The sequence below is a fragment of the Hemibagrus wyckioides genome, linkage group LG18 (assembly GCF_019097595.1).
Source record: "Hemibagrus wyckioides isolate EC202008001 linkage group LG18, SWU_Hwy_1.0, whole genome shotgun sequence".
NCBI classification, from domain to species: Eukaryota; Metazoa; Chordata; class Actinopteri; order Siluriformes; family Bagridae; genus Hemibagrus; species Hemibagrus wyckioides.
Window position 1 is genome coordinate 10533468 of NC_080727.1, and position 110196 is coordinate 10643663.

At 37.0% G+C, this 110196-nt stretch overlaps 2 protein-coding genes across 8 annotated transcripts; one reads left to right on the forward strand and one right to left on the reverse strand.

Moving 5' to 3' along the window:
- The first annotated feature begins 24478 nt into the window (after nucleotides 1–24478).
- On the forward strand, nucleotides 24479–88779 carry tcf7 (transcription factor 7). 7 transcript variants are annotated; one of them, XM_058415790.1, is made up of 12 exons: nucleotides 24479–24893; nucleotides 25112–25190; nucleotides 26562–26668; nucleotides 47677–47803; nucleotides 55251–55338; nucleotides 62029–62115; nucleotides 68339–68422; nucleotides 69117–69279; nucleotides 71886–71993; nucleotides 76727–76775; nucleotides 77273–77345; nucleotides 87683–88779. In XM_058415790.1, exons 1-12 carry the CDS (start codon nucleotides 24711–24713, stop codon nucleotides 87948–87950), a joined length of 1416 nt encoding a protein of 471 aa, XP_058271773.1. In that variant the 5' UTR covers nucleotides 24479–24710; the 3' UTR covers nucleotides 87951–88779. The 7 variants fall into 7 exon arrangements, with proteins under 7 accessions (XP_058271773.1, XP_058271772.1, XP_058271777.1 ...); XM_058415789.1 differs by having other exon boundaries at nucleotides 68339–68446; nucleotides 87683–88778; XM_058415794.1 differs by having other exon boundaries at nucleotides 68339–68446; nucleotides 87660–87796.
- Nucleotides 88780–96413: 7634 nt separating this feature from the next.
- skp1 (S-phase kinase-associated protein 1) lies at nucleotides 96414–106075 on the reverse strand. Its single transcript, XM_058416013.1, has 6 exons — nucleotides 105915–106075; nucleotides 105149–105245; nucleotides 104958–105031; nucleotides 104144–104287; nucleotides 103661–103801; nucleotides 96414–96891 (listed from the first exon to the last, which is right to left on the reverse strand). The coding sequence occupies exons 2-6, from the start codon at nucleotides 105243–105245 to the stop codon at nucleotides 96856–96858; spliced, it is 492 nt and encodes a 163-aa protein (XP_058271996.1). The 5' UTR covers nucleotides 105915–106075; the 3' UTR covers nucleotides 96414–96855.
- Nucleotides 106076–110196: the final 4121 nt, after the last annotated feature.

Sequence of the window (110196 nt, forward strand, 5' to 3'; positions counted from 1 at the left end):
CAATTTGGCATTCTAGTCATGTTTTGAATTTATCTTCATTAATTTCCTGGTTTGGGTTGGGAATTATGTGTCAGGAGGCCGGGTTGGGACAACTCAAACAGGGATTTTTTTTTTCTTTTACATAACTTTCTCTTTTCAGCAATTGTATTTTCTCGACTCACCTTCTCTCCATCCACAGCTTATGCTCGACCATGCTCCCACTAGAGACTAGTTTTATTTTAGACTAAATATAATCCATATTCAGACTTTTCCTGGTGCTGTTGTATTCTAAACAGTTCATTAAAGATACTTTACATTGTTTAAAATAATGCACTTGCCCTTTAACCCTCTTGGCACTAGTGATATTTTTGATTATGCTACACTAAGTTACTGAGTACATCCCAGGTGAATACAATTTGTATAAATAATTAAAACTTTTATGCATAAGATTAACAGGGTGAAATTAAGTGATCAGAACAGAAGGTGGCAGTGTGCACAATGTGCAGAAGCTTTTTTTGTGTAATTAGATTTAAGGGTTAGATCATTTATTCAATAAGATTGCTTTTTTATTGGTGTTTAAGTCTTGATTTGTGCTAGTTTATTATTTGTGTGTTAATTATTCATGAATTAAGAGTCACTTATTGTGTTCAGCAAAATATATTTGCACAAAAATTTGGAAGCAATCATGTATCATGAAAGTCACAGAAATAGGAGATTTCACCATTGTATATTAATACTGAATATGCCTGATAATACCAAGCCGCCTGTTGTGTGACCTTGAATTTAAGTAGTGCTTTGGAGTTCTTGCACTGTCTCACATTAAAGAAAATTAGATGCAATTGCATCTGTCTCAGCCTTTTTACATGATAGAATACTTCGCTGACAGCATGGATTCAGCCAGAGAGCTTTAATTTCTTGTTACAAGCCCTCACCTGGACAATGCTGTCCCCTATACCAGTTCCCATCCCAGAAAAGTTTTCAGGTCTAAAGGTTCAGCACAGCCCCTTCCCCCTTTGAGATGGCACACACAAGCTACCATCATCAATATTATTGTTCCACTGAGCTGCTACTGGGAGCCATGCCTCATGCAACAGAGTTTATTCCCTGTCTGTGGCAGAGCAACATTTATGGTATTTGGCAGACACCTTTATCCAGAGTACCTTACATTTTTTAAATCTCATTTTATGCAACTGAGGGTTAAGGGCCTTGCTCAGAAGCCAAGCAGTGATTTCTTGGTGGTTCAAACTCACAACCTTCCACACCTAACATTGCTGCTTAAGTCCTAAGCACCTGGCATGGATCTCTGAGGCTGAACAGGCTCTATCCCAGCTTAAGACTTGTTTCACAACAGCTCCTTTTCTCAAGTAACATGATCCCTCAAGACCTTTTGTCATAGAGGTAGATGCCTCTGAGATGGTGGTGGGGGCCATGCTTTCAGTACCAAAAAGCCCCCCCCCCCTTTCAAAGAAGCCATGTGAAAATATGACATTGGGAACTGGGAGCTGCTGGCCATGAAGCTAGCCCTGGATGTGTGGTGGCACTGGCAGGTTGACTCATTCATCATATTCACCAACCAAAAGAACCTAGAGTAGCTCAGGTCAGCCAAGCTTGTAAACCTTGGCAAGTACGCTGATCACTCTTGGTTTCAGGTTTTCCCTGTCCTATCACCCTGGCTCCATAAATACCAAAGCAGACTCATGCATCTGGCCAATGAGAGGGCAGGATCTACCAAATGGCAAAAATGTAAATGTAAATGCAGTAATGATCTCATCCTTCCTCTCTCCTCCATCATGGCTGCTACCAACTGGGAACTGGGCAACCTCTTTCTTCCTTACTAGCTGGGAGCTGATCTCCTCACCTGAGCCCACACCTACACAGTGTATAGCCACTCTGGCACCCAAAGAACCTACCACCTTTTGTGGAACAAGTACCCGTGGCCTAACAAGTTTGCAAGTGTGCACTGTGCAATATCTTCCTGTTCTGATTGTGCCCCAAACTTTATCCCAAATACGACTGCCAGCCTAGTCATTGACTACTGCTTAAAGTCTCTGAACCGGATTTCACTCCCTAACTCTCCCCTTGCTACAGTGGAACGCCGCTTCAGCCATATGTACTGTGACTCTGGGATTTTGGAGGATATAGTAAGTGTCCAGGCCCTCAGTTAACCTCCTGCAACAACTCAGCTGCAGGTACATATGTCCCTTTAACATGCTTAATCAAATTAACAGTCACTTTTAAACTGGACCTACCTTGACATTGCTGCATAGCCCCATCCTAATAAACCTCTCTATCCTTGAAAGAGTTGTTAACAGAGTCTTCAAGAGACAGAACCCACGCAAAGCACCCAGACTCTGACTCTCCATTCACCTTGAAGTACTGTGCAGATCAGCTGTCTCCAGTATTTACAGACATATTTAACACATTACTGGAGATATGCCAGGTGCCCGCCTACTTTAAGACTTCCACCATCATCCCAATCCCCAAAAAACTCAGGATTACAGGACTTTAAGTCCTTTGAATGCCTCTTGCTGCCCCACCTCAAATCCATCACAGACCCTCTGCTGGATCCCCTTTAGTTTGCCTACAGAGCCAACAGGTCTGTAGATGATGCTATTAACATGGCCCTCTACTGCATCCTCCAGCACCTGGACCCCCCAGGAACCTATGCTAGGATCCTGTTTGTAGATTCAGCTCTGCTTTGAATACCATAATTCCAGCTCTACTACAGGACAGCTCACCCAGCTGAGTGTGCTTGATTCCACCTGTAAGAGGATCACAGACATCCTGACTGACAGGAAGCAGCATATGAGACTGGGGAAAACACGGACCATCAATATTGGTTCCCCACAAGGCTGTGTTCTTTCTCCTCTACTCTCCCTGTACACCAACAGCTACACCTCAGGTCACCAGTCCATCAAACTATTGCAGACAACACCACCCTCACTGGGCTTACCTCTGATAGGGATGAGTCTGCCTGCAAGAGGGAGATTGATTATCTGGTTACCTGGTGTAGTCAGTACAATGTGGAGCTTAACGCTGTGAAAACAGTGGAGATGGTTGTGGACTGTAGGAAGAACCTAGCACCACCTACACCTATAATACTACGTGACTCACCAGTCAATACTGTGGACCCCTTCCGCTTCCTGGGAACCATCATCACCCAGGACCTCAAGTGGGTGCTGCAAATAGACTGTTTAAAAAAAAAAGTGCACAAGTGGTTGTGTATCCCTTTGCGGCTGCTAAAGAAGTTCAGCCTACCAAAGACAATGATGGTGCACTTCTACACCTCCAATATCGAGTCTATACTCATCTCCTCCATCAATACCTGGTATGCTGCTCCCAATACCGGGGACAAAAACAGACCGCAGAGTGACATTCACTGCTGATTGGCTGCAATTTACCACCTCTTCAGGACCTGTACTCTTCCAGGACCCTGAAACAGGCAGTTAAGATTGTGGCTGACCCCTCTCACCCTAGACTTTTTGAGGCACTCACCTCCTGCAGAAGACTGTGGTCCATCAAGACAAAAACTTCACACCATAAAAAGTTTCTTTCCATCAGCAACTGTGCTCATCAACAACATGCAGGATAAACTATGGTCTTTTATCAGCCTACTTGGACATTAACACACAAACACACAAACCCCTTTAATTTTGTTCATATGTGTCACATTAATGTGCTCAACTCAGGCATCCATACTGTACCTGCACCTTATCTTATCTTCCTACCTCAAACTGCAAGTTTTGCACTGGTCACTAATGTACAACAAATGTACAGTTATTGTTTCCATTTCTGCACTGAATGTAGCATTGGTAATTTAATGTTTGCACTGGTTCACTTTTTATACAATGTTATACTGCACTATTACACAGTTAATATTTTTTCTATATTTTCTACACAGCTTAAAATTCTTAGATATTTCTTTATATTTTTATGTTTTTATTTTTATTGTTGTGCACCAATACACCAAGGCAATTTCCTTGTACATGTAAAACCCATAGTACTTGGCAATAAAGCTGATTCTGATCTGGTTCGGATTCTATGTCTTCCATGTCAACCCAGTCAAAACTGGCCCCCTAGACATGAACATCTTGTCTCCACCCTCACTGAGTGGGAGAGGTATGGGCCAGATGGACATCCACAAATTCCATTCCAAGTCACACTGAACGCCCTAGTCCAAGACAAAGGGGAAGGCACAGGAAAAATAGTGCTCCCAGACTGAGCTCTTTAGTGGGGGGTCAACCCAGTCAGTAATCTTCACTTCCTAACACACACCACAGCCTACAAACAACCCCCCCCCAGACTACACTCACACACTCTACAATGTTCACAATCATATGACATAAATGAGCACACCTGTTGCTCATCTCATACATGCCTACACAAAAGACATTTAAAAAAGACTTTAAAAGAGACACAGCATCAACTACCAAAGTAAATGTCAATGATACCAAACCATGTTCACTGTTTTGGTTTGTCTTTGTTGTCTCTTGGTACATGTTTGTTGTCTTGTGTTGTTGTCCCACTAAACCCTTTTTGCTAATCACTTGACCTCTGTATGTTGTGTTACCTTGATCACTTTTTTGGGTTGGTTGAACTTGTTTCTCATTAAAGCCAAATTACCTGCACTGCATCCGTCTTAGCCTCTTGATACTTGATTGTGAATAATTTTTTTGTTGTTGTTGTTGAATAAGTAGTTCATAAATAATTAAAATCTATAATGTAAGTGACCAAACAATTACATGATATCAAAATGTGTTACAATAAAATGTGTTACAAAAGAAATAATCTTAAAGAAGTAATCAAAATACTTGGTGTCTCTACCAATTTTGCTCCGTGTGGCAACAGTATCATGTAAAATGTCATGTTTCCTGTCCATTGCAACCAGATCCAGCCACGATCATAATGCATTCTATTTTGTCAAAGGCATTCTTAAATATTATCTAAATATATATCTTATAATAATATATATTTTAAATTGTTACTGATTAACTACCTTCTATAACACAAAGAACTTCTGTAAGACCTTTTATTTAAAAAGCAAACAAATACAAGAAAATGCATAGTTGGAATCTTTATTCTACATATTTTAGTAGCTTTTTCTACATATTTTAGTAACTATTCAGCTATTCAGTTTGTGAGCTTGCCTAGTGTGGGGGCAGGGGTGTGGCAAGCACCAGTTTGTGAATGGAGGGCGGAGTCCAGGAGAACAAAAGGTAAGCTTCAAACACCTGTGAGTAATTTCGATAACAATGTGTTTTCTATCCCAACAGTGAGCACCGGAGGAGATTTATGGACAGCTAGAGAGAGCAGCAAAAGAGAGACCTACACAGAGCTGTGTTTGAGTGTGTGTGTATTTGTGAATTCTGCACTAAAACAAGTCATAAAAAAGAGTTATAAAAGAAGTATATCAGATAGAGATCTTGTCCGATTCCCGGTGCACCACAGGCAGCCCCGATCGAGCTGGGACATACCACATTCCAGTGAATGTTCAAAGGGGTACACACCACTCTTTCGTGGACTCAGGAGCAGACCTCAATCGACCAAAGCTTGGTTCAAAATTATGCACTGGGAGCTGCACACAGGGTGAGGGTCAGGTGTGCACACAAAGACAGGGACATTCATGATTCCGTAGTGGCCATAACAGTACAATTTTGGGGACAAAAACATAGCACGGAGGCAGCAGTTAGTCCCTGCCCCATCCAACATTGGACAAATTGGCCAGCCTTTTCTGTTTTGGTAGGAGAAATATGTGCTGATGGGTCCTGTGATAGAGGGACTGAGTCACGGTTTGGGGTTTGCTCTACATCCAGGGGAGAAGCGGTTCCGGAGTCATCGGCATCAGCGCTGCTCTGCCCCTCCCTCTCTCTAGGAAGTCCCTTTTGGGGATTTCCCTCTGAGCAGTCGAGGAACTCTGTCATGCTTATGAACAAGTGAGAGTAATCAATGGGCAACCCTTCCAGTCAAATGTCGTGCTTCTCTACCAGTACCTTTGTATTATTACAGATAGGATATACTGAGTGATGCAGGTCTAGAGAAGAAATGACCCGGTTGTTGCTTACAAAGAGCTCACCATAATCTGATGGCCGGTCACTTGGGGCACTAGAAAACACTAAACCGACTAATGGCCTGCTTTTATTGCCTGGGCATTCACAGTGAAAATGGTGTGAGGCATGTTGTGAATGCTAGCTTGTGAATCCACAGGCCACCCTAAAAGCACCTTTGCGCCCCTAACCACTAATCGAATTCCCCTTACGAAAGAATTGGGATGGACCTCATTGGGCCATTAGAGCACTCAGGATATTGTTGTATGTTATTTCTGGTGGACTATGCAATGCGATATTTGGAAGCCTTGTCTCTCTTCTGCATAATCTTCTGAGTTGGGATCCTGAAAGAAATACTGACTGATCAAGGCACTACTTTTATGTCACAAATATTATACACAAGTATACTTTTATATACAAATATACACTATATTGCCAAAAGTATTCGCTCACCCATCCAAATAATCAGAATCAGGTGTTCCAATCACTTCCATGGCCACAGGTGTATAAAATCAAGCACCTAGGCATGCAGACTGTTTTTATAAACATTTGTGAAAGAATGGGTCGCTCTCAGGAGCTCAGTAAATTCCAGCATGGAACTGTGATAGGATGCCACCTGTGCAACAAATCCAGTCGTGAAATTTCCTCGCTCCTAAATATTCCACAGTCAACTGTCAGCTGTATTATAAGAACGTGGAAGTGTTTGGGAACGACAGCAACTCAGCCACGAAGTGGTAGGCCACGTAAACTGACGGAGCGGGGTCAGCGGATGCTGAGGCGCATAGTGCGAAGAGGTCGCCAACTTTCTGCAGAGTCAATCGCTACAGACCTCCAAACTTCATGTGGCCTTCAGATTAGCTCAAGAACAGTGTGCAGAGAGCTTCATGGAATGAGTTTCCATGGCCGAGCAGCTGCATCCAAGCCATACTGAGAGCCAGACCTTCTCGTCCAACATCAGTGTGTGACCTCACAAATGCGCTTCTGGAAAAATGGTCAAAAATTCCCATAAACACACTTCTAAACCTTGTGGACAGCCTTCCCAGAAGAGTTGAAGCTGTTATAGCTGCAAAGGGTGGACCGACATCATATTGGACCCTATGGATTAGGAATGGGATGTCACTTAAGTTCATATGCGAGTCAAGGCAGGTGAGCGAATACTTTTGGCAATATAGTGTATATAAATTATTAGGTGTAAAATCTATTTGCATGACCGTTTAGCACCCAGAAATATTTGGTCTCATAGAGCAATTTAATAAAATACTTAAAAATATGATTTGTAAGCTCTGTAATAATGATACATGTAATTGGGATAAGTGGTTGGAGCCCCTATTGTTTGCTATATGAGAGGTCCTAAGGGTCTCTATGGGATTTTCCCCATCTGAGTTACTCTACAGGTGTAGACCTTACAGCGTATTATGCTGTGAGAGAAAATTGGGAGGAGGAACCTTCTGAGAGATACTGCACACCTTGGATCACATGCCAATGGAGAATTTGCAACAGTCACAAGAACACCCCGTCTGTATAATAGGCGTGTCCAGCTACGTGAATTTGCCCAGGGAGATAACGTTCTCATTTTACTCCCCATGCCAAGCTTGCCACCCCAACCCTGTTGCGATTACCCCCATTTTCAGGCCATGCTCGAAATGGGGGTAATTCTGAAGTTGCACAGGGATTGGTCTAGTCCAGTGTTCTTGGTGCCCAAGTCTTATAGATCAGTCTGGTTCTGTGTTAACTATAGAAAAGTCAACATAGTGCCTAAATTTGATGCATACCCAATGCCTCATATTGGCAGACATTACAATCGGTAATGCAGTTTGATTTTACTTCACACTGGATTTAAAAAAGGGGATACTGACAGATCCTCTTGACTCCCATGTCCCATGAAAAAACTATTTTTTCCAAGCCATTCAGGTTACACCAATTCATGACTCTTCCTTTCAGGTTGTTTGAAGCCCCAGCAAAGTTTTAGCTACCCCAACCTGAAATCTGTCCCCCCAGGCTGTGGACCACCTGGAAGTTGACAGGCCATAAAGCTAGATACCACCAAGTGATTGATGTGAAGGATACCAACCTTTCTTGATTGTGCTGCACTTAACTTTCTGACATACAGCACGGGGCACTCCTCCTCCTCCACCACCTGCTCCAAGCCCCTTGCCTGATACATTGGTTTGTAAAATAATAGGGAAAGAGAAGTTATGAGAATGCAGAAGTGGCCCACCACAAAGAGCAGCCTTAACCCGACTGAATGCCTGTTGGCACAGCCCCATCCACTGGACCGGGTCTGGTGCTCCATTTTTAGTGAGATCAGTCAGTGGGCTGGTGACTGAATAATTCGGTATAAACTATGTGGACTAAAGTATGGATCAGTTTTTATTGCTTCACACAAACAGCATTGAATAACCTCAGCTTTTAAAATTCTTGAATACATTTCTCACTCAAGCTCAACTGCCAAGATAACTTTTTTGTTCAAAACAAAGTGTATGCAAAACAAATAACTAATAAATTAACAAACAAACAAAAATATATTGAACATATAAGCAACCCAGTGATACAGAAGATAGTGGTATGACCTTGGGTTCCTGTTTTTTTTTTGTACATGTACTCCCCATGTGTGTGCGGGTTTCTTCCAAGTTCCTCCCACTTTTCAAAAACATGTTGGTAAGTGGATTGGCGACACTAAATTGGTATGAATGGTTATGTGGTGCTTTAAAATGGACTAGCGTCCGATTCAGGGTGTATTTCCACCTCACATCTAGTGTTCTCAGAATAGGCTGACCAGATTAAAGTGCTTACGGAAGATGAATGAGCGATCTTTTGGTTATTTATGATCCACCACACCTACTCCGATCAAAGGGTGCATGTTATTTGTATCACCTAAAGTAACAAAAGCTACAGCAGGGGGCAGAGCTTTTACTTACAAAGTCAATTAGTGTACAAAGCCAATTAAAGAACAATTAGTGTTCAGGATTTAGGCACAGTCTCAATGTTTAAGTCCAGGCTGAAAACACATTTGTTTAGTCAAGCTTTCAATGTATAATTTTTCTTAGGTAATAGAGCAGACCTGGAAAGTTCATGGGCATAGAGTGTTTGGGCACAGAGTCTTTGGTTTACTAAATTGAATTGAACGAATGAACATAGACTTAAAGTGCAATAGAGAAACACTGCACTGAAACTCAAATTTTCTTTGATTCGGTTGAACACAGTTCGGGACAAAGGAAACTGGAGACAGGAAACTCAAAAGTGCGCTTTATTTTTGCATTGGCTTCAGCATTGTTGTTTTAAACATACACACATTTACATTGACACACGGCTCTGTGGCGCAGCTCACCTCTTTCTTAGTCATTAATTCTAATTTGTTATGAGCACAGGTCTGTGATCCTTATCACTCACTTACCTGGCGCCGCCCTCCATTCCACAAACCCGCGCTCGATTACGCCCCTGCTTCCACAACATTGTATCCACATGAATCAAATATTACTTCAACACAAATGCAGTGTATTTGGGAATCCTGTACTTTTGGATATTTTGTTTAATCACAATTTATTGGATACCAGCTGCTGTGTTGAGAAGCATGATTAGACATATGCATATGACATATGTGTTTTTATTTTCTGTATTTCTTCATCCCACCAAAATGAAGTTCTTGTTACACCACTGCAATTGTTTTTAAATGCTGGTGTAACTTCAATTAAGTGTGGCATGCAGACATTTCAGACTGCAGTAAAATAAAATCTGAGTGCTTGTACTGATTTATGATACACTTCAGATGGCTACACTATAGATTAATTCTGCAATATGAATGTGTTTAGCAGTAGTGCACTTTGAAGCATTTCTATGGTATTTTAGTATGTGTAGGTTGGTAAAGAGAATTATGTGAAGAGTTTTAAAAAATTGAGCAGTGGTGGCTCAGGTCAGGTTAAAGACTCTGCACTCTGCCAAGCTACCTCTCCAATGTCCAGAACCTTCTCTGCTCCAAAGGTGCTGTATCATGGCTTAACTTGCTCGGACCCTCTTAAATGAAACATCATTAAACCAAATCATTGTACTGCAATGAATATTTGCAATATATTTTTATTTATATAAACATGACTGTATCAGTAAGATATCAGTATCAAACTATTCTAAAATGATACATGAAACCTAAAACAACATAAACATTGTATAAATTCTCTTAGCTTCACATCTTTAGCAATCAGACTGGTAGAGAGCTGTAGGGTTCATTTCAAAATTGTTCAAAAATAGTTCAAAATAGTTACTGCTTATGCAACATTTTATACTAAATGCTAACTAAAATAAGCATTTTATACCAAATATTAACAATACAGTTAGTTTTGTCTAGAAATAACAATAACAACATGCCAGTAATTTGATACAAACAATATTCTTACTATGATTACATTTGATGATTATGTTTTAAACATAAAAAGATAAGTCCATATCAATTATAAAGGGGGACAAATAAAAAAGCAATCATTCTGTGAAAGGCATTGTAAAGATGTAATGGTTTGTGTCCATTGTGCCATTGGAGTGAAAAGTCACTGCAAATCAAGACCGTGGTCATTATGACTGATACTGTGCTGAAACATTTCTATTCTCATGGGAGCAGAGAGTTAAGGAATGAATACTGAATTATATTTTTTTTTTATATTGATTTTTGTAAACTCAATTACCATAGAACCACTATGAATTGATAAACATTTTCTTTGCATTTTTACATTTTTGACCTTTTTAAAAAAAACATAACAAAAAGGACATATTTTTAAATTGATTTTTGTAAAATCAATTACATCAATTTAAAATAATCACACAAACATTAGGCAGTTTTTCAGGCATTAATTAAATAAAAACTCGAACACACCCAAACACTTGACACAACTGTAATAATGCTTAATACTATTTGGCCACAAATTCAATGCAATTCAATTCACTTCAGTTCAGTTTTATTTGTATAGCGCTTTTAACAATTGACATTGTCACAAAACAGCCTTACAAAAATGATAAAAATCTAAAAATGTAGAATATAAATGATAAGGTTTAAAGCAATATGATTACTTATCCCTAATAAATGAGTCAGAGGCAACAGACTCAAAAGGGAAACTGGGTGACACTTGAGAGTGTGATTATAATTTCCTAATTAAACTCTGTATAGTCAAGTGGACTTGTGTAACCAGGAGCTTTTGAGCAACTTATAAATATAAGCATCAGTATAATTTTATAATTAATTTTAGATTTAACACAAATTCCTTCCTGCCAGAGCCAAGACATGTTCAGTGATGGAGACCCAAGAGTAAAACTGACTGCAGCTGTTCAAAGCTTCCACCATGATCTGCAAGTGGTCATATCCACAGCAGTCCCATATCCACATGGGGCTATCCTCAGCATCAGTGTGCAGCCTCTAGGTATTGAGACTCCAAACAGACTTAGGGCATCAGAATGGATCATGCAGGTCCAGAGAGCAGAAGCGGTCAGGAACTCTGGTAAACAGATCAGAAATCATAAACAAATGGCATAATCTGTCACATCTGAGTAAACAAAGTGCTCTCTTCTGTCTCAGGTTCTGTCTACTCTGCATGTCTTAGTCATATCTCAATGAAACTGTATTAGTTTTGTTTAGAAATATAATATGCTGTTTCCAATTCTTTATGAAAATATTTCATAAACTACACAGAGGAAAACATACAGATATTGAGTTTATTTGTACATTTTCAGGTTTAATTAAGCAGTTTGTGCTTAATGATCTGTTTATATAAATAATTTACATGTGCCAACATATTTTAATGATATATGAATAGGCTGTGGATGCTGTAGTGTTGCTGTATTCATTAATAATAGTAATTAACTATTTATAACAATTGTACAATTACAACTGTTCAAATTGTAACTGTTCAAACACAGTGTATGGTGAAACAAAATCAAAACTTTTAAGAGGTCTTAAAATAATTAATGCAGATTACCTTTTGTTTTAATTTTTGATTGCATGTTTTCTTCATTTTATTTACATTTTAAAAATAAAATTCTAATTGAACAATAATCCCATTGCAGAATCTTTAATGAACGAATCTTTACTTTTAGATGGAAAAGTATTCTATTAAAGGAAACAATGAATTATTTATTTTCCACAATATTTTTTTCTCTACTGCATACACATATGATGATGTTATATCAGACAGAATACCGTAGGCCATCTTTTCATTTCTACTACTACCAAGAGATTTCATTCTTATCTTTGTATAAAATCTGTCTTTTTTTAATTACAAGAACATTAATATTATAAAATGCACAATTGTGAATGCAGAACCAAATAAAAGAAGATTTTTGAATTAAAAAAAAAAAGAAATACAGAATATCAGAAAATACAGAAATACAGAATAAAAATACAGAAAATCAGTATGATAAAAAAAAATGTGAAGGTGCAGCAAAGAAATACCATCATATTTTTAAAAGTACAAAATAGAAAATATGTATATGCATATTTTATATATGTAATTGTAATCTTATTTAACATTTACAAAAGTAAATCAATTTAAAACACAGAGAGGGAGGATTTTCAACTCATTGTTTATATGTAATGAAAGTGAAAATTAAATACGCTAAATATGTCTTATTCTGTTTAACTGTTGGATTTTCAAGGTAATTGTCTGCACCAGTAGAATATCAGCAGAAATGCAGAAAGAATATTTTCCACTGCAGCTTAGCGGTTTGCACTTTCATGTGATGATAGCCACAAAGTGCTGCATGCGATTGCTTCATTTTACAGCACAGAATCAGGAAATGCTCAGTGCCAGGTAACCATTCGAGAGACTGTGTACGTGGAGGGCTTCACCACCCACACATCTCTCACCTCTGCATAGTTCCTCACTATAAAACATTTTTCATACTAAGATTTTCCACTTGCTGTCTATAAACTGACATACTAAAATAAATAAAAAAATAGGTGTAAAATGCTTAAACAAGAACTGTTTTAATCAAAACTTTATAAATATGTTAGCTTTAACACTACAGATAAAAACATGGCGCAACCTATTACTAATTTCTAGAGTGAATAGAGAAAATAAGATGCTCTGAGTAACAGCAAAACTGTGATGTCCCAATATGTCTAAGCTGAAAATGTCAAGAGTGTCAAATAATGTTAACATCAGATAAAAATTTGATCTCTGTGACTTTAACTGTGTTGTCTGTGACACATGGGTTGGTTTGAGTATTTAAGAGGTTACTTATATTTGGGGATTTTCACACAACAGTATCTGAGTTTACAAAAAATGGTGTAAAAACAAAACCCAGTGATTGGAGGGTTGAAACACCTTGGAGATGTGAGACATCAGAGGAGAAGGAGCAGACTGGTCTAAGATGAAGTACTCTTTACAAGCATGGCGAGCAGAAAAGCATCTCAGGATGCACAACAAATCAAACACTGAGGTGAATGGGTTACAGTTGAAGAAGGTTTCTCTTCTTTTGGCCAAGAAGAAGAAACTGAGTCTTTCATGGGTACAGATTCACAGAAATTAGGCAGTTGAAACATTAACTGAAGCTCTTGACCTTGACCTTTGTGGATTTGAATTGGTCTCCAAAACCTTAGAAGAAATAGCAAACTTTGGATATTGAAGGGAGATCTGCTTGACAAACAGGCTCATAGGTTGAGTTAAAAGAATCTTACCACCACCAATGCGTATAATCTGTCTGTCTAACAAATCTGTTTTCTAACTTTAATCCTTTTCACCACTATCTGTCTATTCATGTTTTGCCTTTGCAAGAATTCTGGAAACTCATACAGTTTAATACTGTATGTTTAACAGTGTCTTACATGAACAGCATCCTCTTGAACAATTAAAACTTTCTCGAGAGCTTAAGCAATTTGTGTATTGGTGTTTCAATTAGTTCAAATTATTCTCAGATGAACAAAGTTAGACATCAGAAAAAAATGAATAGTGACACAAACACATAAAACAGATGAGAACGATATTACCAGTCTATTGAGTCTCTTTAGATATACTGTATTTTGATGTATCTTGGGCAATTTATTCACTTAAGTGAGAAAGAGAAACTGAAACGCACTTCACCTAGCCCATTTAAGTGACCCATATTTCATGGAACACTTCTATTATTGGAATATCTTAAAAATGTATAGAAAAGAAAAAAAAAAGAAGAATATAACTAATTCTTTATGCTTCAGCCACCCATCATAACCACAACTCCAGAGTTTCTTGTAGTGTGTGATTTTTAGTTTCATTGAGTTTAATTTTATTTAAATGATTTGGCAGTTGCTAATTGATTGAGTCTCTGCTTATTTCAGTCGTATGATTTAAGAAATACATTCAAAATATATATATTCATAAAAACATTTTCCTTTGACAGAAAATCACTAATATGATAATATGCTATGATCAAAATGTATATTGGGGGTAGCATTTTTAAACCATGCATTTCAAGGGATTCGAACTGGTCTTCCAGCATTGCTAAAGTATTTAATAGTGAAAAAAAGACAGGAAAATGTTTTTGGGATTGGATCTTTATAGTTGTTACGAGTAACAATACATGGATATGTCGATGATTGCAACTCAGGCAATTGTTACTATAACTCTGCTGTATTCCTTGCTTATTTTTTATTGCCTGTATTGAGTTTCCTGTGTTCTCCCATGTCTGTATAGATATCCTCCAAGTTCTCAGTTTTGTTGGCACTGTCAGAAAGCATCCCGGTATAGGTGGATTGGCAAAGAAAGGTGTCATGTAAATGTGAATTGTGTGTGAAGAGGTATGATGAACTGGCATCATGCTATGCCCAGGGTTCTTGGAATTGGCTCTAAATCCACCATGACCCTGACTAGGATAAAACACTTACTAGAGATGAATGAATAAATAATATTTGATTGAAATAATATAAAATTGGATCAACAAAAGACCAGTAAATATTGGATTGACATCATAAAGGTAAAGAAAATATTTAAATAAAAATGCATTTTATAATGAAGAGCAATCTTGTGTAAGACACACACCTTTTCATGTGAGTTAACCACCATAGATAAGAAGCCTGAAACAGTAATGAAACTATAAACTTTAAACCCAAAATATCTCATGACACACATATATAAACACACACACACACAAACTGTTTTTTCCACTAAGGAAACCTGCAACAGTGCAGCACAAGCGGGTTTGTTTTCTCTTGCATGTCTTTAAATAGAAGCCATGGTTAGGCGTGCAGGCAGAGAAAATGATTACACTTATTACACAAGTATGTATGTGTGTATGCTTTAGTATAGTTTCTCTCTCTCTCTCTCTCTCGCTCTCTCTCTCGCTATCTCTCACTCTCTTTCTGTGTGTGTTTGTGTGTGTTTAAAACAGTGAGGAGTGAATGACTTGGCTTTACATCAAAGGGCCCAGCAAGTATCTATATTAATGAGGCCTTTTGTTTACTTCCATACCAATTACAGCAGGCCTCTGCCTTAACTGCCCTGGCTTCAAATGGTAAAGAAGCTCAAATTTGAACTGGTGTAATTTTACAGCAATTTAAAGAAATCACACCTTTTATTTTCCAGAAAACATATTTTATGGAATCATTAGAAAAGAATTTAATAAATGCTACAATGTAAACCAACACAAACCAAACATACATCACAGAATGGCATTTGAAACAGCTCTAAAAATCTATAGCTTCCTATATGTGGCATATCTGTATATCTGGCATAAGAAATTATTTAGAAATAAAGATATTTTAAAGGATTTTGAAAAACTGACATAAAACAACATACTTTTAGGTCCTGAATCTAAAAATGAAAAAAAAAAAAGTGTTTGTCACTTATTCATTTTTGTTTTAGAAAGTTGTGAAAGACAACACAAGAAAGGAAGCCTTTTCCCCAAACAAAGCCTTTTTTGTGCTCAAGAATTTTGCTCAAGTTCTGCCTCATAATTGCTCTGTTCAAACTTGGGATCCAGGTAATTCAGCCACAGTAGACAGTCAACAGCTGAAACACAAACAGGTAGTGGAATGAACCTCTCCTGACTATCGCTGGCTGTCAAATGAAGATGAAAGATTAACCTTGATTACATGATTTTTAAGAATCCTTGCACTGTGCATTCTTTTCATTCACTTCCCAACAGGCTTTTAGATCAATGATACACAGAAAAACATCATTGAATTTACTTCATTCTAACGTGTACATGAATTCCACATGAATGAATAACCATTCAAATTAACACAACCCATTGTTTCTGAACAACTAACAATTTGGTTGATTTGATCATCCATATTCAAAAACCTGAAATAAGATCACACTCTGCAATCTCACCCAAGATACGATCAAACCTGGACCCCTGGCACCATGAAAGTGTTAACATTGCCCACTGCAGTATTCTGTAAAATTGGTTAAGCTAATGTAGTAATACAGTGGGAGAAAGAGGTTTTCATCATGTCAAGATTCTTTTTTTTTAACACAGACCCAATGCAGCAATTCACATAAAACTTAATATCAGACTTTGGTATTAAAACATCCGCACAGATAAATTGTACCTATCCTAAATTGTTCACTCCTAAAGACGTACTACCTGTGCAAATTAAAATCCAAATTTCTACATGTTGATAGGTTAGGAAAAGACTTTTGAATGCAAGTACACAAACATCTTATGATAGCAAAGAGCTGTCATAAGACCTATACAACAAGACTGTTGTGCTACATAACAATGGCACTGGTTACCAATGGATTCTGAAAATCCTAAATGTCCTTTAAGCGCCACTGGGACCATTATCCGCTACTGGATGGAACATCACTCCACCATCAACTGGCCATGCACAGGAGTCTCCATTCTCCCAGCAATTCACAGGTTTTCCCAAATGTTTTGTAGCAAACTTCAAACGAGCTTCAACATGCCTGTTCTTCAATAATGGAGGCTTCCGGGGTGAGTCTGCATGGAGGCCGTGGCGGTGGAGTGCATTGCCTATTGTTTTCTCTGTGACAGCTGTACCTGATGCCTCCAAGTCTTTCTGCGAGTTCTTTCTAAATGGTTCTTGGCTATTCTTCTAACTAACTTTCTGACTCTATAATCAGAAGTCTTGTGAGAAGTTTCTGTGTGGGGCCATTTGATGGTGGAGTGATGTTCCTTCCACTTGTGGATTATGGCCCTAATGGTGATTTAAGGAACATTTAGGAGTTGCAGATTCCGTCTGTATCCAGTGCAACAACCTTGACATGCACTACAACATGCACTAACCCAGCAGATTCTAATTTGTGATTTTGCTGATAACTAGTGTACTCAATTCTTTTTTTCCTGTGTCATTCCCCTTTATTAAATATAATGTTTTATGGATTGTAATATTATGATTACTTTATCTGTGTAGATGTCTTGAGTTAATACCAATGTCTGGTTAAAATTTAATGTGAACTGTTGCATTGCAACTGTGTTTAATCAAAAAAATGTTGACTTGTGGAATACTTATTTCCCCCACTGTATAGTCATTTCTTCCACTCAGGGGTAACATCCACATAAGATTTTTAATTGATCAATCTCACTGTACGTAACTTAAACTTGTAGATTAGATCCTATTTTTTAATTCAATTGAGTATAATCAGTAAAATCACATTTTGATATATCATTTTTTTCCTAAAATCTGACAAACTAAATGTTCCAAATTTTCTCAGTATACTCTTATTTACCTGTACTGAATTAGCATTTGAATGTGTCCCTGATAGAGTGTTAATACAGAGACAATGAGAGAGATGCAAGTGCAGTTATTGGTTGGTGTAGTTACTGAACTAATAATAATAGAATAATACAAATACTAGGCAATATCAAAATCCAAACACACACACACACACACACACACATAGGTCAGGTAATCAGCAAACAGGATAGAAAATAGCAAAAACAATGGACAAAGGAGAACAAAACACTCAAATGTCTAAGTAGAGAACACAAGGGAAACTGAACATTTGCTTTGCAACTTGGCTGAAACAGTAAACATAAATGTGCACAGGGATTGAGTGTGTAATTGATAACTCTAGTGACTGTGAAGGTGCAACTCTGTTGTGGGAAGTGCAGTCTGGTGTTGCCATGTTTGTAGGCTGCAATGCATTGTGTGGACATTTCCTAAAATGTTTGTGAGCCATTCCACCAAATAGGTACCATTTATGTTCCAAAGAGATTATAAGTATAAATGTGCATTAAAATAACCTGTAAAATACATTTTGTTATGAAGCAAAGTGTCCTGTACCTTGGTCTAATTGCAAATTTAAGATATACATTTTAAAGTGTTGATAAATAGCATTTAATATGTGCCCTGTTGTCTAACACTACACTTTAACATTGGAATATAATCATTAAAATACTTTAGAAATCTTTTTTTTTTTTGCTTTTTTGTGATTCTATATCCCATCTCTAATTTAAATAAGTTTTTTTCTCAAAAGAAATTTAATATAATAATAATAATATTAAATAATATTTTAGTTAAAATACACATTTTAGTCATGTTCCCAGGATTTCAGTCAGTCCTGTTACCCTATTTTCCATCCCTGAAAAATTTGGAACATTCCACAAGTTCAAAAGGAAGTAGTATCATTAAGATCTTCAGAAGGCTATGGGAAGTATATATTGTATGTATAAGTGTATATTTTCTCATTTTCTTTTCTATATTTTTGATGATGTAACTATGGCTTAGAGGGTTCATCTCAATATACTGTACTGTTACTTATATTCTATCTTGTTGGTGTTATTTGTAAAATCACTCGAATATGCTTAGTCTCATCATGCTATTGCATGGATGGCTTGTTGCGATACTTCATGTTTTTGCTAATTATATACTAAAAACTCTTACTTTCAGTCCTGTTGCTGATATAAAGATTAACAGGACTGAGTTACAGATTGAGTAGTGCCCTCTGTTTCATCAATCTGTTAGGGCTAAAATTACTCATTATAATACTATCCACCTGATTTCTGAAGTTTTCCAGTTGAAATTGTTGTTGAAGTGGTTGACATTTATCAGTTTTCAAATGTAAATGCTATTTGTATTTTAAGGTTCTGGTGGAAGAAGAAAGCTCAATATCTTACTCTTCTGTTTGCTCAGAACCTCTTGGGTTGTTCATCCAGCTCTGAGAGATTGGGACACATGCATATGTAAGGTGCATGAGAATCTTGGCTTTCTTGTGCAGAAGCTGCACCCCTTGGAAATGATCAATATAGTTGTTTTTTGTCAATGAGGAAGCAGTTGAAATAGCTGTTTCATAGATGCCCAATAATGTACCACCAATTCCATCCACTATGAGGATGCATCAGGCAGTGACTGTAACCCATGGAGAACTAATGTACAGGGATGTCAGCAGTTTGTGTACAATGACACAAAATCTGAACTGTGACTGTAATGCCAAGCTAAGTGATCAACAGGCCAAAGAAGTTCAATAGCAAAGTCCTGAAGTTGTCAAATTGTGTTTGCTGAAGTATTACGATGACCTGCACAAGTGATACACAGGTTGAGGTCCATTGTATGCAGAAGATTGGAGTTAACAGATTTTTCTGCCCAGCCAATGAAGAAATCCTTTGGTACTTGTTTGAGGACACTGTGTCTATAATCCCATCCACAAGGCCAGTTACGAGTTGTCACATTGAGATTGAGAAAGAAGTGCGGGACAAACTAGAGAAGCTTTCTTAGTAAAGCAATATTTTCCACTGTCGGTCAGTGCAGAGATCTGAAGGCTTGCATATCTTCATATCATTCTTTTGTTTATGATGTTTTTCTTACCTTTTGGAGAAGAGAATGGAGAAAATTCACATGCAGTGAAGGAGCTAGACACACCTGCCATCTAGACATCATTCTGGTTACCCATGGTTCACTCCTGTTACTAAATTGTTTTTTTCCCCTAAAAATAAATATAAACCACAGTTCTTTTCAATTAAATTTGGTCCATTGTTTTTGAAACTGTTCAGTAAATCAGATCAACGATAAAAATGATTTGAGGTTTTAGTTTCCATTAAAAAGAAAAAAATGCTTTGCAATTTTTGGAAAAATACAACATGTATGCATATATAGTCATGGTTTTGTCAAAAATATTAATTATTTGAACATGTAACTAAAAATGTCTTCAAAACAAACAGTTTTATGAAGGGAAAACAAAGGAATTAATTGATATGCTTTTAAACATGTTTTTTGAAATAACACATGAGTTTTAGTAACAGGACTGACAAACCTGCATCCCATTCTCTGCTTAGAAACCTTGTAAAAAATGGTAAAAGTTGTCTGAGATGCACCAATACACATTTTGAATGGTTAAACATAGATGTTTTTAGACTCCATCATGAAAAAAGATAAAAATGAAGCTCAGTTTGAAAGAGAAGTTCAATTGGTTCAATTTGTTACCACAAGCAAATGGCACCAGTCCGGCAGAATGACCCTTCTAAAGCTACTTTGTTATCTTGTTACAAAAACTTCCCTTAGCTAACATAGTACACTTGTTTATAAATTATGGAATAACCTGACCAATTTGTTATTCACTAAGCCCTAAGTACTGATATCTAGATCTTGCATGCAAGTCTAGCTCAAAAAGACAGAGGCTGCTAAGTTCTATACAGAAATTCTCACAGTTGTACTGTATTAAGTGATTGGGATCCATTAATGTAATCCATTAACCTTATTAATTAAGGGTTTTGTAGTACAGTGGCATAGTGTGTAATATAGCTGCCGTAAAACATTAAGGTTTTAAGTGCAATCCTGAGCTCATGTGGCAGTCTGTGTTATATGTTAGCTGTATGAAAACAAATGAAACAAACTGCATCCTTGTAAGTCGATCCACACGGAGCAAGAAATGAACAATTTATGCATATGAGATAAATGATAATTAATTAATATTAAAGCAAAATGTTTCATTTGTGTGGAACCGATGTACACATTTGAATTAAATAAATTCAAAGACATTTTTATGTAAGCATTTGGTCATTGGTTTTTATATCGGCAAACCATTTGTTGAATTTAATTAATACAAACTTTTAATGTGAATGAACTGATTTGCATTAAGTGCTTATTATTTTAACTTCTAAGCTAATTTTGTACAGCCACTTATTTGATTATTTTATCAAGTACAGGAATAAAATTGAACTACTCGGCTAAAGCCAGAATAGATTTCAACATGCTGTATGGTAGTAACACTAACCACTGCACTACCATATTCTCTTCTTTTTGAAACTTGTAATTTTGTGTCTATAATTAGCACAATTGCTTTCTTTATGCATTTATTTGACAATTTAACGCCATAATTAAATTATGGTAAACTGTGTTTTTATTAAACATTTTTGCACAATAAGGTAAACTGTAAATATAAACGTTACTTAGGCCTGCTAAAAAAATGCAGAGATTTTTACTGTATTCATGTCATTTTAGAAGTTTGATGTTTAATTCAGAGGTTTAATTTTTTTTAATCGTGTGTTATGCAGAAATAACTTGCTACGTTATTTTGGGGCTGTTATTCCTGCTATGTAATCTGTCCATGAAGATTTCCTAAACCCTGTTACTGATGTATAAGTTGTAAGAAATTAATTACAAAATGTCATTTATGCCACATTTTACAAGTAAAATTCTACTTACAGCTGTTTGCATAAAATATCAGAATATGTAGATGATGAACTTGGAGTCCTGTTAATTAAATGTATTTTACTGATGCACTGAATAAGCATGCTACAACGTTCTAAACCTGTAATTGCGTATAAATATAAAAACATAAACCACTCAAATTTTGTTCCGAATTATCAACTATGTCAATAAGAATGCCATTCATCGAGTCTTGACAAAAAGGTAAGACATGCTTCTTTAGAATATGATATAAATATTTGTTCTTCACACATGGATAGTTCCAGAAATCTTGTTGCGAATTTTGTTGTAATATTGCAGGAATGCTCAGAATAGTTGTAAGAATGTGTAGGCCTGTTCAATAAAACTAACACAGAGCAGTGGAGGATGGAATGAGGAGAGGTCACTTTGTGTTAAACAGATGTTAATAGAGTAATGTAGCGTTTTAAATATAAATATAAAGTTTTATGCAAAATTGGAAAAAAGAATGCTTATCAACAGTGGGTCTGGATAGATTAGAAGCTCGATTCTGCATAAAAACCATGAACCTGGCAACACTTGGGAATAGAAGGCCTTTTAACGACGTCTGGGATGCATGCGGACCCATCAGTACACATTGCCATTCACGCTATTAATGTAATGTGGCCGCATCTGTCCTACGTCTCTGTTTGTTCTGGCCAGTCACGTTGACCCCATTCAGACCTGCATTTAGCATTGTTCACTTCAGATTCTATGTGATGTGATATTAATTCTGAGTTAAAGGAGTAACATTGGGCATTTTGGTCTCTTTAGGTTGAGCGCATTCCAGTATATGGCAAGGCTTAGCAAGGCATTTGATGAGTACTTATCCCTATACTTAAGTGTGTGTTTATTCCTGTGACTACAGCCAGTTCACCTTTTTGTTTAATTTAAATAAATATTTTAGTGTTTGAAATTAATAATGACTTTTATTAGTTATTAAAGCAACTAATGTCACTGCTTAAGGGTTTTCAACTAAAGATTTTTTGTAGAAAAATAAGTCTTCTGTGAAAGACATTTGAAATTGAATCTTATGCACAGTAAACAATTGCCATCACAATCTAACAGAAGCATCATAAGAATAGTAAAACGTTTCATTGGCCTTTAACAATCACTGAACCCTCTTGGTGCCAAGTAGAGACTCAACCCACATTTTTTCTAAATTGCTCAAAATGTATTCTTTTATTTATATTTCACTGATGGTTTTTGTTTATTTCTGAAACTGTGTTTAGTTTGTGTAGACTGTGTAGTAAATTTTTAAAAATGTGCCACAACTGGACCTTTAAGTTAAGTTGCTATAACAACAACAATAACATCAGCAACAACCTTTTCGTGACGAAACTTCTAATCAGCCATAACAGAAACACAAACAATAAAACAAGCTGGTGCTGGGTAGTCTGCAACCAGCTCTGTATTTCTTGTGAGTGTTCATTTCCATTGTATTAATTTATCTTCAAAGGTGAAAACTTCTCTTATCCCTATCACACATGAATAACACTATCATTACATTTTTAAAAATGACTAAAATCAGTTATCATCAGTTCTTTAAGTAATATGATTTATCTTACAGTGATTTTAGGCAGAAAAAAAGCAACAGTCGTAGTTCGAATTTTCAGAACTACAAAGGACCATTTAAGCACACCTACATTTCTCCAAGTTATCATACATTACCACAAATCTTTCTAGGTGTTTTGTATATTAGATGCCATGAATAAAATGTGACCAGAGTTTATTTAGAACCTTAAGTCCCATAAACTTTTAGGAACAGCAATTTATCTGCTAAATCTATTCACCTCCATGTGAAAGCATAATAACTGTATTTATTACTGTGATTGCCTGTTTTTCAACAAGAACCTTGTAAATAATTTATTATCCAGGTTTTTAAACCAGAAGCCAGTTTGTGTGGCATTGAAGCAATCTCGGGTCGACTGGAACTGAAATTAGAATTTCAGATATACAGACCAATGACTCACACTAGTATATGATACACATTATAGGCTCAACATGCATCAAATAATCCATGTTTGTACTATTTTTACTTCCACAAGTACAGATGCCTAAAAAAAGGTACCTATTACAGTTAGAGTTGGATTAATAATCAGATTATTCAGTTTTGGGGGAAAACAACAACAACAACAATCTTACAGTCTGCAGTATTGCACAGCTGCATGTAAATACATTCTGTAAAGATGTGTACTTTAAATATCACTTTCAGTGTTTATGAAATCTATGCAGTAATACACTAGAATGCCCAGACTTCCCCTGATAGAAGGTTTTTGCGCGGGAGAGTCACATGATTGATGCTAAGATTAAGAGTCAATGTTATACTAAAGTTAAGATTATAAATGAAATTCAGATTCAACAGCAACACAGTGACATTTAGGAAACATTATAAAGCATTTCCAAACCCAGAACATTTCTACACCGATGCTATATTATTATCACAAATAATCTGTGAATATTTGAGAGGTTGCTTCACATTTGGGTTTCTGCCTAACCCATTGAATTCAACTCCAACCGTCCTTTCAGACTGATTGGAAGTGTCTAATGTGATTTATGGTGTACACTTTTGAAACAATAACCATTTAATAAAACTCACAGTGCAATTTTTTGGCAGTCTGGGATTTGTTTAGCAATATCAACAGCGCATTGTTAAAAAGGAGCCTTACAGAACCAAACGCATTGAGCTGAGTGGTGAGTTTAAAATGCATTGAACTCAACCTATACAGGTTTTATTTATTGCACGCCTCGCGAACAATTCCAGTTATTTTCTTAGAATTTCTTTCCAGAAATAAGCAATGTCCCTTTAAGACCGGAAACCTTGGCTGAAACTCTATTGTCCAACCCCCAACAGTCATTGAAAGTGTCAATCAGCGCGTGGTGCCCTTTGATGTTCGCGCTACACTACTTGTCTTCTGCTCAAAAGCAGTATTTGTTGCAGGCCGTGACTGCACTACTTTTCATCTCGCCGAGGTCCTACGTGTTTTTTTTCCCCCTCTTTCTGTTATCTCTTTAAAAGTTCGAGCACTTGAATTGTGAGAAAAATTCCCAAAAAAGTTTTGACGGGAAAGTGGAAGTGTCTTTTGTTTTTTGTTTTGTTTTGTTTTGTTTTACAAAGAAAAAAAAAAATGCCGCAGCTCAATAGCGGAGGGGGGGATGATCTCGGAGCCAACGACGAAATGATTGCCTTCAAAGATGAAGGAGAACAAGACGAAAAAATCCAAGAGAACGCGTTTACCGAGCGGGACCTGGCCGATCTGAAATCCTCACTGGTGAATGAATCGGAGATCAGTCAAAACTCGCACCCGCCGGTAGGATTTTTTTTTTTTTTGTCTCCTGTTTATTTCACCTCATGTTCTAACTCCTAACTTCATCCTCTGAGTCTACACGTCGTAGCCAAAGTGCTTTTCTGCTATTGCTGTTGTGAATGTATTTCCTTCTAAGTTGATGGTGGCTTATAACCACCAGCGGTTCATTTGACTATAATTATCCTAAAGTTTGTTCCATTCAATTGTTCGAATGCGTGCAGGTGGTTAGAACAGGACAGCAGGAGGAGCAGAGAGTGTACGAAGAAAAACACAGGGATCACCTCGAACATCTTGAAGACGGTGAGTGTAATCAATCTGGAAGTAGAATAGTCACCCGAAGAAGGCTTGCCATAACGGAAATAATAGCAGTCACCTTTCTTTAGGGTAATTCTATCCTTTCATCTTACTGCACGTATATGCGCATTATTTTAAAGGAATTTGCACATTTATCATCATTGTTTTCACCTGACACGGTAACGTCGAAAAGTTTTTTTTTTTTTTGTTACTTCGTCTTGCTTTGATATGTAAAGGATAACAAACGCTATCATATCAAAATGATGTACGGCCTGAAGCGAAGTGGATTATTTCTGTAACAGGCCAAAGTACAGTATTTCACCGAATGCCATCACAACACCAGGGATTTTCCAAGGATTTATATTTTTTTAATATATTAATCAAAGGTACATCGCGCTTAACAATTTATAGTTAAATCTTATGGATCATCCATGTTAATAACTATAACTAGCCAGGTTAATAACTCTGAACAGCAGTCATTCTCTCATCAGTATCTCCTTTCTCTTTTAAAGTCAACAAGACAAAAATGCAGATTGTGTCACCGAGAAACCGGAAAGCATAAACTCGTCTTGTCCTGAAATAAATAAATAAAAAAAAAATCCCATGGCGGAACACTTAGTGGCTTTTAAAACGAGTTGACCCTCCGGACTTCTTCCATAAATGTTACACAAATGTCTCCTAACAGAAAGCTTCACCATATAAAAGAAAAAAGACAAAAATGCAGCTTAACTCTAAACAGCATTTCCCTCATCAGCATCACCTAACAGAATGTTTTACCATATAAGCAATTATATCTTTACACTTTCCGTTATATAATAATACGCTATATAAAATGATGTAGAGTATTAGGCTCAGATTCTGTGGACTTTCCACCGCACATGTCCCTATGATTGAGCTGTTGCTATAGAAACGTTTAACGTGTACATTAATATAAACATGTTGTTTACGTAGTGTCGTAACTAGTGCTGGTGTAGAAAATTACTCAACAACTGATTAAAGAATAAACCACACTTTGGTCTAATTTAAGATGCGTGTTTTATTAAGTTAATTAGTACGTTCATTAAGAAGATACTAATAGTTACTTAAGTTTGGTGGTAGGCCATGATACTTCCCGGACCTGGCTTTGTTCACCACACGTAGACTACTATTACCGTAAACAACATTAAATATGCATTAAACTATTCATCATGTCTTGTTGATTTCTGGTGTGAAGGTGAAATATAAATATGCGACAGTAAAGATGTTACAGTAAACACAGCAACTGTGCATTAAAGCTTTTGACATATATTTGGAAACGGGGTCTGAATGAATCCCTCTTAAATGTTTAAGGCTTATTTTTATTTTTTTTAAAAAAACATATCACATTTCATGTTTTAGTAATAAAGCCTCAAGATGGGGGGATGTACAAAGCCTCATCATATTCTGCATACCCGTTCCTGATGTTGCCGGATCCCTATCATCCAAATGGACAAGTGTCACCATCAGTAAGTTTCGTATTGTCTTTCCTCATTGCACTCATAGCTAGTTATTTTGTAGTGACAAGTCTGATTGACCAGATCCTTCCTGTGGTCAGACTTGAAAACTTTAAATTTTGATTCCCTCAACATGGTAAGCTCAAAGTGTAAAATTATACCTTTAATTTGTTTGTCTTCACTTACAGCTGCTAAGTGCAGCCTTATAGATTAAAGCATCGGTTTCAGAACACAAGATATACTGAATTATAAATATTTCCATATTATTTCTGCTTTTTTATGTGGCATAGAAAATAATTATAAAATCCTAATGAAATATTAATAATGTATAAGTTTTATTATATTGGTGTGTTGTGGTGTTGAGCTGGATATACACTTACATACAGAGTGAACTCTGAGTCTGCGACCACATTGAAAATCTGGGTTTGTTTATTTAGATATAAACAGAAATGTTCTGAATTTTGAAAATTCTAAAACAAAAAAGAAACTGAATAGCCAAGATGTTGTACGTTTCCTTTAGTTTATTTCTAGATCACTCTTTAAATGTAAGCAAATTTGTGATATTGTCCAGATATTGATCAGTTCAGTTGTTGCTGAAAGCCTTGAAAAAACAAGCCAAACAAAAGCATGTATTAGCATTGTTCCCAAAAATATCTACGCTTTGTTTCTCAAGTAAATATACAGTTTATATAGTTACCTTTTGGTGTGGTGTTGTACTGGACATTTTGACACATATGTGAGCTAGAACATTTAAAAACATTTTTTGTCATAGATTAAGAGTAGGAGAAACCACTAGTATCAATTAAGTAATTTAACTGAATTGTAGTATTAATTGTAACTGAAGTGTAGTTCTTCTAATTGCACTAAACGAACAAGCATTTGGTCATCTTAAATGCCCTAACATTTTTAGTATTTATGTAGTATTTAAATGGTTTTTAACATTATTATGTTTAGGTTTACACTGGGATTCCTAATGTTTGTACTATTAGGGAAAAATGGATATTCTTGGATGAATTTCTTGTTCAAAATTGTTGCCATTCATTTAATCATTACAATCTCAGAATGAAGGAGAACAAAAAATAGTATAATCACAAAGAAGTTTGTCTACGATAGAAAAGGCAAACATCCGCAACAAGTGTAAATCTGCCCTTTAAAAGCATATGAAAAATGATGGAGAAGTGAAAACAGGTAATAGGTCTCAATCAGAAAAAGATTTGCAAAAATGCAAAAAGCACTTCATGTCACTAAAATGTGGTAAATTAAGAGAGGGTAGAAACTGTATAGAAGAGAATTGCATTTTGGCTTTTCCCAGCTTTCTAGGGTCGATAATGAAAAGGTCTGACAAAGTGATAAGGATTAAAAGAAATTTGTTTTTAATTGAGATCAGTTGTGCTAAACCAACTGGTTGTCCTAATAAAGAAGAAGAAACAAATTGGAGTAGTCAATAATATGTATCATTTGCATTTTCACCAGTGTTTTATGCAGTGACTTTCCTCTAACACGAGTTGATTTGTTCACTAAGCTGTAGCTTATGTATTTTATTAGGGAATTAACATCTTTTCATTTTAATGCATAGACTGTGATTCTTGTCATTTTATTAGCATTCCTCTGGGATGTCTCAATTATGTACACTATATGGATGAAAGTAAGTGGACACCTGACCAATCAAATCCATGTACGATTGTTAAACACTCCATTCCAGATTTTGTCCCTCATTAATCAACACTCTTCTGGGAAGGCTTACCACTATATTTTGGAGCATGGTTGTGGAATTTGTTTATTCAGCCACAAGAACATTAGTGGAGGAGGTACTAATGTTAAGTGGGGTTGTCATCAGGGCTTAGTGCAGGACACTCAAGTTCTTCCACGCATCTTTATGGACCTTGCCTTTTGCACAGGGGTATTGCTATGCTGGAACTTGTTTTAGCGAGGTCTGTTAGTTCCAGTGAAGAGAAATAGTAATGCTAGAGCTCATGAAGATATTCTAGAACAGGGGTCTCCATTCTCACCCACAATAGGGCTAGTGTCACTTCAGGCTTTCATTCTATCCAATAGGAGCACACTTGATAGACAATTACAGACCAAGTTGAAATTATTAAATGAGTGGAACCAGGTGTTGCTCCTGTTTGATTGGAATGAAAGCCACACTGACCATTTGTTGATAAGATAACAGTTTGGGGATGGCCAACATATAGGTGTGATGATCAGGCATCCACATGACTTGGGGCATATAGTGTATTTACTTAGAATTACCTAAACCTTGTCCACAAGCCAAGATTTTCTGTCTAAACAGTTCTTCCTTGTGCTGCATTATGAGGTTTGTTTTGACTCTAGCTTGTTCAACCAATGTCTGGTTTTGTACAAACAATAGGGGGGACATGGCTCATCTGCTGTAAACCCTCTATAGAAACTTAGAGACACAAAGCTCAAACACCAATAAAGACCAGGCACAGCGTTGACAGTTTAAGACACGCATTTTGTTCTGCTTGTGATGCAGTCACCAGAGAGGTAGGATCAAACACTATTAGATTTATATAAAAAGGTGTCCTAAATTATCCTGAGAATAACAACATACGTGATTAAATTTGTCATAACCTAGAAATGCATTGAGATGAGGATATACAATATGGGGTTTGTTTGTTTGTTTGTTTGTTTATTTATTTATTTATTTATTTATTTATTTATTTATTTATTTATTTATTTATTTATTTATTTATTTTCTGTAGACAGTATTTAATGTTGTGTTCTAGGATTCCCCAAATCTCTTCAAGTGAAATAGTTTTGAGATCAATTATACTATCTATGATTACTGATGCAGAGATTTCCAGAAAGAGAGCAGAAGCAAAACATTAAAATGCAGGGAAGCATAATTTAATAACTTTTATGTTAGACCAGACTGTCCTGCTGTTGAAAAGTGAGAAATGCTATGCTGTTACACACTACACAGGTAACTGACTTGCTTAAGCAAATCTTTCTGTTGATCATGAAGATCCAGAAGATCCCCAGCATCATTTAGATGCGCTGCTGCTCATAATGTTTGCAAGCTGAGAGGTTATATTTATAATAGTAGGATGCGGCATCCAGTTGAGAGATTTTGCCAACTTTCATATGATTTGCATGTAAGTAAGTAATCTGATAATAGATAAATTACGGCTCTATCGGAAAGAGACAGTTATTGGATTTCTTTCTAAACACACAATATACACAAGTATAAACTACATTTAGGTCATTATTGTGCATATGTGTGTATGTTAGATAGCATGGCGAGTAATCGGGCTCAGGCATTCAAATATGCCTACATATGATGCTATTTTGGTGCTGTAAATTTCAACAAGAAATTGGATTGGATTTAGAGAGACATTGTTTCAGTGGACTGTGAATTGAACTTGATTCTTATAGACCAACATAAAGAGAGGGTTTTGCAGAGCTTTCCTGTCTAGGAACTCTTTATTTCACCACTGACTAAAGTCTAGCAGTCCTTAGAATGGTAGTCCCATTATGTTTCATCTTTCTGTACTTTTCTCACCTACTGTATCTTATGTCATCAAAAGACTTTCACTAAGTGAGTCAGTCTGACATGTTTATTTATATGATGTAAAATGAAAGAAAATCCCCCACCTCAAGGTAACCATGGCTTCTAGATCTTAAACGATTGATGTCAGCAAGGCCAGTTTGATGACACATTTGTGGTCTTCAGAGTAATGCCCCAAGCATAAAAAACCCCCAAAATATAAATATGTTAGTTGCAGCCTTAGCATAGTAGTGTGTGCCACTAGATTGGAGAATCTGGGACAAACAAAGGATGTAATGGCAGAAGTGCATCTACTCTGTCCTCTCCCAGGTATAAGGGAAACCTGCACGGCCCATTTGATAACCATCACTCAACTTTTTCAGGTTTTCTTGAGGGGGGGTTGGGCAATGAGAAGGAAGAGGTTGTAAGGAGTTTAATTGTACCATTGGTATAATAAAATGAACAAACATATAATTCCCTAATAATATGAAATTCCTGACAGAATGAAACTGCAACCTTCATAATATCACCATCCCCCTTTTGAGCTATAAAAAGTACTTTGTCAGGTTTGGGTGGGTATGTAATATGTGGCATGATGCTTTATGTTGTAAATGACTAGGAAGACATGACTTATGACCTTTTCTTCATCTGCCTTGCTCAGCTTTCATCACAAAGTTCGGGTGGTCGTGCTATGCAACTAAACTTCTCTGTTCATCTATACTGACTATAGCTTTTGCTAGTGTCTGTGTGAAAGTATTTCATATAATTATAGAGTGGATGCCATATTACTATTAAAATTGTATTAGAGCCACGCATTAGCTCGTAATGTTATGTGGGCTGCAAAATACCTTAGTCAAGCTGCTTTCAGTGGGCCAGTTTTGAAGATTCTTTGTAGCAATTTCTACATTCTTTATTGTTTTATCACCTGTTGTGCTGATTGCAAAGAGCACAATCTGCTTCCCTGCCTTCATACACATCTTTCACCAAATAGCCTAGTGTACTGACATGGTAGTGCACAAGAAAACAACAAAGAAAACACAAGAAAAGAAAACTGATAACTTTATGCTAGACATATGTTAATACAAACAGAGTGTGCATACTTTTTGTACGCCCATGTACATGTCTGTTTCCATATGTGACTCAATGGGTATCAGATGGGAGTGGGATTTGGCTGCTGTGGCCCCATGTGGCTTGGGAGGCTCCGCTGGGTCTAGGCCACACTAATTCAGGGTGTGTGTGGTGTTGGCTGACCATAGCAGTGGGAAGTAGAAGTTCTCCATATGTCCCAGTCTAGAACCATTTTTCTTTCTTTCTTTCTTTCTTTCTTTCTTTCTTTCTTTCTTTCTTTCTTTCTTTCTTTCTTTCTTTCTTTCTTTCTTTCTTTGCTGTTGTAGCAGAATGTCAATTTTACCTATCGAATCAGCAGGGATATAAATAATAGTTTGTGTTAAACAAGCAGCATATTTCTACAGTTTTCTAGATAAAGCCAAAAAAGGACCTTTTTTATCTTCATGGGTGGCATGCTTTCCTCATTTTCCATAACACCAAAGGAAGGCTTCAGGCATCGATTTTAGCATATAAATGACAAAAATATCCCTGAATTACAAAGACTTTATATTATCAGCATTTGAATCAATTTGTGTGAAATCTTTGGAATTGTGCCACTTGTACAGTGTATTATAATTTAAGGCATTATGCTACATTAACAGTAGAACAGTACTTCCTCAAAGGTGATAAATGCCACAGTTATAGTACTGGATTTGTTAACTGAGTTCACATGTCCCTTAAAATACGCTGCTTGTTTAATTGTTTCAATATATTGCCAAATATACGCTGCCATGCTTCTGAAGACCCGCCTCTTCATGCAGCCTACAAATTTGCATATTTGTTGGAAAACACTATGTTGTTTTTTAAGGTCACACTTATCCTGGTGTGAAATGTCTCTCTCTAAAGAGAACAGAAGTAAGAAGTAAGTGAGTGGTTCTTGGTAAAATCCAAAGTGGTCTACCTCAATGCTAAGGCCTTGTTCAGAATGCATTTCCCCTAGAAATGAAACATTGTTGTGCCAAAGTGATTTTTTTCTGTAAGGAGGGTGTTCCTACATTGACTAGTTGTTCCCTTCAGATATTATGGAATGTGGTTTTCCCATGTGTTTTTGTCCCCCTATAATCAGGGGTCCAACTGGAAACATTTACCTACCATAAATAGAGCTATGCTTGTGGGATTAGGAACAAAGTCTTGTAGATAGTAAAAAGGGAAAAATCTTTCAAAGTAAAAAAAGGGTAAAATAGCCTCATACTTACTATGGTATAACACTATAAGTAACAGTAAAGTCATGAAATGCAGCATGAATATGCAGTACCAAACTGCAGTATGGCAAACATTTTAATTTTATGCATGAATAGCATGGTGAAATCGGTTTTCAGCTGGTCTGTTCCTTTTCGACACTTTTAGAGTATTTTTCAGTCTTTGTGTGTTTTCATTGCTTTGTTTCATTGTTTCATTCAGCTGTGATCAACACACATGCATGGTGTGAGCATTGTGGTAACTGAGCTGAATCTTACATCCTGTGTTCAGTGTTATCAAGGCCAAGTTGTTCTGCAAGTGTAACGTGGTGAGGTGTAATGTGGTTGTACTAAGAGCTGTATTAATGCTTGTACATGATTGTTTGTGTGTATATTTTTGTCTGGATTAATGTAACATTGGACATGATTGTAGGCTAACAAAATGTTGAGAGAGGAGTGGCATGTGTTGAAATCCTCTTTCTATTTTTTTTTATCAGATGAACAGAGTGGGGCAAACAGTATGTTAGTTGTGGCGGAAGGGAGTCAGCAGTAAACGCTGAGAAGTTAAAAACCATGTAGTGCACCTGGCAAACCTTACCTTGAGCAACTTTTAACAGTCAGATGCAGGCTCATCTTTGCCTTTAACCTTTTCTCAGTGCTGTTGTCAAAGAACATGCATGCATACTGTTTGCTCATCAATCTTCACTGCCTACACAATCCACAACACTAAGTCCCACACAAGTTTAGTTCCCTTGATCAGGAAAGCCAAGTTTGTGGTTCTGATCCCAAAATAATGTTAGTGGATACATTTATGTTGCTGGTTTACAAATGGAAAGCAGTGGAGGGAGCACCCTTATTCCAAGATGAGCTGCAGATGGCTATGCAGAATTTGTTGATATGTGTGTGAAGAGCTATATCCAAAGACACCAAAGTGCTGTTGTAACAGTGTTGTTTTATGGAAGATCCAATATAATTGCACTAAAAGGTAGCTTCATGAAAAGACGAAAATCATATGTGTATCAATGACTGCTATGAAGAAAAAGAAATGCAGAGACATATATTTAATGGTCAGATTGCATTGTTGCATATTGGTCAGTTGATTAATTTATATGTTATCATATGGCTATCAAAATTTTAGGTAATTCTGGATTTCTTTACAAATAAGTTAAAATTTGTTAAATCTAGCAATATGCTGATTTAAATCTCTTTTATTTCTAATTTCTCATGTACCTGTGTGGTGAATTTAGTCATTAGACTGCTTGAGGTAAGAGATTAACAATCAGTCTTAATGAGGGAGGGTATGTTTTGGCTAAACATCATTGGCTGTATAGCTCTTCACAAATGTTGGGTTTGTGCAAGTACAGTTGTGAGGTCTTGTGGTTTACCGTGGAAAACAGAGCAAGCAGGGCTGTTACCTGAGAAACAAAGTAACTGTTATCATGGGTCGCAAAACGTCTAAGCTGTTTCTCAGTTCTTTGCTACTACAATATATGCAGGCTATATACAGTAGGCTATGTAGGTTGTGTAAGTATGTGTGTGTGTGTATCTCCTCTTCAAGAGATGAAATGCATTTTGAATCTGGTTATGGTCTACTTACTTGGCCTGTCTAAAACCTTCCAATTCATGCCCTGATGAAGTCCTTTGTTGTGTTGACAGTGTGTTTTGGTTCATTGTCCTACTGCATGATGAAGAGTCTGGGTGCATGAAGAATTTGATTGGGTGCATTTCTCTGTACATTTGCAGACAAAATGTTTCATTGCTACCATACTACTACCATTGGTACCATGCTGCTAACATTATGAATTACATTATCATTATCATTAGAAGTTGGCCTTTTCTTTACTTTAGTAAAGTTTAGTCCAGTCTGGCTTTTCTATTCCTAATACTGATTGGTCTTTTTTTTTTTTAATTTTTTTTTTTTTATACCTTTTATACCTTTATCCATGGGAGTTGGTGTTGAGATGGTAAGGGGTGTGTCTTCACAGCTCTGACAATGATTCTGTCATCAACTGTTGTTGTTTTCCTTGTCTGATTGTTAGTACATTCATGGTTTCCTTATTTATCAGGGCATTCCAGACTGTTGTATTGGCTATGCCCAATGCTTGTGCAAAAGCTTTGATCCAATTTTGCTTCTTTCTACTATAGACAGCTATTTGGTCTTCATGTTGGTTTATCTAGTTTCTTGGGCTCAAAACCAAGAGTAAACATTTAGCTCTAATAAATGATTCAACAATCAATCTAATGGGGTACAATTAATGTAAGTTAAATAATAATAATGCTTTGCTCTAATCCCCTTTGCCAATGGTTTAAAGATTAACCTGACTAAGCGTTCATCTTTGGAACTCATTTTAAAAAGTGAAAAATATTTTTTCATTAATTATTTTTTTCTATGTGCTTAACACTGCCAGCAAATGGTGTCCTATCATTTTTAATAGTGCATTTACAGTGCAAAACCTAAATTTCAGCATGATGTATTGTCGTTACAAATTTTACAAAAGTACTTAAACATTTCTAGGGAAGTCCAAGGTTTCAATTCTAGTGCCTTTGGGAGTAGTGTTTATTTTACACTTTAATTTACTGTAAAGGACAGTACTTTTTTAGAAGATTATTAGAAATTAGAAGATATAACGAAGCATTCTTTTAGCAGTTGCCAAGCTAACAATATAGATTAAATCTGTGCCAAATAAGGTAGACCTGGAAAGTAAATAATTAGTTCTGGTGCAATAAACATTACCTATATTATCAGTAAACATTAGTTACATCTCATCGGCCTTCAACTATAACATTGCATTATGAATTATTGTCTGATTGCCATTTGAGGTTTCTAAGCGGAAAAGTGGGGGTAGGAACAGAGCAAGTGGGGCAACGTAAGTAATTGCAGAGTGTGCGCAGGATATTTACTTCAGCAGGCATTAAAATCATTCTTTGTGTTTTAAATAATTTAAATTATGTAAATGATAATGTTCAATAAATAGAGAAGCTTATTTTCAAGTATCAGACAATTGTTTATCAGGTGAACAGATCAAAATCTGAGAAAATAAGGTCCTTACAGTCTATGCAATATGTTGTAATTCATGATGTTAAAAAATGAATAAATCATATATAATTAAGTGTGGTATTTAAATATAACATGCTTGGAGTCATTCTAGATGAAAGGCTTAAACACTGTCAACAATTCCGTGTCATTTCCAAATTTCTGAATTTTCTCTGGCTTGGTAAAGTGATGGGTGAGTAGACTGGCCTGAGGGTGGTGGTGGGTAGTGTGTGGGCTTTGGTGGTTTGTGAAATTGGATTTTATAGGAATGGCATCAATAATTTATTTTATGTCCTTCATTTAATGAACTTGTCTAAGCTTGGCTTTAATTTCCCCCTAGTTCAGTTGTCCCATCATACATTCTTGGCTAAAAATATATATAAAAACTCCTCTAAATGATTATTAAGATGAGTATCTAGAGGACGTTTAGCCAGTAATCAAGATTCGGCCTGTTTAAGGAGCCAACAATTAAGGTAATTTGGTGATCTCTGTGTTTGCAGAGTAAATTAATTTCTATATTATTTCTCTCTTTATTAATTAATGCAGCATCAAACAACGGTAGGCTATGCTTTTCTAATTAAATTTAATTACATTTCCATTTCCTTACTGATTTCCATTTAGTCACTGAAATACATAGCTCTTGTATCATTTACAAAGTGAAAGTAATAATTGAAATGAACTTTTCATACTATTTATCTATATATATATATATATGGCCTATGCAAATATCTAACTAATATAGCAAGGAACAGGAAGAAGGTATGGTAGCCTAAACCGAAACATAAAACTTTGTGAAAATAAAAAAAGGTGCAGCCTTTAGCACTTTTTTGTGCTGATATGAAAAAGTTATGCTTGTATGATTCAATAATAAACATGACCATGAATCACTTTCTTTCACAAAAAAGACACGGAAGGTCACAAACCACATACATTTGTCCCTAGCCTGTAAAGTGTAGTCCATGAAAGCAGTCCAATATGTAAGTGTATCATAAAATGTCATGCTGTTTTGAACCTTCTGCACATCCACAAACACTGCAGCAGCAATGTTTATATAGATTGTTTGTTACATTGGTGTGCTTAGTGATGGAAATATATCAGAGGTTAACATCATGTTAATATCATGCATTATTTATTTGTTTGTTTAAGATAATTTTAAAAGTTTCCAAATGTGCTGTAGTTACCAGTGCAGTCATGCAGTCATCATGTGTTTGTCATCACAGCAGCATTTTTAAGTTTGGATGCAGAGATGCCTGGAACTCACTGGAAACATAAATGAGTAGTATTTTTCTATCAGCAGCTGAACTACACAAATGATTCCAGCACAAGAAGAAGCAGTAGCCACATCTTGGTGCAGGTGTTACTATTATCTAAGCCATATGAGGGCATTCTGCAGCTGCATGAATAAAAACCAGCCACTGGCAGGCAGGTTAGCATCTTAAGACAATTACTTAAGACCCAGAATTGTAGCCGGACTGGACCTCTTCATTCTGGGCACTATTAGTTATTAGATTTTTTTTTAATTTACTTATGATTTTTATATATATATATATATATATATATATATATACATACACATATACATATATATGTATATATATATATATATATATATATATATATATATATATATGTATATGTATATGTATATATATATATATATATATATATATATATATATATATATATATATATATATATACATTCATATCAGTGATCTATGATCAGTGATACATATTAGAGACTTTGACTATGCAGTGATTGCTGGTGCCTGAAACTGCTGTTTTCATTTATTTTCACACACAGAGTCTAGCGTTTCCACAGGAAGGTGTGAAAACAAAAAACATCCAGTGAGTGGCAGGTAATGGAGGCCTTGCTATTGCCAAAGTCACTGAAATCTCATTTTCCCCCCATTCTGATGTATGATTTGAAGATGTGGACCTGTATCTACACAATTTTATGTACTGCACATGAAATTATGTAAATACAGATAGCTGATTGGATAATTGGCTGAATACCGGTGTTCCTAAAAAGTAGTTGGTGAGTGTACATTCTAATGAACAAACAAATCATCAGCAAATAATCTGACTCCATGAGCAAATAATCTGTCTACAGGACAAATAAGGACTCAGTGGGTAAATAAATGCTGGAATTAATCCACTGCAAACCTGAATCCAACAGTTACTTGTTAACTGAATTGTGGTCACAGATGCAGGTGTGTAACTGCCATCAGAGTGCTCTAGGACAAGCAGAGATCTACAAAACAGGAAATGGCATCAGACACATCAGCTGTCAGATACTTCTGTGGCTTTTACCTCCATATATTCATTGTTAACTCCAGAGAATGAGCAAAAATCAATGTGTTAATATAATATATTAATTAAGATATTAATATTGGTCTCAATTATACACTGACCCTATCTATTATGGTAATGTTGATAAAGATTAGAGAACAAAATCCATTGTGCATAACATTTCAATATTCTTTATAATGTTTGCACTGGACTGGAAAATTGGGATGTGGTCATGCATCTAGCTGAAACTTGGTATGATTAATTTATATGCTAATCTGTAAGTGAATTCTTGACAATGACCTATTTAAAAATACACTAAAGCCTCAAATGTTAAGTTCAGGTAGAGACCCACTGCTATGTGATAAAATCAGACTCAAAGTGATCAGTGTAGGGTGCTATTAATGTTTGTGCACACAAACACAAGCATATGCCTTTAGAAATATGTGGTACAGTACAAAATATTTTTTGGGGTCAAAATAGTCATCAAAGACTGAAAAAAATGATCAAAAACATGTTGACAGTTATAAAACAATATGGCTGCCATATTGTAAGAAGGTGGAGCTGGTTTACTCAAACAGGCGCACATCATGATTGGCCATTAATTTGACTCAAACATGAAATAAATATTCAGTAAAAGTATCTGAGGATATCTGCAAAGGTCGTGGTCAGGTCAGTAAAAGGGGGCAGAGTTCAAATAAATCTCAGATATCAAGATCTGTTAATCTGTACCTATATTTTTAATGATTCACTGAATTGTATAAAAAACATGGTCATCTTTAGCCAATCAACAGGTAGCTTAACATTGAAGTATTAAAAAAAAGTATGTATGTGTGTACTGTTTATATATAGAAACAGTACACACACTGTAAAAGCGTTTAGGATTTGACATAAAATATCCTGTTTATTTATAGATTTATTACAGATTTACCACCATGATTTTAAGTAGATATTTTAAAATAGGTGCCTCCCCCCTTTCCTAAATGGATCAATGTTGAAATGATCATTTTGAAAACACTACACATTTAAAATATAATTTTTATGATTATTTATTTCAGGGTTAATAACCACATCACTTTTGTATGTCACTCTGTCAAGTGTCACAATTTGTCATTAGTAGACTTCATACATTTGAGCATTGTTAGCTCATCTTGTAGCAGAGTTTAAGGTTTATATAATATATATTTATGTAGATATTTGTAATTTATGTATATGAACTTTTATTTACAAAGATAATAGATTTAATATAAAGTTTGTTGCCATCCCTAAAGCATCTTATCCATAACATGAAAGGATTTAAGTAAACCCAACACAAAAACATGATGTGTTTTGAGGTCTTCATGATGAAAGGAAGAGCCTGAGCATTAAATCGATATTTCCATCAATAGAATCATGTACAGAAGATTAAAGAGAAAAGAAGGTGGCTGCAGTGTGCTAATAGCACACTGGGCGTTACTTTAATTGATTTAAAGAGATATATAATAGAAGAGGGAAGTATAACACACATGTGGATGAAGGTGTTATAATGAGCCACAGAAGATCTTTAGAAAGCATTGTATCTACCTCAGAGGTGGCATTGATGCTTTAATCAGCCATGACTACATTTAAAGTACAGCAACACTCACTTGAGCATGATTCTCTTTTCAGATGCTTTTCACGTGGCTGTATTGTAAGGCAAGGTATTATATTCAGGTAGTTAATAAAATCATATTTTGAGTTATGTGGACCTGCGGACATGTCTTGAATAAATATTATTTAAACATCAATTATTTAGCGTATAACAGCTTATGATGTGCCAATAAGCCAGTCAAGTGAAGGAGGTTTGTTCCATCATTCCATAATGGTCCAACATGATTTAATGAATGCAATTGCTCATAAGAATTGATGGCCATATTTAGAGTGTAGTTATGTAATATATACTGAGGTACAGAAATTGTTCACGTTGATATTTAGACCTTATACAAATTTTGTGATGCAGGTCTTTAAGTGATTCACTGAGCTTCCTTGGAGTTTTCAAGTCAGTTTTGCTGTGATTTATGATTATGATATGACGTTTCTCCTTTGTTGAGAGAGCTATAAGCTAATTAATCAAGAATAATACTAATATAGATTAGTATAGACTAATTCTACCACATTGACACTGGCACTGAAACATATTGCCACCTTTGCAGTTAATTATTTTTGCTTCCCTTCTTCCCCATTCAGGCCAACCACCTTTGAGAAATCATGCAAACTAGCTCATAAATATTAATTAACTTTGTGTCCAATTATGAATATTAATGATTCCTGGAAACGGCCAGGTATTGTTGAAGCAAACTCTGAAAAGCAAGTAGGTTTAAATGATTCACACATGGACTGTGTGAGCTAGATGGGCACTTAACATGAACAAGATTTTTAGAATAAAAATGATGTCAGATGCATTTTGCTGAATATCAGGAATAATACAAGTATGCTGAAAAAAGTTCTGTCACATTCCCATTACAATTTTCTAGAATATTGCTTTTAAAATATGTATCACAGTTGCTCTGAGGCTTATTAAATGACCTCCCGGTGGGAAATCATATGTGGGCTCTTGTGAAGCCTTTCTATAGTCTTCTTTTAATGGGATACTACATCTCCTGGCATGTAGCTAGGGATATACCAATACTAAAATGTTCATATCACAAAAAATGTGTTGCCAGTACAAATTAACTAATATAAACTACTTAGCACAAAAATGAGTTGAATTTTATGCTAAAACATATGAGGATACTGCATAATTGTTATTTTAACAAAATGTACTCAAATTTTTTTTTTTTTTTCAACTGAAGCTTCTGCCTGTAGAGGATTAAATTATGTAGGTCTTGGTACTACAAATCATACACAAATCACCTATCATACAGTTCTGAAGTACCTTTGTGTAATTTGTACTTTGATCTGGCAATGTATGTTTAGTCTAATTACTTCCACTACTGTGGTTTACATGTGCCTTTTTGATCACCACTGATGACATGCTTTGGATGTGCCAGTAAAGCGGTCTTAAATAAAACAGTCCCAATGGACACCAAATCTAGGGTGTGTTTCAACATGTGCAATCACTTGACATGTCACTCAATGACAGGCTGCACAAAGTCTGGGATAGAAGTTTGACAGAAGTAAAAAAAAAAAATCCACTTGTAAAGCAACTAAAAAATAATATAGCACCAAAAATTATTTGATTTGTTTTTTTCCCCCAAAAAACAATGTTTTCAGTAATTGCCAGCACATTAAATTAATATTTTGTGAAGGCTTAACAAAGGTGTTGACTGCCCTCTTCAACTCAAACCCAAGAATTTCAATCAAAAGTATGTGGACACCTGACCAGCATACATACACATGTGCTTGCTGAATATCCTCATTCAAATTTATCCTGAAGGTCTTCAGTGGAGTTAAGGTAAATACTCTATGCAGGCCTCTTGTGTGCTTTCAAACCAACATTGGCAAACCTTGGCTGAGATTGTGATTTATGGTATTTCTACCTACCAAAGAAATTCTGATCTTGATTCAGACATTTTTCATGAAACCTAATAAAACCGAAAATATTGTTGTGGAAAGCATGGCAAATGAAGAGCTCTCTGCGTCATTCCCACAAGGCCCAAACCAAAGGAATTTCATGCAGTGGATTATTTCATCAATAGATTATTTTGGCAGAAGTTTCCATGTATGCATTAGAATATGTGTGCACGTTTGCTTGCTGCTTGTGTCCAAATCTTAATTAATATTTACTTTTAATTGTGCTTGAGACCTAAAAATCAAAATGCTAATTTTTTAACTGACAAACTGAAGTGAATGTCATGTTTTCACTTGAAAAGTAACGTTAATGTTACATATATTTTATAACAAATTATACAAAAGTAAAATATTGTGCAAGTAACCAGTATTTACAATTATGCAGAGAATGCCTCATTTTATATGAGACATTGGTTACTCCAAAATATTGAAACATTTTACTGGGATCTACACTGAAAAAAATGATTCATTGAATTTACCCAATTTTCTTAAGTTAAGTGGTTGCAATCAATTTATTTTAGCTACATTTAAATAAATAAATTGATTTCAAAGTCGGTGAACTCAATTTATTTATTTAAATGTAGCTAAAATAAATTGATTGCAACCACTTAACTTAAGAAAATTGAGTAAATTCAATGAATCATTTTTTTCAGTGTAACTGAGGAATAGAGGTGTATAATCTCATACTTAACACTGCAGTTTAGTGGAATATCCATCTGTAGATGCACATGGATATCTACAGCATTAACTTTTTTGTATAGCATGAGACAGTCATTGAGCCCACCTGATGGATGTGTAGTGTATAGTCATTGTGTGGATGACAGAAGAACAGATTTTTCGGGATTTTTATTGTAGAAGACATAAATTCTACAAAAATAATACATTAGTATTATTTATTTATTTATTAGTATTATTAGTATTATTACCACCCCTGAACTTTTCATATTTTTTTTTACAAATCACTCAGACATACACTGCATACAAATACAAAGCCTTTTTTGGAATCCCTACTCAGGAATTTGTAATGGTCCCCTCAAGTTCAGCAAGTGATGACAAATCAATGTGACTGTGCACAGCATCAGCCGTTAACACAGTAGAACAGTAGCACAATTAAATGAGCTATGCTTTTAGACCAGTAAGTAATTTTTTTTACCACTTTAAATGCACAGAGCTGTAATTTCCCACTTCTAAGGTAAGTTAAATGCAGCTTTACATATAACTTTTAGACATATAACTGAAATTAGAAAAGTTAATGTTTAAAGCCACTGTCTATTATAAACCTACAAATTCTCGTTTCTGTTTGCAGCACAGCTCTTCCCATTGCAAGCGCTGACAAAAAAAATTCTCTTCCTTACTTAAAATACAGTTATTGGGAGAAAGGGTGCACTGACCTGTAAACAATCCCCTGCTAAGACTAAGATAATTCTGCTGGTGTCCATCTACTATAGGTCCCACTCAAATTTAAAAAGTAAGTTAGTGTTAAGGCTGGTCATAAGACAATCAAGGTTCCCTTTTTAAGAAACTTTCACTCATCTCATGTACGTGGGACATAAACATCAACATCTTGCTTGTCAATAATGAATTAAATGAAACGTTTGCAGCACTTCTTCATGCAATTCTCATTGTTCATTCATTCACCTTCTGATACTGCTTATCCTGGTGAGGTTCATAGTTGGACCTAATCTTGGGAACCCTGGGTGAAGGCATGAATACACACACACAGAGATTCATCACCATCACCAAAAGTACACCTGGACACCTGACCACCACACTCATATGCTGAACATTCCATCACAAGGTTGCTTAACCATTTGTAGCTTATTATAGCCACTACTGTTTTGTGAAGGCTTTCACCAGATTTTGGAATGTGTCTGTAGGGATTTTTTGCCCATTCAGCCAGAAGATCATTGGGAGGTTTGTTACTAATTTTGGGTAAAAAGGGCATGGTGCACAGTCAGTGTTCTAGCTAATCCTGAAGGTGTTCAGTGGGGTTAAGGTCAGGGATCTATGCAGGTCACCCGACTTCTTCAAGAGATTTTAGACAATTGTGTGCTTGCGACTTTATGGCAACCATTTTGGGGAAGGCTCATGGTCAGGTGTCCGTATACACTATGTTGCCAAAAGTATTCGCTCACCCATCCAAATAATCAGAATCAGGTGTTCCAATCACTTCCATGGCCACAGGTGTATAAAATCAAGCACCTAGGCATGCAGACTGTTTTTACAAACATTTGTGAAAGAATGGGTCGCTCTCAGGAGCTCAGTGAATTCCAGCGTGGAACTGTGATAGGATGCCACCTGTGCAACAAATCCAGTTGTGAAATTTCCTCGCTCCTAAATATTCCATAGTCAACTGTCAGCTGTATTATAAGAACGTGGAAGTGTTTGGGAACGACAGCAACTCAGCCACGAAGTGGTAGGCCACGTAAACTGACGGAGCGGGGTCAGCGGATGCTGAGGCGCATAGTGCGAAGATGTCGCCAACTTTCTGCAGAGTCAATCACTACAGACCTCCAAACTTCATGTGGCCTTCAGATTAGCTCAAGAACAGTGCGCAGAGAGCTTCATGGAATGGGTTTCCATGGCCGAGCAGCTGCATCCAAGCCATACATCACCAAGTGCAATGCAAAGCGTCGGATGCAGTGGTGTAAAGCACGCCGCCACTGGACTCTAGAGCAGTGAAGACACGTTCTCTGGAGTGACGAATCGCGCTTCTCCATCTGGAAATCTGATGGACGAGTCTGGGTTTGGCGGTTGCCAGGAGAACAGTACTTGTCTGACTGCATTGTGCCAAGTGTAAAGTTTGGTGGAGGGGGTATTATGGTGTGGGGTTGTTTTTCAGGAGCTGGGCTCGGCCCCTTAGTTCCAGTGAAAGGAACTCTGAATGCTTCAGCATACCAAGACATTTTGGACAATTCCATGCTCCCAACTTTGTGGGAACAGTTTGGAGCTGGTCCCTTCCTCTTCCAACATGACTGTGCACCAGTGCACAAAGCAAGGTCCATAAAGACATGGATGACTGAGTCTGGTGTGGATGAACTTGACTGGCCTGCACAGAGTCCTGACCTCAACCCGATAGAACACCTTTGGGATGAATTAGAGCAGAGACTGAGAGCCAGGCCTTCTCGTCCAACATCAGTGTGTGACCTCACAAATGTGCTTCTGGAAGAATGGTCAGAAATTCCCCTAAACACACTCCTAAACCTTGTGGACAGCCTTCCCAGAAGAGTTGAAGCTGTTATAGCTGCAAAGGGTGGACCGACATCATATTGAACCCTATGGATTAGGAATGGGATGTCACTTAAGTTCATATGCGAGTCAAGGCAGGTGAGCGAATACTTTTGGCAATATAGTGTACTTTTGACCATATAATTCATCTGGGAGGTAGGAAGAATTTGGAGAACATGGAGGAAACCCAAGTGCACATAGAGAGAACATACAAAGCTCAGAATCAAACCAGGTACCCTGGAGCTGTAAAACAGTAACACTACCATCTGTCCTCACTGTTCATGCTAGTTGATAAAGACAGTCACTAAAATCACAGGCCATAAAGGAGTGTTTTTCTGATCATTCTGTCCTTCATAACTCCAGAATAAAGTATTTTTTAAGTATTGTACACTTCAGTGATGAAAATATTACCTTAGTTTGCATTGCTACTTGTTCTTTTGGAGCAATAAAGTGAAGAAACTAAGTGAAGAAAAGAACATCTTCACTCTCTAAACTTTGGAATTAGAATATATTTACTGGTTTCACCTCTCCTAACCTCAGAAGCACATTGTTAATGGCTTTTGTCCTATTATCCAAATTTTCTGGAAACTCGGTTTATATATATATATATTTTTTTTTACAAGAAATGTTTAAAGGCATACATATAGCTATATATACTATTTTATATATAGTTATATTTATAGAAATTCTTTGAAAAAAATATGGCAGACAATTTTCCTGCATTTACTTTAAGTTCATTCCTTTTAATTAACAAAAATGACAGTTGTCATTTGTCACAATATATCTTACTGGTTATTCATAGTCACTTAAAAAATAACCTGGTGGGTAAAAAATGATTGGGATATTGACCAGGTTCAATGACTGTCTACGGAATACAGAATTAAATAAAGTATATTGATGTATAAAAAGTTGAGTTTTCTCTGAGTTTTGCACATTTTGATTTTGTCATCTCCAACTCTAAATGCAAAATGATGCCACAGATTTTTTCATTTGGATTTAAGCCTGAACTTAACTATTAAAAATACAAACACAAATTGCAAATTATAAATGTTCAGTACTGTGAATACACTTGTGGGTAATTAGAAATATTAAATATATGGCTTCTTTCTTTTTGCAAAAATTCTACATTTCCTGACCCTTTACAGGATGTTGAAATGTTGCAAAGAATAATAGAATCAGGTGTGGGTGCAGAGGCAAAGATTTTAGTGTGTTTAAACGTAGCCATCTTGTTATGTCTGCAGTGTCTTTGATGTCCTCCAAACTTCCAGCTAGATGGCTTTTATTTTCTCCCTCAGAAAAGCCAAATCATTTCCAGATTGTGGTGCAAATGCCTGCATGGACTTGTTTTCACTCATAATGTTTCAGAGCAGGCAAAAGTAAAAGACCTCCCTAGTTTTTCCTGCAAGATTTGAACAATGCTTTGGACTAAATAATTATTGAATGAAACTAAAACATTGTTTAAATACATAAACAAAGGATTTGGTTAAGGATTTCGTGGATCTAGTACAAGTTTACAGTTCAAGTAGTGATTTAAGAGGAAGTGAAACTGATTCTAATGAGAAGAATTCTAATAAGAAGAAAGAAAAGAGAAATACACACGGAGGTGTACAGTTTTTTTTAAGCTAATCTCACTTTGACTTTGACTTAGAAACTGGCTTAGTTTAAAGTAATTGTAGACACAATGTATGTAAGCAACTGTCTGTCTCAACAGAAAACATTTCCCAAATATGAACTTTCAAACTTTCAATATTTTGCATACGTTGTCTCCATCTTTATATTGCTGTTTGAACAAATGTGGGCAGCTTTGAAAGCTGATAACTAAATCTGTTTTCCTGCAGACTGACTGATACATGCATATACACTGCAGAGCTAAAAAGCAAGTACGCAGAATAACAAGTGTCTTTCTATTAAAGATGCATGCAAATGATACAAATGATAAGCTTATAATACTGTTTGTAACTTCATATTCTTTAATATGTTTGACATTGCATAACATTTTGGTGGCAACTAATAAATCAGTTAGGAGATATGCACCTACAGAGCATAGTCATGAGAAGCTTATTATTTTATTTAACACACTCAGTCTGGCCTCATCAAAGGATGAACCCTATTCACAAAAAAAATTTGTTTTCCCTTGTGGGGCAAAGTGGGAGTGTGCAAATAATTCATGTGTAATATGTGTCAATGCTCAAATAAGAGATTAAAGACATGACTCTCAAAGCAGCTCTCTGTTCCTAAAAAGACCTCTAATTTCCTCTTCAAAAAGCTACCTACTTGCATGTTTAAAACCAAAAGGATATGTTACGATTCACTGTGTTTCATCTGTAATGTGAGTGAATTGACACGCAAGTGGGACATGGTGGTCAGTGCAATGGGACCATCATTAATTACCAGTTTCAGTCAACTGCTTTATTTTAAGTTGTCTTGTTCAAGCCAATATTAGATGAAAGCAGATTATATTTTGTTAAACGATTTTGTTTGGTAACAATGTAATTGGAAATCTGCTTTGATATTCCACATTGTTATTGTAGTTTATGTGGGTGCTGACATATACATGTTAACCATGTCTGCTCATTTAGACCCAGAAAAGGGAATAAATTGCTGAAAAAGTAAAACCACTAAGAACTGGTCAATGGGTTAATGATATGTAAAACGCAACGCAAACCTTTTTATATTAAAGAAATTTCTCTTTTTCAGCACACACAGTTGCAAATATATAGGCCTAGTAATCATTCAAAAGGAACATTTGTTTTTTCTACTGTAAAAGCTCATGGATAGAGGGGTTATAAGGATGATAATGCATTCACTTTATGAAAGAGCAGAACATCAAAGACTTCATACTTGCAACACCTTTTCAGCCGTATCCTCACAATGAGTTTCCATTTTTTACACTTTCATTCTAACACTTCTTACAGTTTCTCACAATGTATGTTCTCTCTCTCTCTCTCTCTCTCTCTCTCTCTCTCTCTCTGTCTCTCTCTCTCTCTCTCTCTCTGTCTGTCTCTCCCTCAACAGTGTGTTATGTACTGTTGAATAAATGAATATTATGTACTGGTGATGATCTTATGAAATATTATGAGCTATGCCATTAAAGGGCCTCTTTACAACTGTGGGCTATAACCCCTCCCCCCTCTCTGTATATGTAGGCTAACAAAGTGGCAGTTGTTCAGCAGCCTCATGGGATGCACCCACTTACAACCCTTCTACCATACAGCAATGAACACTTCAACCCCAGCCCTTCGCATCTGGCATCAGACATGAGTCAAAAACCAGGTATGTGTCTGAAGTTATCATGTGTGTTGATGCAAAGTAATGTCTTACTCTACAAACAGATAAATTGTTATATGATATCCTCAAACATAATTTCCACCCACTGGAAACTCAATTTTCTGTTACTTTCTTATTTTCTGATGCTGCTGACATTTTTGATAAATCAAAGAAGCAAATCACAGATGTTGCACAACTCAGTTGACACTGTAAGGTTTAATAAGATAAGAAGACATTAGCTAAGGCACAAAAAGAAAGGTTATTCTGGTTATTTACACTTTAATGTTGCCTTGAACTATTCTATATAGTTTGGCAATTTTGTTCTAGTTCAGTCTATGACATTTATTTGTTTGTTTGTTTGTTTTCACAGATGATACTAAGGCTTCTTTAAAAATAAAAATAAAAAAAACTAATTTTAACAAAGAAACAGCCCATAGCCTTGTACTTTAAAATGTCAAACAAAACACATCAGCACAAGACATAGGAAAATTAAAATCCTCCAAAGTTTTAAGGAGCCTCTTTGTAGTATTCCCTTATCCTTTAGAATCCTTTTAAAGAAGTTCATTTAGTTCATTTAGAAGTACATTTAGTCCTCTTTTAACTACAGGGCTTTTTAACCCTTGTTGTTTTCGACAAGATTAGAAATAAGAAAGCTCTGGACAGCCAAGCAAAGGTCATTTACATGGCTGTAAAAAGGCTACACAACCCATGGCTGTTTTATCACTTAAAAAATTAAACCAATAGCAGTTGTGTTAGAACCATTTCTACCCTTATTATGAATTTGCACCCTAAAAATTCAATTGCAAAAAGAAACATTTTAGGAGTAAAATTTAGAAGTAAAAAAATATGTAATGTACAATTCAAACTGAAATGGCTTTCCATTTCCTATGCATAGTCCACTTCAGGTCACTGAGACAGATTGAATTTAAATCTGTACTCTGGCCATTCCAGAACCTTGATCTTGTTTTAGTGAAGACCACCTTTGTGTGCTTAGGGTCATTGTCATGCTTAAATGTAAATTTTGTATTCATTTGAAGTGTTTTAGCAGAAGCCTTAAGGGTTTTTTTTTTTAAATCAAAACTGGCTGGCACATGGAGCCCCAAAGGATGATGCTGGTACCCCCATGCCATGGGAATTGTGTTCTTCTGGTTGTGGCCAATACATCTTATGTGTATCTTATCTGTTATGACCAAAAAGTTCAGCTTTGGTCTCATCAGACCACAACACATTACTGCACGTGTTTTTAAGAGACTGGATTTTTTAATTGTAGTTTTGCAAATTTTAGCCAGCTTGGATGAGTTTGTTGTTATTGTTGTTACTTGCAACACAACTCTATATCCCAGACACACGAAGAACTATCAGAAGTATAAAAAGTAAAAAAAAAAAAATCCTACAGTCACAACTGTACTTTGTTTGCGGTTAATTGGTCACTTTAATTGATAGAAGGTGTATACTAATTAGTTTGGACAATATCCAAACATCCCAATTAACACACTCTGCCCAGGAACCTTCAAGATCTTCTCCTAACTGTGGGGCTTAGTAAGAGAAAGCTCTGACTTCGGCTGTAACCTGCTGTAAGTCTGTTAAAATATTTCTTATTTAGAAAAAGATTTCATTAATGTACACCAAAGTACAGTGTTTTTTTAGTAAAATACTCAAGTTGATGTGACGCATTTGTTGAAACATGCTTTATATGCATGTGCATTCATCCAATCATAAATATTATTGAATCCTGTAGTATATTTGACATAATTAGAAGTAACATAACTAAATTTGGTACTATATTATTTTTGAGCTTGTTGCAATTGAGCTAAAAAATGGGAAAATATGGCTGCCACTGTAAAAGTGTGGTTTGTTAGCAACAAGCCAAACAGCTTATATGAGTAATCATGAGTTTATTATGTATTTACCACAACTAATGTAGATTGATCTAAAGTTAATACAACTGAAAATCAAGTATTGAAGTGATATTTACTGTTGACTGTGTAAGCAGCCATACTGACAAGATATCCCATGTTGGGGAGACTTCTGAGTTTCATGGGTTTTCTTTGGTTTTTCCTATTCAGAGGTTCTGTGGAGGACAGCTATATGGAAGATAATGTTTGTCGAAACACAATAATATAGATATAGAATTGTAATTAAATGCAATTTAACTTAATCAATTTAATTTAATTTAATCAACTTCAAACTGATGGAGATTTGAAAATTCTGTTTGCTCACACAATGATACTAAAGCTATTAAATCTTTAGATCTTAGCCAGTAAGTCTGCAACATAGCACTGACTATAAAATGTATCAATACTTACTCTATATCTGAATTATACCTCACAACCTCACAAACCAGTGCAGTAAATTCTCTTTTTTTTCCCCGGTTGGTGGTACGTCAGCTTTTCTTTGTAATGGCTTAAAGGCTCATCCTAGTGGTAAAAAGATACTTATTTTTTAACACGTCACAATTAAAGAACCTCTCCTTAGAAAATGGCACTGAAACTGAAATAGCCATGTGCATGCACTTACCTCAAAAGTAAATTAACACCATATTATTGTGCATATTGTGTAACCAAAGGAGTGTCAGCTAGTAGCAAGATAATGCGAATTCACTGAGAAATGGACCAAAACCCTTCAGGTAAATTAAATACCTAAAGAAATCAAATCTTCTGTGCCCATGTTAGCTTTCATATGGTCTGTGCAAAGTTGAACTATGCAATTAAGAACAATTCAAAGTTCTGGCTAACATATTTTGTCAGGAAATGTGTATAAAATGAAAAAAAGAAAAGACAATAAGACTTCATTCTAAATATAATGTAATTCACATTAAAAAGCAATATTTTTTTTCTTCAGAAAATTCTGAAGAGAAGAAATTAAGTCTCTGGGATTTCCCATGGGTTGGGGAATATTCCCATGGACAGGGATTTCCCCATTTGTATTTCAAATTTGTATTATCATTTTCAGATTATATGAACATAGACAAACTGTAAGAATGTACAGTTTTTCATAAGTAATAAATATTTTTTTCCTTACCTAGCCTTCTAGGTTTAAATATTATAGTTTTATTGCAGCACCATCAAAAAAGCTCAAGTTGTGCTGTCGATTTTATCTCTGTGCCAGTGTGTTTGTGGAGAGATGTAAATTGTTTGTCCAGCAGGGGGCTCACACCCCTCCCCTTTTTCATGGCCCTACTAACAGGCAACTAAATATAAAGTCACGATACTGTACACACAAAAAACAATGCTTGGACAGTAGCAGTGCAAGACCCCTGTATCTTAGGTCTTGAGGGGGCACTGGCTGTCAGCTGGTGAAGTCCATACTGAGCTATCTGGGTGATGAAGCAGTCATCTTGGGTCCCCTTCCCCATGCCCAGGATTTTGCTGCAGGTGAGGCAGCTGCACAGGAAAGGTCCCTCAGAATAGTCCCTCAGAATACACAACTAGGAATCCTAGTTCATGTAAAGAGTTGGTCTAATATTCCACAGTCTGGGTGGAATCTGCATTGTTCCTCGTGAATCCTTGTTCCTTGTCTCCTCTTTAGGACCCTGGCATAGACTTTTCCTAGGAGGTGGGGTAGTGTGATTCTCCTATAATTATAACACCTTTTTCCTGTACCACCCTGTACCACCATCACAGTTTAGCAGTCCAGGGGCACTGCCCACAGATCTCCAGGCAATACTGGTGAGCTGTGTTAGCCATATAACTTTAACCTTCTCAGGTGCCTGGCTGATACTTCTCCAGCTTTGCTACTACAAGGGTGTCTAACTATAGCTTAATACTATAGTTATCTCAGCCACAAAGATGGACTCCAAACACCAGAGACTTTTTGGCACAACTCTAAAACACCAGAAATATCTCTTAATCAAATCAGAAACGTCTGGGACAGTTACTTAGTAACAACTTGTTCACAAATTAAAAAATTAAAGAAATATATACCACACCAAAACCTGGTCACTTTCAGTATATTCAAATAAAATTTGCTACTGTAAAAAGAAAACCTTTCAAGATTATCTAAAGCTGAACATCCTCAAACCCCATTATGGCATTACTATTAATATTACTACTAATATTGACATCTCCACATGAGAAATAACTGAATTTCTTAAACCTTTCATTTTGATATCATTATCTATTGCCAAAAAAGACTATATTACTTAATATATAATAATTATTATAAGAGTGTGATTATAAATAATGTCTGTTTCTGCACTAGTATATAGTCAAGTTGAGTTGTGTATTCAGGTTGTGTTGTGCATCTTACAAGTATGAGCATCAGCATAAATTCATTCATGTAATAATGGAGATCTGAGTGGTTCAACACTGCTCTATTCCTAGTTAATTTTGCTACAATATTTACATTCTAAACGTCTAGTGATCTGTTTTAAGGTGCGTATGTGATCATTATACCAGGGTGCTAATTTTTTCTCTCTAATTATTCTTAATTAATTAATCAAGTTATTTAACAAAATAGCCAAACATTGATTCTAAGTAATTAGTCACCTGTTCAAGTTCCTTGGGGTCAGACAGTAAATCTAATCATGGATGATATCTCTGGGTGACTCTTCATGAACCTCTCTGCAGTAGAAGACGTAAATGTAGATTTAACACAGTAACATGGCAAAGTACATATGTTATGAATAATACACATTTTTTCATGTGGTGAGATAATGGTCTGAGATAATAATTAGAGGAATCGTCTTGGTAGAATTATTTTTGTGACTGCATATGTTATATTAGTATAAAGAACATCAAACATGTTGAATTCATGTGTAGCTTTTTGTGTAATGCCTAGATTACCATCATAAATAGCTTCAACACCTCCTCCCCTGCCTTTTAGGCAAGGCTGATGTATGTAACTATATCTGGGCAGACTAACTTCATTTAATGCTACATACTCATTTGGTTCAGTCCACATTTCTGTTAAACATAGTACATTTAAACTTCTGATCAGTAATAGTTTCATTAACAATAGGTGCTTTAGATGTAATATGATTTGCTTTAGAACATTTATTTTGTGAAGATATGACACCAGATAGCTAGCCTAGCAAAAAAGCCAATGATCACACAAAATGTTTGATATACACTGATCAGGCATAACATTATGACCACTGACAGGTGAAGTACATAACACTGATTGTCTCCTCATCATGACAAGGGGTAAATTGTGATGGCTAGATGACTGGATCAGAGAATCTCCAAACTGCAGCTCTTGTGGGATGTTCCTGCTGAAGAAGTTAATGCTGGCTCTGATAAAAAAAGGTGTCAGAATACACAGTGCTGCATAGCCGCAGACCAGTCAGAGCGCCCATGCTGAACCCTGTGCACCTCCGAAAGTGCCAACAATGGTCACGTGAGTATTAGAACTGGACCACAGAGCAATGGAAGAAGGTGGCCTGGTCTGATGAATCAAGTTTTTTGCGTGTCACTTACCTGGGGAACACACGCCACCAGGATGCACTATGGGAAGAAGGCAAGCCGGCAGAGGCACTGTCATGCTTTGGGCAATGTTCTGCTGGGAAACTTTGGGTCCTGCCATCCATGTGGATGTTACTTTAACATGTACCACCTACCTTAGCAGTGTTGTAGACCATGTACACCCTTTCATGGAAACAGTATTCCCTGATGGCTGTGGCCTCTTTCAGCAGGATAATGCATCATGCCACAGAGAAAAATGGTTCATGAATGGTTTGATGAACAGAACAATGAGTTTGAAGTGTTGACATCCAAATTCCTCAAATTTCAATCCAATTGATCATCTGTGGGATGTGCTGGACAAACAAGTCCAATCCATGGAGGCCCCACCTCGCAACCTACAGGACTGAAAGGATCTGCTGCTAACATCTTGGTGCCAGAACCCACAGCACACCTTCAGGGATCTAATGGAGCCCATGCCTTGAGGTGTCAGGGCTGTTTTGGCAGCAAAAGTGGGACCAACACAATATTAGGCAGGTGGTCATAATGTTATGCCTGATCTGTGTATAATGTGGCTAAACATTTGTGGACACCTGACAATCATAACCAAACTTCCCCAAATTGTTGCCAAATAGCTGGAAGCACACAATGTCTTTGTATGCTGAAGCATTATAATTTCACTTCAGTGGAACTAAGAGAGCTAGCCCAAACATGTTCTAGCTTGACAATGTTCCTTTGCACAGTGTACAGAGCCATAACCTCAACCTCACTAAACACCTTTGGGATGAACTGGAATACTGACTGCATCCCAGGCTTCCCTACCCAACAGCAGAAACTATTAGTTTTTTTTTTTAAATTGATCTGATCTGATCCCACAGCCATGTTCCGAAGCCTTCACAGAAGATTGGAAGTTATTGCAACAACAAAATAGTGGCTGGACATGTCTAAATCTGGAATGAGGTGTTCAAAAGAAGCACACGAGTGTGATGGTCAGATGATCACAAAAATTTGGCTGTATGGAGCATGTACACATATGGATAAAAATGGAAAAGAAAAATGCTATTAAAAATTAAACTTTAATACAACATAACATTCTACTGACTCTAACAGTGTCAAACAGTATTCTAACAGTATCAAAGAAATCACTGTATTTAATTAATACATGATACTTGGCCTTTAGTCTGTTAACTGGTTTTGGTCATACGTGTTCTGTCATAGAAATACATCAGCCCTGAGCAGATGGCACCTTCACAGGTAGTTACTGATGTTCAAGGATGGGGACTGAGCATTCCCACAGTGTAATCTAGAATGGCTTTTGTAAGGGGGTGGTGAGCAAAGACAAAATAAGTTGACTCAGTCACATTCCAATCTCAGTAGATTTATAGGTTGAGTCCAGAAACATGCCTGAAGCATTGTCAAATTACAGTCATCAAGCAGCATTCTTCTGTACAAACACAGGTTGCCTTTAAATCACACATAAGATGTTTGCTGTTAACACATGACATCCTTTACAAACACAAATTTCTGCTGTGAAAAACAAAAATTTTTAACATGATCTAAATGATTTACAAATTTCTTCTCCAGATAAATGTTAAGAAATTGAAGATTGGTAGGACAGCATAAAGGCACACAGCATATATATATATATATATATATATATATATATATATATATATATATATATATATATATATATATATATCACAGCATAAATGCATACAGGTTTTTACCTCATGCATTAGATTACTTTGTCCATTTGATCATAAAACTTTTCTTTTAAACAGCTATAAGCATTATTAAGGGACTATAACCACCAAATTTGATTGACAGGTCCAATTTCCCACCACTATTCAGCCAAATAAGATGACCCATACCCAACTGAGCTTTTAGAATTTAATTTCCTTTTTGCTTTACATATTCATAACAGTATGAGAGATTCTAGATTACATTAAACAAATTTACATTAAACAAACATCCTAGTAGATTTCCACACTGCTAAGGAAATACTGTGTTATTGCATCAGTTGATCAACCCTCTACCATTTTATGTCGCAGGTGTTCACAGACATCAGCCCCATGATCTCCCAAGCTTCTATTCCCTGCCTTCAGGAGGAGTCGGACAAATTACCTCATCCATGGGTTGGTAAGTTCCAAACATTTTGTTTTGTACCTCAGCTAACATTTCCTAAATATTCTACATCCCAAGACAATAGCTCAGGACTTCAGTCAAGTGGCAATTGTTACAATGATGTGTCTTTTGTGCTTGCTATATAAACATTGAGTACATATATATATATATATATATATATATATATATATATATATATATATATATATATATATATATATAGTATTTAAATATAAATATAGGCAGACACAATGTATTCAGAAAGTATTCAGACCCATTTGCTTCTCCACAAATTTCCATACCATGATGCTGCTACAACTCTGCTTTACCATAAGGATGGAAAAGAATAGAAATAATTTAGGTGTCACAAGATTACGTTTCTCATAATCCTGCAAATCTTTGGTGCCTTTTGGCAAACTCATGCAAAGCAGTTTAACTTTAATAAATTTTTTTTGTTTAGCATTTTTAACAACAGATATTGAATACATAGCAAATCAACAGAATCTGAATGTATGGTACCCTCTAAAAATAATGGAATGTCAAGGCTATTTCTGCTGTTTTTGCTATATGCTATATTCATTTGGGCTTGAGATCATAAGGTGACTATGAAATGATAGATAGCTTTCATTCCTTCATATGTCCATGTAGAACTTAGACACCTTTTTTGGCAGATTTAATTAATTTAGTGAGCAAAAGTATAATCTTTAAAAGATAATCTTAGAGTAAAGTAGATGACACTTAATATTTGATTAAATATCCCTTTGCTTGCACTAACTGCATCAAACCAGAGACACCACCAAACTGTTGCATTCTTGTTTTGTGATGCTTTTCAAGGCTTGTACTACAGCTTCATTGAGTTCATTTTGTTTTTTCACCTTCAGTCTCCTCTTCAGGAGGTGAAATGCATGCTGAAATGGATTAAGGTCTGGTGATTGTCTTTCACTATTTTCCCCAGTGAAGTCTTTTGCTGTGATGGCAGAGTGTTTTTGGTCTTTGTATGAATTCTTCTGTAAATTGGCAGACAGAATGACTTTTAAATTGTTTCTGCAACTACCATCATAAATTACATCATCAATAAATTAGTGAGCCCATTCCAGAAGTGGCCATGCTAGCCCAAAATATAACACTACCACAGGCAATCTTGACTAATCAGTTCATATGTTTTTGTTTATGAGCAGAACAAGTCTCCACACTTTGGCCATTTCCCTCACTTTGGTAGAGGTTGATTTTGGCTTCAGAATTTTGTTGCTCATTGCTGTACATCTGGCCTTCCAATTCCTACCACTGAAGAGTGGTTTACATCTTGTGGGCTGCCCTATATATTTCTGAAAAATTATAGCCCTAATAAGCAAGCCAGGGGGGCTGTAGCCATTGGCAACTCCCTGAAATGGCATGAGGAAGAAACCTTGAAAGGATTCAAACCCCTCCTCTTCCAGTTGACACTGAACAGTAGGGTTATAAATCATTACTCTTCTACAAAAAAGAATAATATAATGTAGGGCTGTAAACAAAATATGGTAGCAAGGACTAGCAAAAAAACAAAACAAAACACGGAATTAACAATGGCAAGCATGTTACAAAGAAAACAGTAAAGAAATTCTTTACATTACACTGTGCAAGGGCAGAGAATAAGACAGATACAGCTTTGACATTTTCGGTATTGTGTCAGACGTGTGTGGACACCTGACCATAACACCCATATGATTTCATTAGAACATCTCATTGCCAATTTAGTCCCCCCTTTGCTGTTATAACCACCACTCTTCTGGGAAGGCTGTCCTCTAGATTTGAAATGTGGCTGTGGGGATTTGCCCATTCAGTGAAAGAGAATTAGTGAGGTCAGTCAAGGAAACCTGTTGTACAGACAGCATTCCTGTTTATCTTAAAGATTAGAACTATGTACATGTCACTCCAGTTCTTTTATTCCAACTGTGGCTGACCACAGGGGCCTTGTTGTGCGGCAACATATTTGATCTAAACCCTATTTGAAATGCTGCAGTATACAAAGACGTCTTTCTTGGATCATTGAGATAAACGCCACCAAAAAGTGAAGAAAGCTTAAGAAAGCTAACAGTACAATGTGTGAAACAATGTTTAGTATGAGCTTCATAATCTTAATGATTTGCAGGTACTAATTTATGGTATCCATGTGATATTATCCACAGAAGAAAGAATGAGACTAGGGCATAATTTTTGGGGGGACATGCAAGTACAACAACTGAATACAACAGACTTCACTGGAACTAAGGGGTCAAGCCCAGCCCTTGAAAAACAACACCGGAATTCAATGATTTGAAGGGGTGTCCCAAAACCTTTGGCAATATAGTGTATCTCAGGAGGGGTCTAAAGCCCATTTTGCTCAGTTTAGCTAGACAAAAGTTATAGGATAAGTCTTGTGTTTCTGAAGTCATGTTCATTTTGGCAGCTACAGGAATGTTTTAGCACACTTGCTCAGAGCTGTGCCTGTCCTGTGTTATATACAATTTATTTGATCTTATGGCTTAATTCTTGCACTGACATGCACCGTCATCTGTGGAACATTATAAAGATAGATGTGTAACATTTCAAATCACTTAATCAAGTTGTCTTAACAAGAGTGTAACTCAAGAGTGTGATTAGAAATGTAGTTACTATTTTTGCATAATGTATACACACACGTAATATTTCAAAATACAATAAATGTGGTGAGGTCTGAATACCTTCTGAATACATTGTCTAATTCTCTTGTATAATATGTTTCAGGGTAAGTGAAATTGTGCCTGGCAATTGTGTATAAACTTTACCAACAAGCCAACATGAATAACACACCACACCAAGTTTACTGAATTTTTGTTGAATTTTAGTCCTTTTGGTGTTAATACTTTCCCAAAATAAATTTATTTGTACATTGAAACAGTGGAAAACTCTTCTTTTTATTTATTTATTTGTTTGTTTGTTTATTTATTTATATAACTGTTGTATTATTTTATATAGAGTAAAAAAATATTACTACTACAACTTATTACTATTACTTATTACTATAAACTTCTGAAGAACTTTGCCTTCTTACATGTAAATAATTACACAGTATAAGAAGTTGTTTGAGTTCTTAGTTAATCATGTTAAATGAATGTACACCTGCATATGCAAATATGTAAAGTATAGTAAAAGTATCTATTCATCGGCAGTGATATCTTTGACTATCAGGCAATAAAAGGTTTCTTGCTTTGTTTCGTCCATTGCCATTTAGCAAACTTCCAAATATGTGGCATATCCTGTCTAAATTTCAGTCTAAAGGAAGCCTTGCAGAAACTTTGTAATTGTAAATCACACTTTTTGATATATAACTCAAAATGAACAGTGTTATATTTAGCATCCGCTCATTCATTTATTCAGTCAGCCAACATGATAATGGCAGTAGTGGTATGCATGAAATCATGCAGATACAGGTCAAAGTTTTCATGTTCACATCCGGACAGTTGAAATTGGAAAAAGATCAGGCAATGATTTCCAACATTGAACTCGCAATGGCTCAATCCACTGTAAGATCATTCAATAAGCTAGTGATAAACAATTCTCCGATATTAGGCTGCCATCCCCAGAACCTGCCTCGCCCTCTTTTTGTTTTTTTTGCCCAGATACTGTCCCTCTTACCAGTCCAATTGCACACTTCTGTGGGTAGGAACAGCCCTCAGATTTTGCAGCTACCAATCATTACTATAAATCAGGGGTGTACAACCTTATCTGAAATGGACTGGTGTGTCCCAATGATTGTGTGACACCTTGATGACTCCAAAGTTAATCATAGACTTGAGTTCATCCTGAAATATTTTTTTGTGGTACTTTGGAATACAGTAGGAATTACATTGAGGAGTCTCAATGTGGTGCTCTATGAGGTCCATGCAATTGGGTGTACTTGAAAACACATTAGAACATTTCCCTTGCAAACCTGGCAACCTGTGTTCTTGGACAGGGGGAGGTGATTTCCACATTAGACTTGCATCCAGTTCCAGCTCCTCCCTCTCTGGAATCATTGCCAGAGCTACAGGAACCATTTCTCTCCTTGATTTCAGATGATTGATGTGGTATATTTGAAGTGCATAAATTCTATCCTTTTGCCTATTCTTTGTCGACCCCTGTGACTTGCCATGTGACCTCAAAGAGTCCTTGCCACATTGCAAGCAATTTGGATCCTGACATGGCTAGTAAAATGAGTACCTTTTCATCCAGTGTAAATTCCTGTACTCAACTACCTTCAGGTGTGGGATTTTGCTCTCAGGTCCAGAACATACTGATTTTCTTTTTATCAGTTAGAAGGCCCATCATACCAAATTTCTCTAATAATGTCTAAGATGCCGCAAGGCTTGCACCCTGACAATAATTAAAATAGAGGAAAACCTTAAGAGACTTGCAGGACCACTCTACAAGTAATACTACAAGTAATAGTGGCTTGTGGCACTTATCCCAGCTTTGTTTTTTTGTGTAATTCTTGATGATTTGTGATGTGTCTATTTGATGATGGTAAACCCTGGTGCAAATTGATTTAATTCGTTATAATCCATAAAGCTGCCTAGTGTTATTGACATTAAGGACATTCCCCAGTTAGTCAACATTTTTGGGACTTCCAGATCCAGGAGATATCACAGAAAACAGCTTTCAGATATCCACCAGGACTAATATATCCTTACTTCATCTTTCTAATTGCTTCCAATGTCCATTGAGTTAATTTGATGGAGACCTCAGTTAAGGTTAATGGATGTAATAGTGCTTTTGGGTTTGCTACATGCTGCACACCACCTGTGAACACTGCCATGAATGGGTAGGCAAGGAAGCAGGTGGCAGGCAGGTAAGCCTGTGTCCCTGAGTCCACACACTTGGACATGTAGTTCTCACTGAGTTGGATGGCTTTGGCCAGCAAGTCAGCTTAGTGTCAAGCTGATGCCAACAGCCCTTACAAAGCCTCCCAAGCCAATGCTATGCATTTTCCACAATCCTGGTAAATTTGTCCCAAGAATTAGTGGATGGGTGAGGCAATGACTAACTACCACTTCCACTTTATGCTTATGTCACTGGGACTTAATAATGACTGACACAGATGAAGTCTGACTTGTGAACATCCCTGTGCACACACCTAACCCTTACCAATCATGCATTTATCAGTGTCCCATATTTAATTAGGCTTTGATGAAAGGTGGTCTGGTTACATGCTGAGTTCACCAAGGCCTCATGTTTGATCCCTTGGAACTTTCAGGTAATGCGTCATGATTTTCACCTTTGTCTTAACCAAAAGGGCTGGGGCAAAGCACAGGCAGGTTTGCAAGTGTGGTGAGTAAGCCAGGCATATCCAGGGTCAGTTCTCACCAATGAGGGCAGCTCCATCTACAGCTGATTCTTGACCCAGCTGGTCAAGCAAGTTGGCTTAATACCACCAGTTTGATGAGCTACTGACCCCCTCATTGTTGGGTGGGGTCCAGATGCAGCTAGCATTTGCAGGATTCCAGAAGTTACTGGGCATATGTGAACAAACAAACCCCCTCTTCTAACAGTATGGATCAGATGTGCCAATGATGTTCAAGGTTTCAGCCCAGGTGTGAAACATGATAAAACTGACTCAGGGTGAGGTGAATAAGGAGTATTTGGAGCATTTCCCTCTGCACAGGGACAAATATTGCAAACAACAATAAAAAATGAACAGAAAACCAGCTCCTTTCAAAAGGCTTAGGTCAGCTTCAGTGTCACACACAGAAAATCAGAGGCTTTCCAATGGCTTTGTTTGGTTCACTTCAGCTCAGCTCCACTGTCACCCATACATACAACACACACTGACCTCACAGCTGAGAGAAAGAGAAATGAAAGAAAACTAGGATGTTAAATAACCATCTACAGTTGAGAGGCAGATATTAATTTGCTAACTCCCACACACTTTCACTGTAGACCATGTCCCCCTCCTGCCAAGATTACATTTGGGTAATAATAGTATTTGCTATGTCACTGTCATAATATGATTTTCTTGTATGCATGTTCTTTATATGAGCATGCACATGATAGAATATGTGTTTCGTAAGACCACACTTCTATAGGTAACTAGCATTATCTACCATAGTTACTGAAGACTTCCAGTTGGCTTGAACCAGTTTGGCCAATCTCCTCTTTTCAAGTTTCAAGTAATCTCAGTGACTTGAATCTTTTGATTCCTTTCAGCAAAACAATTAGTTTTACAATCATTACACCACAGGTGGTGCCAGGGCATGTACTTTTAGATATTATGTGTTGTTCCATTCACTCAATAAATTTATTTAAAATGTAATTAATCAAACCAACATGTTCCTACTCTAATTGAACCATGAGACCCACATCCAGACTGAACGAATGACATATCTTGTTGCCACAGAACTGCTGCTCACTGGATGTTTTTTGTTTTTCACACCATTCTACCTATAAGCTCTGTGCTGTGAAAATGATCTGAATCTCTTGACCTGTACTTGCATGACTTGATGCATTATGCTGCTTGCACATAATTGGCTAATTGTATGAATGAACAGGTGATCCTAATAAACTGATTGGTGATATAGAGGGTGGGTATATATAACTCAGCATATAAAAGAGATTCTAAATTTTGTGGGTTATTACATTTAGCCAGCATACATAGTCCTGAAACCGCAAAACGTATGGTTAGAAAGTCACCCAAACCTTACCTTACCTTCCCCAACTCCCAATTACCTGCAGGCAAAGTCAGCCTGTCTATCCACTCTCCTCGTGTGGCTTCAGGCAGCCCTACACCTCCAGTCTCGCCAGCAACTCCTCCTATTCAAGGTATAGTATTAGCTGAAACCATCTGATTCTGAGGTTTCAGCTAGAAGTGCTATCACCAAACCCATAGCCTGCCTGTGCAACGTCTGCCCAGCCTAGCTTGCCTAAGCTTTTGCCATGTGTGTCATTTTTTGCTTTAATCAAATAATTGGTCACAGACTACAGTGAAGTGTCTATATTAACACAGGTATTCTGGGTTTAATTGGAGGGACTTACAACCTGTTACAAACTTTTGAAAATATTTGGGATGCTATGTAAAAATATAAATAAAAACAGAATGTTTTGCAAAGATCATTTGAACCCCATATTTAACTGAAAAATGTATAAACAAATACTATCAACTATTGAAAATGAGACTTTTTATTGTTGTTTTTTTTTTTGTTTTGTATTTTTAATATATTCTAATTTTGAATTTGATGCCAAAAGCCAATTTCAAAAATGTTGGGACAGGAAAATGTTTACCATTGTGTTGCATTTCTCCTTTTAACAACTCTCTGTAATTATTCGAGAATTAGGGAAACCAATTACCTTAGCAAATTAGCAAATGTTTTCCCATTATTGCTTAATATATGATTTCAGCTGCACTTTATTTATGGAGCCATGTTGCTGAAATAGTTGTAATACATGCAAAATCTGGCTTGCCATGGTCTTGCTTATAGGCCTTCTCTGACCACTGACAGGTGAAGTGAATAACACTGATTATCTTCTAACCATGGCACCTGTTAGTGGGTGGGATATATTAGACAGCAAGTGAACATTTTGTCCTCAAAGTTGATGTGTTAGAAGCAGGAAAAATGGGCAAGTGCCCAAATTGTGATGGCTAGACAATTGGATCAGAGAATCTCCAAAACTGGAGCTCTTGTGGGGTGTTCCGATTCCGCAGTGGTCAGTATCTATCAGAAGTGGTCCAAGGAACAGTGGTGAACCAGCATCAGAGTCATGGGTTGCCAAGGCCAATCATTGATGCACATGGGGAGCGAAGGCTGGCCTGTGTGGTCTGATCCAACAGATGAGCTACTGTGGCTCAAATTGCTGAAGAATTTAATGCTGATTTTGATAGAAAGGTGCCATAATATATAGTCCATCGCAGCTTATGTATGGGGCTGCATGGCTGCAGACCAGTCAGGGTGCCCATGCTGACCCCTCTGCACCACCAAATGATGAATCACATTTTCTTTTACATCACGTGGATGGCCGGGTGCATGTGCGTCGCTTACGTGGGTATCACATGGCACCAGGATGCACTATGGAAAGAAGGCAAGCCAGCGGAGGCAGTGTTATGCTTTGGGCAATGTTCTGCTGGGAAACCAGGGGTTCTGCCATCCATGTGGATGTTACTTTGACACGTATCACCTACCTAAGCAATGTTGCAGACCATGTACACCCTTTCATGGAAACAGCATTACCAGATGGCTGTGGCCTCTGTCAGCAGGATAATGCACGGCACCACAAAGCAAAAATGGTACAGGAATGATTTGATGACCACAAATCCAAATTACCCAAACAAGGGGACAAACTACAAATTCCCCTGGAGGCCCCACCTCGCAACTTACAGGACTTAAAGCTGCTAACATCTTGGTGCCAAATATAACAGCAAATTAGTTGATGCAAAAATTAATATACCCTGCAACAAAAACTACTACATCTAGTATTTTGTATGACCTCCATAATTATTAAGGACAACACCAAGTCTTCTAGGCATGGAATGAACATGTTGGTGACGTATTGCAACATCTATCTTTTTCCATTCTTCAAGAATGACCTCTTTTAGAGCCTGGATGCTGGATGGAGAGTGATGCTCAACTTGTCTCTTCAGAATTCCACCCATAGGTGTTCAATTGGGTACAGATCAGGAGACATACTTGAGTCACTTTCACCCTGTTCTTCTTCAGAAATGCAACATTGGCCTTAGATGTGTGTTTTAGATCATTGTCATGTTGGAAAAGTGCACGATAACCAAGGGCATGGAGTGATGGTAGCATCTTCTCTTTCAATATAGTGCAGTACATCTGTGAATTCATGAAACCATCAATGAAAGGTGCTCCCAGACACCGGCAGCACTCAAGCAACCCCACATAAGGACACTGCCACCACCGTTTTACTGCTGACACCATGCATTTTTCTTTGTACTCCTCACCTTTGCCATACAGTTTTGAAGCCATCGGTCCCAGAAACCTTTCTTGGTCTCATCACTCCATACTATAGAGTCCCAGTAGTCTTCATCTTTTTCAACATGGGCCCTGGCAATTCCTAGGCGGGTTTTTTGTGTATCTATCAAAAGTGGTCCAAGGATGGATCATTGGTGAACCAGTGACAGGGTCATGGATGGCCAAAGTCCATTAATGCACATGGGAAAGAAGGCTGGCCTGTGTGATCCGATCCAACAGATGAGCAACTGTTGCTGAGCTACTGTGTATTCAGAATACACATTGCATCACAGTTTGTTGCATATGGGGCTGCATAGCCAAGTGTGCATCAGAACTGGACCACGGAGCAATGGAAGAAGTTGGCCTGGTCTGATGAATGACATTTTCTTTTAAATCACATCGATGGCCCAGGTGCGTATGCGTCACTTACCAGGACATGGCACCTTGGGTAAGAGTGCAGGGTCAACCATGATGCAGTGCACCTGGAGCAGGGGGAGGTTGGGCACCTTGCTCAAGGTCCAAAAGGAGTGTTCCAAAAAGATTCCCAAAAAGCTTGGCAATGCTGGGGCTTGAACCCCAAACTTCAGGTCAGTGACGCTGAGCCTTAAGCACTTGAGCTACCACTGCCCCCTGCCCCTTGCATACAGAGATTTCTTAGGATTTTCTGAATCTTTTAATAGTATTTTATTTGTACTGTTTAATTTTACTATTTGCCCATCCAGCCTTTCACAGAGTGGTGATCACCTCCACACTTTACTTCTCCAAGACTCTCTGAGATGTCCTTTTTATACCCAATCATGTTACTGAATATTGCCAGTTAACACATTAATTAATTAATTAATTAATTAATTTTAGATTTATTTATTCATTCATGTATTATAGAACTTAGCACTTTTCCAGTCTTATTTTTGGTCATGTCCCAACTTTTTTGAAACATGTATGGCATAAAATTCAAAATGAACATAAATTTCTCAAAAAATAAAAAATAAAATTATGTTGTCTTTCTACTATTTTCAATTAACTACAGAATTTAGGTGCCTTGCTAATCATTGCATTCAATTTTTATTTACATTTGGCAGTGTTACAACTTTTCTGGAAGCAGGGCTGTACAAAACCATAGCACCATAGCCAGTGCTGTGTTTGACTAAAGCATAACTCAGATTTCTTATCAAGAAGTTTAAGAAGGTTTTGTCAACCCCAAGTGTAGTGTCAAATCAACATGCTACCAGCAGTAAACAAAGTAGCACTTCCTTAGTTTTGAGTTATACTGTATATACTACTTCAGATATCTCAATATGCAGATACATATATTGGTTTGTTATATCTAGATCTGACTATACAATGTACTGTTAAATATATATCACTTATCGCTGTTAGCTGGCTATATAATTGCTAACAAAAGACAAACATGGAGATATTAATGTTTTTCTCAGCTCTGTAGCTGAAATACATGAACATAATAATAATTCCAACTTTTCACAAGTTAAATGCAGCATTAGATCAGTCCTTGCAGTCCAAGAGCCGTAATCTTTATTGGGATGTAATTCCAAGACAGATATATATCAAGACAATTTAAATGGCATTAGTATATCAATTTCTGGGTCTTCTGCTTCCTGTGTGTGCATACATGTGCATGTTAGGTTCCCCATAACCCTTTAAACCTACAGAAACTTTTTTTTTTTTTTTTTTTTTTTTTTTTTTACAATTTTCTTCACATTATATAATTTTGAAAACTTCATAGATTCTTCAAGTAACCCTTTTAGGAAAAAGGGAACTAGAAGTAGAGAATTTTAAAATTAGTGTAAGTAAATTAATTGCTGGGTGTAGGCTCTTGCATTTTCTGTGGTCAGCTCCATGTGTCTTAAGTTTGATGTTGAAAGTGAGAAGCATCTGTGTAACCAATGTTTTAGTTAGTTAATGGCTGCACTCCAGCCTTGCACGCTCCTGCAAACCATTGCTGTGGCTTTTCACATTAAACACCAGCTTTGCCATCAAATCATTGTTTTGTATGAGTGCATAATTTTTTTTTGTTTCATTTGAGTGTATAATTTTTATATCAATTAAATCAAATTATGCTTTTTACAGTAGACATTGTTGCAAAACAGCTTTACAGAAATCCAGAAAATTAATGAACAATCCTGAGGAGATTTTCAACTTTCTAAGATGGCATGAAGAAGAAAACCTGTACTAGGTGAAAGAGGGATTTTGAACATTACAAAAGAACCATGTAGATAAGAGACATGTAGACAAAACTACATTTGGTAAAAGGATACAGATACATATCTGGTATGATCATTTTAAATTTGAATAATAATCCTGAGATGACCATGGGATAAACATGGGATAGTGACACCCACAGTTCCTCACTAAAAGGCTCTAAATGTCTAGGTAAGAAATCCACTGAAGCAGGAAGGTAAGTCCTATGACCTACATTCGGTCTGCTCATGAAAGGGAAATAATAGTTGTGGCTTTCCGTTAACAAAAACAACCAAGTGGTAATTCTTGATGTATTGTCACAAAATTCATTTTTCTGTTTATTGCTGTTGTTTAAAAAATAACTGAAGAAATGCCTACCTGAAGTCCTCTTTGTGTCTAGGATTTGTGTTTACTTGTGTCTATCTTTAATAAGTATGGAATAAAACATGCCTAGGCATGCTGTTATAGCAAAATATTGAATAAAGGGGAGGTGTGCTAAGTTTATTAATTTCACAATTGCCCATGATTACATTTTTCATTATTTACACAGATCAGTATGCATTTTATAATTTTAATATATAATTTAGGGGTTCCCAAATAGACATTATTAATTTTCTGTGACCACAAGCATTGACCACTCTACATTTTTAAGACTCCATAAGATACAGTATATAATATACTGTGGGACTATAACATTTTTTAATGTTAGTAATGTGTGTGTGTGTATTGTAAGTGCTGGCCATATCTACGGCCAAATGACACCAAACCAGAATTGATTATCTGCTGCCAATACAGAACCATAGACGTTTAATTCATTACTTAAAATGAGGATTAATTAACAGTGGTTCAATATGGCAATGCCAATTATTTTGTTTTTGCTGTACACTGAAACATTTGGGTTTTGGATCAAAAGATGAATATGAGACAGTAGATCAAAAGATAAGAAAATCAGAAAATGAAAGCTGCCATTCGGATCTATCATGTCACATTCATCTTTTGATCTTAAACCCAAATGTCTTCAGCTTATAGCCAAAACAAGGGACTTGGTCTTGCTATTCCATTATCTTCAGAGGGGACTGTATATGTACCTATTTTGTTTTGCCATATCTGGTTTTGTACAGTAGTACAACAGTACAATCTGTATGAGGCACATTTGTCCAGACAGCTTATACATAGTGCATGAAGTCTGTAGTATTACCCCAAACCTGGATTCCAACACTCACAACATTCAACAATATTATAACATTTAACATTATTACAACATACAACAATATTATATGACACAAAGAAACATACATGGCAGCTGTATGATATGTATAGGCTTTTCCCAAATGAATCACCAGCCCCTTAAAGTCAAAGTTTCTGATCTGTATATGCAAAATTGTATGTATTGAAATATTGCCACGTAATTGCTGACTGGATAATTGCATGAATGAGCAAGTGCTGGAATGTTAAATGCTAGATACTAAATAAATACAAGGAAAATTATGTGCTTATGTACAAAAATCATTTGCATACAAGTATTAGTTTTAAACGGAAAGCATTTCTTAAAAGCTAATTTTCAAGAATTAATTCTCTTCACACATCAAAAGAGCATACATATGTGCTTTTCTTGCATGCTCAGGTCACTGTGGTTTTCCTTGATTTTAAGTATATATTTTATTGTGTTATTTTCCCAAGCATTTCTTAATTATAAAAGTGACACATACACTAATAAAGATTTGCTGCTAGCTATGCCTTATCCCTTTGACTTGTAACTACACAAGGGGGCTTCAGGAAGGTTACTGTCTGTTGATCCCAGCTAACAGCCACATTTACCTTATCTTATTTAAGTTACTTGTTTCATAAATTTACCTTTATGGTGTTCCTGTGTGTTTATGAAGGTTCTCTCACTCTCTGATTATGGGGCCATCTGGAATGCACCCTACAGGAATCCCACACCCTGCTATAGTGCCCTCTTCAGGCAGGCAAGAGCATGACCAGTTTGACATGTATGTGTAAAAACAAACAAACAAAAAAACTTTAAAGGTGCATTAGTCAATATTAGTCCTCTAACTCTTAAGCAGGTAAAGTAGTCTACAATATTCTATGGTTTTTTTTTACTCCTTGACCCCATCCATTCCACCCCAGAATCAATGATAGCCAGAAGAATTCATTTAGAGTTAGCCACTTAGAATTACCACTTCACTTTCAAGCAATAAAGTATGCTGTTTATTAAGGAAGTCAGCATTGTTCTTGCCAGTGCAGGAATTAATCTACTTTGTCTCCCAGTGTTAGCATTTTACTCTGGTTTGTGGTTTTGCTTACTAGGCCATTCAGCTGCTTGTAGCCAAGTTTTTGAGCTGACTATCAATACTGGTGTTGACTTGTAAGCATCATTAGCTGCAGTTATTTAAAATCATATTCTATGTAATTCTTACTGGTAAGAAATTGAAAAAAACAAATGACTATTGCATCTTTAAGGAAACTGCAGATGGGAAATTTTTATATGCAGTAAGCGTTACACGTTCATAACTGGCTGACATGTATTACAATTATGCTATGAATGTTACATGATGTGTATTTAAATAAATTAAATAATATAAGGGTTCTATAGTATTTGAAAGACATGGAAATGTTAACAAGTGAAACTTGATGTGTTGTTTTCCTTCTGCATTGCAGTAAACCACATCCAGAGTCAAAGCGGGAGAGAGAACCTAAGAAGCCAGTCATTAAGAAGCCTCTGAATGCTTTTATGCTCTACATGAAGGAGATGAGGGCAAAAGTCATTGCAGAATGCACCTTGAAGGAGAGTGCAGCTATCAACCAGATACTGGGCCGTAGGGTGAGGGTTCTCCAAACAGATAGTGTTGGACAGTTAATATCACACATGTGCTTAAATCTATGGATATTGTGTAGTTTTCTTTTTTAATTTCTTCTAAAAAACACTGGCTTAAAAATCTTGTTATTTGTTGAAGCCTCCCCTGTAGAGAATGAAAGCAGAAAGTCTTTACTTGAATTTTCAAACAAAGCTAAAGAAATAAAGAATGTAGCAAGAGCCTGAACCAGTCCTGTGTACAGACTCTGTGGAACCCAGGCATGTGGAGATGTGGAGGAAGATTCTGGAGACAGGAATAATATTAGCTAAGCTCTGGGCTCACTTTTATTCAGCCAGTACTTTATGCACACTTTCAAAAATCCTCAACAGAACGCAAAAGAGATATAGACCAAGATGGCTTCATGGGTGGAGGAATTTGTTCCATCACAAGCTAATGTGCTGGGGGCACAGCGTATGCTTGCTGACCAGAAACTGTGTATGAAGCACTCTGTAACGTCTGGGCGCCCCCGGCTCGAACCCAGACCTCCGTGGTTGAGACAGACCCAGATGCAGGATTCAAATAATCGCTGCTTTATTAACAAACATGACACATGGGGAAGACTAACCTAAACACTAGACATGATGCTAATAAAGCAAAACATACAGAACAAAGAACATAGAACAATAGCTGACAAGGACAGGTTCAAAAGGATCCCTATTTATAGGGCTAAACATTAAAGCTAATAGGGAACAGGTGAAACACCAGGAACGAGAACAACAGGAAAGGCGTGGCACAAAATACACACAATAATGTAGGCTCCATAGAATCACCTGCCAGCACCCTCTCCAGACCTGGCAGGGAACTGTCCAGTGATTCCTGACACACACACACAGACTTATTTTTTTATTGGCCTTGGCAACTTTAACAAAAGTAACATACATGAACTTATACATGCCAAATACAGACAATCAAGGCCTGACCAGACAGGATAACATTCAGGATTACTGTTACACTACAGTAAGCAGTGCCTATCATGTCATCTCAAAAGTTGCACTGGGACACTCTGACCATGTCATGGTCCATCTGATTCCTGCATACAGGCAATTAAAGCTTTACAAACCTGTTGTGAGAACATCAAAGCAGTGGACCAGGGAGGCTGTGGAGGATCTTCAGACATGCTTGGGCTATACTGACTGGGATGTATTCAGGAATGCTACCAACAATCTGGATGAGTACACAGAGGTTGTAACATCATACATAAGCTTCAGTGAGGATAGCTATGTACCTATGTACAGACTCAGTCAGCTACGGCAGGTGAAGGAAGTTCTGTTTATGAGTTGTGGACAGAATCAAGTTTAAAGGGACAAAATAAAAGTTTGTTGGTGAGATAAGCTACACAGAAAAAACTACAACAGCAGTTCCCAGCCAATGACTCTGCTTCTTTCTGGAAAGGTCTCAGACAGATCATAAACTGCAAAGCTAAAGCCCCCTACTCTGCTAATGACCTGCATCTGGCCAACAGCCTGAATGAGTTCTCCTGTCACTTTGAAACACAATGGGACAGACCTGTCACCATCCCCCATGACACAAGTTATCCAATCAAGCCCGAACTCATGGCATTCATCACCCCCACCACAGCAGGGACTGGTTTCACCGTGAAGTACTGTGCTGTTGCCAGTGTTTACAGACATCTTTACCTCCTCACTGGTGAAATGCCATGTGCCAGTTTGCTTCAATACCTCCCAAACTATAAAAAACAGGATTACAAGACTTAATGACTACAGACCTGTTGGTCATACATCTGTGGCAATAACGTCCTTTGAGCACCTTGTGCTGTCCCACTTCAAAGCTATTACAAAAACATGTCTCTGACTCCCAGATATCAGCAGTAGTTCCTCCCAAGGTTGTGTTCTTTACCTCTACACTTCTCCCTGTATGACAGCTGCACCTCTAGTCAAAATGCCTGTCAAACTATTGAAGTCAAACTATTGAGGTTTGCAGATGACACAACCCTCGCTGGGCTCATCTCTGAGGGGTGATAAATGATGGTGCACTTCTTCATTTCCAATACTGAGTTCTTACTTACCTCCTTCATCACCATTAGTTATGCCACTGCCAAGGACGAAAGCATGATTGCAGTTTGGCATTCACTCTGCTCAATTTGCTGCAATCTGCCATGTCTTTAGGACCTGTACACTTCCAAGACCCTGAATCAGGTAGTTAAGGTTGTGGCTGACCCCTCTCACCATGGACACAATCCAGCAGCAGACTGTGGTTCATCAGGACAAAAACCTCACCAACAGCTAACCACATCCTTTCTGCCACAACCATATTGGTTGAAAGATCAGATTGTATAATCAATTAAGCTTAACCTCTTGGCATCCTGCTATTTTCCCATCACAGGTGTGGCCTCTAAATATATAACACTAAATATATAGAATAAAATGAACTGTGATCTTTGGGGAACTATTTTGCCACCTTTACCATCTTCCTCATTGTATGTGATGAAAAATAGACTAAAATAGTGCTGTGTAAAAAAATGTGAAAATATATACTGATTTCAATTAATCATATTTATTTTTTCTTTGTTTTCAGTTAAAGACCTATCTTCCAATTTGTCTGTGTTTTACAGTGGCATGCTCTGACTCGCGAGGAACAGGCTAAATACTATGAGCTTGCTAGGAAAGAGCGGCAGCTTCACATGCAACTCTACCCCAGCTGGTCTGCCCGAGACAACTATGTGAGTGCTCTTGGACACACAAACAGACATAGACAGAAAGATATTGCCAAGAATATCTGCAAAAGCAGTGGTCCAGCCAATTCAAATTTGCATGCAGTGATAAATAGCCATGTTATCTTTCATGTGGTTATGATGCTCAGCATGGTAGTCTCAGTCTCTGTTAAATTCTAAGCACTTATCCTGTTAGGGTTTGTTTCTCGAAAAAAGTGCCCCTGGAACTGGATCCAGTTATAGCAATATTCTGGCTCTTTATAAGCTACATCCATGTTATAAAATAAACAAATTATTGAATACTAATTTAGTAAATACTGAAATAAGCTTATCTGAGTAAAAATATGTATGAGTAATTAAATTTCTGTTTTTAAGTATACATTGAAATAAAATATACTATATTCACTGCACTGGTTGGAGGGAAGTACAGACTTTAATTCAATTCCATTTTAATAATGAATGTTGTCACAAAGCAGCATTCATGACATAAATTATACATTTTACATTGAAATGTATTACTGATGAGCAAGCCAGTAGCAAGGAAAAACTCTCTAAGACTCTATTACAAAAGGGAATGCATTCTCATATGCGTGACACCAGATGTTGTCATTATAAATCATTCTAAAACTATGAACTATATTGTCAAAAAGTGCAATTGCCTAACCAAAGAATCCATTCTAGTTATAACATGAAGTCTGCCTTGCTGGTGTTATCACCGATGAGTCTTGAGTGCAAAACAGTTTGTGCCAATTGCAGTCCAGTTTATTGTTTGCAGAGTGTAAGCATGACCCCTGGAAAGGCTAGCTATGACAGCATAAGTAAAAGGGGGAGCCATAAGGTAACACAGGCCCAAGGGTGCCCTGGGAAATAAAACAACAATACACTTCACCATCAGCACTCTGCCACTGCTGTAGCCTTTACTATTTAAGGTACCATCAAGTAGCCTGCATCATTTGATTGAAATAGGCATGGTGGTATATTACCCATTACACTGGCTCCAAGAAAAAATTTGTAGTGACTACTACATGAGCTTCAAATGAAGAAGACTGGAGTCAATACTCAGACCAAGGTCTTTTACTGCTGCACATGATGTAACAGAATGGCCATCCAGTGATAGTATAGATATCAGAAAGCTTATTTCTGTCTGGATATGTTTTGTCAAAATTAAATAGGAGTTAATACATATCCATGTCCTTTACACATTCCTTAACTTTTTTTTAAGCTGATGCGTCTTATCAGGCTTTGCTGAAAGATATAAATGTGTGTCATCAGTATAACAGAGGTAGCCTATCTAAAGAAAAAAGCAGTGGGCCTAAATCAACCTTGCAGAACACCAAACTTTAACTTGGTATACAAGAGAAGTCATGATTTACTGTACATCTACAAATTGATAATCAGGCAAATACGACCTGTGCCAGGAGAGGGCTTCAACAGCATTTCCTAGCCTGTTATGATCAGTGGTGTCAAAAGCTGTACTAATTTCAAGAAACAGCAGAAAGCAGACTCAGCCCTGATCAGAGGGTTAGTAGTAGGTCATTTACCACTTTAACCAGCACCATCTACGTTATGATGAGGCTCCTGAATGATACATTTTCTGAATCTTATTACTATGTAGGTATGAGTGTAACTGGTGTTTTGCAACCATTTCTGTGATCTTGGGAGATAAAGCAGAGGTTTTATATTGGCCTGTAGTTGGACAGCTGACATGGGTTTAGCTCAGATTTTTTTTTATTCAAGGGTTTGACAACTGCTTGTTTGAAAGATTTAGGTACATAGCCTATGCTAAGGGAAGAATTGGTTATTCAGAATAGGTTCGATTGCTTCTGGAATTTTCTGTTTGAAAAACATGTAGGTAAGGGATCAAGTATGATTTAGGGATCAAGCTGATGACTTTAAAGAGGAGGGTGCTTTAGATGTAAGAGCTCTAATATTTAACAATCATAGCTTCAAATAAAAATTACTGGCTATGCATTCAGTATCATCTTATTTTATTTAGGTTACCAAAACAAACATTTTTATTATGTATTTCTACATTTTTGTTTCGCTCTGGGAACAGACACATTTTCTATATTGTGGAACCAGAGTGACTAGTGCAGCTAGTAAATGCTCCCTAGCCTTGTCTCTGGATTGTTACCAATTAATTAAGACTGTTTTGAGACTAGGTGTTTTGCTGCAAGAAATGAGGGCAGCACTATCCGGAGTAGGATGGATACCAAACCAACCTAACTGGCCAACCTTGCTCTAATTATTTATAAAGCCCACACTGATTTCACATAACAGTATGCCACATCACCACCCTGTACTGGTATAGGGCCAGAGAATATTACTGCATATAGAGCATATTACACATCGCCTTCACTACTTTACATACCTCTGCAATGTTATTCTTAGTATATATCATATATATTATTATTCTAAAGTATATATCATTTAGCTCCTACATGAAAAACTACCCTTAAATACTTGCCTCAGACCCTAAGATTACCTTCTATTTGATGTGCCTTAAGATAGAGTCTCCTATAACAAGTGTGTGCTTCACTGTGCAGAACAAACCTGTTAGACATATAAATCAGAGAGGAGTGGTGCTTCTGTGCATAAGCCTTAGCATTAGCTTTGGCTTTGTGATCATGCTGCTGAGTTGTCACCCTTTCACCCATCTATGAGCTCTAATGATGCAGTTAGGGGATTGCTAAGGCATCCATCTAAGGCACCCAGATGTCCCCCTACAGAAATGCTGCTCTCACTGCTGCAAATCCTCTCTAGCATTTGGATGCACACTTTTAAAGCTTGAATCTTCTCTGTCAGAGAGCATCAAAGTATTACTAATGACAGTGGAAGAATGACTACACTGAACACACTGAACAAGCTGAATCTTTGTCATAGTGAGAGCTTATGAGCGCGTATGAGAGAACATACCATAATTGAACATTTGTCGATGTTATATGAAACAGATCCGTAGTAGATGGCCTTCACTTGAAAAAGAAAAAAAAGCAAGATGTAGTTTAATCTCTGACACAGGGAAGAACCTAATTGCTAATAATTTGAAACAATGAGCATCTTAGAAGCTTCTAAGAAATCAGATTTTAAAAAAAGATTAAAAAATCATGCCAAGCAAAAGAAGTGGAAACCTAGCCACGTAGCAGTCAAATCAAATAAAAACATTTTTGCAAAATGGTGGAAATTCAGAAATGGTGGACCAAAAAACGTTGCATGTTGGTGACTCAGTATTTTGTCAGAAATCAGAAAAAAACTGAATTATTCACGTATTCCAAATGGTTTCAAAGTAACAAAAATGTGTTTTTTATGTTTTAGTGCCCTCTAGCGATCAAATGAGTTGAACTTTTTTACCTCCCTGTAGATAGGGTCCCAAAATACACTGATCAGGCATAACATTATGAGCACTGACAGATGAAGTGAATAACACTGATTATCTCCTCATCATGGCACCTGTTTTTTAACATAGAAATCTGAGGGCTGCCATAGACTACCACTGTATAAGAAGAAGAAGTAGGAAGAAGCCGAAGAAGAAGTAACAAACACAATACCCATTTACCCATTTAATAATAACAATAAGAATAAACATAAGCATTGCAAAAATAATAAGCCCCATTGGCCAGTTATTTCCAAGGTGCATAGAATCATAGTTTTCATAAATAAACATACTAATCAAGATTTATCACAAGGTCACTGCTATTGTCACAAAACTTATGCATTTTCATCTGTAGCATGCCAAATATCAGCTTATTTGGACTTTGATCCTGAGAAAAGAAAGTTATTAGATCTTAACTCCATTCCAAAAAAGGAAGGAAGATATGGACATGAATAAACATGTATAGCACTGCCTAGATCAGAGGTGTCCAAACTTATCTGGAAAGGGCTGGTGTGGGTGGGTGCAGGGCTTCATTCCATTCAAGCAGGATGTCCATATACGTGAGTCCCATTTTGAACACCTTTTCCCTCTTTAATCCATGATAATTTTAATAATAAAAATATGAGATCAAATTGTTAGACTATTAAAATCTTTAAATTGCTAACATAAATGTAAACCATTAACACATTATCAAACTGGTTATGAACACATTTGCACTATTCATTCATTAAACTATTTATAAAAATTGTGTCAATTCAGAAAAATCTTCAAACCTTACTTATGCTCCTGAGTGTTAAGAAGACTAACTAAATTTATTTGATCATCTTCAAATCATATTTGTATGGAATATAATGTTATGGTTAAATTGCTTATTTTTTTATGTTTACAGCATTTAGCAGGCATATACCCAACCAGATATATTTAGACATATAAAATGGCTTGTATTCATATAAAACAAATCCTTTAATAAGTTTACTAGGTCAGTGTTTAAGAATACCACTGACAAAAATTGTGTAAATCAGTAATATTATTGGCATTATTTAAAGAATGTGAAACATAAAATAAAGTTAGCCTGAATAAACACAACCAATGAGACTAATAATTTAATTATGACGAATGAAATTTCACTGTAAAAATGGGGGATGGGATGGTCTGTGCATAGCCATAAGTCATAAATTAATGTCACAGACACAAGCAGAAAGAAGATTTACCACTCATTTAATTCAGTCAATGAATGTTTGGATTTTGTGGAAAAGCATGTACGTAATGTATTTGCTATTAATCTCCACTATGTTTTTTTTTAATGTAGTTAGTCCTTTTTCTGCAAGGATGTCTTTAACAAATGGTTAACTATGTATGCATTTATTTACAGGGCAAAAAGAAGAGAAGAAAAAGAGACAAGCAACAAGATTCTACCACAGGTACATCCATGGTTATATTTATATATCTTCATAAAATATATCCTGGTAAATTCCATTGACTTCAGCAACCTGGTGCAATGTCAGGTCAATCATAATATAAAAACAGATTCCATATTAATTGTTAAAATTTTAGAAATAGCTGCACTATATGGCCAAAAGTTGTGGACACGCAACCATCACACTCATATGTGCTTTTTGAACATCCCATTACTGATTTAGTCTAACTAATCTCCCACACAGGGAATTTACATTTTCTGGCTGAGAACACAGAAGACCTCCTTGTACAATAAAGTAACCAGTTTTGAAAGGAAATTTCTCTTCGCATGGATTTTTTTTTTTTTTTTTGAACTTTCTGTTCTAACTTAATGTTTTTTTTTCGTTTGCATTTCTGTCTGTTAACAGTGGACTCTGCCCATATCTTCTCCCTCTCCCTTTCTTCCAATGTTCCTTTTGCTCCTTTATTTTCTATGTGTGCATGCTTGCTGGTTTGCACTCAGACCCTGGCTTCCATAAGAAATGCCGAGCTCGTTTCGGCCTCAATCAACAAATGGACTGGTGTGACCCCTGCAGGTGTGTACCTCTCCTTTTCTGCCATACTAAAATTTGTCCATCTTTTCTTTTCTGTCTGTTGCTGCTATATGCTGCTTTGCATGGCGTCTTCTACTAACATTAGAGCACATAGTCGTATGTTTGGGTAAATATTGTTTTAAAATAAATAAATGGATTAAAAAAGAAAACTGTTTTAAAATGATAAAAAAAGTTATATTTGTAAATAAGATGCATGTTAACCAGCTCAACAACGAAATGTCATGTGCTATTGAGCCTAAATACCTTGAACATGAACATGCTGACTGTAGCTTTAGAAACAGGGCATTCTTTGCCTTTCTCAAACCTTGGCATTTATGTTTTTGTAAATATTTAAATGTCTGGATGTCAGGGTGGCAGGTACAGGCACAAATGCAGGTATACATTTATTATTTATTATCTCTGGGGTATTGTGAACCTCTCTGACTACGTGCAAAGTCAGGGCCCCCACAAAGGGGAAGGCAGGATAAGCTAAGCTAAGCTAAGCTAAGCTAAGCTAAGCTAAGCTAAGATAAGATAAGATAGAACTTTATTAATCCTGAAGGAAATTTTTTGCCAGAGACTGTTTTAGATTATAAGAGAAATAAATATAAATATAGAAATGAAATATAGAAATATAATTGAAAAATAAATGAAATAACAATATATACACTACCAGTCAAAAGTTTGGACACACCTTTTAATTCAGTGTTTTTTGTTTAGGGATTTATTTTCTACATTCTAGAACAATACTGGAGATTTCAAAACTATGAAATAACACACATGGACTTAAGTAATCCATATGTAATGACAACAAAAAACAGTCAGTTGTTATTTTAAGACACAAAGGTGAGGTGTTCTGGAATAGTTCTTGCAAGAACAGTATTGTCAAGTGCATTTGCAAAACCCATCAAGCCCCATGATGAAACTGGCTCACATGAAGACCATCCCAGTAAAGCAAGACCAAAACTTACCTCTGCTGCAGAGGAGAAGTTCATTTAGAGTGACCAGCCTCACAAATCACCAATTAACAGCACCTCAGATTAGAGCCGTTATGAAGGCTTTACAGAGCATCAGTAGCAGACATATCTCAATATCAACTGATCAGAGGACATTATTGTGTATTTCGGCCGCCTTCAGCATTGTTTTACAATGTAGAAAGAAATAAACTTCAGGAAAGACCATGGAATTAGAAGGTGTGTCCAAACTTTTGACTGGTAGTATATATATATATATATATATATATATATATATATATATATATATATATATATATATATATATATATATATACCCAAATGAACACCCAAATGTACACAATGTATTGAAAAATCTAAATAAAATATAAATGAAAAATATATGAAGTAATCTATATATATATATATATATATACGCTCTCATTGCCATGGCCCGGGGTTCGATTTCTGGGCAGGGCGCCACCCCAGCCAGAGTTGACTCTCAGTGCCAGTCCCAAGCCTGGATAAAAAATGGGAGGGTTGTGACAGGAAGGGCATCCGGCATAAAAAAAAAAACCTGTGCCAAATCAGGTGGGTCAATTGATCCGCTACGAAACAGCGGACCCTGCAAGTGTGCGGGACAAACAAAAAATCTATACATACAAAATGTATTCAAAAGTATAAAAAAGGTGCTAGGGAACGATTGAACATGATGTGATATTGCACATGGTATGATGGTATGATATTGCACATGGTATTATATAAATGAACATTGTAATTATTGTGAAATTTTGATACTGTCAGTGTCCATTTGGTCAGCTCCACTCCCTACTCAAAGGGGAGTAGTTATAGAGTTTGATGGCCACTGGTATGCAAGACCTCCTGTGGTGCTCTGTGGATGTCCTTAGATGGTACAATCTAACACTGATTTACTTGACCCAGGAGTCCACCTCTAATCTCTTTGGAAGTTGTTCTGGGCTCTTTGGTTACCATTTGTATTATCTTTCTCTTCAATTTGTCATCAATTTTCCTCTTGTGGTCATGTCCAGGGAGGTTGGCTACAGTCTTGTGGACCTTAAAGGTCTAAATAATATGTGCAACTGTAGTCACAGGACCATCAAGCTGCTTGGATATGGTTTTACAGCCTTTATCTTTAACATGCTTGTCTATAATTTTCCTTCTTATCTCCTAAAACAACTCTCTCCTTATCTTTCTGTGGTCCATGTTCAGTGTGGTGCACACCATGATACCAAACAGCACAGTGACTACTTTTCACTCTTTAAATAGGCAGACTGACTGATTTCAAGTTTGTTTTGTAATTAGCACCTGTGATGCTAATAACAAGCCACACTTTAGTTCAACATGTCCCTATGGTTAAATTATTTTCAATCATTTCTAGGACATTTTTGTCCAGGTCAGTTTCATTAGTTTTTTTTTTAAATGCTCCTGTTGAACCACAATTCAAAAGCAATGTCTGATTTTATTAGTCAATTTTCAGTACATTTTTATTTATTATTACTTGTCAGTTTCAAGTTATGTCAGTGACCATTGTGGGTTTTTCTTTCTTTAATGGAAGGGTACCAACAATTTTGTCCAAGTGTGTAATAATTCAATTCGATTTTATTTGTATAGCACTTTTAGCAATGGACATTGTCTCAAAGCAACTTTACAGAACATAAGAAATATAGAACAAAAAGGTTATGATTAATATTAGACAAATTTAAATTTATTGTCTTTATCCCTAATGAGCAAGCCTGAGGTGACTGTGGCAAAGAAAATCACCCTTAGATGGAACTGGAAGAAAACTTGAGAGGCACCAGATTCAAAAGGGAACCCATCCTCATTTGGGTGACACCAGACAGTGTGATTATAAATTATTATAAACACCGGCGAGTGTGAATTACCATAAACACAGGATAGTGTGATTATGAATAATGTCCTTTCTACAGTCAAATACAGGCAATTGGAGTTGTGTAACCAGAGGCTCCTAAGCAACTCTTAAATTAGCTCAACATCTTCATTATAGATTTAATACTAACTCCTCCATGCCGAAGCTTTCAAATGCTCAATGATGGAGATACAGCATATGTAGGATGTTATTTTGTGTATTGATTAGGAGGTTGTTATCCATGTCCAAATGGCATCTTCACTTTATAATGTCCAAAATCTTCACGGAGCAGAATCCAACCAGAGCTGGTACATCTCTTGATTTACATTTACATTTCTGGCATTTGGTAGACACCCTTATCGAGCAACTTACATTTTATCTCATTTTATACAACTGAGCAACTTAGGGCCTTGCTCAAGGATTTAAACTCACAACCTTCCGATCAGTAGTCCAAGATTCAAGATTTCAAGACTCAAGAAGCTTTATTGTCATTTCAACCACATATAGCTGACACAGTACATAGTGAAATGAAACAACGTTTCTCCAGGACCTGATGCTACATAAACATACAACATAAAGATCAAAATATGAAAAAAACAACACAGAGCTAGGACCAACGCCTTAACCACTAAGCTACCACATCCCCATCTTATTGCCTTAGGATTATCACAGGGTTGGTCTCTTCTCACTGAAGGTCCAAAATCTTCATGAAGTGGAAAAAACTACAGCTGGCACAGTCTCTAGATTCCTCAGGATGGGCAGAAAAAGAGAAGCAAGTGGTGAGGAATTAGCGTAGCTGCTGTTCATAATATAAGCAAACACTAGATGATAATGTGTATTTGATCAGATGTACTGGAGCACAAGGTTATGGGATGTATTATGTGTATGTCTGGCTAAAGAGATGTCTTTAATTTACATTTAAACTGGGAGAGTGTGTCTGAGCTCTGAACACTGTCAGGAAGGCTATTCCAAAAAAATACAAAAACACTCTACTGCCTGTAGTGGACTTTCATATTCTGGGAATTACCAGAAAATTGGAGTTTTGTGATCTCAAAGAGCATGACAGATGGTAGCACATTAGAGGACTGGGTGCTAAACCATTTAAAGCCTTGTAAGTAAGTAGCAATAGTCTGTAATTGATAATAAACTTAACAAGTAGCCAGTGTAGGGATGATGATATTGGGGTTATATGATTATATTTTACTGACCTGTTAAGAACTCTGGCAGCTGCATTTTGGACTAACTGTAGTTTGTTTATAGAAGGTGCAGGACAACCACCTAGTAATGCATTACAATAGTATTTAGTATACTATAGTAGTAGTAAAAAAAAAAGTCAAAGAAGCTTTATTGTCACTTCAACCATGTATAGCTGATGCAGTACACAGTGAAATGAAACAACGTTCCTCCTAGACCAAAGGTGCTACACATAACAAAGACAAAGTACAGTGACGCAGACAAACATAGAGCTAAACATAGAGATAAAACTAAACTATACTTAATGTGCAAGAAAAGACTAGACATACAACAGAAGTGCACAGGATGACGGGATAAGACAGTGCAGACAAACAACATATAGACTGATTTTGTGCAAAAGAACAGTGTAGACAGTGAGTGCAAATATTAAAGTGACATGTAAACAGGAGTGCAATATTAAAGTGACACATGTAAACAGGATCACAGGATCAATATAAAAATGTAAAGTGAAATGTAAAGTGACGTGCGTGCAAACAGGACAATTTAGTATAAGAATTTAATAATAGAACAAGTATTCCAATCATTTATATGATTAACACACTCAGTTAACCTAGATAATTTAGATATTTCATCTGGTTTTGATGAGATGTATAACTGGGTATCATCAGCGTAACAATGGAAACTAATCCCATGACTTCTAAAAGCAGAGGTCCTAAAACTGATCCTTGTGGGACCCCAAAGTTCAAAGTTTAATACCAGATTAAACTATTTAAATATACAAAATGGTATTGATCAGACAGGTAGGATCTAAACCATTTTAATGCCTGTCCCTGAATACCTATGTAATTTTGTAAGCAATCTAGGAGAATGTCATGATCTATAGTGTCAAATACAGCACTAAGATCAAGCAAAACTAATACTGAGATGCAGCCTTTGTCTGAAGTTAAAAACAGTCATTTGTGATTTTAACTAGCATAGTTTCTGTACTATGATGGGGTATGAGACCTCACTTAAATTCTTCAGAGATATTGTTTTCCTGTAAGAAGGAGAATAATTGAGCAGACAATTATAATTATAAACTCATAATTGAGTTTGAAATTTGTCTGTAATTTGATAATTCGTTAGGATCTACTTCAGGTTTCTTTATATAGAATCTGTTTTCTTAATAATGACCAACTTATTGGTCATTACTGATTGGACACCCCTGGGGTAGACTAATTCAGACCAGTGTAGTCATATATTTTAAGCCAGGTTTTGGTAAAGCAGAGTGCATCAAGACTGTTATCTGAGATCATTTCATTTGCAATAAGTGCTTTGGGTGCAAGGAATCTAATGTGAAGCCAAAACTTTAGAAATTGTTTTTGTTTGCTTATTTGACATTTCTGGTTCAGTTGTGATAAGATTATTATTAGAACTTGTAGTGAATTTATTCTTTGATCTCTCTATTCAGGGAAGACACACGGTTTCTATAGGATGAGCTATATGTGCACTTCAATATCAATTTCAGTATCAATTTGATGAGTTAAACATTTGCTGTCATAATTGTGATTTGAATTATGACTTACCAGTCTATGCGTAGCATCCTGGAGATGTTGTCCCAGAGGAGCTCCACTCCAACTCTGCTGTGGTGCAGCCCATTAGCATGGAAGAGTCTAGAACGCTCCCAGAAGACATTCCAACAAAAAGCAGTTTCTGATCTTGACACTGTGACTGTAACCATTTGTTTAAAGCAAATTGTCTACTGAACCTCTCAATTCCTCATTAGTATGTGGGAAGCAGTCCTGACATGATGATCCTCATTGTGGGTGATGTGCTGCATACCATCTCAACCATGACCAGTGGTTCTGGGTAGAGATCTCAAAAACTGGTGGTGGTGGAAGAGGAGGAGCCCTCGCCCAGGGCCTGGCTTGTGTCTTCCGCTGCTGCACCCAGGGTCTATGGCACCCAGTGCTGGAGTGAACAATACCTAAATTAATTAAAATTTAAAGACTTCTGGCATTGAAGCCCATACACATACATTGTGGTGAGCATTCTGATTGACTGCATCACCACCTGGTATCTAGCCTCAACAGCAGAGCTCTACAGAGAGTGGAACAGATAGCTGAGTACATTGTCGGAGGTGAGCTTCCATCCCTTTAGGAAATCTACACCAGGCAGCGTGTGAGGAAAACATGGAGGATCATCAAAGATTCCAGCCACCCAACCATGTACTACTCTCACTACTACCATCAGGCAGATAATATCACAGCATTAGATCCCGCAGCAGCAGGCTTCAGGACAGCTTCTGCGTGCAGGTGATCAGAATGTTGAACTCCACTGAATAACACCACTACTATCACAACCTACTTAATAATTCATGCACTGCTTTCATTCACAATTAGGGACCAGGGTAGATTGAGCCACTATTTTCAGGTTTACTGTTTTAGGAGCTTCCGGTCCTAGCTGTTACTTCTCTAGAACTACTGTCACCAAAGCCACAGGAACCACCTTCTCATGGGTTAAGGAAAGTGAGGTGGTAAACCTGCCATACCCCACCTTTATTCGTTCACATTACCTCATAGTCTATGGCCCAACAAGGTCCATGCCAATTCTTTTGAAGGGGACCTTGATTAATGGTAATGCCTGCAAAGGAGCTTTTGGTGTGGCTGTAGGGGTTCACCAGCTGACATCCCACACACCACCTGTGAATATCTCCAATAAAAGCAGGCAATAGCTTAGTGGAACAGCATGGAACAGAAGCTCTCTATAGCTCTTCAGTACTAATACGTATGTCTTCTCTGCTTCAGTTTGGGTGTCCTGTGTTGCTCAATATAATCTATTTTAAATAACCAAAATATATAGGTGGGATATAAAATATAGGTGGAATAACGCAATGTTAAGCGGAATTGGTTGGTGATCAATTACTCTTGAGTTCACTTGGTTGAAGGTGTGCCTCAGGGTCTTGTTGTGCAACTGCTCCAAGGGAAAATCTCCAAGGGAATACCTGCCAATAGGGGAGGAGAAGGGCCCTTCCCACTCTGTGACGCAAGTTCCCCTGACATGGAGCTGACATCAGCAGACCTGGGACTGCCTCCCCAGCCTATGCTGTGCACATTTCATACTGTCTCTCTACTGATCCTACTGCAGGATCCATCCACAAACAATCCTTTAGCCAATACTCGAAACCCTGGCCAAAACAGTCGCCAATGTAAAGGTACAAAAAAACACAATCCAAAAGATGGTCAATCCAATAAATAGAGCACAGGATTGAAAGCACAGAATTACAATGGCAAAAAACAATGATATGTCTCAGTACATAGATAAACTAACACTACTTTGCACCAAGTACAATGTGTGTGTGCCATTTATGTCCATAAAACCTGGAAGTAACTGTGATGGAACCAGTTCAGTATTTGGACAAGGGCAATGAAGGGTGAAGTGCAGGTAGAGTCGTTACAGATTGCAGGTGCCAGAACTGCAGGTGACACTGCTGATCTACTGTGACCTACATGTACAACAGTCTCTTGAATTTACTCAGAATGGTGCAATAAAGAAAAACATCCAGTGAGTTGTTCAGATAATGGAAATACCTTGGTCATGTGAGAATTCAACGGAGAATGGCCAGACTGATGTGAGCTAACAGCAAGGCAACTGTAACCCTGATAACCACTCTGTACAATTATAGTAAGTAGTAGAGCACCTTGGAATGTACCTGTTGAACACTGATGCAGATGCAGTACAACAGTAAGAGACAACTTTGGGTTCTACCAACTGTCAGCCAAGAACAGGAAGCTGAGGCTTGAGTAGGCTAAGTAAAATGCCTGGACAAAAGTCCAGGCTGGTGTAGGCGGCATATGCATCCCTTCATGGCCACAATTTACCCATCTTCTAATGGCTACTTCCTTGATAATGCATCATGTCTGAAAGCAAAAGTTATCTTAAACTGTTTCATGAATTAGAAATTTCTCTCCAAGATCTGGTATTGAGGATTGGAGAGTTGGACCACTGTGTAAAGTCTTCTCCAGTACATCCTGAATATTCTCTATGGGGTCTGGTTTATCCATGTCTGAAAATGATGTCTCATGCTCTTTGAATCACCCTTCACAAGTTTAACCTGATGAATTCTTTTATCAGCACTGTAATCTCTATGATATACATGAGGAGCAGGTCTAAGAACCATGGCATGCTTCTGGCCTTTGCTGACAATTTTTTTTCTTCTTCATCTGCTGTTTCCAAAACTGCTAGGCATGTTGTTCTCACAGATGTATCTGCCTTGTGTTAGGCTTGTTTTGCAGCCAGACAGAATCAGTGTTACTATGGATGGGTAAAGGGGGCATGTTGGGTCACTGCTATACCATTGGTTGGGATTTTTGGCAAATGGCTTCTAATGATGAAAAAATCTAAAATCTAAGAAATCTTCTCTACTCCCCCATCACATCTATTGCTCCAGCCTTACCCAGCATTTGTATTACTTACTGTACATGAATATAAATCATCACCCAAATTAAATAAACTGTTTTTCCAAATAGGAACAAAAGCTCAGTATATAATGGCTCACATCTGCTTACTAACAGAAATGCAAAATACTCGCCCTTTTTTATTTTCTTGGCTCATACGATGTTTTCTTTAGTCACAGGTCAGTGTTCACCAAGTTAAAGCACAAAGTAAAAGTAATAGAATTTCTACTGAATTTTACTACTACTGCTTTTACTATTCATGCTACTTAAACCCCAGGACTTTGTCAATTGCTGTCTGTGCTTTGTACGTATCAGAGTGGTATTATGTCTGAGAGCTAAGTTCTCTGAGCGATCCTTCCTCCATCCTCTGTCCTCAATCCTCAATCCATTTCTTAAGCCCACAGTTTAAAGAAGTTTTATTGAAACTTATGTCTAGAGTCAGGTACCATATATAATATTTAAACTTTAAGAAGGGGCTATTTCCCCTGGTTTACGTTATTATTTGAGGTTGCTTTTTGACCCCCAGTACTCCTCCTTGCCACTCTGGATTACAAATCCACGTATCTACTCATTTATTTATTTCCATATTTTACCATATATTTTGTTGACAGGCCCTGTTGAGTACTGTTTTTTACTCTGCGCTTAGCCCATTCCCTTAACATACAACTATAGAGTCCCTGTAGGTTTGAGCTTGAAATATCATTCATTGCTAATCTGTTTGGGGTTTTTTTTTTCATATAAATAATTGCTTATTTTCATAAACAGTGCAAATACTTCTGAAATGTGCTGTTGGCATACAGTTAGTGGGAAGGGTCACTGAAATTCAAGAAAAATATTAGTTTAGCTATTGGCTGGATTCTTTTGTTTGGTGCATTATTTAGCAATCAGTGCAATTAAGGTGTTTTAAAGAAACAATGTCTCTGATTGACAACAATGGCCCCATAGTGGGACCTTTCTACTTTATACCTAAAAACTGCACATATGTGGTAAGTGTGTCTGATTAAAAAAAACTAAAGCCAATGAGTGTAACTACAAATGAGGTAGAACTAATAAGCTATTTACAGCGTGTCAATGTTATATGAATAACAGAGTATGACCCAATGGCTGCAGCCCTGTACGCAACCCTATAATTATTTTTATATTATAATTTTTTATTTGCTATTCAGTTTAATTGATTTTTCCTGTTCCGAATCAATCATTGTTAGAGTAATGCTACATATATGCCTCCTCACCATGTTAGCTAACAAGAGTTACTCAAAATTTAATAATATACTTTTGGTCCCATCACAGCAAAATTAGAAAGCCATCACTTGAACCCATTAACCTGTGATTGTTTTGCAAGTGTGTATGGTTAGCAAGTTTAATTTAATAATGTAATAAAGTGCATCATGTACACTATATGGGCAAAAGTATGTGGACACATCACACCATATTACACATATGAGGGCCTTTCTGAAAGTTTTAAGCATACGAATGTCAGAATGTCTTTCTGTGTTGAGGCATTAAGACTTCAGGAAATTAGGCCTAGCCAAATCACTTCCAGCATGACAGTGTCCCTGCACTCAGAGTGAGATCCATTGATTGACTGCACTCAGAATGAGATCCATCATTTGCCAAGGTTGTTTTGGAATGACTCTGTGCTCCACAAAGAACCCTGACCTCAACTCCACTGAACAAATTTTGGATGAACTGGAATGGCTGCTGGGTACCAGGCTTTCTGTTCCTAACCAAACAGTCCACGTACTTTTGGCCATATAGCGTATCTTATAAGACTAATGTTTTATAGCAATTTTTTGTCATGAAGTATGCATTTTTGTGACATTTTACATCCACATTTTATTCACAGATAACTCTCTTGACTGTTCCTAGGAGAAAAAAGAAGTGCATTCGCTACCTTCAAAGAGGACAGTGCGGCAGCCCCAATTCTTCCGATGGAAGTGCTGTAGAATCTCTCTCCTCTCCTATTCATTACTTCACACATAAATCCTCTCCTCTAAACTGCCCCAATGCTTTTCCCAATGCCAGCAATATCCATGCGCAAACCGGACAACACCCTTACTCTCATTGCTCAGTCCTCGCAAACTCCCAATTTTCTTCAGCAGAGCAAAAACAGATAACTCCTTCAACACTTCTGTAGTTCATATCATTCAACAATGAGACCCAGAAACTCTTGTGCCTTCAGTGTTTCCAACAGACACTATAAAAATTTAAATGAAGACACCAGCTGCGGTGTGTATCACATTGCTAGCAACTTAATTGTAGAAATTTAAAAATGTCTTCACATGATGGTATTCTATACCTAAAGTTAAAATGTTTTTGTCATTTTTCTTAATCGTTTTTTTGCATTTATTTACAAACTGCTCTACTTAGAGCTCTAAGTGCTTTGTCTGGTGTCTTTCAACCAGACATCACAATGTCAAGTACATTTTAAGTAACAGTAATGAAAATGGTTCATTATGCTGTATTGATTTTGAATATGTTCAACAATAGAATAGAAATGTGCAGAAGTTCTCAAGTTACATTGTAGAGTTTATGTTGAATTAATGCAGCTCCTCAAATTACTGTGCTTGTTTACTTCATATACATCACAGATCTTTATTTCATCTAAGTAAAAAAAAAGCTTTTTGTTTTCTTTTTGCTATTTTTTTAAGTGGTGATTTATTGTTTTCTATGGTGACGTATACATGTTTAATATATTAAACATTTTGGAAATCGTTGAATTGAATTTATGTTCTTCATGGCAATGTTAAAAGGAACACGCCAGTGGTTACACTCTATCCACAAATTATGTGAACTTGAAATTGTTAATGCCACTGAGAGAATTACTGAATTTCTTGTACATAAACGTATTGATTTTCCAAACAGCTGTGCACTGACCTCTATTATAAGTGTGTTGAACTGGGTTTTCCATTCTTTTCTCAGTACCTTTTGGTGCCTTCAGAAAGTATTTACACCCCTTCATTTTGGCCATAGCTTGTCTTAAAGAAAAAATTATTTATTATGCAAAAATACTCCATAACAAAAAAAAATAAATAAACAGGTTATGCAAAGTAAATTAATAAAAGACAGAGAAAAAATGAATTCTTAGTACTTTATTGAAGCATATTGATAGTAATGACAGCCTTTTTAGGTATAATGGTATAATGGTAATGGTATAATTTCTTATTACTCTTTGCTGAATCTCTCAAACTTCACTTTTTTTCTTCCAAGATGCTTAATTAGATTAAATTCTTGGTTTTGGCTGGGTTACTACTGTCCCAGAGCCAGTACTCTTTTTTTATTGGCAGTGTCTTGTGCCATTGTCATATCAAAAAGTGTATCTTAAGCCTAATAAGAGGTCCTGACAAGCCACCCGATCCCTGCTGCTAAAAATATTCCTACAGCATGCTTCTACCCCTACTGTAAGAATCATATCAAGCCAAATATTGGCTTCAACAGACTATACCATGTTCCTCACAGGGCAAGAACCTGTTAGGTGTCTTTTACATAAGACTATAAATACTAAACGTGTCAAGGAAAAACTCCCTGATATAATATGAGGAAGAAACCTTGAAAGGAACCAGACACAAAAGGGAACCTCATCCTCATTTGGGTGGCACTGGACAGTAAATAATGTAAATGCTGATAATGTCCTTTCTTCAATAGTTCATAGTCATGAAGCAACCAAGTTGCCCTTGAGGAACTAATATGTCAGTGTACTTTCTGAATTCATTACTGACATAGCACTAATTCTTTCTAGCTGAAAGCTGACTGAGGCCAAGGTAGTTCAGAGACGGTGTGATAGTCTCCAAATGGTTCTATCCACAGCAGTCCCCTGGGTCACAGGCTGTCTATGCAGATCTATCACCAGCAGCAGTGAAGATTGCCACCCTGAAACTGAGCTGCAGCACGGTGGGCAAGACCATACAGTGGTTTTATAGGACAGGTTTCACTCAGAACAGGCCTCGCCATGGTTGACCAAAGAAGTTGAGTGCACGTGCTCAGCGTCATATCCGGAGGTTGTCTTTGGGAAGGGGTGGGGGGTCAACCTGTCAGTGCTCTGATCGTACGCTGCACACTGCATCATTATTGGTCTGCATGGCTGTCGTCCCAGAAGAAAGCCTCTACTAAAGATGATGCACAAGAAAGCCCGCATACAATTTGCTGAAGACAAACAGACTAAGGACATGGATTACTGGAACCATGTCCTGTGGTCCGATGAGACCAAGATTATTTGGTTCAGATGGTGTCAAGCGTGTGTGGCGGCAACCAGGTGAGGAGTACAAAGACAAGTGTGTCTTGCCTACAGTCAAGCATGGTGGTGGGAGTGTCATGGTCTGGGCCTGCATGAGTGCTGCCGGCAATGGGGAGCTACAGTTCATTGAGGGAACCATGAATGCCAACATGTACTGTGACATACTGAAGCAGAGCATGATCCCCTCCCTTCAGAGACTGGGCCGAAGGGCGGTATTCCAACACGATAACAGCCCCAAACACACCTCCAAGACGGAAGGTGGGGGAGCGCAAGGTCTCTAACATCCACCAACTCTGTGATGTCATCATGGAGGAGTGGAAGAAGACTCCAGGGGCAACCTGTGAAGCTCTGGTGAACTCCGTGCCCAAGATGGTTAAGGCAGTGCTGGAAAGTAATGGTGGCCACACAAAATATTGACACTTTGGGCCCAATTTGGACATTTCCACTTAGGGGTGTACTCACTTTTGTTGCCAACGGTTTAGACATTAATGGCTGTGTGTTGAGTTATTTTGAGGGGACAGCAAATTTACACTGTTATACAGGTTGTACACTCACTACATTATATTATTATATGTCACATGAAAAGATATAATAAAATATTTACAAAAATGAGGGGTGTACTCACTTTTGTGAGATATTGTAGTTGTTTATGTTTTGATTTACTATTTATCTCATTAAACAATTTTCTACTGATTCCTTGGGTTTTCCCATAAAAGGATCAAGAACAATTAATCTCCACCAACTTATTTATTTACTTACATATTACCTGAAACTTACTTGAAAGTAGTCTTAGGATATAGTAACACGTTTAATCAGTTGGGAAACAAGATGTTGTTAATAATGCAATAATGCAATTCAAAATTTTTCATACTCTAGATCTCCCATTCTACCACATCCAAAAGGTGTTCTACTAGATTCAGATCCAGTGAATGGGATGGCCACCAAAGAACAATGAACTCATTGTCATGTTCACAAAACCAATTTTGGATTATTTGCTTTGTGACATGGTGCATGCAATGCTAAAAAGAACCCATTAGGAGATGGCTAAATTATGGCTAAAGCGGCCATTAGGAGATGCTTCCTTTCATGGTGGCCATGAAGGGAAGCATTGACACTTAAATACTGGCATTCAAGCAATGATTGATTAGTATTAATATATAGACACTGTGACATGAAACATTTCCCACACAAGAGGACATTACCCTGAACAAGTCCATGGATTGAAGCTGTTGGGGCCAAATTCTGACCATCTGTGAGCCTCAGCAGAATTTGAGTCATCAAACCAGGGTTGTTTTTACAATCTGGTTAGCCTGTGCCCACTGCAGCCTCAGCTTTTTGTTCTTGGCTGACAGAGGCAGGACCCGACAGGGACTTCTGCTGTTGTAGTGTAATGTCCGGGTCCCCCGCACCCCATGGAGCTCAAACCCGGATGTCTGTGAAAGCCACATGCACCCCTGCGCCATGGAGTCAGACCCATATGCAGGATTAAACAAGCACTGCTTTATTCACAGGGGAAAGACAAATCAAACATACCGCAAACTAAACATACGAACAAACCGACATCCTGTTGAACGGCCAGGTAAACGTACAAACAAACATCAGACAATGCTAAACAAACAACGACTGACACCAAGAGGCACAGAAGGGCTCATATATATATACATATATATATATATATATATATATATATATATATATATATATATATGTGGCTCTGACGATTCACCTGCCAGCACCCCCTCCAGTGGTCTGACAGGGAAATGTCCCAATGGTTCCTGACATGTACCCCAACACCTCAAGGTTTAACATGTTGTGCTTCTGAGATGTTTTTCTGCTGAGATACCAAGCACGTGCCATGGAATTCCCACAGCTGATCAGGCTCTGACTCCAGCTTTCACCACAACTCCCATTCTCAAGCAGCAGATCCGTAAAGGCCATGTCATAGAGGTTGACAACTTAAATACAGGCCATCCGTTTGCAGTGGTTTGGGGAGAAGCTGCAAGCTGTTCCTGCCCAGCAAAATCTTGAATACCTAGATCCACTATGCACCCAGACCCTGAAAAACCTACAGATCCCTCTTCTTTCAGTTTAGCTTGACGTATTGCTATCCCCCATTCAAACTGAGCTTGTGCCCAAGCAAAAGTCCACTAAACATTTTATTTAGGCTATTTACCAAAACCCTGTTTGTTGCAGGGAACTGACTTACAATTTTGGAACTTATTCTAACAATGAGGTTTAGCACAAAAGAGTAAAATAAACAGTTCCAATATTTTTATTATAAAAATAATTAAATTATATGATATCAGTTGTGAATCAAATGTACCTTAATCACCTATGTATGGTGCCATCTGCAGATGGTTTTTGTGTAATCACAATCTGTAGACCACACCACAGGTAGCTAGTTCTGACAAATTGCATAGAACATTAAAGCAACCATAGATGGACATACTTTTTAACTTTGTAATGTGCTTAATGGGATGGCAGCTTAACTGTGTGTGCCCATGTTTTTGCAGTAGCTAGTCAACAGTAAAAATCCATTCACAGATCAGCACAACTTTGTAGTACAACAGATTGTGAATTGATTGCATTTATGGCCTGAGAAACAGTTTGGGATGGCATTGTATCCAATCCCAACCCCTAAAATCTATAGCATGTGTTTATACAACGTGTTTATTGTAGGAGTGTCCAGGGGCATAATTTCCACTGGGGACGGGGGGACACCCCGCACCACCACCACCACCACTTTTCAAAATAGTTTGTTATGATTTTCATCACCGCAGAGGAGCAGGACCAGCAAGGACACAGATAGTCTTCCTGTGTCGATGTGCGTGTCCGTGTCCAGGAACGTCACATGCACACTCACTAAAAATATCTGACTAAAAGGTGTAATGAACAGGTATCACGGTTGTGGCACAGTCAGTATTATCAATTTTCCCATCCTTTTGGATTACAGAAGTAAGGAAAGGTATTTGTGCTGCACAGAAAATTAGCACCAGGAATTTAAAAATTTTAATTTGTTCATTAACTAATGGTGGTTGTTTATGCATGAAAGACAATTATTAAAGTAATGATCAACATTTTCATATAATTACATATTAATGTTGCTGCTGTCTATCTGCACCTGATATTACACAATAGTGATGTAACACACAGTTTATAAAAGCTTTTTGCTTTTTGGTTTGGTGGATGTGTCTCTGACAAAAGTCCTGTGCAACAAGTCATTTATTTTACATTTTCAGCTACAGCGGTCAGTTAGAAATAAAAGTTTAACAGTGGAAATTGAGCGTCACATTATTTAAATTTGATTTACACACAAAACATTAATGGTGAACAAATTTGACTTTATAAAATGATTCTCTCAAGTCTCTCGGCCCCTATTAAACAATAAAGAAAGTAAGACATCATTTTTATATCGACAGTTGAGTAGCCTACTGTACTTTTTGACAGAATTTATCATCATAATCAACTTCATTATTTCCTGGATTTGTATCACTCCCTAAATGTATACAAATACAGGTAATGGGATTCAAATCAAAAACATTTTCCCCCATTTTGTGTCCCCCTCACTTCTCAAACCAAAGTTACAACCTTGATCATGACTCAAATACAGATGTTTGGAAAAGATTTTACAGAAAATTAAAAACAGCAGAAAAGTTAATCAGCCAAAGGTAATAAAACCACATAGCAAAAAGAGGAGGACTGTTGCATTATAGTCATTCATGAAACACACATGCACATAAAACACTTTCTGACTGAGATTGTGAAAAGTATTGATGTGAAGGGTTACAGGATAATTTTTTTTTTTAAAATTTTGATTAATTAAAAAAAGTTAACTTACCTTTTTCAAATGGTTAAACATATAATTCCGATTAGCCACACTTGGCTTACTCTATCCTGTTTCATTTACACTTACACAGAGCACCCTTATGCCTGAATTTCAGGCAATAATGAAGCAGGCCAGTTAACTAAATGCACTCTACTTTAGTTTCTATATTCTCTGACTCTGTGATTGACAAGAGCACAACTGTATACTAATTACATATAAACTACAACTATCACAAGCCATAACACACTACATCCATTTACATTCTTCAACAATAGAAGTTAAAAATAAAATTTAAATACAAAGTAGCAGTAGAATTCACACATGTATGTGAACATGGGAAGCATATTACACACCAATATCACCATTTGGTTTAATTCAGGTCAAACATTAATAAATTAAAAAATTGCAGAGTAGTAATTATAAACTAAATCTTAAAATGTCCTGCTATCCACTCACAGTATGGCAGTAAATCCATGGCTAATATCTAAATGTGTTATTGACACTTCCATGCACAGTAATTTACAACCATGAGAGGAAAATGGATGTTCACACGTGGAAAGGGGAGAACATGTGTGCTCAACTCTCACATGCAAAACATTTCTAGATTTTTAGAAGTTGGTCTTCTTTTGGTTAAGCCATTCCTTTCTTGCCGACCTCATTAAAACAGTCCCATAGTGACACCTAGTGTCCTAAGCAAAATTAATATTTTAAGAGTGTCTCTGTGTCAGAAGTATTTCTCTTCCATGCGGTTTGATGTTACAAAAGCCTTGAAAATATATGTCTGTGAATATTTAGTTCAATATTTTTCTTTGTTAATAAAGTGCAATTTAAAAAGACACGCGAAGAAATTGTATTTTCAAAAAGATAAAATGGCAAAGCTGATTTGTTTGATCGTCTATATGGAAAGCATGTTAAATATGTTAAATATGAATGTAACAATTGAATTATGATGCACAAGATGCATTATTTGACATTTTATGTATTTGTATGTTCAGTTTCACAGTGCTTCCTTCAAGTAAACTACACTCAATCAAAACCTGGCATCTGAGTCTTTCTTGGAGGAACTGATAACGTTTCTATGAAAGGGTGTAAATAGTCTGCAACAATGCCTAGGTATGTGGTATGTGTCAAAGTAACATCCAAGGATGGCAGGACCCAAGATTTCTCTACAGAACATTGCCCAAAGTGCGACACTGCCAGCTTGCCTTCTTCCCATAGTGCATCCTGGTGCCATGTGTTCCCCAGGTAAGTGACGCACATGCACCCAACCATCCACGTTATGTAAAAGAAACCGTGATTCTTCAGACCAGGCCACCTTCTTCTATTGCTCCATGGTCTAGTTCCGATGCTCACGTCCCCATTTTTGGAACTTTTGGCTGTGCACAGGGGTCAGCATGAGCACCCTGACTGGTCTGCGTCTATGCAGCCCCATATTCACTTCACCTCTCAGTGCTCATAATGCATAATACTGTGCTCAAATGTTTGCATTCCCTGAAAGAAATTATTAAACATTGCCATTTATTTGGAAAATATGACTGACAATGCAAAAGATTTTTTCTTATTTAAGGATAGTGGTCACATGATGTTATCACATAGTGACATGACTCCTTTTTAAAACCTAATGATAACTGAAATCACCCAAACAACCCTGATCAAAAGCTGACATATCCTTGAACGTTTGGCCACATTATAAACACACAGAGGTTTAAAGGGCTATTAAAGGGAAGTTTCCACACATGTGACTCATTGTAATTGTAGTTAGTGTCTGTGCAGAAATAGTCAGTGAGTTTCTTAGCTCATGAGGTGATGCACTGACTTGGTCCATGGGAAAGACAAAAGCACTGCCAATAGAACTGCATAATAAGGTAGTTGAACTTTATAAAGCAAGATAAAAAGATCTCAACACTTGAAAATGCCAGTCAGTACTGTTTAAACTCTGATAAAGTGGTGGAAAATAAGTTCTGCTGATACTAAGCCACGATCAGGTAGACCAAGAAAAATTTCACCTAGTACTGCTAAAAGAATTGTTTGGCACACAAAGACAAACCCCCAAACAACTCCGAGAGAAATACAGGCTGCTCTTGGAAAAACAAAAAAAAACAAAAACCTGTTGTTTCAAATGCTAAAGGAGGCAATACACGATATTAAGAACTAAAAGTATGCAAACTTTTGAACAGAGATCATTTTCTCATTTTCTTTATTGTCATGTTCTGTTTGATGATTGTGCCACTCTGTTATGCCTTACAGCCTTCAGTGTTGTCACATGAAAAGATATAAAATATTTACAAAAATGTGAGGGGTGTACTCACCTTTTGTGAGATACTATATGTGTGTGTATGTGTGTGTGTGTATATATATATAAAGGGTTATTAAACTCATGATATGGATAGTTAATGTGGAATGATGTGCTAAGCGTTGTGACTAGACAGTAGATATTTATGCTTTTTGATTTGCTGTGCAGAAAAAGATGTGTTTTTAAAAATCTGAGATTAAGAAAGAATATTAACAGAATCCTCAAAGTAACATGCAACACACCAGGACACATTTTGTTGGTTTTATTTTTTAACTAAAAAGATAAGTCTATGCTTTGTTATAAGAATAGAATTAAGAAGTTACGAGAAGCCTAGACACACAAGTCTACATTCCTAAAAAATGCTCAGGCTGCAAAACTTTCAAAATTCACCTTGGGTTCCTGATGACTTTATTCCAAAAATAAAAGAAAGAAAAAAAAAGTAAATGGTCATCTGCTTGGGAGAGGTGAATATACTATTTATTTCTGCTGAATATACAAAGAATAAAAACAGATACCACTTAAATTATAGTCTTTCACTAAACAAGCAATGAGGATGATCATGCTATCAATACACAAATGACTAATTCTACTGGTCTACTGGTAAATATCAGCAAATATGAATAATGCAGTGCAACCAGTAAATGTGTTTTGGGAACAATCCTTGCAGTGTGACATTGTTTAGATGAACTTCATTTCTCTTCACACCACTGGTTCTCCTTGCGTACCTGCGTGAAATAAAGCACAGATTTAAGTTATCACAGACAATTTCTTGAATTTAAAGCAGCAATAGTTTAAAAACAGAAATGGATTTGTGATACTATATTCTGAGGAACCTCATATGAGCAGCTAAAACATCTTTTAAAGAATGGACAGAACTGTAGAAGATGAACCGTTGTGTAATTTGTGCTGTGGGCAGCAGTTTTTTAATGCAAGTTGCTATACTGACCCACAGCTGAGACTTGAAGTGCTGCAGAAATACAACATGCCTTGGATATCTACACCAAGGAAAAATGGCTGAATGTGGCACAAAAAAAATGTTCTGTATTTAAGCACAAAAATGTTTACCATAGTATTCATATTATTATATACACTATATTGCCAAAGGTTTTGGGACACCCCTCCAAATCATTGAATTCAGGTGTTCTAATCACTTCCATGGCCACAGGTGTTAAAATCAAGCACCTAGGCATGCAGACTGCTTCTACAAAGAAAGTAAAAGAATAGGTCACTCTCAGGAACTCAGTGAATTCAAGCATGGTACAGTGTTAGTTTGCCACCTGTGCAATAAATCCATTCAAGAAATTTCCTCACTACTAAATATTCCACAGTCAACTGTTAGTGGTATTATAACAAAGTGGAACAGAAGTGGCACAGTGCACAGAAGTCACCAAATTTCTGCAGAGTCAATAGACTCTGTCAGACTTCCAAACTTCATGTGGCCTTCAGATTACTCAAGAACAGTGAGAAGAGAGCTTCATAGAATGGGTTTTCATGGCCAAGCAGATGCATCCACCCAACCTTACATCACCAAGTGCAATGCAAAGCGTTGGATACAGAGGTGTAAAGCACGCCACCACTGGACTCTAGAGCAGTAGAGACGTGTTCTCAGGAGTGACGAATCATGCTTTTCTGTCTGGCAATCCGATGGACAAGTCTGGGTTTGGTGGTTGCCAGGAGAATAGTACTTGCCTGACTGCATTGTGCAAAGTGTAAAGTTTGGTGAAGGGGAAATTATGGTGTGGTTGTTTTTCAGGGTTTGGGCTTGACCTCTTATTTCCAGTGAAAGGAACTCTTAATGGAACAGGAAGGAGATGGGCCCTTCCTGTTCCAACATGACTGCTCACTAGTGCACAAAGCAAGGTCCATAAAGACATGGATGAGCGAGTTTGGTGTGGAGGAACTTGGCTGGCCTGCACAGAATCCTGACCTCAACCCAACAGAATACCTTTGGGATGAATTAGAGCACAGACTGCGAGCCAGGCCTTCTCATACATCAGTGCCTGACCTCACAAATGTGCTTCCAAGGGAATGGGCAAAAATTTCTTTTACTTCACAGTCAAAAGCTACTATCACATATACAGTGTTTAGTCTACTTGAACTGGTCCCTGCACCTGGGTGAAGACCAAAAGAACTGGTCAAAGTATGGTTCCAAATGAACTCTACAACAGTTTGAAAGTACAATGAGAAAGTGGTTTTAATCCTAAATTGACCCCAAGACAAGAACTGACTAAATATGCTGCATGTTTTGGTTCGCAGACAACGTTTTTATGTAGCTGTGATCTGATAAAAAAAATGCACAAACTGAGCCAAAGAACAGAGCTAAGTGTAAAACAAATAACTAAAACCAAAAGTATCTTTTTTGCTGATTTAGACTCAGTAACCAGACTAGATTTCAAGTTGATTAATCCCTAAAATAGCTCATATTTGCTCATATGAACAAGAATAGCTCATTTGTAACGTATCTGTGAAGATTCTCAGTCATCCAGGTGCAGTTATTTGGAAGTTCATGTCAAATGGTCTTCTTTCTTCTAGTTAGATCGAAATGTTTGACTACTCATCCGAGCAGGGTGATATTGTATCCTCCTGGGTCAAGGATCATCGCCTCATGTATAGCCTCATTAAGGAAACAAAGGGAAGGTGAGAGTGCAGGGAGGCGTTAGGATTAAAGGGAGTAATGAAGTATTAGGGTTAACGATCAGAGAATGCAAGAGTCATACGAACTGATGGGAAGCGAGAAGTAGAAATATACAGGAAAGCCACACACACAGACCAGTACCTACTGTTTGATTCCCACCACTCACTGCAAGTTGGGAGTCATCAGGACATAACACCACAGGGCAAAAAGCATCCCCACCTCAACAAAAGCTAAAAAAGAGAAAATCATCTGAAGGCAGCCCTCAAGGCATGTGGTTATCCTAAGTGGGCTTTTAACAAGACAGGAGAAGGACAAGAGACCAAAGAGTCAGAACCAAAAGAAAAACCTCGTCATTCCTTACACATGGCCAGAGTATCCGAAAACTTAACAGGATTTTTGGAACACACCACAAGGTCACTTTAAACCCACCAACACTGAGATACTCGTCCACCCCAAAGATCGGACGCCAAAACACAAAAAGAGCAATATAATTTACACGGTCCAGTGCAGTGAAGAGTGTTCAGAGCTCTATAATGGAGAGACAAAACAACCACTACATAGGAGGATGTACCAACACAGAAGAAACAAAACCTCAGGACCAGAATCAGCTGTGTACCCCAATCTGAAGGGTGAAGGACACATTTGAGGACGATAATATAAGCACCTTGGACAGATGGTACAGATGGATTGAGAGTGCCATCTATGCCCAGATGGAAAATCCTTCTTTCACCAGAGGTCTTAGGCATAACCTATTCTCGATGTTTCACGCTGCTCTTTAATCTATCTCCAAGAAGGTCAAGACCCCTTCACAGGTCCAGAAAAGCCACACATATTCTCTGATCATTATCCCTAATACTTCAATACACTTTCTCCTTAGTCTCCTCTGGGGTCATTACATCCTAACACCTACCCCAACTCTCACCTTCCCCTGTTTCCCTTAACAAGGCAATATTCAGGGAGGTGAGGATCCTTGACCCTAGACAATACAAATTTATGGAATCCTGCTAGCTTTCCTCAGAACAAGGCTGCTTGGGTGATTAGTGAAAGCTTTTGATTTAACTAGGAAAGACATCCAGTTGACATGACTCAACCTCCAGATAGCTCATATTTAAAGGTCAAAAACTAATTACGCAAATACACTCAGCTACTCTACATTTTGTGTTTCCTCTTAGTGAATCCGCATCAGTGTAGCAAACCCTAAAAGTAAAAGCAGTTTTCGCATGGAGATTTTCTCTGATTAGACACAGACAATACATGTAATTTTTTTTATTTAAGCTAAAGTTTTGGCCTAAAGGCAAAGAGAATCTCAGGGCTCAAACATTTTTTTCAGCAAAATTTCTGTCTCAATTATTTCAAGTGCCATTAAATTATTAAAATACAAAAGCAAACTTAATACAGCTTAAATACAATTAAACAATCACATCTGCTACTGACAATGTCAAAGGGTAAAATGTAGGTGTATACACAAACTTGGTTTGGGACCTATTCAGACCTACTTATGCAGTTATTCTATTAAGTTCAATTTAACATTGGATAAACTTTGATTAAATTGTTAAACTTTGATTTCTTTAACATTCACTAACATTTTGGCAATCTATAAAGCAAAATTCATTCTATAAATCTTTTCAGTTTGTTTTGACATGTCTCTAGAACTTAAATGAAGTCCGCCAGTGGCAAATTCAATTGATGGAACATGATATAACAGGGCACGTGCAAGGTCCAACAATTATCAGAAAATATAACTGGTTTGAGTCTGGCAAAGTCCAACTCTGCATAGACCTCCATGATTAAACTGTATTGAGACATATGTACAAGGGTAAGAAAACATTTCTAAAACATTTCTAAAGATGTTCCCAGGAGGACAGAGAGACACCTTATCATTAAATGGATAATGTGAGGAACCACCACATCTCTTCCTATAGCTGCTCAAACATGGTAATAGGTGAAAACTAGGAACTAGTACCATATGGTGAAAGCAGGGTGGAGGCATCACCACACTATGGAGTAGTAAGTAGCAGGGAAGGGGAGAATGATCAGAATTGAGAAAAAGATTAAACATAGAGCAATACTTGTAGAAAATCTGCTCCACAACACACACAACCCCAGACTGAGCTTGAGATTCATCACCATTCATGTGAAGGATCAGCAAAACAACAACAAAAAAAAACCTGAAGGATAAAACCATGACACTGTTGGCTTCAGTCTCTGAATGTCCTTAATGTGAGCGATTCTGACAAGGGCCAAATTGTGATGGCTAGACAACTGGATCAGAACATCTCCAAAACTGAAGCTCTTGTGGGGTGTTCCCGGTCTGCAGTGGTCAGTATTTATCAAAAGTGATCCGAGGAAGGACCAGTGGTGAACCGGTGACAGGGTCATGGGCAAGCCAAGGCTTATTGATGCATGAGGGGAGCGAAGACTGATGTGATCCGATCCACTGTTGCTCAAATTGCTAAAGAAGTTAATGCTGGTTCTGATAGAAAGGTGTCAGAATACACAGTGCTTTGCAGTGCGTTACATATGGGGCTGCATAGCCGCAAAACCAGTCAGGGTCTCCATGCTGACCCCGGCGGAGGTAGTGTCATGCTTTGGGCAATGTTCTGCTGGGAAACTTTGAGTCCTGCCATCCATGTGGAGGTTACTTTGACACGTAGCACCTACCTAAGCATTGTTGCAGACCATGTTCACCTCTTTCAGCAGGATAATGTGCCATAACACAAAGCACAAATGCTTCAGGAATGGTTTGATGAGCACAACAACTCAAAGTGTTGACTTGGCCTTCAAATTCCCCAGATCCAATTGAGCATCTGTGGGATGTGCTGGACAAACAAGTCCTATCCATGGAGGCCCCACCTTGCAACTTCCAGGACTTGAAGGATCTGCTGCTAACAACTTGGTGCCAGATACCACAGCACATCTTCTAGTGGAATCCATGCCTCAACAGCTCAGGGCTGTTTTGGCAGCAAATGGGGGACCAACACAATATTAGGCAGGTGGTCATAAAGTTATGCCTGCTCAGTGTATTTTACAAAATTGAAATTTGAATTTTTGCAGGCAGACAAAGCAACTCACACTACATGATTGTCTACATGAGGACTCAATCAATGTCTACGACTGATTCTGCTGGAATGGGGTGAAAACTATTCCTGTCAGGGACTACTGGAAGGCTGCCAGTTCGAATCCCAGATCCACCAAGCTGCCACTGTTGGCTCCATGAACAAGGCCCCTAACCCTTAATTGCTCAGAGATAAAATGTAAGTTGCTCTGGATAAATGCCATAAAAATAAATTCTTTTACATAATACTAGTATATCCTAGACATAATAATCCTAGACTATGGAGTAGACTGTTTTCAAAACAATGTTTTTTTCATCTGAAAAAGACAGTGTAAACAGAGCCTTACATTATTCAGTTACATTAGATACTAACATTACCTCAGTCAAGGTATCTCCTTGTAACATTGAACAGCTTTGCTGTCTAACATAAATCAATACATGAATACCAATGCAAATTAACCAGATTAGCAATTTATTTATTTTTAGAATAGGCAACATTAGGCATATATTTTCTCTATCACTATTGTTAACATACTTCCTAACAAAAGTTTATACTTCATTTATTCTTTGTTGATGCTTACCTCATCAATGGCTTGCAACTTGCTTTACCAAAGTGGATGGGTGTAACTACCATCCCAAATTAACAGTACAAAGAAATATCCCATGAGCTGTTTGATTAGCTTGGTGATGAACATCTGTCACACACCATTCAAAGAAATGAATACTGTTGATTGGCTTACCTTTAAGTTTGATATCAACCCATCTAATTTTTGCAAAGTACTCTACACTGTTACATTTACATTCATTCATGAGAATTCATCCAAATGCCTTGTGTGTTCATTCAGCTAAAAGGCGCTCTGCAAAAATGCTTAAGTGCCATTCCAAAGTCTTTCTATGGTAGGAATAATCCTGTTAGCTTCAAATATTCCACCACTTTTTTCTTGTAAATTCATTCTAACAGGAAACTTTAATGACCCCACAAAAAAAAAAGGCCCATGTGAGAAAAATTTCATACCCAGAAAATAGGCCTTTAGTCCCTGAACATCTGACATCTTAGTAAGATACAAGAAGCAAGCCTATGAAGAAAATGCACTGAACTACTAGTGCATCATTTGAGGCACAGAACAACATGGTGTTAAAGAAGACCACCTATCATACCAACGACAAGGTACTCCGTCTTACCAAGGCTGATGTAAGGAAAACACCATGCAGAATTAACCCAGGAAAGGCTCAGAGGATGCAAAGACCAGCCAGTGGAGATCATCTACAATTACTTTAGCAGCACCGTTTTTCCAACATGCATCAAGATGACTACTATGGTCCCTGAACAAAAGTCCTCAGAGTACTGCCTCACACACATCCATCATCATGAAGCGCTGCAAAGTATAGTCCCATATGGACAGATAAGGTTTGCTGTGAGATTGCTCTGGTTGGTACCACACAGATGCCCTAAAGATTGTTATGGATTGTCTCACTTGGTTAAATTAAAGATCGCACTTACAGTGCATGGTCAAGTCTCATTCATTATTCAGTGGATAACTACTTTTAATTCTATAGAATCCGAGTGAAAACTCTAACCCAATTAATAAAATAAAAATAAAAAAAAGTGTCCCTATTATTAAAAGTGCTTAAATAAACTGAATTGAATGACATAACCTGTACATTCTGCCATTGCCTGTACAGACTGAATTAATGTGCGTTAAGAAAAATGTACACTAATATTTACAGCTAACCTTTTTTTTTTTAATGTGCCAACAAATATTTCAGACATACATACAAAAAGAAGGTGTAATGTTTCCCTTACCTGAGCTTCCTCTTCCTCTGTGAAGTCATTTTTAATATTGAACGTCTTCCTGATTTCTTCTGGGGTTTTTCCTTTAATCATATTTGCAACTGTTTTGCAGGTGACATCTAGCAATCCTTTGATGTCCAAATAATTTGCAGCCTATACAAGGGAAGAAAATGCAGGAATATTAACCTATTCTAAAGTAATGCAAATGGATCCTACTCCTAATTATACCATACGATTGATTCTTAAATCTCACTTTAGAACTCACATGACAAACATGTCTAATGTTTACTACTGATATTTTTTGAAGGACATAGCAACAACCATGGCAATGGAACAATAGGAATATGCACTTGGTCCGAGACCCAGGAAAGCAACACATTATATTCATCCATTTAAAGAAAAACTTCCACATCTTCTAAACTATTTATTGTTCTCACTGTCTCCAAATCACTAAATGCATTTGCTCTTAAAAGACTCAAAAAAACAAAATCAGACCAGAATGAGCTCAAAGAGTGTGCCCTGGTCCACTTTGAGGAACTCCTGATCCCACACAGGGATGTCATCAGTCCTTTTCTCTTTGTTCTCATCGTCCTCAGGGGGTGGGGGGTCATCTTTGTGATGTGTGCACCACTGAATTACCTATTCACAAAACACACATACATATAATTACCATGTTTATACAGACATAAATAAATAAAAAGTGATACCTGTACAAGCTTTTTGCAAAAAGACCTGAGCAGCCTAGCAAACTAATGCCACTGTTTTATAATCAGGGTGAAGAATCTATCAAGAATCTTTATTAGCAACCACACACTAGCTAAGCTTTTTTTTGTGGCCATTTTGTAGTCTTCTCAATATCTGCCATCTGATCTCTAAGCACATCAACAAAACAATTTTCAGAAGAAGCAGCAAATATACATTTTGGCACAGTTAATTTCTTTTCACAAATCTCAAATTGTTAGGAAGTTGGGGGCAGCAAAGGGCCGGCCATGACACATCACCAGACAGTGACAGCTTAAACTCTGACCATCTGAACAGTATCCCAGAGCATTAACTGTTGGGTCACCACTGCCCTTTTCTCTGACATACTAGCGATTCCATTTCACGATAAAGCCACAAATGTCATCGCTCTCAACCCATAAATGGCAAGTTTAGATTAGAAAATGAAACAGCACACTGTATCAGGGCTACTTTACCATACAGTAAGCATAGGAATGCTAAACGCTATGAGACTAGCGATTGAAGTTGCAATTTACAGTTATTGTGATGATCAGCTTATGTAGTAATAATGAGCAGTTGAATACCGAACCTTTTTGAGAATGGCTGCATTGACATTTGGGAGAGGGACAGGATCATCATCCCCTTCATCATCCATGCCTAAATCTATTAGACAAAGCAAGAGCCAAATAAAAAAAACAAGACAGCAGACAAATATCTTTTAAAATGTTTTAGTCAATCACAACATATAAACCAAATACCACAACAATTTGAGTAATTTACCTTCCAACATTGTTTTTATAGTCACAGACTGCTTGGCGATTTCAACATCCACTTCGAACATCTCTCCGTCGGAGCTTTGAAGCTTAATTGTTGGCATCTATATGAAATTGGGTATCACACAATGAATAAATAACTTCAGTCACAGTAAGATCATGTGACTTATTTGCTATGCTAAATTATCCAGACATACTTTTGCAGACCACCAACTGACTATGAGCTTATACATTTGATTCTATAATAATAAAACTAAGAACAATAATAACACTACAGAATAAAAAAAATATATATATTAGATCTACTTCCTCACCGTTAACAGCAATTACTAACAGGAAGAGCTATGTTACATTATTATGTTACAGAATTGGGTTACATATGTTACATTATGTTACAAAATAGTAATTCAGATAGGACAGCAATCATACTGGAGCTCCTCTGGCTAGCATTAGCTGGTAAGCGCGCTAGATCTTGTGCCGGCAACAGACTGTCAGACTGTATCTAAACCTAAAATATGTCAGGGAAATAACTACAATGCGTATATATATATATATATATTATATATATATATATATATATATGTATATACAAACAACACACACTGCTAGCATTACACTCATAGACGCTACTTTACTGTATTAAGGCCTAGCAACCAGCAACAATTAACCATTAACAAACATTTCAGAAAAAATGCGGCAAAAATGATGAAGTTTCGACAAAACCGAGGTGTTCGTTAATATCTGCGTTATTTAATAATATACCACATACTTACAATGAGTATATTCCTGAAAAATTCACAATCTAAATGTAAACGTCGATAAGGCCCGTCACAACCACAGAGCTATTGCTGCTGCTGTCGCTCCTTCTTCTTCTTCTCCTTCTTCTGCGTCTGCTTTTTCCTGCTTTGGTTTCTTCTTCTTCCTCGATGTTTACGGAGAAGATAGGACTGAGACAAACTACTTTTTGTGCACTACTGCCATCAACTGGTCTGGAGGGCAGACTAATACAGCTTCGAATACACGTTCAGTGTTTCCTTTCAGATGTGAACAATTCGTTCAGGAAAAGGTAGTAAGGCTAGTCTTACTGCGATACACTTGCACCTTCCACCTTCTTTTTCTTCCTGTTTGTGAACTAAATGAAGGACCTCCTTCTCCTCTAAATACACAACTTGCATTTATCTGCAAGTTCATCATCCACCACCCAAACATGGTATCCAAACCTTACTTACATACCCATTGCATTAAACCAACAGAACACCATTAATACTTCAAGTAAAACATCTAGTTGATTGTAGACTCATCATCACTGAGCAGGAATGTAAGCATATAAGTGTTTCTTTCACTTTTACCCCCTCCACCCATTTAAGAGCCATTTTTATTTCTACCATGCCAGATGATATTATAATAATATACTAAAATCATTTGTTTGCCATCTTGCCTTTTTGCAAATCAACTGAATGTCTCAGTGAGTAATTATATATTTACTCAGACAGTAATTATATATATATATATATATATATATATATATATATATATATATAGATAGATAGATATAGATATATATATATATATATATATATATATATATATATATATATATATATATATATATATATATATAGATTATAGATATATATATATATATAGATATATCAGTGGTGGGCCGTCAGGGCCAGCAAGGCCTTCTCTGCTGGCCTAAACAGCAGTGATCTGAATCACTGACTTGCATTTTAACATATTTAATATATTTTTCCATGAATGTGTATTAAATTATTCCCAATAGTCTATTCTCTACATTTCATAGCTTTTCTCTTGGTTGCGCTGCTTCTAGTAGTGTATATTTATGATAAGAGTATTTATCCAATCATATTTCAGCCAGTGGATGACATCATGTGTTGCCAGGGTGAAAGAAATTTGCCTTAAGGCCTTCAGAATCAATAGTGCAGGCGCCTGTAGCTTAAAATAAGTGGCAATTAAATTGTTACATTAACCAATCAGATTTCAAGTTGGCGTCACTGAGGCCATCTAGCAAGCATATGATTACATCAGCAATTTCCCATCCTAATTAGAGTAGTCAGAGGCAGTGAACCACACAAAATAAATAAAATATATATATTTTAACTCACAATGGCTGACAGAGGAGAAGAAATCGATTTGGTCGCAGACATCCTTACAAATTTACAAGGCAGACTGTAATAAATTTGACTATTCATTGTAAGGTTTTTTTTGTAAGGTTATTCATTGAAATACTGTAGCCTAATCTCTTTTTTACTTTGGTATTTAACGGCTGATTAGTATCTATTGCTGTGGTGTAATAATTATGGTATGGAGGTGGATTAATTCAGGAAGGACACCAGTGAAGTTCTAGGTGTGAAATGCACAGCCCGCCACTGATATAGAGTTCTGGAAAAAAAATAAGAGACCAAATAATTAGTTTCTTATGTTTTTGCATTGGTGCATGCATTGGTGAGATGAACAGTTTTGTTTCATTTTTTGTGAACTGCTGACAATATTTCTCCTAAATTCAGTGTATATTAAAAGGAAATGACAACACATCAAAATAACCCAAGATCATGCAGTATTTTCAGAGCTTTAATAACTCAAATAAAACAAAATGCAAATAATTTGTAAACAAATGGTGTTAATGCTTTGGCTAAATAACATTAAGAAATCAGTATTTGGTGGAATAACCTCGGTTTGGATGCATTTTGGCATGCTCTCCACCAGTTTTTCACATTGCTGTTGGGTAACTTTATACTACTCTTTTTAGCAAACATGCAATTAGATGGTTTGTGACCATCCATCTTCCTCTTGATGACATTCCAGAGGTTTTCAATAGGGTTCAAATCTGGAGATTGGGCAGATTGGGCATATATATATATATATATATATATATATATATATATATATATATATATATATATATATATATATATATATATATATATATATATATATATATACAGCTCTGGAAAAAAATAAGAGACCCCTGCCCAATCACCAGATTTGAATCCTGTACTACCGCTCAAAAGTTTGGGATCACTCAAAAATTTTATTGTTTTCCAAGGAAACACACAAAAAATTAGTCTGAATAGAAAATATAGTATGCTGGCATGTCAGAGTTAGAAATAATGATTTTGATGGAAATGATGAATGTTTTCTTCAAACTTTGCCACATTTTGCAGCAATTACAGCCTGGGCATTCTAGCTATCAATTGTTCAAGATAATCTGATGAGATTTCACCCCATGCTTCCTGGAGCATCTCCCACAAGATGGATTGGCTTGATGGAGTCTTCCTTCATAGCTGAAATCAAGCAGAAATATATATATTTTTGCTGGGAATACGTGGTGTGACCATGGTCTAAATGTTAACCAGATGTAACAATGTAAACTGGAAGTGATTAGAATTCGGGAGAGGGCTTCCTTTGGCAGGTCAGGGGAAGACTGGCAGATGGAGCCATTACACCAGGAACCTTCTATACTGTAAATTTGTTCACAGTCATGTTATGTGCAAGTATGAAACTTCCTTCATACATCTTTTATAAATCAGCCCTAAGATGAGTCTCATGCATGACACTGTTATTAACAAAGACAGCTCACTTGAAACCTACTACTTGTCACAGAGGTTGTCACACTAAGTAAAAACAGTATAACATGATAAGAAATATTGAAGCATCTCTTTAAGCTCACAGACTAAACTGAACTACAAACAGTCTATTTATTGTAACTTTCATTTTACCCTTTGGGTTTGCCGTAATTATGTAAGGGTTTGAAGCATTTACAGTGAGTTTCTTACCTGTGTCAGCATTTTAATTCATACTGTTTAATTTTCTCTTCTGCCTAAATATTCTATGCTGTCACTTTTGTTTGTCAAATTGTTTACTTGCCTACTGCAGTTAATTTTTGTTCGGGAGATGCTTTTTTTTCTGTCTTCAAACAGCAAACGGAGGAAACCCACTTCAATTTTTTCAATATCCATCTTGTATTCACTCAGAGGTATGTAATCATTAAGTATGGCAAACATTCAGCTTGTGCAGTGTGTGAGCTGCAGGTTGTTTAGTAATTCTTCCTCTGTCATTAGCGTTAATTTTACTTATGATAAGTGTATTTTAGTTAGCTGTCTGTCTGAGGAGCTTTTAGTGTTTAGAGGTGCGCATCCAGACGCTAGAGAGGGTTAGCGATAGTGAGAGTAGTGTATTGTGTATAGGGGGAAGTCTGGAATGGCTTAGGCTGCATTAGCAATCCCCCAACTTCAGCATTAGAGCCTTCACAGCGGGACAAATGGGTGACAACTTGGCCGGATAATCGCAAAGCCAAAGCTAACGCTAAAGCTCACCCATGGGAGCAACACTCCTATCTGCTTGAGGTAATAGAGGTGTGTAAATTAGCAAAACTGATGTCTGATGCTGTAGTATGAATTATTATTAGTATGGTTATTTACAGACCTCCAAGGGCATATTCTGTGAATTTGCAGATTTCATTTTATACTAAGTCTTTAGACAAAGCATTAATTGTGGGAGACTTCAGTATTAATTTTGATAAGTCAAAAGATCTTCTGAGAGGATGACCTGTTACTGGCCTCTGATCAGGGGTACTCGTCTTAGTGCACCTTTTGACACCATTGACCACACTATTATACTTGATATAGGCTAGAAAATGTTATTGGTGGTGGAATAGCCCTCTCCTGAACAAATGAGTTTGGGTTCCCTTCTGAGCCTGTTTCCTCTTCTTCCTCATATAATCTCAAGGAGTTTTTCCTTGCCACCATCACCTCAGGTTCTCATTAGGGATACATGTTAGGGATAAATAGTAACTTAACTTTAAACTTAAAATCTGGTTGAGGAGGAGACTGCTGTTCCATTATCTTTCTGTTTTTTGTATACCACTTACAGTTGTGACTGGTGTGCTGGCATAGCTATTAAAGTTATTAAAATGTCTGTCATTTTTTGCAGGAGGTGCTGAAGGCAGAGTCAGATTTGAGCAAAGTCTATCTAAATATAGATAGATTTTAAATACATCAAAACTAATCTCAACCTAATTTCAATGTTTTCAAG

What these genes read in the sequence shown, in the direction of transcription:
- tcf7 (XM_058415789.1), top strand. Translation starts at nt 24,711, where the DNA reads ATGCCGCAGCTCAATAGCGGAGGGGGGGATGATCTCGGAGCCAACGAC. An exon ending in GAGCATGACCAGTTTGACAT is followed by an intron (nt 68,447 to 69,116) that starts GTATGTGTAAAA and finishes TCTGCATTGCAG; the next exon opens with TAAACCACATCCAGAGTCAA. An exon ending in GCAACAAGATTCTACCACAG is followed by an intron (nt 76,776 to 77,272) that starts GTACATCCATGG and finishes GTTTGCACTCAG; the next exon opens with ACCCTGGCTTCCATAAGAAA.
- skp1 (XM_058416013.1), bottom strand. Translation starts at nt 105,245, where the DNA reads ATGCCAACAATTAAGCTTCAAAGCTCCGACGGAGAGATGTTCGAAGTG. An exon ending in ATGCAGCCATTCTCAAAAAG is followed by an intron (nt 104,288 to 104,957) that starts GTTCGGTATTCA and finishes TTTTGTGAATAG; the next exon opens with GTAATTCAGTGGTGCACACA. An exon ending in CAGAGGAAGAGGAAGCTCAG is followed by an intron (nt 96,892 to 103,660) that starts GTAAGGGAAACA and finishes TATTTCACGCAG; the next exon opens with GTACGCAAGGAGAACCAGTG.